The sequence below is a fragment of the Ovis aries genome, chromosome 3, assembly GCF_016772045.2.
Source record: "Ovis aries strain OAR_USU_Benz2616 breed Rambouillet chromosome 3, ARS-UI_Ramb_v3.0, whole genome shotgun sequence".
Classification (NCBI taxonomy): domain Eukaryota; kingdom Metazoa; phylum Chordata; class Mammalia; order Artiodactyla; family Bovidae; genus Ovis; species Ovis aries.
The window spans coordinates 5,498,279-5,620,174 of NC_056056.1; the positions used below are offsets into that span (position 1 = coordinate 5,498,279).

General features: G+C 46.4%; 2 protein-coding genes and 1 non-coding gene across 9 annotated transcripts; all 3 read right to left on the reverse strand.

Moving 5' to 3' along the window:
- Positions 1-4,487: 4,487 nt before the first annotated feature.
- NUP214 (nucleoporin 214) lies at positions 4,488-94,452 on the reverse strand. Of its 4 annotated transcripts, none has more exons than XM_012161064.4 (36): positions 94,294-94,452; positions 91,794-91,989; positions 91,007-91,158; positions 89,430-89,628; positions 88,462-88,532; positions 87,876-87,939; positions 87,150-87,253; positions 85,869-85,975; positions 85,184-85,250; positions 82,795-82,921; positions 80,848-81,009; positions 76,742-77,201; positions 75,199-75,374; positions 72,660-72,754; positions 68,361-68,447; positions 68,004-68,153; positions 66,174-66,332; positions 64,341-64,444; positions 62,187-62,369; positions 61,157-61,242; positions 60,974-61,057; positions 58,949-59,209; positions 58,039-58,200; positions 55,854-55,953; positions 46,298-46,373; positions 44,865-44,943; positions 41,828-41,915; positions 39,641-39,702; positions 35,056-36,882; positions 33,212-33,282; positions 17,471-17,624; positions 13,029-13,181; positions 8,979-9,150; positions 7,069-7,208; positions 6,182-6,206; positions 4,488-5,683 (listed from the first exon to the last, which is right to left on the reverse strand). In XM_012161064.4, the coding sequence occupies exons 1-36, from the start codon at positions 94,336-94,338 to the stop codon at positions 5,650-5,652; spliced, it is 6,282 nt and encodes a 2,093-aa protein (XP_012016454.3). In that variant the 5' UTR covers positions 94,339-94,452; the 3' UTR covers positions 4,488-5,649. The 4 variants fall into 4 exon arrangements, with proteins under 4 accessions (XP_012016454.3, XP_012016446.3, XP_042103984.1 ...); XM_012161056.4 differs by having other exon boundaries at positions 17,471-17,627; XM_042248050.2 differs by having other exon boundaries at positions 17,471-17,627; positions 93,949-94,452.
- LOC114114257 (small nucleolar RNA SNORA48) lies at positions 27,699-27,830 on the reverse strand. The gene has a single exon (XR_003589087.1). It is a non-coding gene; the product is annotated as a small nucleolar RNA SNORA48 (small nucleolar RNA).
- A 1,241-nt stretch (positions 94,453-95,693) lies between the features above and the next one.
- AIF1L (allograft inflammatory factor 1 like) lies at positions 95,694-121,546 on the reverse strand. Of its 4 annotated transcripts, none has more exons than XM_015094129.3 (6): positions 121,420-121,546; positions 121,130-121,191; positions 106,442-106,508; positions 103,995-104,036; positions 101,977-102,139; positions 95,694-98,468 (listed from the first exon to the last, which is right to left on the reverse strand). In XM_015094129.3, exons 1-6 carry the CDS (start codon positions 121,448-121,450, stop codon positions 98,381-98,383), a joined length of 453 nt encoding a protein of 150 aa, XP_014949615.2. In that variant the 5' UTR covers positions 121,451-121,546; the 3' UTR covers positions 95,694-98,380. The 4 variants fall into 4 exon arrangements, with proteins under 4 accessions (XP_014949615.2, XP_060267642.1, XP_042103988.1 ...); XM_060411659.1 differs by lacking the exon at positions 121,420-121,546 and adding an exon at positions 104,213-106,358 and having other exon boundaries at positions 121,130-121,148; XM_042248054.1 differs by lacking the exon at positions 121,130-121,191.
- Positions 121,547-121,896: the final 350 nt, after the last annotated feature.

Sequence of the window (121,896 nt, forward strand, 5' to 3'; positions counted from 1 at the left end):
CCCTGGAGAAGGAAATGGCATCCATTCCAGTATTGCCTAGGAAATTTCATCGACAGAGGAGCCTGGTGGGCTACAGTCCGAGAATTGGGAAGAGTTGGACACAGCTTGGTGACTAAACCACCACCACTAGGGTTCCTGCTATAGCTTCCTGCTTCAAGGGATGACTTGGGCAGGTGTTATTGTGGTCTATGGTAATGCTTTATTGACTATGCCAAAGCCTTTGACTGTGTGGATCACAATAAACTGTGGAAAATTCTGAAAGAGATGGGAGTACCAGACCACCTGACCTGCCTCTTCAGAAACCTATATGCAGGTCAGGAAGCAACAACAACAGGCTAGGTCCAAACAGGAAAAGGAGTACATCAAGCCGTATATTGTCACCCTGCTTATTTAACTTATATGCAGAGTTACATCATGAGAAACGCTGGGCTGGAAGAAACACAAGCTGGAATCAAGATTGCCAGGAGAAATATCAATAATCTCAGATATGCAGATGACACCACCCTTATGGCAGAGAGTGAAGAGGAACTAAAAAGCCTCTTGATGAAAGTGAAAGAAGAGAGTGAAAAAGTTGGCTTAAAGCTCAACATTCAGAAAATGAAGATCATGGCATCTGGTCCCATCAATTCACAGGAAATAGATGGGGAAACAGTGGAAACAGTGGAAACAGTGTCAGACTTTCTTTTTTTGGGCTCCAAAATCACTACAGATGGTGACTGCAGCCATGAAATTAAAAGACGCTTGCTCCTTGGAATGAAAGTTATGACCAACCTAGATAGTATATTGAAAAGCAGAGACATTACTTTGCCAACAAAGGTTCGTCTAGTCAAGGCTATGGTTTATCCAGTGGTCATGTATGGATGTGAGAGTTGGACTGTGAAGAAGGCTGAGTACTGAAGAATTGATGCTTTTGAACTGTGGTGTTGGAGAAGACTCTTGAGAGTCCCTTGGACTGCAAGGAGATCCAACCAGTCCATTCTAAAGGAGATCAGTCCTGGGTGTTCTTTGGAAGGAATGATGCTAAAGCTGAAACTTCAGTAGTTTGGCCACCTCATGTGAAGAGTTGACTCATTGGAAAAGACTCTGCTGCTGGGAGGGATTGGGGGCAGGAGGAGAAGGGGACGACAGAGGATGAGATGGCTGGATGACATCACCGACTCAATGGACGTGAGTATGAGTGAACGCCGGGAGTTGGTGATGGACAGGGAGGCCTGGCGTGCTGCGATTCATGGGGTCGCAAAGAGCTGGACACGGCTGAGCGACTGAACTGAACAGCATGTCAGTGGTGGTTCTCCCCGTGTCAGCAGGGTCACATGCCCGTACTTCTTTAGGCACTAAGCCTGGCAGTTTTCCTTGCTCTGCATCCCCTTTATCATGGGCTATAAACATTATATGAAGAGAGAAACCTGATTGATCTTTTACACCTCAAAACATTTCTCCCTTAGGAGTAAAAGAAATCTGGGCGCCATATATTTCTAATGAATCTCTACCTATCAGGTGACTAGGGGTACTTTCTACTGAGAAAAAGGAATGTTTTTGAAGTTCTGCTAAGTTAAACTCTAAAGGTAATGATTTAAAAGCCTTAATGGGTGCACTGGAAATCCCCACTATTCGCACTGAGGTACTCCTCTGGGGGAGGGAGCCTTTGATTTTGGTAGGGTTTAAAACTGAGAAGGTGGCTCCTGTATCTACTGGGGTTTTAATCGTTTCTCCTTGTATATTCATTTCTACTTCCCCAAGGGTGCTAGAAAGGAGGAGGGGGAAGACTATCCAGGTTTCCTCAGTGCAGTGCTAATTCCTTTTTTCCCCTAATTCTTGTTTAACTTGAAATTCTGGTCTGAAATCTAGTCTGTCCTCGATTTTTAAAAATTTTCTGCAGTCCCTTTTTTAGGTGACCAAGTTGATAACAGTAAAAGGAAACACTAGATTTCTGTATGAGTTACGGATTGGACCAAGAGTTGTTAACCACCGACAGACCTTGATTACTTAATTGGCACAAGTGAAGGTTCACAATTTTTATAGAAGTGTCCTTTTCTTTCTTTTTAATGGTTTTGAAAAGTTGGTCTGCCAGCATGACAAAGGCATCTGTGGCGGCTCAGAGGGTACGTAACACAGAGCACCCTAGACCATGTCCTTTAATCAGAGCAGCCAATTTCTCACCCAAACCTTCTAAAAACCTCTTGATATCAGCTTACATTAAGAAAGAGCCCATCGTGCCTTGCACTAGCCCTGATACACTCCCATTCTGCCAGTAAGAAAACCTAATGGCCAAGGTTGGAGATTTGCACCTGATTTGAGATCTGTCAACGCTATTGTTATTCCTCGTCATTCCGTGGTACTCGATTTCTCACCCTGGACTTGTGACAAAATAAACACGTCCATGAGAATGAGAGTCTCTTTTGAATGTTCCCTCGGGAGAAAGTATTTACTGTCTCTAAACGTGGAGCACGGACCATCTTCGTGGGAATCACCTGTGAAGCTTGTTGGAAACAGGTTCAAGGGACCAACTCAGCTCTGCTGGGCCAGCACCTCAGGCGGAAATGGCCCCACCTGTGTTGGAGCTTCGTTAAGCGGGGATGACCCCTCACCCAGAGTGGTCTCCTATCTGCTAAGCCTAGGGCTGGACAGCCAGGTGGAAGATGCCCCCCATCACAAACCAGATGAGGCTGACGTGGGGATCTATCTAAAATTGTTAACCTGGGACGTAGGGTGAGGTCTGTAGGCTGAAGAGCCACCATTTAATGAGAACCTACTTTGTGCTGGGTGCTCCAGGGGTGGACCCTCCTTTCATCCTCACAAGGGCCCCCAAGGTTGGGATTTCACTGCCAAGGGAGACTAAAAGGGAAAACTGGTCCCGGTCCCAGAGCCAGTGAGGGTGAGAGATCAGCCTGCAACATCCACACCCTCTCCACAGCGCCAGAGACCTGACTCAGAAACATCTCTGGGGGCTGCCAGAGACGGAAAGGAAAGCTGAAGACAGTACCAGGGTGCTTGTGGGGACAGGGCGGGGTGGGGGGGATCGGATGGAGGGGCCACCCGCTCAGGTACTGGGGGTGCTACGGCCACAGCTACACGCAAAGGGACTTGGTTCACGCGTCCAGTTTGTGAGCTGGGTTCATCTGGCCCCTGAGAAATTCAATTTCTGGCCTCAAATCACTGCAATGCCTTCTGAAGCACCAATTATGAATGAACGACATTTAGGTCTGGAAAAGTCTAGCAAAACACGACCTAGCTCATTAAACTGCCATCCTCCTCTTCCTTCCTGCCTTTCCTGAGTTACACAAGCAGAGATACAAAGCCAGCCTGCTGTGACTGCCCATCTCCTGCTGCCACTGGCCGCTCTGCGAGAGCTGGGGGCACCCCCGCCCTGGGCTTCTCCCTGGGGCACGACCCCCCTCCCTCCACCGGCTGCTCTCTGTCTGCCCCTACTTGGGAAAGGCGCAACCCCGCCACCTCCTCCCTGGGCAGGCTGCACTCCCCGCCTGATATCCTGGGAGCTTGGGTTTCAGAGGATGCATGTTGGCTGCGTGTTGAGATGACCCCTGCCACCTACCAGCGAAATCGACCCCAAAAAAGGAACTCGCAGGGGCTCTTACACCAGCCGCGCATTCCTCAGGGCTGCCGCCCTCCGGTGAGTGCAGGACCTTATCTGGCTGAGCACAGCTGATACAGCCTTCTGGAGAGATGTCACATGCCACCTCGATGGGGGATTAAGCAGAGAATTTGAGGTCAAGGGTTTAGGCCAAACCAGCTTCTATTTATAAAAAAGTGCCTCTGGGGGGAAACAGAAGGGCAGGAGATGGCTCTGTGTGGGTGCCGGTCAGCAGGGGGACATGCTGGGGCAGGTCAGCACCTGTCACTCAGTCACACTGCTCCGTGAAAGCCAGGCCTGCCACTGGCCCACCGCCGTGACAAAGGTCCTTTGTCTCAAGATGGCCCCGTTAGGAGCACATGCCCGGGAGGAAAGGACCCTGGGCCAGGCATGTGGACGTCTGGCAACCAGCTCTGTGGCTGAGGGGCCTCCCGCAAGAACAGGTGGAGACGAGCTTTTCAATTCCTCGAGGACCAAAAGGGTCCCCATGATAGGACTGAAGTCCAGGCTCTCTGAAGGAGGCAGACGCCCTGTATAGTACAATGGACGGATAGAGGCTCACTCTTCTTTCACAAACTGCACAGAAACCAGGGGAAGTCACCAGGGACCCAATCCTGCGCTGGGGCTCCTGAAACCCAGCGTGCTGCGCCGGCAGACTCCTCTTCTGATGAGCGGCAGAAACTGCTGACCTCAGCCCGAGGCGTCCAGGCCCCATCTCAGTCCGGCTGAACCAGAAGCTGCCGGCCTGGGGCCTGTGGGTCTGCGTCACCCAGAGCCCCTGGCAGAGTAGGGGCCGGCAGGGAAGGCTGTGGCCCCGGCTCCTCGCTGAGGTCTACCCTCCCCACAAGCCCACATTAGCAGCAAGGCCATGCTGGCTGCAATGTGACACACTAAATCGCATGGAAAACTTTTATTAGAATGTTTCAAAATAAAACTTTCCAGTATACGAAAATCTAAATAATTGTCCCTTTCCACCCCTCCCCTGCTAATGGCCAGGCTGTCCCACTCTGAGCCTGAAAGGTAACATACGCTTCTGCCTGCGCCTGGTGCAAGGCAGTGTCTGTCAGAAACCGCCTAGGGTGTCACAGGCCTAAGAACTAAATACGCCCAGATCTGAAGAACTCTGCCTCACAAGCACTTCAGCGAGACTGAACTCGACCTCCAGGCCACGCTAGCACACGCGTGTGGTGGCCAAGGGCAGCAGCGATGTCGTCTCAGCTCCTGGGCCTACCCAGGTCTGCAAGCACTGCAGTTCACAGACAGGAGCCAGGGGCGGTCAACCACATCACCAGCGCCTGCTGGAATGAAAGCGGTTTCTCAATTGACTGCCCACCTCCTTGCCAGAGCGTGAGAATCACTTGTGGGATGCTCAGCGCCCAGAGCCAAGTTGGGAAGAGGGGCTGAGGGCTTCCCAGGGCAGCGCCGCCATCGCAGGCCCTGCTGCTTCCATGCTCCTCACAGCTGCCCGCGCTCTGAGGGGCTTGTGCCGCTTCCAAGACTTGGCTAATGCCCGCGTCGGTGAGCTTCTTTCCCTCCAACTAGTCGCCATACTGGCATCTCGAGGGGCCTGATGCCAAGCAGCAGAAAGAAGTGAAGAAGAGACAGCAAGTCACGGCCTCAGAAAGGCGCTGGCAGGCACATGACCTCTTTCCTCTGGGGGACCGTCTGGGAGAAGCGCCAGCCTGGCCACAGCCCGCACCAGACCCTTCTGGAGGCCGCCTCTGCAGAGAGACACTGCTAGCTACCGGCAGGCGGTGCAGGCTCCTCAGAGCCCAGAAATGGGGGACCTTTCTCCCTGCCTGTGACCGGAGGAGGCCCATACACATTCCGTGTGGATACAGACCGAATAGTTTAATAGCAGGGGGGGACAACCAACACAAAACGCAATGCAGAACACGCAGTCAGGCATCTCTGGAGTTTGGTTTCTGCTGTTTCTTTGAGGGGGTGGTGTATTTCAATGAGAGCATCCAGTTCAGAGGACTGCTGCAGAGTTTCTCAGAGAAGGGGAGCTGAGAACGCACCGGGTCACAGGGATGGAAAGGAGTGCCAACACCCACTCAGCTTCTCCAGCCACCAAAGCCCTGGACAGACCTGCAAGGAAGCGCCGGGAGAGGCAGGTCAGCTACTGCTCTAGGAAGGGCTCCGGAGCTCATGCAACTGCCTGTGTTCAAAGAGCAGGACTTGGAATTTCCAGTGTCAGGCAGTTCTGCACAGACGCAGAAAGTGAGGACAGAAAAACAGGACTTGGGGATGGGCTTGGAGCCCAGGGCGCTTCTGAGAATGAACAGGGAAATAAGGAAAAGCATCTCTCGGGTTCTGCCTTCCAGGCTCTGCTCAGCAGAAGGCACCGTCCTCTCTCTTACACATGGCCCAGGAGAAGGCCAGGCCTGGAACCTCCGGCCACATGCCTACTGAGAGCAGCAAGTCCACACAGCCCAAAACCTGCTGCTGAAATGCCATTTCCAGAACAAGGTTTTAAACAGGAAAAATAGATACCAAACTGTACAGACAGACCAAAACTACTGCTTTCACATACCGCACAGGCTTCTACCCTTACTTAATGACTCAAAACTGAAGAGGGGTACTTACGAGTTAGAAGATCCAAAGGTGAATCCTAAAAGAGAGGAAAAGGGTGCAGTTAGAACACACAGACGCCTGAAAGGCAAAGGTGGTCTCTAGGGCGCCTTGGCCCCCTTCCTGTGTCTCCATAGGAAGCCCTCCTCCCACAAGACGCAGGCCGGGAGGGGGTGGGGGCAGGAAGGGGCGTGGTCTGCTGGCTGTTTCAGGGTCCGTCCCATCTCCACCGTGGCCAGCAGAGGGTCACGGCAGGCCTCTTCTCACTGTTGCTGATGCCACACAAACTCATTTCATCAAGAAAACGTGCTTTTTCTACTTTCCCCATCCACTTGCTCTCTCTTCTCCTTGAGGCCAGAGCAGCTAGACACTCGGTTTGAGGGCCAGCCCTGCTGCTCACTGTCTAGTCCTTTGAGCAAACTGGCCCCTTGCGGTTTCTGTGTCATTTGTAAAATAATAACAATACCTAACTTTTGCATCTCATAAGTGTGCTGCAAAGATATTCTACTATCTGAAGAAGTAGGGTGTCAAATGAAAGACATTTTGTAAAGTTTCTACCTCTTATTTTTACTTTCTTCTATATCTTTTGAGTCTTCTGGTTTAGACTTTTACATCAAGGTCTAGTTAGAATGGATATTTTTTGGGGTCCTCAAATCTTGAGAGAAAAGTCAAGTCAGCCATTTCTTTATTTGGTAAGAAACAGCACAGTGTTACAAGTCTAATTAAAACCTAAAAAGAACACTGTGTCTTTCCAGCACTTTCAGCTTTTCAAGTACCAGACTGAATGGCCAGGTAAAATCACTCATTCTTTTGGAGGGTCAGGGTAGGGGTGAGGGTTGTCAGACATTTACTGGGGGAACAAAAGGAGAGACCACAGTGTAGGGAGAGGTCAGGCTGCCCACCTCCTCCGCCTGATCCGAAGCCTGAGAATCCGCTGCTCTGGCTCCCAAACCCAGCAGACTGCTGGGACAGCGATCCGAAAGTTGGTGCGTTCTGGCTGGCGAGGGTGCCAAACGACGTGGTGTTGCTGCTGCTCCCGAACCTGCGTCCCGGTGAGAATGGAGACTGCGGTTAGCGTGGCCACACGGTCCCTCTGCTGCCCGACAGCCTCAGCCCCCCTCCCGAGTCTCAGGATGCACGACATACATGATTCGAAGTGATGAGCTTGGTTTAAACTGGCAGCCTCTCAGAAAAAGTAGGCTAGAGCCCAGAGCAAACCTTTGCCTCAGCTTCGTGAAGAAAAATAAAGGGCTGCAGTATGAAACCCCACTTGTCCAGTGTTTGGGTTTTCCTCTGCTGTCTGGAACTTCCACGTCACTGGTCCTGGGCTAATCTCACCCATGCCTCAGGCCTCTCCTACACGGCTGTGGGAAGCCCTCAGGTCTCAGCCAGGGTCAGAGACAGACTCACGACGGGGACCTGAAGAACGGTGATGGGCTCTTTGGGAGATGTCCCACCAAAACTGGTGCTTGATTCTGCTGGACAACTCGGAACTAACCAGCCAGTCAGGATTTATGTGGGCGAGCCCCTGGCCAGGGCAGAACCTGATCCTTTTTTTTGCTAGTGAAGAAAATAGCTGGTTTCAAATAAATAAATAAAAACCTCAAGATTCCCAGTCAACTACAAACCTTCCAGCAACTTTGTAATATCATGTGCTGGGCGGCCACTGCAGAAAACAGTATCTGTCAGAACCTGCCAGAAAACTGGTTTAAGTCGACCCCAACTCTCCTTTCAAAGCTTTCCTTAATTTCGGGTTTCCTGACTTCCTGGGAGCAGCTTAAGAGACCCATCAGTCTCTACATGAAATCCAAGAAGCAATGTATCAACTGGCTCACTTTCCTTGAAACTTGCCAGCATGTCTGCACCAGCCTCTTTCATGGAGAGGTGAGGAGGTAGTGAGCAAGGGCTCCATTTGAGTTTACTTTCGAGACAAAGATGCTCCCGCTTTGCCAGCACTCATCCCATGTGCCCTGACAGTGCTCCCAAACGGCTCTGGCCCCACCCGCCAGCTCTGTAGTGTTACGAGTCCCGAGCCAGGGTTGAGGGCTGTGAAAGGCCCAGCAGACAGTAACTTTAGATATCCATACTTCCTTCGAATGAGACACTTTGTAGTCATCACCACATATATTTCACTGGGATTTTGTGATGTGGTAAAGGCTATTTTCTCCTTGGGGTTTTGGTAACCAGACTGAATTTCTGGGGCCCTCTGGAGCAAATCTCTACTATGGCATTTTCAAGTGAGCATATACACCAAGCAGTAAGAGCAGCCTTGAAGGCAGAGCGGCCCTGGAGACTCTGCAACGTGTCCAGGGCCCAGACGGTGCCTGTGGAAGCTGGCCCGGGGACTGTGGGTGGGAGTCCCACGCTAGGGTCTGCAGTGCAGCAGGGGGCTTAAGGAGCTGTCTGCTCAGGGACAGCAATCGCAAGAGAAAAGAATTTGGTAAAAACTGTTCATTCGGAATTTCCTAACACAAGTCACCACACGAGGGGCAATCTTGCAGTAAGGGCAGACTGTTTTTCTTCCTTTAACCAATCCTTTAGCTCTGCTAGGAGAGCAGGGATCTGCCAGACACCTATCAGGGGACAGGAACGTGGCTCATGTCCAGCAAGAACTGGACAGAGTCTGGCCTTATCCCTGCAGAGAACAGGAATCCCGGAGTGACTGGTTTGCGGATTTTGAGGAAGGGAATTTCAGCTTAGTCAAGAAAAGGGGAAACAGAAGAATTTTCTTTTCAAAACAGGAGTACTGGGCCCCAGTGCTTCTGCTGACCTGAGCCTGGGGGCTTCCTCTGGCCTCTCCCGGGGGGCTTACCCGAATCCTCCCGCGCTGGCGGCAGCAGTGCCCTCTCCGAACACTTTGCCTCCCGTCGAGCCCAGAGGGCTTGTAAAGGCTGGGGCTGAACCGAATGCTGGCACCCCTCCAAACCCAGGGGATCCCCCAAAAGTAGGAGGGCTGCCAAACACTGGAGCAGCACCGAAGCCACCTGAGCAAAACAGAGGCAAACAAAGAGAAACAGGGAGAAATAAAGGAGGAGACAGGAAGAGAAGACAATGAGCAGTGAGAAACCAAATCAAAAGAGGAAGAAGGAGAAAGGGGAAAATACATTAGAACTTCAAATTCAAAAAATTATAGCAAAGGGCAACACCCCTTCTATCAGCAAAGTAATAAACCCAAACCCAACCAAACCGCCACCCCCTCCATTTCCAGCAGAAGGGTCTGCGGTCCACGTAGGAGCACATCTTGGAGTTCTAAGCACCCAGGAGACCTCATGTTTGTCTGTGAGCTCCCCGGGCCCTCCCAGAGGCAAGCTGGACTCCTCAGCGCCACGTTTTGTGAGATCCGACTGCCACGAAGCACCAGCTTGGCCACATCAGGCCCCCACCTGGCCCCCCTGCCATGTTTTGAGACTCTTCACTGAAAAGTCACATGCAAGAGATTCAATCCCTACCCAGCTGTCAAAATGGTCAGAGTTTATTACTTATCATCACATAGGCAAGGTCTCTAGCTTCACAGAAACACAAATTAGAGGCTCACGGTGCCCTCTCAGGGAGGACCTGCGAGCTGCGTTCCGAGGAGACGCAGCGCCACGGGGCGCTGGCGCTCGGCCAGGAGCTCGTTACTTATTTACAGCCTGATGCCTCTCCGTCTCTCTCAGGAGTCTCCCTCTCCCTGCACAGACGAATTAACAAAAAGCTCTCTCTCTGCAGTCAGGAACTACTCAATAAAAAAAGGCACACTGTGTTTCTTGTCTGGAGGACGGCTGCTGTATGAATGAGACAGAACCCTCCATCAGCGGGCAAGGCGAGCCCTGAGTCTACCAGCCCGTGGGCAGGCTCCCGGCACTGCTGCTCACGTGGACACAGGCCCACAGGGGCGGCGTCCACGCAGGTAGCCGCACATGAAGGGCCAGGCGCGCCTGGGGCCGCCTCCCCCGACTGGTAGATGCCTGCCAAGTGGCAAGACGGAAGGCCCTTGCCTGACTGTTCTTCCTGCCCCTGAGGAGGATTCCCAAACCCGAGACTCTGCTGACATCGTTCTAGGACACGAGCAGAGACACTCGCCGAGCGTCTGTTGAACAGAACACGGCAAAACGGTATAAGAGGTGTGCTCTGAAGGGAGGAATGGTGGCCCAGGCCAAGCCAGGAGGCGACTGGACCAGCGAGATGGGGCCCTCATTCTCGCCCAAGTGGAAAGTGAATCCAGGTGTTAGAGGGATCACCCAGGCCTTCTTATTATGAGTGTAATCACCCACAAGCTTCTGCTGCCTGCATCAGGCAAGAGCAAACGCTGGATGTGAAAGGCTGGCAGCTGACCGCCTTAGCTAGCTGCTGCTCTCTGGTTCGGTCATTTGCTCATTCACCAGGAACAGCAGGAGCACAACTGAGAAGGTGATTTCCGTGCGGGCTCACGTTTGGGTCTACAGTCTGTATTTTAAAACCTTGAGTGAAATTCCAAGCCATGATAATGGAGACTGCTGGGTTACGAATATAACAGACTGGAAAAAAAAAGTGCTAAAAAACCCTTGCAGTTGAATTATTTAAGACTGATCACGGATCTGGTTACACTTTCTTCCTGGACACACAGACCTTCACCTAGTACTTTGTACTCAATATTGTTCAGAGTTCCTGGTGGAAGGTAAGTGAAAAATGAGAAGTCACAATGATACAGAAAGTACACTGGGTGGAGAGAGGAGATTACACGGGTACACACAACACCCCAAAACAACGGATCCACCTCACAGCTAGACTAGAGAAGAGAATGAACGGTGATCCGGGCTTCACTGTTGGAGACAGACAGCTCACTCCTGATGCTGAGGGTTCCAATTTTACTAGATGCTTACATTTTCATGATTTTCTTCTCCAAAAGAGACAGGAGTTTAGTACTCAATAAGACATCCGATTTACTGAGGGCCCTCCACGTGCCAGGTACTGTTCACCAGTTTCAATCCTCCCTGTAAACCCGGGACCCTGACTTCACAGGGGAGGACACCGAGGCTCAGAGAGGATGCCCCATGTCTAGAATGAGCCACTGGTGAGCGGCCGAGCTTAGATGGGAATAAAGGCAGGGTGACCACACGACCACCCAGCACCTCACCACCATGCTGCCCCCTCCACTGCCACCAAAGCCAGTAACTCCGGCGGCAGAACATGGCATGACCCAGTGGACTGGGGCAGCAGGTCACTGTCAGTCTGTTCTACTTCCTGTCCTCTGTTCAAATCATCTCCAGTGGTGTTACTTTTTACTGCAACTGTACTCAAGGGAGGAGGGCTGCTTCTGGAATTTTTTAGAGACCCACCCAAACCCACAATCTGAAATTCCTGGAGTCCTCAATCGAGGTGGTTCCATGGGGCAAGTCATGAAATAGGAAAAACCAGTCTGAAAAGTGGGTGGATGCATTTTCTCTCAGACTGAGAAAACAAAAGGGTCAAGTTCTCAACTCAACTGGAACGTGACCCCAGGATAAGAACAACAGAGAGGACGCAAGAGTTGAAGAAAACATGATCAGGTTCCTCAAAAGATAAGTTAAAAGGTCTTGATGATTAATAAACTAAACTATCTTAAAAAAAAAAAACAACAAACTGTCTTAGTCAAGTGCTATTTGCCCTGTTAACTGGGACCACAAGATTTGCAGCCCTTTTGTTTTTAAATCACTCTCTGCAGGAAGTGTTCTTAAATCACTCAAAGCTGCAAAATGCAGCTGCGGTGCTCATTCCTATTCCAGTTCAGATTCTAGGAGAGAGCATCAAAAGCTAGCAAAGACATACCCACGCCAGGCACAGGTCTGAGTACAGGTGCCCAGTGTATTAGGAAACCGCAGTAACTTCAGTTCTGAAAGGTGGGATTCCAGGTACTAATTCGGGGCAGCCACGCTCCCCTGTCAGAGGCATCCAGGAGGCTGCTCCTTCGGGAGGGTCCTTCCTCTGCAATCCCCACACAGAGTCCCCAACACACACCCGGGGAAGCATCCTGCCTGCTCACCTGTGGGGCATTTGCTTAAACAAACTGCTTGCTCAGCAGGTTAAGGCTCCTTGCCCCCCAAAATCTTTTCACACAATTTTCCACAAGACAAGGGCAGGTATGCAGCCCCTCTGTAGAGCTCAGACACAGAAATAGGATAGATGGGGCAGCTGACAGAGATGAAGGATTTTTTTTTGCAGGTAAATATATACTGTTCTTTAAAATCTTTAATTGCAAGTATAATAATACACGATTATAAAAAAAAGCCACACAGTTTACAAATATACATTTTACAAGTGATGCTGGGATAAAAAGTAGTACTGCAATGTTCTTTATCCCTAGGTAGGTATATTCAGAAGTGAAAATTAATTGTGTTGTATCATTATGCTATGCAAACTGCATACATACAAGAGCATGTGATATAGTTATGTGATTATACTTGATAAAAAGTTTAAAAAAAACTGACTTGGGTAGGACAAAATGATATAGACATAAGAAATTACACAGACCATCTGTCTTACCCATCACAGGTAATGGGCACCCAAGCAAATATGACTCAGGATGCTTTCCTGTTTATGTTTCAAGTTACAGTCTTATAGGCTCCCTTCTTTGGTTGTTAAATGCAACTGTAAATATCCACAATGTTTTCTTCCCTATGAAGACACTACACTCTGTTCAGGGCTGCATGACATGCATTCTGTGCTTAGTACGTCTCCAGAGACAGAGAGCAGTGTCAGGAATGTAGTAGATGCTCAATGAAGAGAATGAATTTGGCGGAAGAGTATCTTCATCTGCATTTCAGTCACCTCCCTCGAGAACCAGCCTGGAGAGCTCTGCTTCCAAAAGTCTATGCATATTACATACACGTGTAACTATAAGCATAGCAAATAGGCAGAGCAGTACCTGTTTTATTCGGAGTGGAAAACCCAAAGCCTTGGGAGGCCACGCTTCCTCCACCAGAGCTGAAAGTGCCAGCAGGCTTCTGGTCTCCAAATGATGAGCTGGCAAATCCGCCAAATGTCTTGGCTCCACTGTTTCCGAACAGGTTAGATGTATCTGAAGAGATGAAGAACATGTGTGACGGAAGTCAGAGGAAGAAAGATGTCCTTACGTACTCCTCAAAACAGAGAAGGAAGAAATCTCACTAGGCATTTGGGGAGAAGGGCGTGACAAAGAAGTCAAGAACCCAAGGATGCTGGGTGGCAGTGAGACAGAAACCTCCTTTGATGTGTATGTATCTTCATGACAAGCTTGTAATCATTCCAGTGCCCAGGCTCAGGATTTCCTGATAAGATGTTACAGGCACAAAACAAAGGGAGGCAACAGGTTCCAAGGAAGGGCTCTTCTGCAGAAATGCACCTGTGAGCCCACAGGTAGCAGATGTGTCCAACGGGGGGCCCACCCCACGGCCACACGAGACTCGGCTTCTGAAGAATGGGGCTGGTGTTCATGGATCTCCTCACATGAAGACCAACTTCAAATTTTGTCAAAACTAGAGAAAACAAAGCTAGAGTGAATTCAAACTGAGCACACTGACTTCCAATCCTACTCTTACATGCCTGCCATTGCTGGCTCTGCACAGAGAATGCAGGCAGAATAGGAAAGATCCTGCTGCTCCTCCTTCTGGTTGGATGGAAGCTCGGGATGTTCTGAAGAACATAAGAGGCCAGCAGGACTTCCAGTCCCACTTCCTCTTTCTAAGAGGTTCAGAGTAAGCCCTTGACCTTTTAGATGCTTATATGGTGGGTTGCTCCCTCAGCTGAATTGGCTCCAAGAATTAAAGGAAAAAAGGAATTGAGCTCCTAAAAATCAAGATGGGGGTCAAGTTTTTTGTTACAGATACTGCAAATCTGACAGGCAACGTATAAACTGCCAAAGGTCAAAAACACGGACGCTCCTAGGGAGTACACACAGCATGCTATGTAACAGGAATTTTTCTTTAACCCTTTACTGGGAGGAGCGGGGAGGGGCGACTCACATTTCCCCACCCTGCTGTGATGGGTGTTTTATTACAATGAGCTTGCACCCACAGTAAGGCAGCAAACCGCTCTCTTTAAAGAGGATCACTGCTCAGACACAGGCAGGGACAGGAGGCTGCAATGACATGCTCTGGGTGTGTGTGGAGAGCTGACTGCACGGCACCAAGAGAGATGTACAGACACCTGCATGGGCCAGACAGGTGCTCACAGGGAGGGTGATGGATGGGAGAAGCGTGGAGGGTGACTCTCCAAGATTAGCTGTCTGAAGAGGGGGTCCACCACTAACCTGTCAAGGTCAGGGCCTCTCTTCTTGCTCTGCTGCCAATCCAACCCCAGTGTGAGATGCAACTCTGTTAACACTTCTGGTTTCAATGCTCTTGATCCAGAATCCAGCAAGTGCAGAGCCTCATCTCAGGGACCCAGCCATCTCTAATTTCCATGCGCCAGTAACACAGAGCCCCAGACCACGGCATGGTCACCTGTTCTGTAAAACTATTGCTGACAGTCTAAGAGCTTGGCTGTGAGCATGTCAGGCACTGACAGCATGCGTGGGTAGCAAATTTCTTTTCATCACCATCATATATGGTCCCAGGGGGCTACGTATCCCCTAGTGGAGCCTGCAAAATGCCCTCTTGAGCAGTCTGATCCTTTCCTGATCCAAGGTGACTGAGGATTACATTAGATCCCTTCAATGGCGGTGCGTCTGATATTGGAAACAAAAACCAGGCTTCCCAGCCATTCCTTTCATTTGGTATTTCAAGAAGAGAGGGCGATGATTTTCTGACTTTGTTAGTGCTAACAAGGCAAAAATTCCAAATAACAAACGAATTCAAGTGTAAGATTAGAGACTAGATCTCCTCTTGGAGAAACCAGAAATACAGAGGTGAAATGATTTTACTGGAACCGTGTTGGAAGACCTGAATTCCGGGGAGGTCAGAGAACATTTACAAGCTTTTGGGCTTCTTTATCCCTTTATCTCTTTAAGACTCCTTGGTCTTTAGGATGTTCAAAGACATTACAGGGGGATAAATGAGTGGTGCAGTCAGCCCTGGCTTAGAAAACGTAATAATCGACAGGAAAGGACTAAGCCTTCCTGAGTCAAGGTTTCCTCACACATAATTCACATGGCCCCAGGGGTTACCTGTGTCTTTGGTAGAGTCTCCCGGGAAGAAAGAGAGAAGAAACCTTTGCAGTGTGAACTTCAGGATACAGAACACTCCAGCACCAAGCACCAGTCATATCCCTAGCTTGTCTTCTGAGATCACTGCATAGTTAGTTCCAATTATTTTTCAGGGCTAAGGAGGGCAGCTCCAGGACTACGCGGCCCGGGGTCTAAATGTCAACAGGGGAGGGGCTGGCCTCCCAATCTGTGCTCTGATCTATCTGCAGGGGAGCGTGTTCAATGAATGCCATGCAAAGCAAGCATGAGGGCCGTCAGACAGGGTGCACAGGGAGGGGTTCCATTCCATGGCGGAGCTGGAAGATCTCAGGAGGCAACACGGTGGATCAGAGCTCTGAACACATGCTTGGATGAAACCCCTCTTACACTACTTAATGGCTGTTACCTCTGGAAGCCCACACCCTCTCTCTGAATCTATCTCTTTATTGATAAAATGGGGACGGTCACATCTGAAACTAATGACACCATCCTAATGGCAGAAAGCAAAGAAGAACTAAAGAGCCTGTTGATGAAGGTGAAAGAGGAGAGTGAAAAAGCTGGCTTAAAATTCAACATTCAAAAAACTAAGATCATGGCATCTGATTCCATCACTTCCTGACAAAGAGATGAGGAAAAAACGGAAACAGTAACAGACTTTATTTTCTTGGGCTCCAAAATCACTGTGAACAGTGACTGCAGCCATAAAATTAAATAAAAGATGCTTGCTCCTTGGAAGAAAAGCTATGACAAACCTAGACAGCATATTAAAAAGCAGAGTTTTCATTTCACTGACAAAGGTCCATAGAGTCAAAGCTATGCGTTTCTAGTAGGTCCTGTACAGATGTGAGAGTTGGACCATAAAGAAGGCTGAGTGCAGAAGAATTGATACTTTCGAACTGCGGCGCTGGAGAAGACTCTTGAGAGTTCCTTGGACAGCAAGGAGATCAAACCAGTCAATCCTAAAGGAAATCAACCCTACAGTTTTCAAAAACTGTTAATGTACTCGAGTTCTAAGATCTCTCTGTTTTAGGTTCTAAATTCCTACTAGCAGAACAAAAATTTCTGATTATATAATTTTGCAACTTTAAAGATGTGTGTGTATCTTCACTACAATCTTTCCTTACATATTACTAGATAAACAGTGACATCAAAATAACTGATCTGTCAATATGTGAGTCTCAGGAAAGAGAGTTTTGCTTGTAACTACATGAGCCTCATCATCAAGGAAACCTCTGTCCCATCTGGAGAACATTAGCGCCCGATGCCTTGTTGTTCAGCTGCTCAGGTGTGTCCAGCTCTTTGCCACCCCATGAACTGCAGCATGCCAGGCTCCTCTGTCCTTCACTATCTCCCTGAGTTTGTTCAAACTCATGTTCATTGAGTCAGTGATGCTACCTAACCATCTCATCCTCCGTCGTCCCCTTCTCCTCTTGCCCTCAATCTTTCCCAGCACTGGGGTCTTTCCCAATGAGCGATCATGTAATCATCACACAGATGAGAGAAGCTTCTGGTGGTGCATATTTAATGAGAGCAGCTAAGATGAAGATTGACAGGTGCCTGACTTCCCAACTCAGTCTTCATCGGCAACACAATATTGTTTTTTTAGAAGATTTAAACAAACAAATTTCTTTCAGTTCCAATCACGAATAGACAGATCAACAAGGAATTAGCTGAAGAAGAAAGTGCCAGCACAAAGATACAGCTTCGTTTGAAAATAAGACAAAAGTGTAAGAGCTGGGAAATAATGATGGCTTCAACTTTTGTGTGACATTTCTCTACAGTAGCTGTATTTTAAAGCAAATTCAAAGCAAGTCCAACACAAATGAAAATCCAGATGCTCCTCCGAGCACACCCAGCCTGTTCGGCTGCTCTCTTTTATGCTTGTCTGCTTGCATTCATTTCAAGTCATCTCAGTCCTAAGAAACAGAGCAATGTGGGCCTTGGGAGAGACGATGGGAGTAGCTCAGTGCATAGATCCTCTCTCCCTGCAGCTCTGATGTCTTTTCATGGTTATATAGGACATCTCATTAAAAACCCCAAAATGAAAAACAAAATCAAAACAGACCGCACTGCTCTGGGGGAGAGATTTTAAATGGGCCTTCCAGACCTTTCCTCCCTTGCTACCCTTGTCACTGAAGCTCTGATACTGCCAGGAGAATGACAATGACATCAGGGGACCCAGAGACCAGGAAAGTTTCTGAACTTACTTGGGGTAGCTGTGGACCCAAAGCCCCCGCTGGCCGAGCTGAATGGGTTTTTGTTGGCTGCATCCTGGCTGGGTTTTCCTCCGAGGCCGCTGAAGAAGCCTCCCCCTCTTCCAGCGTTTCCAGACCCAAACACACTGCCACTGGAAGAGGACGACTGCTAGGAGACAAAAGGGACAGGAAGCCAGGGAGGATGAGAGGTCACGGTAAACTGGCAGGCCCCGTCCACAGAGAGCAGCTCACAGCTGTGCAGACGGAACGAGCAAGGGAACGCTGATCAGTGCTGGTGCAGATGTTCTAACGACCAGAGAGGGAGCTGAACTCCGGATGGAATGATCCTACAACCACACGTTCTCAAGTTATTCTACGTTGCCAGTTCTCTGAAAACATCACTTGCGGTAGGTGGGAGCCCGAACAGTTCACCTGCCCTGATTCCTGGGGCAGGGAAACCCAAGCCTCGGGAGCTCCCCCAAATGTGAGGGTTACACACATTTCTAGGTTATGATGGGCGTCACTTATTTTCATTCATCCTGTGTTTGGCTGAACTCATCAGCAACCGACTATCAGTGATTTACACAGTCTTTTCTCCCAATTTGTGCACTTTTATTTCATAATGACTTTCCCAGTGCTGCAGAAATAAGCTTAAATTAGCTCCATTGTTGAAATGATGACCACAGCTGAATCCTGTCCAAATCTGCAAATCTCACACTCTGAAGGTGTTAAATGTAGGCGCATGCTGACACAGAGCTGGACCCAGCACCACACGTACTTCTGCTGAGGAACTAGCTCTTTAAGGAAGATGGGTGCCAGATTTGAGGGGCCATTAACACTAGTTAGATACGTTACTCGCTGGCTGGTAATGAACAATACAGCGGGCCAGTAGAGACGGGCCGCTGTGCGCAGGAACCTAACAGGAGCCCCCTTCCAGGGGGGGTGCATAGGTGGAGAGGTGCCGAAGTCCCTCTTCTGTAAGATGGGAAAATAAACTACTCACCTCCCAACACTGGGTGACATAAATCAGCTGGAAATGTAGTGCCCTTTAGAAAAGTGCCTCAAATGTAGCTGACATGCTCAGAAATGGTTGCTGGTATTTCAACAACCACCAGCCAGCGACTGAGCACTTGTTCTGTGCAGGCACTTTCCTAAGGTCTTTACACGCAATCATTTAATCCCCCAAAGAAGCCAGACCTCTAACGGGCGGTCCCTGAGACAGGCTCCCAGCAGGCCCCTGCTCTGGGGGGATGCAGTCGCCACCCGCAGTCTGAACTGCCCGATCAAGACTGGACCGCAGGAAGGGGCCACCGGCATGCTGCTCCCCTGTGACCCTGCTCACACAGCTGCTAGAAGAACACTTGAAGACAGCAGTCAAGTCGCTCCGCTCTTGCTTACAAACTCTGAAAAGAAACTACGTGCTTTGGCCCCGCCCATCTCTCAGCATCACCCTTTATCCCCCGCCTTCTTTTGTGCCTTGAACAGGACAGGCTCATTTTTATCTGAGGGCAACCTACTTAAGGTACTTGCTTGTCTCCCGCCCCCCCACCTCTGCCCCTTTAAACTTCTTTAAAAACAACCGAAACTGTTTACTATACCCATTTAACAATGACTGATTTTTAAAACTTGGAATGAAATCCAATCATAAGAGCACAGGCTTTGATAACTAGTGAAGTGACTTCCAAAGGGACGAAGACATGACAAATATGCATGTGTGTGGAAAACAGAAAATACCAGGTTTCTCAGCTGACTTCCATGGATCCAGCTGAAACAGGAAAATTGCCAATAGATAGACCGTTTTTTGTCCTATAGGAAAGGAAAAAAAAAAGCCACAACAAAAAGCCCCACAAACCCCAGCAACTTCAGATGGTTCACTCTATTTTAAAAAATATGATTTAAAAAATAATGGCTATCTGTAGAAATGAGTAGAAGTGGGTAACACTTCACTGAAGTGAATGTGAACTGACAGTTAAACTACATCCTCAGAAGTGGGTTAGAATAGCCCATTCATTTTAATTAGAGTAAATAATAATAGTTTTAAGAACTTTAAATTATGGCAGATCTTGAAAGTACCTATGGAGGGGCACAACGAACCCACGTACTCACCACCTAGCTTCACCCATGACTCACAGCCAGCTGAGCATCACCCATAGCCCCATGTTCTGCCCCTGATCCTTGATTAGTATGAAGCAGACATCTTATCATCCCATCCACTGTGTAAAGCTCCAAGACAGAAACCGTAAAAAACTTACCACAACCCAAAAACTAACAGTACATTTACACCATTAAAGAGGGAGTCAGTGTTCAAGATCCAGAATTTAAAAATTGCCAAAAACCCTGAGAATTTCATCCGGCCTCCAGACCCAAGCACCATTTCACAGGAAGGGACAGAGGAACAAGTTAATCAGAAGCTACACCACAGGGATGCAATCAGAACAGGAGTGCGGCGATCTTAACAGGACCAACAACCTGCTGTGTTCAACAGCTGTATTCTGAGGAAAAAGAAAAGGAGGACAGACATGGAAGGGCAATCAAAGACCCTGAAGAGACCTATCAATCAGTCTCAGTGAATGAACCTGCCTTGATCCTAAATCAAAGAAACAAATGTAAAAAGAGAGATTTATGAGACTTTCTCAGAAAGGCATTTCCGGACAATTAGACCCAAGTAAGCTTCCCTGAACACTACCACATCATCTTGTTCTCTTCACAGTACTCTTTTTGCTTTTTTTTTTGGCCATGCCACATGGCATGTGGGATCTTAGTTCCTCGACCAGGGACTGAACCTGCACCCTCCACATAGGAAGTGTGGAGTCTTAACCGCTAGACTACCGGAGAAGTTCCTCTCCTCGTAGTGCTTAAAATTATCTGAAATTAAACTCTCAAAGACTGATCCCCCCACGTCCCATCAAAGGTAAGCTCTATGGACACAGCCACTTTTGTCTTTCTTACTCATTACTGAATTCCTGCATGAATGTTAGTTTTCCCAGCCCTGGTTCTCTACTGCCATTTTAACAACACTAAATCTTTCAATCCATAAATATAAGATGTCCTTCCATTTATTTTGATCATTTTTTATTTCTTGAAATAGTGTTTTATCGTATTCAGAGTTTTGTGCTTCTGACTATTTCTGATATTTTACTCCTTTTTATGATACTGGAAATAGAATTGTTTTCTTAATTTCAACTTCATTTTTGGATGGTGTGTTGCAAATGTATATAAAGACAATTAAAATTTTATACGTTGACCTTGCATCCTACAAACCTGCTGGACTCATTTATTACTTCTAGTAGTCCTTTGGTGGATTCCTTTGGGATTTCTCTATATATGATATTATCTGAACATATATAGTTTTACTTCTTCCTTTCCACTCTGGATACCTTTCTTTCATTTTCTTGCCTAACTGACCTGGCTAGACCAACATATGCTCCTGAGGTCCATCCATGTGGCTGCAGGCCTTGTCCCTCCCTTTTTACTGTTGAGTAGTATTCCACTGCATGAGGATGACAGGGTCGACTATTCTCCTAATGATGAATATCTGGGCTATCCTAAAGCTGCTAGCAACATTCTGACACCAGTCTGCCTGTGAACAAATACTTTCATTTCCTTTGGGTAAACACCTAGAATTGCTAACCATAAAAAATAGTGTATATTTAACTTACTGAGAAATTGACAAATGGTTTCCCAAAGTGATCCCACCATTTTACATTCCCACCAGCAGTGCATTAAGAAATCAAGTTGTTCTACATATTGTCCACGTTTGGTCTGGCTGGTTCTTCAGTTCAGTTCAGTTGCTCAGTCGTGTCCCACTCTTTGCAACCCCATGAACCGCAGCACGCCAGGCCTCCCTGTCCATCACCAACTCCCAGAGTCCACCCAGACCCATATTCATTGAGTGGGTGATGCCATCCAACCAACTTATCCTCTGTTGTCCCTTTCTCCTCCTGCCCTCAATCTTTCCCAGCATCAGGATCTTTTCAAATGAGTCAGCTCTTCGCATGAGGTGGCCAAAGTATTGGAGTTTCAGCTTCAGCATCAGTCCTTCCAATGAACACCCAGGACTGATCTCCTGCCGGGAGCCACCACAGGAGATCCCACCCATGACAAGGTCATGCGGAAGAGATCTGATAAGCAAGGCTTCAGGACTCGATGGACCCCCAAAGAGCAGAGACATCACCTTGCTGACAAAGGTCCATATAGTCAAAGCTACGGTTTTTCCAGTAGTCATGTATGGATGTAGGAGTTGGACCATAAAGAAGGCTGAGCACCAAAAAATTGGTGCTTTCAAATTGTGGTGCTGGAGAAGACTCTTGAGAGTCCCTTGGACAACAAGGAGATCAAACCAGTCAATCCTAAAGGAATTCAACCCTGAATACTCACTGGAAGGACTGATGATAAAGCTGAAGCTTCAATACTTCGGCCACCTGATGCTAAGAGTCAATTCACTGGAAAAGACCCCAATACTGGGAAAGAGTAAGGGAAAAAGGAGAAGCGGTTGTAGAGATGAAGTGGCTGGATAGCATCACTAACTCAATGGACATGAGTTTGAGCAAATCAGAAGACGGTGAAAGATAGGGAAGCCTGCCGTGCTGCAGTCCAAGGGGTCGCAAAGAGTTGGACACACCTTAGTGACTAAACCTCAACAAACTTTTCAATTTCTTCTTTTATGGTTTGTGTTTTGTGTTCTAAAAAAATCTCTGTCTTCCTAATTGTTTCTTCACAGTGACATTATTCACATTTTTGGCCACATAATTCTTTGGAGGGCTACAGAATGTCCAGCAGCATCCCTGGCTAAATGACTACAGTAGTAGCCCCACTCATGAGGCTCAAACAAGTCTCCAGACACTGTGACTGTGAAATTCCTTTGGGGATGAAAATAGACACCAGTTGAGCAGCACTGATTTACTCCAAGGTAGCAAACTTTTTTTTGCTTTTTTGCTATGGTTGTCATATATTTAATACCTTGTTATTAACTGCACAATACATTATTTCTCTTTATGTCATCACTCTTTTTTTCTTTAGCTGCTTTAAAAGTTTTTTTTCTTTTTGTATTTGGTTTTCAGAAGTTTAACTAAATGTGTTCAAGGGTGGTTTTCTGATATTTACTCTGTTTCAGAGTCACAGAGTTTATTGCATTTGTGGGTTCCAGTTTTTCAACAAATTAAAAAAAGCTTGGCCATTGTCTCTTCAAAAAATTTTCTTCTCTCCCATTCTGTCTCCTCTCCTTCTAAGACTCTTAATGACACCTTGCTGAATTGCCTTACACTGTTGTACAGGTTACGAATGTTCTGTCCAGTCTTTTTTTCCATCTCCCTAAGTTTCACAACCAAGATATTCACGATGGTGTGATCACTCACCTAGAGCCAGACATCCTGGAATGTGAAGTCAAGTGGGCCTTAGAAAGCATCACTATGAACAAAGCTAGTGGAGGTGATGGAATTCCAGTGGAGCTATTTCAAATCCTGAAAGATGATGCTGTGAAAGTGCTGCACTCAATATGCCAGCACATTTGGAAAATTCAGCAGAGGCCACACGACTGGAAAAGGTCAGTTTCCATTCCAATCCCAAAGAAAGGCAATGTCAAAGAATGCTCAAGCTACCACACAATTGCACTCATCTCACACACTAGTAAAGTAATGCTCAAAATTCTCCAAGCCAGGCTTCAGCAATACGTGAACCATGAACTTCCAGATGTTCAAGCTGGTTTTAGAAAAGGCAGAGGAACCAGAGATCAAATCGCCAACATCCGCTGGATCATGGAAAAAGCAAGAGAGTTCCAGAAAAACATCTATTTTTGCTCTATTGACTATGCCAATGCCTTTGACTGTGTGGATCACAATAAACTGTGAAAAATTCTGAAAGAGATGGAAATACAGACCACCTGACCTGCCTCTTGAGAAACCTATATGCAGGTCAGGAGCCAACAGTTAGAACTGGACATGGAACAACAGACTGGATCCAAATAGGGAAAGGAGTACGTCAAGGCTGTATATTGTCACCCTGCTTATTTAACTTCTGTGCAGAGTACATCATGAGAAATGCTGGGCTGGAAGAAGCACAAGCTAGAATCAAGATTGTTGGGAGGAATATCAATAACCTCAGATATGCAGATGACACTACTCTTATGGCAGAAAGTGAAGAGGAACTAAAGAGCCTCTTGATGAAAGTGAAAGTGGAGAGTGAAAAAGCTGACTCAAAGCTCAACATTCAGAAAATGAAGATCATGGCATCTGGTCCCATCACTTCATGGGAAATAGATGGGGAAACAGTGGAAAGTGTCAGACTTTATTTTTGGGGGCTCCCAAATCACTGCAGATGGTGACTGCAGTCATGAAATTAAAAGATGCTTATTCCTTGGAAAGAAAGTTATGACCAACCTAGATAGCATATTCAAAAGCAGAGACATTACTTTGCCAACAAAGGTCTGTCTAGTCAAGGCTACGGTTTTACCAGTGATCATGTATGGATGTGAGAGTTGGACTGTGAAGAAAGCTGAGAGCCGAAGAATTGATGCTTTTGAACTGTGGTGTTGGAGAAGACTCTTGAGAGTCCCTTGGACTGCAAGGAGATCCAACCAGTTCATTCTGAAGGAGAACAGCCCTGGGATTTCTTTGGAAGGAATGATGTTAAAGCTGAAATTCCAGTACTTTGGCCACCTCATGTGAAGAGTTGACTCACTGGAAAAGACTGATGCTGGGAGGGAGTGGGGGCAGGAGGAGAAGGGGACGACAGAGGATGAGATGGCTGGATGGCATTACTGACTTGATGGACGTGAGTCTGAGTGAACTCCGGGAGATGGTGATGGACAGGGAGGCCTGGCATGCTGCGATTCATGGGGTCACAAAGAATCGGACCCGACTGAGCGACTGAACTGAACTGAAGCTTCGTTTCAGGTAATTTCTACTGACGTGTTTTCAAGTTCATTGTTCTCCTGTAGTATTTCCTCTGCTGTTAAATGAATCATATTGGATACTGTACTGAAACTTCCGATACGAATTGACCGTTTTCGTAATTTCCATTTCTCTGCTGAGATTCATTATTCAACCATTCTTTTATTTTCCTGTAAATACCTGAGCACAATAGTTATTATACCTGCTTGTTCCAATACGTGGATCATCTGTAGGTTATTATTTTATTATTATTATTTTTTTGCTGATTTCTAAAATACGACGGCAGGTCCCCGTTTTTGTTTTACCTCTTCATATGTTACCGAATTTGTTTGTTAGGTACAGTGGACTTAACATAGAAGAACAGTGTTGTGGTGACTGAAGACTGCTAATAATTTCCCCGGAGAGTGAGAGACCACTCTTTCATCTCTGTCCTAAAGTGAGGAGCTAATGGTTCACAGATTTAGAGTGAACTCTCCCCAGGTAAGCCCAGCACGGTCTTTGCTTGGGATCTGGGTTGTCTGTTGTGTGCGTGCTGGCGCCTGGAGCCAGGAGGCAGCTGAGTTGCAGTGTCACCCTTGGATTAAACAGCTCTAGGGAGCAGGAGGATGCAAGACTGCAAGTTCTTTTTGCTTCACTTCTTTACTCTTAGCAAAGGGTGGGAGGGGTGAATAGAGCAGTTTTATGTTGAACCTGCAAGTCTTTCCGACTCCAGTCTTTTTTAAAGAACTTTATTGGGATATAATGCACGTACTACACAACTCACTGATTTAAAGTATAAAATTCAATGGTTATGGTATATTACATCTAAGTTTTAAAAACTGTAGTAAAATATATATGACCTATTTTCTCATATACAGCTGAATGGCATTAATTATGTTCACAATGTTATGCAACAATTAATACTATTTCCAAAATTCTTTCATCACATAACCGAAATTCTATAACCACTAACTCACTCCCTGGTCCCTCCTTCCCCTAGCCCCTGGTATACCCTGATCTACTTTCCAGCTCTATGGATTTACCTATTCTAAATATTTTATATAAGTGGAACCATATAATATTTGTCCTTTTATCTACGGTTTATTTTACTTAACATAATGTATTCACAATTTATCTATCTGTGATGTGATGTGAAGAACAACTTCATTCATTTTGAAGACCGAATAATATTCCACTGTATGAGTATACCATATTTTGGTTATCCAATCACCTATCGATGAACACTGAGCTGTTTCCATCTTTTGGCCATTGTGAATAATGCTACAATGAGCATTGAGGAACAAGTGTCTGAGCACCATTTCTGGCTCATATGACAGAGTTGGACTATAGAGATCAGTCCTGAGTGTTCATTGGAAGGACTGATGTTGAAGCTGAAATTCCAATATTTCGGCCACTTGACGCGAACTGACTCGTCTGAAAAGACCCTGATGTTGGGAAAGATTGAGGGCAGGAGGAGAAGGGGACGACAGAGGATGAGATAGTTGGATGGCATCACCGACTCAACAGACATGAGTTTGAGCAAACTCTGGGAGTTGGTGATGGATGGGGAGGCCTGGCATGCTGCAGTCCATGGGGTTGCAAAGAGTCGGACACGACTGAGTGACTGAACTGAACTGATGACAGTTGTATGTTTAGCTTTTCAAGGAACCTGCTTTCCATAACCGCTGTACCATTTTCCGTTTCAACCAGAAATACATGAGGGTTCCAGTCTCTTCATATCTTTGTCAATGTATGTTATTCTTTGGTTTGCTTTTAAATTATAGCCTTCCTAGTGGATGTGGAGTGGTGCCTCATTGTGGTTTTGATTTTCATTTTCCTAATGCTTCTAATACTATTGATTACCTTTCGTGTGTTTATTGGTCTTTCGTTTGCCCTCATTGTTACCAAGATCTTCCTCTGGCTTCTTCTCCAGCCAGTATTCTTCCTTCAGCAAGGCCTGTCTTCCACTTTTCCAAACCCAGTCCTGACAGTTACTCCCAAAGGCTGCTGTACCATCAAGGTCACCTACAACTAACTCCCCTCTCTAGAAATCAAGTCAACAGGCTCTCTGCCATGCCTCGACAGGCCATGTGACAGAGTATATTTCCCAAAGATGGTCACAGTAATATTTCCAGACCTAAATGCTCTTCTAGAGCAAGAGGTGAAGTTTAGTCCCCTCCCCTTGAGCTTGGTGGGACTCTGTGACACAGCCTTGCATAAGAAGATGCAGTATAAATGATGCTTGCAACTTCTGAGGATAGCTTCTGTATGGCTCCCTTTTTCTTGGAATAGTCTTCCTTGGAATCCAGCCACCATGTTCTAAGGAAGCCCAGGCCACATAGAGAAGCCACATGAAGATGCTGTAGCCATGAGTTCCAGTTAAGGTGGGAAATAACCACCAAGCCAATCTCCAGAGAATGCTACTATATTTGGAGTTAATTGGTTAAACAGCACTAGATAATTGTAACATTCATAAAACCAGTGTGATAGTCATACTAACTGGATTTTTCTTGGACTTATGAAGAAAATGAAATTCTATATCCTGGCCAGAATCTACCCTGTATCCTTAAATTCTTCTGAGAATACCCCTATGACCTGAAAATTCATTCATTTTTATAACACTCGTCTTGTGCTACCCATAGTCTGAAGCACTGGGGATACAGTAATGACTATAACAGATAAGGCCCCTGCCATGATAGAAAACAAACAAACAAACAAAAAAACTGACTTGAATTTCCAGCCTTTCCAATGGCAACCCTAATTTCTGTGAAAGTGGGGTGGGGTGGGGGGAGTAAGCATTATGGAGTTTATCACAGTATGGGCTTTAAATCTCTTGGCTCAAACTGTGCCTGTGGGAGAGAGAAAAAACAGGCCTGTGAAAATCACCCATGCAGCTCTAATGTGTTCATTTTCGCAACCATATTTCACCATGTGGTAACATTCTATTACAGGATAATACGAGTTCATCTGCCCAATGGTATATCCATAACCATTTGAGTTGCTTCCAGGCTCTAGTTTTTATAACACTGTATCCCAGTGCACAGATGAGTTTCTCTACAGAACAAACTAGGAGTGGAACTGCAGGGCTTTACCCGATCATCCCAGACTATTTTCCCAGGCGATTGTGCCAACGTACACTGACTAAGAGCACATGTGAGTTCTGCTGCTTTGCATGCTCGCTGGCATTCAGTATTGCTGGGCTTTAAAATGTGTGCTGTCTTCCAGGAGGGTCTCTCTTTGAGGTTTTAGTTTGTGTTACTAATTCAGTTGAATATACTTATGGTCCTCTGGCTATCCTTTTTCAAAAACTATTTTTTCTTTTTCTATACTGTGGTAAAATGTACATAAAACTTATCATTTAAGCTTCCCCTCCCCTATCTGTTCAGGGCATGCAGCAGGCATGGGCACAAGCCAAAAGCCAAGCTCAGATAAACAGGAGTTGCTCTGTCCCTGGCTGGTATGAGACAGGCACCACCAATCAGGTAGAGTGTACCATTTTAAGCATAAAATGCTTTTCCAATGAGTCAGCTCTTTGCATGAGGTAGCCAAAGTATTGGAGTTTCAGCTTTAGCATCAGTCCTTCCAATGAACACCCAGGACTGATTTCCTTTAGAATGGACTGGTTGGATCTCCTTGCAGTCCAAGGGACTCTCAAGAGTCTTCTCCAACACCACAGTTCAAAAGCATCAATTCTTTGGCTCTCAGCTTTCTTCACAGTCCAACTCTCACATTCATACATGACCACTGGAAAAACCATACCCTTCACTAGACGGACTTTCGTTGGCAAAGTAATGTCTCTGCTTTTGAATATGCTATCTAGGTTGGTCATAACTTTTCTTCCAAGGAGTAAGTGTCTTTTAATTTCATGGCTGCAGTCACCATCTGTAGTGATTTCGGAGCCCCCCAAAATAAAGTCTGACACTGTTTCCACTGTTTCCTCATCTATTTCCCATGAAGTGATGGGACCAGATGCTATGATCTTCGTTTTCTGAATGTTGAGCTTTAAGCCAACTTTTTCACTCTCCTCTTTCACTTTCATCAAGAGGCTTTTTAGCTCCTCTTCACTTTCTGCCATAAGGGTGGTGTCATCTGCATATCTGAGGTTACTGATATTTCTCCTGGCAATCTTGATTCCAGCTTGTGTTTCTTCCAGCCCAGCATTTCTCATGATGTACTCTGCACAGAAGTTAAATAAGCAGGGTGACAATATACAGCCTTGACGTACTCCTTTCCCTATTTGGATCCAGTCTGTTGTTCCATGTCCAGTTCTAACTGTTGGCTCCTGACCTGCATATAGGTTTCTCAAGAGGCAGGTCAGGTGGTCTGATATTTCCATCTCTTTCAGAATTTTTCACAGTTTATTGTGATCCACACAGTCAAAGATGTTGGCATAGTCAATAAAGCAGAAATAGATGTTTTTCTGGAACTCTCTTGCTTTTTCCATGATCCAGCACATGTTGGCAATTTGATCTCTGGTTCCTCTGCCTTTTCTAAAACCAGCTTGAACATCTGGAAGTTCATGGTTCACGTATTGCTGAAGCCTGGCTTGGAGAATTTTGAGCATTACTTTACTAGTGTGTGAGATGAGTGCAATTGTGTGGTAGTTTGAGCATTCTTTGACATTGCCTTTCTTTGGGATTGGAATGGAAACTGACCTTTTCCAGTCGTGTGGCCTCTGCTGAATTTTCCAAATGTGCTGGCATATTGAGTGCAGCACTTTCACAGCATCATCTTTCAGGATTTGAAATAGCTCCACTGGAATTCCATCACCTCCACTAGCTTTGTTCATAGTGATGCTTTCTAAGGCCCGCTTGACTTCACATTCCAGGATGTCTGGCTCTAGGCAAGTGATCATACCATCATGATTATCTGGGTCATGAAGATCTTTTCTGTACAGTTCTTCTGTGTATTCTTGCCACCTCTTCTTAATATCTTCTGCTTCTGTCAGGTCCATACCATTTCTGTCCTTTATTGAGCCCATCTTTGCATGAAATGTTCTCTTGGAATCTCTAAGCTTCTTGAAGAGATCTCTAGTGCTTCCCATTCTGTTGTTTTCCTGTATTTCTTTGCATTGATCGCTGAGAAGGCTTTCTTATCTCTTCTTGCTATTCTTTGGAATTCTGCATTCAGATGGGTATATCTTTCCTTTTCTCCTTTGCTTTTCACTTCTCTTCTTTTCACAGCTATTTGTAAGACCTCCTCAGACAGCCATTTAGCTTTTTTGCATTTCTTTTCCATGGGGATGGTCTTGATCCCTGTCTCCTGTACAATGTCACGAATCTCCGTCCATAGTTCATCAGGCACTCTATCAGATCTAGCCCCTTAAATCTATTTCTCACTTCCACTGTATAATCTTAAGAGATTTGACTTAGGTCATACCTGAATGGTCTAGTGGTTTTCCCTAGAAACCACTGAGCCACATGATGATCTGAGCCACAGATCAGCTCATGATCTGAGCCACAGTCAGCTCCCAGTCTTGTTTTTGCTGCCTGTATAGAGCTTCTCCATCTTTGGCTGCAAAGAATATAATCAATCTGATTATATTCTTCCATCTGGTGATGTCCATGTGTAAACTCTTTCCACAGTCCGTCGCAGCCAGCGTGCTTCTGCACGATCTGTCACAGCCAGTGTGCTTCTGCACTGTCCCAATCTTATATGTAGCGAGCTCAATGAATTTTGGCATAGAAGTGTTTATGATGTTCAACATTTAAGACATCAACCACTGTTAGTACTTTGGGTGGCTCCCCCAGACCTCACTTTTTATGTCCTAAGACTAACCACCATTCTGATTTTGTGGGTTACTTATCTAGAGTAGATACAGTCTGCTTATCTGGAGTAGATACACAGGTGTTCCATGTATCTAGTTTTGACACCAAAGTGATTCTATGAACTTTCACTCCTGCTGTGTTTCTATTATAGCTGCTCTGCCTCCTCCCAGGTACTGGGGTACCACCAGCCCTTCAATTTTAGCCATTCTGGTGGGGGTGCAGTTGTCTTTTTTCCTTTTGACTTGTATTGTTTATATCTGAATATGATTACTCTGTTGGTTATACAGGCTACAATTTTCCTATTTCATGGCTTGTTTTACCCTAAAATTAAGAGAGCTGTAATTTTAGTGAGGTCACATTTTCCTTCTGCCTGAAGAATATCCTTTAGAATTTCCTTCAGGTCTGCTAGGCATATATCCTCTCAGGATCTGCCTGAAAAGTGTCTTGATTTCACCTCATTATGTACAGATGTTTTTTTGCTGGGTTCAAAAATTCTGGGTAGATGGGCTATGTCTGGCTTTCACTGCCACCATCGAGAACTCTGCTGTTAGTCCAACCATTGCTGCCTTGAAGGGAACCTGTCCTTTTTCTGAGTGCTTTTAATATTTTATATCGGTAGTTCCACAGTTTCACTATGGCAGGTCTTAGATTCAATTTCTTTTTATACATTCTGCTTGGTATATGTTGGACTTCAGAATCTGTGGGTTACTGTTTGCTGTTGGTTTTAGAAATCTTTTTCTCTTCTAATATCATACATTCTTTTTCTTCTCCTTCTGATTAAACGTACATTAGATTTCCTCTTTCAGCGTTTTTGCTTTCTCTTTTGTATTTTCCATCTTTTATGCTCTCCATGGTGAATTCCAGATAACTTAACCTGATCTTCTAGTTCAAGGGTCTGCAACCTCCAGCCCACGGGCCGAATCTAGCCTGCTGCCTGCTTTTATAAATGAGGCTTCATGGGAAAGTAACCGTGCTCAGTCTCTCCTGTGCAGCCTCTGGCTGCTTTTGTGCCACCGACAGCGGAGTTGAGTAGTTGTGACGGAAGCAGTAAGTAGCTCTCAAAGTCTAAAATGTTTATTATCTGGGCCTTCACAGAGAAAGTTCTCTGATCTGTGATCTAGTATATTACTATTCTCTTCAGCTGGGTCTGATCTGCTGAGTTAAAATTTTAATTGTAACAGTTTTCTCAAAGTTCTATTCGTTTCTTTTTCAAAGCTGCTATGACTCTTGTAATTTCTGATTCTTGATTGGTATTTTCAAGTCTGTCCTTTATTTCTTTGCAACATGTAAAACACAGCTGTTTTATATTCTAGGGAGTCTTTGCAAATGTGTGTCTCATGTTTGTTCTGGCTCTTGATCATAGCTCCTTATTTCCTGCTGTGACGAATTTACGTGTGGGAATCAATGTCCTTAAAAATTACCGGAGGCCTAGAGTTACTCTTCTTCAGTGTAGTCTGTGCTGTCCTGCCAGACGTCTTGGAGACACTGCCGTCCCTGGAGCAGGTCAGGCTGCATGTTTAGGACAAGACCGGAGAGGTGCAGTCACAGCGGACCATGGCGGGGGCTCTTTCAGCCTTCCCACTTTGCACATGCCTGTGTGAGTGAAGCCTGCCCCTCTGTCCTTTGGGATTGTTAACACAGGAAGTCCGAGTGCTCTCAGACTAGTAATGCTCTCAGGGCAGAACTGGCTTCTGTGCTCCAGTCACTTCTACAGGTTCCCATTTCGCCTCTAATAAGGTGTGGTAAAATACCTTGTTAGCTTATAAGTGCTTTCGAATCTATGGTTTATTTGGTTTATCTAGCTATTTTTAGCTGTTTTCCCCGGGGAACTTGAAAATCAGAAGTTCTATTTCTTTCTGTCAAGAATCACTGACTAGGGCAGAGCCCATCTTCTTAGGAGAAAGGTGAAAACGAAAATCTCCTACTGAAGACTTGGAAGAAGCATATGACACGGCCACCACTTTCTCCAGCTTCTGGACAAATGTCAATTCTACCCTTAGAAAGTCAGTCATTTCCAATATGTCAGAGCATCTTTCTTCAGAAGGACTCCTTGTGAAGGTACTATGATCTAAAAGCAGCATCTGCCTGCCAATGCAGGGGACACAGGTTCGATCCCTGGTCTGGGAAGATACCACATGCCAGGGGGGCAACTAAGCTCATGTGCTGCAACTACTGAGCCTGTGTATCTAGAACCTGTGCTCCGCAACAAGGGAAGCCACTGCAATGAGGAGCCTGCCTACTGCAACTACAGTAGCCCAAGAGCAGCAACAAAGACCCAGTGCAACCAAAGACAAAACAATTAATTACAAATAAATGAATAAAAGCAGTTGGACTGGGGACTTCCCTGGTGGTCCAGCAGCTAAGACTCTGCACTTCCAACACAGGGAGCCCAGGTTCGAGCCCTGGTCAGGGAACTAGGTCCCGCACGCTGCAACTAAAGATCCTGCATGCCACAACTAAGACCCAAAGCAACCAAACACATAAACACATATTTAAAACCAAACAAAAGTAAAAGCAGCTAGCTTTTATAACAGTAAATTTAATCCCTTTGGGTTCTCAGTGTTCTCATGTGACAAATGGGGATAATGACAGCACTTACCTTATTCAAGCACTAATGATTTTAAGTCTATGTGGGTACATCACTAAAAACCAGGCCCAGCACACAGATAACCACTAGCTAGACAAACGGAAACAGCTCAGGTCACCAAAAGGAGCTCCTGGACTACATGTTGCTTAGTACAGGGGCCATTTACAATTTCTGTTGCATATTCTTATTATTGTTTAAACAACCACTTAAAAAAAAAAAGGGCCAAGGAGCAGATTTCGCTTACGGGCCATAGATGCCAATCCCTGGCCTCACAATAGGCAGAAGACTGACAGAAACCAGGCAATGTGCTTTAAAGTGCTTTCCGAGAGGACTTTCAAACAAGGATCAACACTGGAGTGATTCTCTCAAATCAGAAGCAGAGACTTTTGTGACCCCAAGGAAGCTACGGAAGGCAGAGCTTGAAAACCTCAGTGTTGTTTGCTGGACACACAACACATTACACCCTCTATACAGGAGCAACGCAAATGGGACTGACCGTGTCGGCCCGAAGAGAGGCAGATACCCACATTACCTGGCCGAAGACTGCTCCACTGGTACTGGCTGCTTGACCAAACAAAGAGCCAGTGTTGCTAGACCCAAAACCTATAAAATAAAAGAAAACAGAAGTTTAATTTGAATGAAACTTCTATACATCAAAGTTTTGTTTTTCGGTTTTTAAATGCCATTCATGTATGTGAAAGTACCTCAGAATAAATCATCTCAAGAGTCAAATCTGTTTCCCTACCAAGGAAATGGAGAAAATTACGGGCAAATAGTTTTGAAACCTTTTTTTTCACTGCTAAAATTTTATAACAGTTAAAAAAAAGTCTCAAAGCCTCAGGGACTGAATCCTTGTCTCTACTAAACCCCAGGGGGTGGGGGTGAGGACTCTTAGTAGCTTTTCCTTAGACTCATAGCTGCTAAGAAGTGTTTCCAATGACTGACTTAATATCATGAGTATGACTACTCTCTGGTTTCCTCTAATCTCAGCGCCAGATTCTTGCAGAGCTGTTTATCTTCCTTCTAGGTGCTGGGTTGAACGGGGCCTGGGAAACCAGGCAGAACTATATATTGTAGCAGAAGAGCCCCAGACAAGGAGCTAGACAGCAAGAGTTCCATTCTCCATTCCTGCTACCGGCCTAGGTAGGGGAGCTCAGGCAGGCCTCAGTGCCTCCACCACAGCTGGAGGAGGCTGTGCAGGCATCTTCCCTCCTAGTTACCACAGGAAGGAAGAGTTTTTCACAGGGACTGAATACAAACTCGGTTGTATTGAAATAGTTTTGATTGTAGACAAGGATTCTCAAGTTTTAACTGCAGAACAAAAGATGCGCTAGAGATAGGGTTAAATATCCTATTCTCTTCTAAGACCCGCAAGACCTTCTCTCTGCCTGTGGTTTAGACCAACCTGTCACACTTCGCATCACTCAAACAGGCTGACCAGCCTCTGCACAAGGCATTAGGCGGATCTCAAAACTATCTCGCATCACTGTGTCTTGCATCCATTGCTGTAGTGGAACACACTGGGGGTTCAGCAAATAGTTACTGAAGACAGGAAGGAATACACTTCCTTTCTAATAAATTGTGAGCCAGCTTCAAGTATATTATCATCAAAGGAATGAACCAGCAGTTATCTGTATCCCTGCCCACCAAGAAATCAATGACCTTTGATTACCCCCTCACCCTCTGAGCCTGACTGCTAAAGAAATGCCTTTCATAAGATAACCATGGAGAAAGGAAGGTTAGAAAAGATTTTGGGAGTGTCCCATCTATTGGTTTTTGGAGCAAAAGCAGCTGCTAAGATGGGACATGCAGTAGTGAGGATTACATTTTACTTTCAAAAACTGTAAAACTTAAAAGATTTTTTAAAACTTATATTGAAAATAGAAAAAAAAAACCCCCAACTTTTCAAATGTCACTATCTGCTCTTCTAGGATGCAAGATGGTGTCAGAAGACAATGAAACAAAGGGCTAGGGTGAGGAGCTCTGGAGTCTAGGTCTGGTTCCATCACTGGCACCGAAAGACATTAGACCAGTCACCTCCAGGCTTGACAGTCTTGGACATTATGACCTCTAAAACACCTTCCAAATTTAACATTTCATACTCATGAGTCATTCATTACTTGCCATGTCTTTAAACTTGTTTTTCTCCCCCATGGAATTGGCACTCTGGTGGAGAACTTGCGGAGAAGCAAGACTGGAGCCAGTGATTAGACCAAAGAAACGCCCAAGGCCGCAAGTGTCCAAGCCCTCTTACAGACTTTCCAGAATCTCTTCTGTTTTCCCTCACTTCCTTTTCATTTCCAAAGCAATGCAAACTTGTTGCAAATGTTTCATATATGGAGGACAACCAAGGAAAAATCTCCCGTAAGTTCTTACCTGAAGCTTGACAGAAGCTAAAGCCAGAGGATGACGCTGTTGTGGTGGCGGCCGAGGTGCCACCAAACACAGAGCCTCCCTGACCAAAGCCAGGACTCTGACCAAAAGTAGGAGGGTTGTTCTGGCCAAACAGCCCACCTCCGTTGTTGGTAGACGACTGTCCAAATGAGAAGGAGCTGGAGCTACTGGTGCTCGAAGAGGCACCGAAGACATTCCCGCTGGTGGACGTAGGGGTGGAGGACACGGACTGACCAAAAGCAGGCACAGAGCTGAACCCAGGCTGACTGAAGGAAAAGCTGCTTGCGGGGCTGCTGGTCGACTGCCCGAAGGCCGGGGCCTGCCCAAAACCCGGCTGTCCGAAGACCCCTGGGGCGGAGGTGCCAAAGGCAGGACTGCCGAACCCCGAGCTGCTGACCTGTGGCGCGGCGGCCGCTGTGCTGGCCATGCTGCCCGTCTGCTGCCCAAACAGGCTGGGGGCGGTGCTGGCGGCCACCTGCCCAAACATGGGGGTCGCTGAGGGGGCGCTGGCTGTGTGGCTACTGAGCTGGCTGAAAGCTGAGCTGGAGCTGGCAGCGGGAGGCTGAGTGAAGACAGAGGAGTCAGAAGTGGCCATCCCAAACACTGGGGTCTCCGTGGCTGGGCCTGGAGCAGCGCTGCAAACACCACTGGAGGTGGTGGCAGGTCTGGATGTTTCTGGGGCCACAGGGATGGTGCTTGAGGCTCCAGGTGCCGAGATGGTGGCTGGCCCAGGCACAGAGACGGTGGGGCCTGGGGACAGTGCTTCCGTCTTGATGTCTGGGACCCCAGGGGCTGCTGGAGCAGCCTCAGCTGCAGGCACCAGGACACTGGTACTGGCCGCTTCAGTGCTAGGACTGCTGATGGCAGGCTGGGTGAGAGCAGGCTCTTTCTTCCCAGAGTCGGGAGTTTGAAGCGGAGCCTGGGGAAGCGGGGTTGGTGGCTGCTGCCCCAGGAGGGAGGCAGTTGATGTCGAGGCCTCATTACTGCCTGGCTTCTCGGGCAGAGCCGATGACGCAGCTGCTTCTGAGCTTTTACCAGAGCCCGTGGGCAGGGTGGGGGCAGACCCTGAGCTCAGGGGGCTGCCAAACGACAAGGTGGGGAGTGACGTGGGCAGGGGCGTGGCAGTGGACGCCGGGGAGGAGGAGGGTGCTGTGCTGCTTGTTGGTTGGCCTCCGAATGAAAAGCTGGTCTTGCTACCACTGAAAAACAGGCCCCCAAAACTGATAGCTCCAGAGGAGCCTGCACTGGTGAGTGGCAGGTTGCCAAAGACGCCCATTGAGGAGCTGCTGGGGCTGGGACTGGCTGCTGCTGTTGGTGCCGCTGCCGAGGTGGCTGCAGAGGTGGTCTCGGGGGGCTCTGCGGGCTTCCCCAGCACCGCAGGGCTGGGAGAACTGAATCCGGAGGGGGCGGTGGGGGTCTTGGTGGGCTGTGCACTGGCACTGGTCACGCCTGGGGATAGTGCCTTGCTGGCTGGCTTGGTGGGCTCGTCTGCTTGGCCGACCCGCAGTCCTGAGAAACTTCCCAGAGTCTCTCCCGCCAGGGAGCTTGGGAACAGCAGCTCGCCCAGCTTGGACGGTGGCGCCTCCAGCTTGCCAGTGGGAGTGGAGAGAGAGATTCCAGAAGGGGCTGCGGGTCTGCTGCTGTGTGGGGCGGACTCTCCTGGCGCGGCACCAGCTGCTCCTGTGCTAGCTGATGTTATCGTCCCTGAGGAAGGTAAGCTTTCAGGAACGGTCTCATAGAAAGGCTTGCCTCCCCCGCCAAAGGAGAATGCATCGAGCTGGCTTGGCTCTTTGGTGGGGGGTGCTGACCCTGGCAAGAAAAAGAAATTAAGAGATGGGTTGGGTGTCACAAAATATGACCGACCACAGCCTCACTGACTTCTCTAAGCCAGAGCCTCTCTCCTCCCTTGACCTCATCAGGACAGCCTGTTCTGACAGCACTGTCCTTGCGCGGGACAGAACGTGTGCTTCTCCGTGGGAACATGAGCACTGAGTCGTCTCACTGAGGTGAGAGGAACGCACGTTCTTCTCATCACCATTAAGTCACAACAAATACACTTGCATCTAGAGTACCTGAAGTTAACCTAGTTGTCCACAAGAGAAACAAAAGGGCCTCACGCACATTTCCTCCCATGTGTGTGTCTCAGGAGTAACATTCTCAGCACATGCTAGCCTATGGACCTCTTCTTGACAAGACAAGGAATTGATTCCGTACGGTAGGTTTTCTTTTGCTTCTATGAACAAAGTGTCAATCCGCAGGTCATCTTTCTTACCTACAATTCAGGGCTACTTCCTAGTGCTCTCCTCACGGAGTGCTCTCACAGTGGCAGCGTGGTCTGCTGGGCAAGGACATGAGGGGCTGAGGCTGAGGGCTCTGCCACTTGCTGGCTGTGCCACTCTGGAAAAGTTAACTGATTTCTCTGGGCTTCAGTGTCTCCATTTGGAAGACAGATAATAATAGCTATACCTCATAGAGTTGTTGCAAAGATGAAATAAAATGTAGGTAAAGTACTCACAAGGCCTGGTCAAAAAAGTGGTCAACAAAGAAAACTAAAATTTGATATTATAAATGGAAACTGGTCTGTTGCAAGGGCCTGTTGAGGTGTTTAGCTCCATGTGGTTTTAAGAAGTCTAGCTATCACAAACACCTGGGAACACTGCGAAGCCCCTGGTATCTGCAGATAACTTCCAGAAACCCCTCTTTGTATCACTGAAGTTGTACTGAGTTGCTTGTGATTCTGGATTGCTGTCTGTTCGAGTATTAATGAAAATGGTTATGGAATTTCTGTTGTGTTTTATTCCTAATGTATTTCATTTAGGATTTCTGACAATTATTTTGTTCTTGCCAATCTTTTTATACCATTGAGCTGTTTTTCTTTTAGAAAGTGAGACTCGGGAGAGGAGTGGGCCTCAAGTGGTCCACATCTAAGTGGACAGAACCGTTTAGGAATCACTGCTCCAGACAGAAAAGACAGAATGAAATCAACAACCTTTTAAGTGCCGCACACAGACTGGGTTTAAGATGCCTGGTATGCTTTCAGCTCCCGAATATCCCTCTAGCAGATTTTAAGAGATCCCTTTTTTACCAAAAAATGTTCATCACTTGGGCTGACACACAGAAAAGCACTCGTAAAAGTACATGCTGAAGGAAAAGTTGAAAGATGGTCATTGTCTTATTTATTATAGGAAAACCTGGAAAAAGCCTGAACCGTTCAAGAGGGGGATGGTTAAATAAATTAGGGCACATCTGCATGACAAATTATGTAGCCACTAAAAATGACATTTAAACAAGACTCTCACTAATACTGGAAAACTCACAAGGATTGTGTTAAATGAAAAGGTAGAAGCAAAAAATCCCAAAAGGAAATAGAACTGAATGGTTAAGGGTACAATGTGTAATTCTAGAACATATTACTTTAATAAAAAATATAAACACTTTTATAATAAAAGCTTTCTTTTTAAAACAGAAGTAAACTCAATTACTTTGAACTGAGAACTTGAAGGCACTTAAAAAATACATCTGGTTTCTGATAGGTCCTCAAAGTCTTTTAAACATTAAAAACATGCTGGTAGATGTTGGTCTGAGCGTCCCAGCTGGCTCAGTGATAAAGAATTTGCCTGCAATGCAAGAGACTCAGGTTCAATCCCTGGGTTGGGAAAATCCCCAAGAAAAGGAAATGGCAATCAACTCCCAGACAACCCCATGGACAGCAGGAGTCTGGCGGGCTACAGTCCATGGGGCTGCAAAAGAGCCAGGCCTGACTCAGTGACTAAACAACAACAGACGCTGGCAGATCTGCACCAGCGTGCGCGGGACAAGTGTGTCTCCCGATAGGTTATCAAGGAAAGAAACACGAGTTTAGTCTTTCCTTTCTACAGTACTGCGTGTGTGTTCAATCACTCAGGCCTGTCGGACTCCGTGGACTGCAGCCCACCAGGCTCTGTCAATGGAATTTCCCAGGCAAGAATACTGGAGTGGGTTGCCATTTCCTCCTCCAAGGGATCTTCCCAACCCAAGGATTGAACCAGCATCTCTTGCGTTTCCTGCCTTGGCAGGTGGATTCTTTACCATTGCCTATCTCAACCTACAAATTGATACAATTTTGACTTCATTTAAAAAATTTTTTTAAAACAAAACAAACAAAAAAAATTTTTTTAAATTATGAAAGTATGATAACACTCTACAGGAAACTGGGAAAATACAGAACAAAGTTACATATAGTTTCACTACATATTATGATTATTAAAAATTGATATAATTTTAAATACCATATGACAAAGATGGAGAAAGAAATTTTAATTTGCGTGTAAACATTCACATTTAAAGCACAGCCTTGCCTTTCTAAAAGCAAACCCTTTCTGAGTTTTTAACTATGAAGACAAAAGTCATTCCCCACAGTTTCTTAAATCCAGCCTATTTCTAATGCATAATATCAACACCAAGTTCACTGCAGATACTTTAAGCAAAATGCAGCAGCAAGTAAAATGTCAACCAACCTGCCTCCCTCAAACCTGCACTTGTTTAGAGGGAAACACGAAAGTGAGGCGACTCAATGCAGAGACTGTACCTTGTGTGGCAGTGAAGTTAGAAGACGGTGTTGGTGTGACTATCCCAAAATTAAAGCCAGTCCTAGGGGTGGAAGAAAAGAAGTTAAAAACGAACAGACTTAAGGCGCAACACTGCCCTTTAACAGTACATTTATAATCCATTCACATAATCTACTCTCAGGGACTTGCAATCTATCGATAAACATCAGCAAGCGCATTGCCTCTGAAGCAGCAGCGCAGAGCTCTCAGAGCGTGGGGGGGAGCGATGTGTGGGTGAGGTGAGAGGGAAGCAGCCAGTGAGGAGGCCTTGGAGGAACAGCCAGGCTTCCCATGGTAGAGGGGGTGGGGACCTATTTCAAGGAAAGTGAAGGAGCACTAGGACTGTGCCTTGGGATGGTGGCTGGAGCGGTTGGCTCGCCTAGTGAGGCGGACGGGATGGGCTAGGTGAGGAGGAGCCTATGACCCACCCAGGGAGCACGTCAGGACAGCGCATGCCACTGGGGGAGACAACAGACAGTATGAAATGGAAGCCACTGTCTTTGCTGTTCGGACAAAACGCTTAGTCCTCGGCTGGGAAATTTGGTTCAGAAACTTTAAAAAAAAAATTTTGGTTGCACCAAGTGGCTTGTGGGATCTCACTTCTCTGACCAGGCACTGCACACAGCCCACAGAAATGAAAGCGCTGTAGCTGTACCCTAACCACTAGGCCACCAGGAAAAGTCCCTCAAAAACCTATCTGATTCTTTTCATCCTCTCCTCTCTTTCTGTACATTTTCTTCACCCTGTGAGTGAAGACAATATAAGCAAAGAAGAAAACTCAGCACCAGCTGAGCCAGAATGGAGTACTCATTCTGAGAAAAGTTCAAATAGCAAATTAAAAACTGTTGGATTGGTCAAAAAGTTCATTTAGGCATTTCTGTAAGATGTTATGGAAAACCCCAAACGAACTTTTTGGGCAACCTGATAAAAAGCCGAGCATATCAAAAAGAGTAAGTAACAGTAAAGAGTAGAGTTGGGTTTTTTTTTAAACTCGTCACTGGCTTCATCAAATGGTCCAAGACCACCTAAGATGTGTTAAATATTTTATCATCTTAAAAAAAAGAAAACAAATCTCTTTCTTTGTCTCAACTCTGGTGAAGAAATTTGATGTAACAGAGGTAAGCAGCTGACCTATGACCCAAACCTCTGTAGGTTATTTTAAAGACGGGAAGAAGAGTATCAGGTTCACAGAAGTAAAGATTAATTAACAGATGCGGTAGCTCCTGGAACTGACCTACTCTCTAAAACTGTGCTCCAAACTACCTTTGGGGAGTAGAAAACTAATGATTTACAGGAAAATATATATGATTTCCCCCTTAAAATTCTATTCTAACACCCTCCTTTCTCGTAATGTGTTAGGCTGAAGGGTGTTCAAGAAACAAACTCACAGCAGGGAAAAGAGACTGTGGTCAGTGTGATTCCAGTTACAAAAGCATAAACTGGAAGAGCTTAAGAGACTTTTCTAGTGGAACTGAATGTGCAACCCTTCACAGTGAAAACAATCTTTGGATGAGTATTTATCTCAGCCACACAGAGACTAACTCCACCCCAAAGAAGAGAGATGCTCTGCCAACTCTCACAGGTTTCATGATGAGTGTTCGCAGGATAGTGAAAAGGTATGCCCCCTCCAACGTTAATAAGAACTTCCTTTGGACTGAGGGTTAGAAGACCCTTTTGTTTTTAAAAATAACTCAATTTGACAAGTACAGACATCATCACTTTAAAAAAAATGAAACAGAAATGGACTTCCCCACATCTATATAAAACCCCAATTCTTAAATGGCCACTGTCTTGATTGCTCAGCAGTCTAGTATAATGTGACCTCTCGGGGCAGCGAAGCCAATCCAAGGTCTCACCCAGCCGCCAGATGGTGTCAGAATGAAAAGATCTCGGTGTGATAAACTAGAGCAACCACAGACCCACTACCCAAACAAGGCTTATCCTAAACAACAAAACAAACAAGCCAGTAAGAACACACATATAAAACTGAATCGAAAAGGGCAAACAGATTTACATTAGGACACTAAGCTACTCCCACTATCATTAAATGTGTCACTGTGGAGATAAGAACTCTGGCTTCATATAAGTATACCCGCTGACTATAAGATTTGGAGAAGCAATCTATAAGGATTTTGTGATCTGCCACAAAACTTAAGTTTACAACTGACCCTGATGAAAATGAGAAAGGCTTGCTGAACTGCCCAACAGTAGACGGGGTAGAAGTCACAGCTGTTTCTATCTTGGTTGCCACTGGTCCTGGAATTATGGGAAAAAAAGAAGAGCATTACAAAAAAACCAACACCATTTTAGTTTAATTCTCTGTGGCACTGAATGCTTAGTGCCACGCAAAGCGCAGCCCCAGGTCACGTGCTTCCTGTAGGTCAGCAGTCAAGGGGAGAGTGAGGACTCGGTCGTGCTCAAGGTCTCTGAATGGGCTCTCTGGCCCTGTCAACTGTCAATTTCAAACCAAGGCATGCCACTTTACCCTTTCCAGGAAAGACATCAAAGTAACTGGAGTGCAGGTCAAATTTAAGGCTTTAAAAGTAGATTCTGCAATTAATGAAATGTGATACATGTCAAAGGAAAAGAAACTCCAAGGGGAAACAGGTCATGTGAAACATCTCTGAGTAGTGACTTCACGGCTGCTGGCTTTCTCGCCGCATCTGTTTTTCCAGAGACTTCTTGTATTACTATTAGTTAATAACAGGTCTGCTTCTTTATTTTTTATTACAGAGGTAACACGACTGCTGTCACACAGAGAAGAGTGGAGAGTTAAAGTGTAGCCCGTCGTCTCCCCACATGTGGTGTACTGTGGCTGCTCACTAACAGGCTGGGGCAGTACCCACACTCTCCCCCCCACCTCTCCCTCTCCTTCTAAAAGGAGAAGAGGGCTGGGGGAATTACACTCGAGAAGCCCAAATCAAACCAACCCAAACAATAAGAAAAAGCATCTTCTGTTTACATGAGTATGGAGTAAAGATTTGCAAAACTATCTAAAACACTACTATAATACAACGTGATGCGGACAAGGATGTCTAGTGCAGCCTTACTTATAATTCTGAAAAGTTAAGAACAATCTGAACTATCAGCAGAGTATTGGTAAAAACTGAACAGGGTACAACTGTACAGCGAAGGGATTAAAATGAGACAGGCAGACTTATACCAGACCTGAAAAGATGAACATGATATTTTCCTGGGGGAAGGGAGGAGAGGGGACAGATTACAGATCAGTATATACAGGATATGGCTATCTTTGTTTAAAGAAACCAACAGATATACATCAAACCCCAAGACACATCAATTCTTTGAGGGCTATTATCTCTGGAATAGGGAACTTACAAATTTTCTACATTATACAGTTCCACACGGTAGACTTTTTGTGGTCCTGTAAATGGCAACCCACTCCACTGTTCTTGCCTGCAGAATCCCAGGGACGGGGGAGCCTGGTGGGCTGCCGTCTATGGGGTCGCACAGAGTCGGACACGACTGAAGCGACTTAGCAGTAGCAGCAGCAACAGCTTTAAAATCAGGAAAACAATGAAGGTGTTTCCATTATTAATTAATAAGGGAATTATTCTATAGAGGTTTCAGAGATGACTTTTTGTTTTTGTTAGAAGTTTTTGCAAACTCTTAAATAGTGTTTTTCAGGGAAATTTTCCTGCTAAAAAAAGTCTGTTTCTGGCAAATAGAAACAGAAGGACATCTAGCAATGAGAGTGAATATTTCACAATCATCATTGAATGATGAATCTTAGAAATTTCTTTCCAAGTCATGCTAACTGCCCCTGAGATGTTCTTGACTCTTAATTTCAAGAGTGACAAAAAACTCTCCAATAAAATCCTTGAAAGAGGTTAGGATATATAATCTTTCAAACTTTCTTCTAAAATATTAGCCAGAAATGGAAACAAACTTCTTAATTTGAATCCTAAATGATTCAAAAGTCTTTGACAACTGCACTAAAATTTCCCTTCTGAGTTAAAGTTTTAGCTCCTAGTCGAGAAGCGCTACATACTGCCTTCTCATGGAAGGCTTATATGATAAAAACTGTGCATTAGTCTGAATTCTAGAATAGAGCATTGGCTACACAATGGTTTCCATCTGAGTGCAAGGAATATTTGCTGAGGATAAACCCAGTATCCAATGAGAAAGCTTCTGACCACAGAGGAAGGTGGGATGACAGCATGACTATGTAGAGATGACGGTAGGCAGGCTCCTCATGTGTGAAGTTCAGCGTCTCTGACAGAATTTATTAGCTTAAAGACCCACTTGAGAGCATGAATCAAAATAAAAGCTGGAGTTCAGAGCACAGGGAGAATGCTGGGCTGTGGGTGGCACAACAGCCCTGCAGCAAGAAGTGACGCATGCCGAGTGAAGTGGGCTCTGACAGGGAGCCAGCAGCAGAGGCCTGCATTCAGCTAGGCTGGATGCACAGGCACGCTTCTGCATCAGGTGGGCTCAGGCCAGCAACGATGCCTGGTCAGAGCACTTCATGGTGACTGTAAAAACTAATTTCAGTTAAGAGGCCTGAGTGTTGGAAGCATGTGAAGCTCAGTCTTTCAATACTGGATTACATCCACTTATCATGCACTATGCTTTGTTGCTCAGTCGTGTCTGACTTTGCAACACCATGGACTGTAGCCCACCAGGCTCCTCTGTCCATGGGATTCTCCGGGCAAGAGTACTGGAGTGGGTTGCCATGCCCTCCTTTAGGGGATATTCCCAACCCAGGGAACGAATCCAGGTCTCCGTATTGCAGGTGAATTCTTTACTATCTGAACCACCAGGGAGGCTCTCCATTTATCATATTATCGTATATTGTAATGGATCCATTTTACTTTCTATATTTTACTGGCTTTTGAATTATCCTTAAAAACCCAGAGAGTTTTTCTTTCCCTTTAGTAGAAGATATAAGAGTTCAATGTTTGGATCTACTTCTCTCAAAACTTCGATATCCAACAAGGCAGGTCCTCTTTTTAGGAAAAATGTTTAAAGGAAGGCTTTCTCCTACTGCTCTCCTATTTCAGAAGTCTACAGAGCTGCCAAAGGGCACACTGACTTCCTGGAGATTCTACATCCCCTGAGGCTTTTCAAATATGTCTTTACTTGATTTTACATTAACTGCCCTTGTGATCTAGAACAATTAAATTCCTCTGTGGAAAATATCTTTCACCTCTTATTTTCACTAAAACAAAAGTGCAAACTGACCTGAAGCTTTATCACCAGATGACAACGGACTGGGTGCTGGTGGGGGCCCAGATGGCTTTAAGGCATTTATCAGCGATCCCTGTAATAGGAGGAAAACAGTTACGTGACCCACAAAACAGTCTTTGGAATAAAGGAACACGTAAAATAATGACATAATTTAAAATAAGCAAGCACAAACACTTCTATTCAGTTAAATTTTGTTCTTCAGTTTCAATTTAGGTCAATATGTTTAAATGTGATATCGTCTCAGAGATGGGAATACTCCACAAGCACAAGAAAACAGGGTCCTGCTTGCCGAGCCCGCAGTTCCTCCCGCAGTGCCTAACGCGATGCTCAGCACATGAAAGGCATCAGGGTGTTTGAAACCCAAATGAAGGAAGAAGTAAATGAATGAAATACATCCTGGCTCTCAATTAAACTTATAGTAAGGGTAAGAAGCAAAACCGCCCAACTTAACCATCTCCAGTCAATGCTCTTTCTCTCTTGTTCGTTATGGTTTGTGCCTCACCACGTGTCCTCCAAGGTGAAGATGGAAAGCTCCAGAAGAAAGACCAAACGCTAACTGCTGAAGTGCCATGTTAAGTCAGGGCAAACTATGGAGGAGACAGCCATGTCTGAGAACTCACATTAAGCAAGTTCTGAGGGTCAATCTCAAACACAGTCTAAAATGACCTTCCTAGAGACAGAGTTGAGTAGCAGAGAAACCAGGTTTTCTTTGGGAAAGTTTCAGAGAGGGCTTGATCTGCCTTTCCACCATCTCCTATTATTTTCTTCTGGATTGTTTAGCTGTCTACAATATAACTTACTTTCGTAAGAGACCATGTTTATCAGGCAAGAGCCTGCAGGCAGACATAACAAACATCACTGAAGATTCACAGGCTGAGAAACCGGGATGACAGGAGAAAGCAGAAGACTCTACTCCCTGGAGGCTGATGCCCAAAGGTACAAGGAGCAAAGCAGTGGGCAGGGAGAAGCCGGAAGATGGGTTCCAGCCCTGGTTCCCCATCCACTACAGGTGGAAGCCTGTGTCAGCCACTTGAGCCCTGGTTTCTTCATTAGTGAAACGTAGCTGAACATCTGTCTTGTCTATATGGCTGTTGTATGGGTTAACTAAGACAAGATTAAATGAAAGTAAACTTCAACTCCATACAGATACCCTCCCTACAGAGAATTATGACCCAAGATTACCAGATGCAGAATGCCACATGGTCGACAAAGACATCATTGGGTCCTGACTGACCTACTAGGTCAAGACCATCATGAATTGTGGGGAAAGGATCACAGGTCTTTTTCAGAGTTCATTTAAAAGATGTGGGAAAAAAATTTTAAATAAAATAAAAAATAAACAGTGCGGGGACTTAGTACCAGATTGTCTTCAGTTACAAGGACAGTCACTGCATGTCACATTAGCAAAGCAAAAATCCACAATTTACCTGCTTCGCTTGGTTAACAGCCGCTGGGGTCAACACCGGATGAGGCGTTTTGGCTGCAGAGCACGGCACTGAAGAGCTGGAAACACAAAGCACACGCTCAAGAGGAAGACGAGACTGGGGGAGACTCACACTCAACCCTGAGCCGCCTTTTGTCAAGAAAGTAATACCAGTTCTGGGGTAGAACACAGATGTCTCAGACCCCAATCAAAATCATTTGACATGTTTCTGATTGAACAATCAATTCTTTACATGAAATTTGGGTCTTTAGCATAAAAGTCAAAGCAATGACCTTAAAATGTATCTTCTTCCTGAAATTTTAAGGAAAAAAAGTTACGGATATTCTGAAGTAGATCTATCTTTTTCTTATTTGAAGAGAAAGCTTTCTCCACCTCCTCCCCATCACCCACCACCATTCCAGACCAGTGGGAAATTCCTGATTCTCTTCTCCAAGTCTCAGAAAATGTTCATCAGGATCGATGGGGTGTATGTGATCTTCTCAAAGCAGAGCTCTCAGCTTCTCCTAGCAACCAGCCCCGAGAGCTCACCATATGAGCACACAGGAGAGTTAAAACATACCACAGCTCCGTGCCCAACCTGCACTTTTGTTGTAGTGTCAACGTGAAAAGTGCCTCCTGTCTATGTAGAAAGAGTCCTCGCCATCTTTTGTTATCCCTGAACACAGTGTGCATGGAACTGTTATTTTAATAACTACTTAGTGTTAATTTTGTTTTTGCTGTTGCTTAGTTGCTCAGTTATGTCTGACTCTTTGTGACCCCATGGACTGCCAGGCTCCTCTGTCCATGGGATCTCCCAGGCAAGAATACTGGAGTGGGTTGGCATTTCCTTCCCCAGTGGATCTTCCTGACCCAGGGATCGAACCTGCATCTCCTGCATCTGCAGGCAGATTCTTTACCACTGAACCATCAGGGAAGCCCACTTAGTGTAAATATGTGAGGGAAAAAAAAATCCCCGGTTCAACCCAAAGCTCTGTTCTTGGCTCCTGGGAGCAATTCTTTTCATCAATGTATCTGTCCTCCGTCCAGAGCTCCTCTGACTGGTGGGTATAGCAGTAACAACTGTAGCATCTGGTTTTATTTCTCAGAACTTCTGCTTAAGGAGGATTAACAATTTTCCATTAAAAAGTTAACTTGTGAGAGAAAAGACAAAAATAAACCCACGCCTTATGGGAAAAAATTATCAAACATCTTAATAATCTTACAGTTACCTCAGGATACTCTCTTGGAGTAACACGAGAACCTTCCCAAACTTTATTAGATTCAGAGAGAAGGAAAAAAAATGCAATTGTTTTCAATAAAACCCTCTTTATTTTCCTACTGAAGAGAGAAGCTACAAATGTGTGCCTCTCTGAAGAAATGCACACCGGTCCCCCAAGATACTTAACCAAGCAGGCACACAGGGACACTCCCCCATCGGCTTACACTCCAACAAGAAAAGGAATGTGTGCGTAAGAGGCTGGGACTGAGAAATCCCTGGGCAGACACAGCAGCGTTAGGTGGAAAATGACTGCAGCTCATGAGAGTCACAAGGGAAATGAAAATCTTTCATGCTTTCTCAAAGTTGAGCTAAAAAAAACTACGAATAAAAATAAAAGCAGCAATTCATCCAACTTTAGAACATTTATACCTCAAACTTAGTTATGATATGATGGTAAATTAAATCATGCATGAAGCAGACTAAGTGCAATTATTCTTCTGTTTATTTGTGAGAAAGCCATAAATCTCTTGGGTGTCCTAAATCCCCAAACATGCAAAATTAGGATTCACACTATTTACACACTGGGCTACATGATGACCCAGCAGAGAAATAAATGCTGTTCATGCACTCAGCTAGTAAATGAACTGATTAGATCAGACCCACCATGATCTAACAGAACAAGCAGAAAAGGACAGTATACGGCTAAATAAATGTGTTCAAAGACTTGTACATGATCATGAACCAAAACAATGGAAATCAACAGCTAGAAATGTTCAAAGGAGATGGAAATACCAAACTCGGAATTATCATATTCTGGATGACTGTATTCTACTAGCAGTATGCACCTGAGAAGAGATCATCAGAAATTCATCTGAAATGTTCTGTTCCACAACTGAAAACAGAAATCAAAGGACCACAGGCAGAAGATGGCACTGTAACACATATCTACCTCCATTTCATCAAAAGTACGTGACCATCCTAAATGTTTATGTAACTAACAACAGAACTACAAACGAGGCAGAAAAAAAAGCTAGAACTGAAAGAAAAATAAGCAAATCCGTAGCCACACTTGAATATGGCAATACTATTGTCAGTAACTGATGGAATAACCAGATAGAAAATTATCATCATCAACCACCTTAACCACTGCAGATGGTGACTGCAGCCATGAAATTAAAAGACACTTACCCCTTGGAAGGAAAGATATGACCAACCTAGACAGCATATTCAAAAGCAGAGACATTACTTTGCCAACAAAGGTCCGTCTAGTCAAGGCTATGGTTTTTCCAGTAGTCATGTATGGATGTGAGAGTTGGACTATAAAGAAAGCTGAGCACCGAAGAATGGATGCTTCTGAACTATGGTGTTGGAGAAGACTCTTGAGAGTCCCTTGAACTGCAAGGAGATCCAACCAGTCCATCCTAAAGGCTATCAGTCCTGAGTGTTCACTGGAAGGACTGATGTTGAAGCTGAAACTTCAATACTTTGGCCACCTGATTTGAAAAGCTGACTCATTTGAAAAGCCTCTGATGCTGGGAAAGATTTATGGCAGGAGGAGAAGGGGACAACAGAGGATGAGATGGTTGGATGGCATCACTGACTCAATGGATAAACTCCAGGCGTTGGTGATGAACAGGGAGGCCTGGCGTACTACGGTCCATGGGGTCGCAAAGAATCAGACAAGACTGAGAGACTGAACTGAACCGAACCACCTTAACTGACATTTATAGAACATGCCACCCAATAAGAGCAGTGGCACAGAACATTTACCAAGATGACTGACATTCTAGATCAAAGATTGGCAAACTAGAAACAAAAGACCAGCTGCCTGCTTTTGTAAATAAAGCTGAACTGTAACAAAGCCATGCCCATTCATTTACGTTTTGTTTATGGCTGCAATCAGGCTACAAGGGCAGAGTTGAGTAGTTGAAGCAGAGACTGTATCTCCCATAAGCTTAAATTATTTACTGTATGGCCCTTAAAAAAGAAAAACCTTGCTGATCCCACTTCTGGGTCACAGAAGTCTCCATAAAACCTAAAGAATTCAAGTCATACAAAACATGTCTAACCATGATGGAATTAAATTAAAAATCAGTAACAAAAAGATATCTAGAAAATGCCCAATTATTTAGAAACTAACACACTTTTAAATATCCCATATGTATACAAAGAACCCAAAATGTTTTGAACTAAATGAAAATGAAAAAAAAAAAACATTCAAAATCTGTGGGAGGTAGCCAAAGCAGTTCTTAGATGGAACTTTATAGCACCAAATGCCTGTGTTGGAAGAGAGCAGCATCAAATCAATGACCTTAGCTTTCACTTTAAGAAACTAGAAGAGTAAATAAAATCCAAAGTAAGCAGGAAAATGAAATAAAGATCAAGTAGGGGAAAAAAAAAATTCAATGAAGCCAAAAGCTGGCTTGTTTGAGATCAATAAAATTGATAAAACTCTAGTTAGACTGATGAGGTTAAAAAAAAGACCCAAATTACTATTAAGAGGAAAATAAAATCTATATACATTTAAAGCATGATAATCAGTGACTATTACTGAAAAACATGTCAATAAATTCAACAACTCAAGTGAAATGGATTTCTTGAAACATACAAACTACCAAAGAAGTAGATAAGCTGAACAGTCGTATATGTACTAAAGAAATTGAAACTTCCAAGCCAAAATAACTTCACTGGTGAATTCTACAAAAATTTAAGGATGAAATAGTAACCAATCTACAGAAACTCTTAGTGGAAATTGAAGAGGAAGGAACACTTTCTGACTTATTCTATAAGGCTAGTATTACTCTGAAGCTAAAATGGAAGAAAGACATTATAAGAAAAGACCATCTACAGACCAATATCCCTCATTAAGACAGATGCAAAACTATTAACAAAATTTTAGCAAATTGAGTCCAACCATATATGAAAAAGTTGAATACATTATTACTGACGATTGGTTTAACATTAGAAAACCAATCAGTGTGGCAAGGGTACCAAGACAATTCAAGGGGAAAAAAGGCTTTTTCCAAAAATGGTGCTGCGGCAACTGGGTGGGGGCTGCTGCTCAGTCACTAAGTCGTGCCTGACTCTTGCGCGACCCCATGGACTGTAGCTCCCCCAGCTCCTCTGTCCACGGGATTTCCCAGGCAAGAACGCTGGAGTGAGCTGCCATTTCCTTCTCCAGGGGATCTTCTCAACCCAGGGATGGTACCACGTCTCCTGCACTGGCAGGCGGATTCTTTACCACTGAGCCACCAGACAGTCCCTGGGACAACTGGGTATCCATATGCAAAAGAAAAATATTGGACCAGAAATCACAGTATTTACAAAAGTTAGCTCAAAACAGATCAAAGACCTAAATGTAAGGGTTCCAAATATAAAACTTGGAAGAAAACACAGGAGTAAATCTTTACGATCCTGCATGAAGCAATGGTTTCTTAAACATATATCAGACACCAACAGTGCAAGCAATAAAAGAAAAAATACATCGAATTTCATCAAAATTAAAAACTGCTGTTTCAAAGGACACCATTAAGAAAGTGAAAACCACACAAAGAATGGGAGAACATATTTGCAAATCATATATCTGATAAGAGACTTGAATCTAGATTACATAAATAATATGACACCTTGGGACTTCCCTATTGCTCCCAACTCAGGGGTCCCAGGTTCAATCCCTGGTCAGAGAACTAGATCCCGTATCCTGCAACTAAGAATTTGCATGCTGCAACTAAAAAGAAATCTTCCTCAATGAAGATCAAAAATCCTGTGTGCCTCAACTAAGACCTGGTGCAGCCAAATAAATAAATAAAAATAAATATTAAAAAAAAAAGAAAATGACACCTCAACAATTAAGATAAAGAACCCAATTTAAAAACAGGCAAAAGATTTAAAGAGATATTTCTCTAAAGAAGACACAAATGGCTAATATGCACACAAACAGACATCCAATATCATTAGTCACAGGGAAACACATATCAAAACCACAAGGAGATACCATGTCCATCCATTAGGATAGCTATAATCAAAAAGACGGACAGTAACACATATTAGTGAGGATGTGGGGAAACTGGAACCTCATATATTGCTATTGGGAATGCAAAATGGTACAGCTGCTTTGGAAAAGTTGGAACTACATTTAGCTCAGCAAGTAGACTGCCATATGCTCTAGCAATTCTACTCCTAAAACGTTACCCAGAGTAACTGAGAAGCAGGGACTCAAGGAGAGGGCTGCACAGCAGTGCTCAGTGCAGCACCATGCACAAGAGTCAAGACGGGGAAGCCCCCAACCCGAGTGTCTACTTATAGACGAACGGACGGGCGAAACAGGGCATATGCATACAGCGGAATGTTATTCAGTCATAAAGGGAATGAAACTCTGACATATGCTACGACATGGGCTTTCCTGGTGGTTTAGACAGTAAAGAATCTGCTTCCAGTGCCTGAGACCTGGGTTCGATCTCTGGGTTTGGAAGAACCTCTGGAGAAGGGAATGGCTACCCACTCCAGTATTCTTGCCTGAAGAATTCCATGGACAGAGAAGCCTGGTGGATAACAAACAGTCCATGGGGTCACAAAGAGTCAGACATGACTGAGCAACTAACACTTCACAACATGGATAAATCTTAAAAATTTGAGTGAAATAAGCCAGATATAAAAGGATAAATACTACATATAGAGCAAATTCTTAGCAACAGAAAGTGTATTAGAGGTTACCAGGGACTAGAAGTAAGGCAGAATAAGGGGTTACTATTTAATGGGTACAACCACTGTATGATAATGAAAAAGTTCTGCAACAGATGGGGTAACACTTATACACACTGTAAACATACTTAATGTCTCTGAATTGCACACTTAAAAATGGTTAAAATAATAAATTTTGTTATACATATATTTACCCACAATAAAAAAAGAAATAGCTTCTTAACTGTTCTCCCTTTTTTTATTCTTCACTCCAGCCCTTCTCATCTATTCTAAATATACGAACCAGAAACTTCTTGCTAAACTCACAGGTCAACAAAATGATCTGCATTTATCATAGCTCGTGGAATTTTAGACTACAAAAAGGTGAATTTTACTGTGTGTTAATCATGCCCCAGTACTTTTAAAAATTACTAAAACTGCTTTAAAAAAGCAAGTGTTAATTAGATCAGGTTACTCAGAATCGTGGTCAGCTAGGTCCTCAACCAGGCTTACCAGATGTTATTGGATTTGTACCCTGGCCCTATCCCACTCTCTTCTCTCCTTTCAGCCACCAGGGGCTGCCTGGCTTCATCCTGAACCTGCCAGACAAGATCTCACTACAGGCCTGGTGCTTGGGGCTTTCTTCCTTAGGATATTCATGAGTCTGCTCTCTGGTCTTTATTCAAATGTAAAATGTCAAAAGCCACTGCAAGGCAGAGTATTATCAACATACAAGACAGGAGAATCACCAGTTTTGTGGTGAAAAAAATATGGTCTGGTATTTCTGAGACATGGTAGTCATTAGTCATGTAGGAGAAGCACCTTCTTTGCCTCTATTTAAAACTGCAACCACGTCTGGACAAAAGTCCCTAAACCCCTTTTCTGCTTTAATTTTCTCTGTCATACCTATCCCCTCCTAAAACACTGTATTTAGACGAATCTTACTTGTCACCCGTCTCTCTGTGACTAGGGCAGGGTTTGGGGGTTGGGGGGCGGGGTCTGCTTTGTTAACTGTGTTACTCTCAGCACCTGGAACAGTGCGTGGCATAGACAAAATGCTGCTTCAGTGTCTGTAGAAAGAATGAAGAAGTGAACGCCAGAATTCCTGAAAGGAATGGCGATCTGGGTGTGTTTTGGAAAACAAACAACCAATAACAAATTCCACCATATTTCTCACCTCATTTGGCCCTATTTCCTTCACCCTCCATTTCCTGCCAGAACTCCAGACACAATGGCCTCTCACTTGCCCTCAGACCTGCGCTGCCCTTTCCCAGCTCTGGGCTCTCCCAGCTCCGGCAACCCGTTTACAAAACTCTTCTTCCACTCTGCCTGGCAACTTCTGGTCGTCTCTCAACTTCCAGCTGAAACATCTTTCCTTCCTAACCTCGACAGCCCCAGACTCGACCAGACTGCCTCACTGTGAGCATTCTTAGCACCCTGTACCTCTCCTTCATCAAACTCATTATACTACAGTTAAATAACTGATGTGAAATGGGTAGCTTAGTGGCTGTCTTCTTGCTAAAATCTAAGTGTCGTGAAAGTGGGGATTTGGTATATCTTACTGACTACTGGACCCCAAATATCCAGGGCGTTATCATGCTCATGGCAGACATCCCTTAGGAATCTGCTGAATCAAGTGCCTGGGCGCTGGTGAGGAGTCTAAATAGCATGAGTGCGCCCCAAATAAGCCCTCTTCTTGAAAACAGGATGACTGGTCAATATAAGGGGTGAGCGGGGTGAGGCCAGTGAACATAAGCTATACCAGTGGCAGAAACATAGAACCTCTTCTTATAATAAATCTCTTTAAGATGTTACTCAGGAGAAGTTAAATGCAAAATTAAATACTTAAAATACACTTAGGAGGGACCTCCCTGGCAGTCCAGGGGTTAAGACTCTCTATGTTTCCACTGCAGGAAGCATGGGTTCCACCCTGGTCAGGGAACTAAGATCCCATAAAGGCTCGAGGTACCACCAAAAACAAAAACAACACAAGCAAAAACAAAAAACACTCAGGAAACTACTGCTTAACAGAATCTGAAAGTAATTTTATAATGAGTATAATTCCCTCTCAAGCTTTCTTATTGGGGAAGGTGGTAAATACCAATTTCCACTTACCAACTGTGCTTAGATTCACCTATTATTCAACAAGGTATTAAAAAGAAACAACATTCCAGGTGCCATGCTGGGCATACAAGTTTAATAATAACCAGAGTCCAATTCTGTGGAGAAAAGAAGAGTTTCTTCAACTCTTTTTAAACTCCTATGTCTATTTTTCTTAAGTCAGAAAAAAGGGCAAACTCAGAATTGCTCCTTTAACAAAGCTCATATCAATGATTAGCTCAGATGAATCACTGGAGGAAAACACTGCCTGAGATAAGATAAAGGAGATCATCAAGAGGTGCTTCTCACATACTGTGAGAACAGCTAAAATATTCCAGACCATGTTTCTTTCACCATTAAGCTGGCTTTTCCTGTCTTATGTAAGATTCTGCCTTGCGGTGGCTTTTCCTTGCCTACCCTACACTAGGAATCTGGCTATAATTCCCAAACTTGAATGCATAGTTCTTTCTCTTGAGATGTTCACAACAACCACAAATGCCATCTTGGTCTAAACAGCATACCAAAGCTTCAAGGTCACTATAAGATAGGAAAGCTAGGCTTGTTTTTGGCTGTTAGTATGGCCCTGAGATAACTAAGAAATTCCTGGCAGTGTTGATAAATGGACCAATGTGGAAAAAAGAGAAGGCCAGTGGACTACTGAAGCAGGGCCACTTGATAAAGCCAAAACCGAACAGGGAGCAGACCTAGGGTGGGGGAGGAGAGGGCTAACGTGAACTGGAAAAAACACAGGGTTAGTGGCTGTTCTTCTTGCAGTTGGACTGGTCACAGGCACCAGACACTAACCCCCTGAATGACCCTGGTCCTCACGATCTCTACATTCAAACTGAGGACACAGCCCTCAACTCTTCCCCGAGCCACACTGCACAGCTCTTGGCTACAAAATACTTGGTAGCAACAGGACACCGGCATGTTCTATGAACCGTGCTGCCCACAACAGTGGGAGGGAGTCAATGCCTTGAATTCTAAACACAGATTCACACTTAAAAGTCAGTTCTGGCAGCAATGATCCAGCTCTTAGATGTGGCATGGGGAGAAACTGGAAGTCTCCAAACAGAGCTTCTGCCTTTTAAACCACTGCTTTTTCATACAAGCAATATGAGAAACTTGAACAAACAGGACTGCCTTGAGAGGGGAAGGAAGGGAGGAGAGACCATCATTGGGTTTTTAGAATCAACAGTCTGCGTTAGAGTTGAAGTGTCAACTCAGGAGCCCCCAAAATAAATCAAACCCTCCACCTTACCTGACTTAATAACTGTAACGTGTACCACATGCAGACTTACATACGGCAAACAGCACACTGAGTATGTAACACCAAGACTTTGGAAGTTTATGAGGCAACTGTTACTGCCAGTTGGAGAGGACAATTTCCTGAAAGCCCAACTGTGTGCCTGAGATTAGCTGTCCATTCCGCTCCTCTGATAACCTGAAGTTGTGCAGGAAAGTCACACTGGAACAATAGCACTGCTGCTCCCTGCAGGCAGTTCTACGCTACTGCAGAATAATTCGTTGGCTGAAACACACTACTGAAGCAGTAACGTACCCCATGGTTGCGGAGGGGGCTGTAGCATTATTCTTCAGTTCCTGCACATTTACCACTTGAGGGACATTCTTCAAAGTTGATTCAGTCAACGTACTGACGGCTATTTAAACAGAGAAGAGAAAGGCACGTCAATTGCAATACAAGATCAAAATTCTAGCCAGGTCTAATGAATAACTAGGACACAAGCAGAATGCAAACTTATTATATAAAGGAAACTTAGATGGTTCTGCAGCCCTGTGTTCAATGGAACACCTGGCCTACGCCCTTCATAAAGATTATCCAATGAAGCTTTGTGCAATTTAATCAAATGTACTAGTTCAGAAAAAAGGAATTCACCAGCCAGCTTTTATAGAGCAGAGCTGAGATACCTGCCATATTGGCTTGTCCTGTAAAAGGGCCGAAACAGCTAGAGGATTACCAGTGTTTCTGCCTCCACCATGCATTCACTCATTCAGCCACTCTTTCACATGAGCTTATTATTGTCAGACTCTGTTAGGTGCTCGGAATACAAAAAATGTCTAAAATATAGTGTCTTCTTTAAAGAAGTTCATGCTTTAGTGAGATAGACACAGTGAATAAAATATGAAAAATGGAGCTTGAACCAAAATGGAGGAGGTCAAGCAGGCCTGAATTAAGGAAAGGTACCAGGGACTGATGTGGCACTTACTCACCTGTCTTAGGCTTATCAGCTTTCATACCTTTTCTGTATGTGTCTTATAATTTATAAATAACTATTAAGGCCTAAGCAAAGCTCTTGGATCTTCTCCAACTATTTTGGGGCAGTTGGACTTGTAGCCCAGGTAGGATGGTGGCTCTATGGCAGCTCACTCCACCCCCTCCTTCAGGGAGTCCCCAGGGATGCCCTGCTTATGACTGCACGTAGTTCATCCTTGACACTCACAGGTGCCCACACCTTCGAAACCTGTTTTTGAATAATGTCTTCTGAAATGATCACACCACCTCCTGCTGAGAATGGACTAATCCTAAATCCTGGTAGACTTCAAGCTGATAAATAATCAATCAGCTTGATTTTGGATCTGTTCAGTACAATGCTAAGATTCTGCTTGGTCCGACTAATATTTAAAACATCAAGGAATTCTTATATTTTTCAGAATGCTCAAAAGTACCTTAAAAAGTTCTGTTGTTTTTTCTCTTTCATATCTATTTTAGGTCTCTTAGTAAGGGTTTTAATCTGAACTTTCCCTAGAGATCTATTATCATCTAATGGCAACTATTTTTGGCTAAATCAAACCACCATGTCTTTTCCATCTTTTACAATTTTAGTGTAAATTGGCATATGTTCTAAGCAGGTATAAAACTAAAATAATTCATTCAGCTAAAACAAAAATATGATTTATAGCCAAGTTTCTCACTCTTGGCACTACTGACATTTTGGGGATAGATAATCCTTTGTTGTAGGGTTCTCTTGTGCTTTTGGGAGTTTCTTTGCAGCATTACTGGCCTCTACCCACTACAGGCCAGCAACACTGCCAACTGTTGGAGGGGAAGCAGGCGGAGTAAAGAGCCTCTGGTTGAGAAGCACTGGCTTGTAAAAACTGATTAACTCAATTCCGAGGCAAATTACCTAGAAACCTTGATGTAGAAGATTATGGAGAGCCACAAACCACTGACAAAGTGCAGGAGCTGATTAGCTCCTTAGAGCTTCAGGTTTCCAGGTTAAAACTGCAATCTTAAGAAAAAACTGTACTTCAATACAAAGAACACAGGATTGGAGTCCGGGCTTTGTTGCATATTGGTTGGTGACCTTTGCCTCTCGAAACCGAGCATTACTCAAAAGCAAAACGGGCACATGTACACTCATTGCAAAGGGTGGCTCGGATCCTTAAAATACTACAGGACAACTCTAACATTATTAGGTGATCTAACAGCAAAGATTAATTCTGGGGCTTAAAGCAGACATAATTAAAAAATAGGGATGAATCCTTATTATGTTGAATCTAAAAAGAAATGATGCAAACGAACTTAACATGGTAGATCTTATACAGCCCTTTAAGGGCAAGTTTCCAACTGAGTCTGCCCTCTCAGAACTCTCCCCCAAAAGGCGCGAGCTGTCACATCAGTCCTCTTTCCTGAAAGGCAGTGAAGGGCCCGCTGTTTCTTGGCCGCTGTGTCCTGGCCTGTGGCTCAGAAAGCTCAGCATCAGCCCCTGTACCGGTGCTTTTACCTGGCGCCTGACTGGCCATCTGCCGTCTCAGTGCTGCTGCAGCGGCCGCCTGGGGGGCAGAGATGGGGTGGGAAGGGCCAGGTGCACCATGCTTCACGGTTTTTGTTGCGAGCATGGTGCTATCAGCTCCTTGGGGAATAATTTTGCTAGCAGGTGTAGACACTGAGGGAAAAAGTAAAGTTAAGTGAAACAGTGGGTCAGAACAGAAGCACACACAAAAATTAAAAGGGTAAATTCTCCATGTTAGGTTGCAGGGAAAATGCGAAGATTTAAAATCCTTAAGCATTAACAGAAAATACTGGCAAATTGACAGGTTGGCACTTTTATCTTTCAAAGATGCTGTATGCTATTTGTCTGCCCACTTCTACTGGTGAAAATATGTTACATGATCATTTCCTCTGACACTGAGTGAGATATAACTTCTATGCCCATACAAAGCAATGAATAGTTAGCTCTCCTCTCACAAATCTCTCCATTCTAGTACCTCATGCCTACGTTGGTCTACTTAGGAGTCACTTCAGTACAAAGTCCTGACCCTCTGAGCTGAAGATCTAACAGCCCAACATAGGTCCTGTCAGCAAGCCATCAGAGATAACAAGCACCATGGCTGGTGAGCCCTGAGACAGGAATGGCTTCAAGCTGAAATGAGCCGAGGTCAGAAGGGCACATGCTGTCCTCCACGTAACAGGCAACAGTGTGAGCCTTGCAGCGCCTCCTCTTCCTCACAGTGCCCTACCAACCACTTTCAAGGGGAAAATATCTCTTGACTCTGTAATTTCTAAAAGATTAGCAGAAATGGGCTAGAACCCACAACTTTTGCGTGTGCTAGTAATAAAACCCAGCCACAGTTCCTTCATGAATTAGGAACCTCTTAGGGAAAAGATTGTTTCTGGTCTCGCTGTTTACTTACTTGAAGTTCCCATCATACCCTGCGAACCATGAATCAGGTGAGATTTAGCAAAAGGAGTTGCCTGGGGTAAGAGACTGGGCTGGATGGAAGGTGTTCGAACCACAGGAGCGTGCCGGGGGACCTGGACCACTGCGTCGTCATCCTTACAGGATGTCCGTGTGTCTTCACTCTCCAGAGACTGGGAAATGGATGATGTTGAGCTGGCTTCATCCAAGTCTTCATAATACCTCTGAGACAGGAAGGCCGACCGAGACAGGCTGGCTACAGAGCCCAAAACAAAACACAACTGAGACAATTCGAGTCCAAAAAGCTATGTAATTTTCACTGTTGCTAGAGAACTATCCAATTTGTAAAGCGACTTAATTATTACTTATTTTAAGTGGAAGCAGCTGCGGCTGAACGTGAACAAAGATAGCCTTTGCTCAAATGGGTTTTGCAAAACTGAGCTGTATAGGACAAGAACATTTTGACTGTTAGGCAAAAAAATGTGAGGTGGGACACAGGATGCACACTGGTGTAAAAGCAGGACGTTCACGGGCAATAACGCCACCTCAGAAAAGCAACAAACTCCCACAGAGTGAACAAGCAGTCACATTGGTGTCCCTGCTTTCCAGCAACAAACTTCTAAGAACAGGCCTAATACAAACTGGAGAAGACATCACATCCTCAGTCCCGAGGATCTCAAACAATGCCAGGTAAATCCAATGCTTCTTTTGAATGAGACAATTAGTTTAAAAAAAAAAAAATCACTAAAATCGATTCTCACTTTCCCTGTTTTGCTCCTTCCATAAACTGTAAGGTAAGGCTTTATGCCATGTTACTTTCTACCATGAATTTCAGAAGTCATGTTACTGTCTGTGTATTGGAAACACCAAAACCAAGCAAAAAACAGCCCCCTCGCCTCCTCAAGTTATTTAAAAGTATTGCTAATACTTACTGACTTATGTGTCCTGTGGGCGCATCACTCTGCAAGATTTTATGTATCATAATGCGAGTGTAACATGGGCTTCCCTGGTGACTCACTCAGTAAGGAATCTGCCTGCAACGCAGGAGACCCAGGTTCGATCCCTGGGTCGGGAAGATCCCCTAGAGAAGGAAATGGCTACCCACTCCAGTACTCTTGCCTGGAGACTTCCATGATCAGAGGAACCTGGTCCGCTGTATGGTTCATGGGGGTGCAAAGAGTCAAACACAACTGAGCAACTAACGCTTTCACTTTTTTCAAACATAATATAAACAATTGCAAGTGAAAACCACGCATGGGGACTTCCCTGGCAGCCACAGCCAAAAGAATTTTTTAAATTAAAAAACGCTGTACTAGGGCTACTGCTAGGTGGCAATGTCAGTTTGGTAGCCACCAGCCATGTATGGTTATTCAGATGAAAAACAAATGAAAAATTTGACCTCTAAGTTGTACCATCCCCCTTAAAGCACCCAATGGCCACCAGTTAACTGCTGTATTGGACAGTACAGATCCAACACCACAACCACGGCAGGAAGTTCTACCGGGCAGCACTGTACCAAAGTGTTCCGAGGCAAGTCAGTGTGCAGCACAGTCCCTCAGAGTCCATTCATAACTACCTGCGCCTGCACGTTCTATGTCTGCATCTCTCATCAGAGTAGCCACTAGTCACGCGTGCCTGCTGAGCAGGTCTTTTTTCAAATGCAGCCTTACTCAAAATCCGACACAAATCAGAAAAGTAAAGCTTTCCCAGCTAAAGCGAAGGCTAGGACCCCTGGAACCAGTTCAGCGTCCCCCCAAATCCTTGGCAATCACTGCCATAGAACCTGAGGACTATGGAAAACACAGTGTGAAAGCCGAAACTACCACCTCGAGTTGACTATGCATAAGCTTCTTCTTAATCCCATATTCAGACGGATGACAGATTCTAGAGACACTTCCTCTATCTCCCATTAAGAACCAAAGGAAAACACACACAGACACACACACACACAAACCCCATCCTACTCCCACACAATGTACTATACAGTTTATCCTAAAAATTCAGGACCGGGTTCCTCTACCTGGAGCAGTGGATCTCACTGGGGGGGTCTTCCTTTTGGCCAAGAAATTTCTCAGTTGTGCCTGTTTCACGGGGGACAGTTTAGCTGCAAGAAATTCGTGAACCCATAAATGCTTAAAACTTGGTTTTTAAGGTCAATAGATGAAAGAGAACAGAGTTTAAAGACTGGGGAGAATGCATTTACCTGGTACTTTAGGCAACGGTTTGGGGTGAGACTCTAGAGTCGTTTTCAACAAAGCATTGCGCAGGCTTTCGAGGTCACTGTCAAAACTGAAAGAGGACAATGTTACGTATGAACCAACTATGACCTGAGAAATTGGGACTCATGGTAATGGTGATGGTACATTATCCTCCCAAATACAAAGGCAAGAGATAAGAGCATCCTGAAAAGGAAATGGAAAATCTGACCAAACAATGAATTAACCCCAAAGGAAAATGATCAGTCTCACTATCACATCCCACCCCAGAGCAAACACAACCCCAACAGGGCTCCAGAAGGAAGGGCAATTAAAATCTATACATTCAGGCTAAAGGCAGTTACCACTTTGGTAACTTTAGGGGTAAACTGTCTAAGGCAGGGTCTGAAATCTCCACACTTGCAAAATGACAACTCTGAGTTTCCAGACAAGTTGATCAACCTAATCCTGACAGCTAATTTTCAATTGAACAATAATGCTATGACTACAGTACCAGCTATTATCTATCGAGGGCCTGTTCCATCAGGCACACTGCTAGGTACTTTAAAGACTTAAACCCTCCAGTAACCCCATGAGGTGCACATTGTTAGTTCCCTGCGTGCACGCATGCTCAGTCATGCCCAGCTCTTTCGCAATCCCACAGACTGTAGTCTGGCAGGCTCCTCTGCCCATGGGATTGTCCAGGCAAGAATACTGGAGTCGGTTGCCATTTCCTTTTTCAGGGGCTCTTCTTGACTCAGGGATCAAACCTGCGTCTCCTGCATTGGCAGGGGGATTCTTTACCATTGAGCTACTTGAGAAGGCTATTGTTAGCCCCACTTTTTGGCAGAAGGAAAAAGGATCAGAGAGGGTGAGGAATCTGACCACGATCACAAAGATGAAAGAACAGCAGAGTCACTTTCAAACCCACATCTCAACTACTCTGTGACTAGTCCACTTTGCTCTGTGTATTTATTCGCTCATCCCGCCTCATTTACTAAGTGCACGTGGCATTAACAGACGTGTTCTCCTGCACACCTGTGTGTGGTGCTCTGGGAGGGAACATCCAAGGGAAGGCTCCAATGGGAGGTCTGGTTGTAAAGTCGGAGCTGCTGGAGACTATCCACCAGGTGATTCAGCCTCTTCCTCTGTTGGTTGATGATTTCCCGGTTGTTGGCAAGAGTATTAAATAGTGTCTCTCGTTCTGGCACAAGCAGGCGCCTGTTTAGACCAAGGAGGAAAGAACTGTATAAGAACGGTTCAAATAAAAGAAATTTCTACTGGAAAGAAAGAAAAAGGACTGTAACAGTGAAAATAATAAAATGAAGAACCACTAGTGGGAAAGAAACAGCAAGACGTTACTAAGAGGGACTTTTTTGGTGGTCCAGTCATTTAAAATCCACCAGCCAATGCAGGAGACAAGGGTTCGATTCCTGGTCCGAGAAGATTCCATGTGCCATGGAGCAACGAAACCTGTGCTCCGTAACAAGAGGAGCCACCTCAGTGAGAAGCCCGAGCACAACTAGAAAGTAGCTCCCACTGTCCACAACTAGAGACAGCCTGTGTGCAGCAATGAAGACCTAGCATAGCCAAAAAACAAACTAGTCAATTTAAAAAATAAGCATGTCTTCAGAGTGCCGTCAAGAAACAGAGGACAGCACATGACTTGGCAGCAGGGGGTCCCCTACCCAAAAGAATTAAAAGGAGAAAAGGACAATGGTCCCTTTCTTTCTGGTGACAAGGTCATTAGCTCAACATATATTTTTAAAAGGCATTTCAGTGGGGTTCCAGATAATATTTGGAGAAGGGTCTAAAAGAGAGACGTGCCAGCAAACCATATAGATTTAAGAATCAGAACTCCGAAGAAAGGAAACTTAAAAAAGGACATTAAGTATAAACAGAAAATCCATGGGGTTGTTTAAAGGAGAAGAAAGCCTGGCTTTTCTTGTTAGCCTCACGCACTTTTTAAAAAGTCAACGTATTAATTAGACAAGAGTATTCCAACTGTCAAGCCGAGCAGAACGTTCATGCTGTCAAGTCAAGCCATTCTCTCACTTGGGGAGGAACATGAATTTAGCAACAAGGGAGTGCACTCTGAAACCTCTTAGAAAGGGGCCAGGCTGCCCCAGGGACAAGGGCTCCAGGGCACAGAATCTGCCCCTGCCAGTGTTGGGAAGATCAATTTTCACCTCTGTCTTACCACATCTATGCTCTGAGGTTCCTCAGGTTAGGGACAAAGACTTTCTCCACGCTGTACAATATCATGTATTAAATTCTGTTTACTGAATTTTAAACACATTCTACCCCTGCCCCTGACACAACACTCAGGCTGCCCTACTTAAGTCTGTGACCTCACAGTTTTGTAAACAAATAAACAGATCATTTCCTGGTTTATTTCCTTACAAGGCTAATCACACTGATCAAGTGTAGGTGTTTCAGAAATCTAGCATTTGGAGGGCTGACCTATTTTTCACATCATCTTATTGCTTTCACAATGTACTGCATTCTATTCCTTCTGGAAAACACAAGGCATCAAACCAAACATCCATGGACAGAAGATCACAAGAGAAGGTTCTTCTCTATGTTATCATTCCTCTCATCCTTTTAGTTATCCAAACTAATTAGCAATGTTTCCTTCAAAAGAAAATCTGGAATATACAGGAAAGTGTAAAAGAAAAACCCCTCTGAATCCCATCTTACAGCTATAAGTGAGTATTCTGATAGATTTATTACCAGCCTTTTTTTTTACATTAGACTTCCACACTGAGGTCATCTAGTATGACTTCATGTCTTAACTTTTTCATTTCTTATATGCTGTACCTAATAATTACAGTTACACAATTATATATTTTGTATATTTCATGTAAAACAGAAAAGATATTTAACATGATTTTTTGAGAATATGAGATTCAACAGTTACCCAGTACTTTGTTTAAGAGAAAAATGTGGTCAGATTTAGCTACTCTTAACTTTTGCACAACTCGGCTGAATCCAATTTTTCACTCTCATAAACCGTGCTGTAAATTCTTTTATGTATTACTGTGAGCAATGTTATTATTCCATAGAATTTCTTGATGTATAATGACTGTGTCAAAGAGAAAGAACCTGTGTAGGGTTTTCGGAAACCTTCCTAGATGATCTTTTTAAAAGGCCACAGCACTATCAAGATGGTGGGTGAGAGATCTCGCTCACTTTTGTTTTTTCTTTTGTTCCAGATGCCGATCCCACTCCAAGTCTAGAACATCATTCACATCTTGGACAGCAAATTTCACATACTGATGAAGGCGCCGGATTTCCTACAAGAAAAAAATGAAATGGCAAAATGACTCGGTTTTCTAGTAGTTTGCAGGAATGTGTCTCAAAACAGTTAAAATGACTTTGAAGTCTTTTCAAACTGAGAACCACAAGGAATAAGGAAAACTTAACAGGTTTTAAATAATCGTTAGATGGAGAAGGAAATGGCAACCCACTCCATCATTCTTGCCTGGAAAATCCCATGGACAGAGGAGCCTGGTGGGCTACAGTCCATGGGGTCACAAAAGAGTCAGACACAACGTAGCGACTAAATAACAACAAATAATCATTAGAATGTTAGAGAGACCCAACCTTTAAAGCGTGTGAAAGAGAGACAGTGTTCAGAAAAGGGAAACAGAAAGGGTGTGTCAGCCCAGGGCCTCTAGGGAACTGATGTTCTGGCTTAGTTCTCATTTTTCAGCTCTTATAAAGTATCTCCACGTGGCCTAGGAATTTTCCACTGTACTCTGCTACTCCAACAGTACACCCATTTAGATTTTGCTCTCCCACCCATGAAATTAACTGTAATACAGACAAAATTATCCTACAAAACAGCACTGAAAATAATTCTGCACCTATCTATTCACAGAATAGAACACATAAGTCATCTCACCAGCGGGGGAAAAGTCATTTCTCAAAAACAAAGAATAGTATCAGTACTAGAAATGGAATTTTCCATTATTAAAAGTCTTACCTATTAATTCATTTTAGGCCTTCAATAATTTTCTTTAAATTCTGATCTAGCGTTAACCTTTATGGCGCCATAACTTAACTCTCAAAAATTAAAATAGAGCATTCTACTAATGAAAATGAAGCATTCCATTAAATGTGTATACAAATAAAGATGAAGTGCTATACACTGGGAAATACTTTTACATCTGTACCAAGATCTTATTGTGTTTAACTGTATTTTCAAAATTATTCTTGGACAAGGGTATGTGCCCTAACTGAAAATGACAATGTCACTTAAAAGAGAGTCAGGCTGATTCTAGGAAGCAGCAGTAACCTTAGCATCAAATACAAATTTCAACTCAGTACTCTGTGACTACAGGGAGGCCCTTTACTGCAGACACTTCAAAAGTGACCGTATCTCTGCATGAACTCATGCTGTTTCTTCCGAATGCCCTCCCAAACTTGTTTACCAGGAAAACAACTCCTTTTCTTTTAAGGCCAATAAATAGCTATTACATTAATAATTATTATTATTCCTGATTTGATTTCTAAATATATCTTTTCAACAGCTACTTTCTACCAAGCTTCAGTTCAGTTCAGTGTAGTCGCTCAGTCGTGTCTGACTCTTTGCGACCCCATGAATCGCAGCACGCCAGGCCTCCCTGTCCATCACCAACTCCCGGAGTTCACTCAGACTCACGTCCATCAAGTCAGTGATGCCATCCAGCCATCTCATCCTCTGTTGTCCCCTTCTCCTCCTGCCCCCAATCCCTCCCAGCATCAGAGTCTTTTCCAATGAGTCAACTCTTCGCATGAGGTGGCCAAAATACTGGAGTTTCAGCTTAAGATTTAATGAAAAATTATGTTTTTGTTGATCCAAAAAACCTCAAGGGGGAAAGTGCTGTCTTCTTTGTTGTAGTCAAGGGGGTATATATGAAGTGGGTTAGCACTCAGAGGAAATGAGCAACTTTGTCTGGGCAGTCCTGCAAACCCGGACCTTTTAGAGGAGTGTGCCCATCTAGGTATCTGTTTTCGGCAGCTCTGGTGAGGTTCTCCTACCTGGAGTTGAGCTTCACTCCTGGGGTCCAGCGGCCTCTTGTAGAGCAAGTGCAGATATGCGGAGTCACGGTTCCTCTCATTCTGTTCTCTGGCTTCTTCGACACCAGCAAAGCCCTCCAGTAAAGTTGTCTTCAGGGTACTTATATCTCCATGAAGAGACTAGAAAAGGTATAAGGATGGCCTGATACAAAAGTGGTATTTCTGAGAAATAAACCTTTCTTGCTAGATCAAGGTGGTGCTTCTCAAATATTTAACAAGATGAACATCTGAACAGAGCCAAAAGTGATTTCACTGCTTGGAAAGAAAGATACTAACATTAATTTTTTTGTTTTTCCCTTTTTCATTAAAAAAATACAACTTTGATGATCAGAAACTGAGGAAATAAAAATAAAAATACTGGTAATCCTTCCGTCTAAAGATGATCACTGGGATTTCTCTGGCAGTTCAGTGGTAAGGAAGGGCCTTGGTGTTTTCACTGTCAAGGGTGTGGGTTCAATCCCTGGTCAGGGAACTAAGATCCCGCATGTTGCAGGGTGTAGTCGAAAAATAAAGAATAAAGAAATGAATAAATAAAGATGATCACTGCTAAAACCTTGGAGAATTCTCCTCTTTTTTTTAACTTTTAAAATTTTTATTGAAGTATAGTTGATTTAAAATGTTTCAAATGTATAGCAAAGTGATTCAGTTTCACATATATATACACACACACATATACTTCTTTTTCCGATTCTTTTCCATCATGGGTTATTATTAATACAAGACATTGAATACAGGTCCCTGTGCTATATGGTGGGTCCTTGCGGTCTATCTATTTGATATACAGAGTGTGTATCTCTTAATCCCAAATTCCCAATTTATCCTTCCCCCACCCTTGAGAACTTTCCTGTTTCCAAGCATGATATTTAAGACAAGAACTCTGGAGTCAGGCAGTCTGAATTGGGATCCTGGCACTATCACTCAGTAACTGGGTGACTTTGGGAAAACACTTCATCTCTCTAAGCCTAGGTTTCCTGTTCTTGCAAAACAGAAAGAATAATAGTGCCTACCACACAGAAAAGCTGTGACGATTCATTGAGATAATATTGAGACACCTGGCACATAGTAAAGAGTAATAATAGAAACACAGGGGTCTCCCCTGGTGGTCTAGTGGCCAAGAGCTCTCAATGCTGGGGCCTGGGTTTGATCCCTGGTTGGGGAACTAGATCCCACATGCCACAACTAAGACCCTGTACAGCCAAAAAAAAAAGTAACACAGTAAATAATACAGTGAACAGCAAACATTTGTTATTTTTATATTGTGTATGCTCTTGAGTATCCTGCTTTTTTCTTAAACTTAACACTTTATAACCTAACAATTGACTATAAAAGACAGTAAGTTTTCTCCTGTAAATGACCCACAATATCTTCATTAAAGTTTGCTTTTATACCAAGAAAAAAAGCTAGTAAACTTTCAAATATACCTAAACTAAACTAACAACTAGAATAAACTTTAATGGAATACCTTGTGCCAATGGGATACAAAGTACTTATTGCATTTTCCACATGAAAAAACTAAAACACAGAGCTGCTAGAATAACTTGCACAATGTCACATAGTTCATTGTTCAGTATCCATGGGAAATCACATGGACCAAAGTCCATAGGGTCATAAAGAGTCAGACACGACTTAGTGACTAAAACAAAAGGTAGGGTTTGAAGTCAGGCATTCCTGGGTAAACCACTCATCCACATAAAAAACACTACCAGTGGTCCTTTAAGAGAGAAAATATATATGCCCATGGAGTATCAGGATGACAATGTCTAACTTACGAAGAGTATCAAAAACACAAACCTCTGTGGTCTCTTTAATCTCCAAGAGAAAGGTGTGTAGGTCATCTGATTCTGTTCGCAGCATCTTCATCTCCTCAGATGTGCCCACCTGGAAACAGGCTTTGGACGTTCGGGCTTTCAACTCTTCCAGCTCCTTCTGAAAGTGAGCGATCTGTCAAGGCCACAAATGAGGAGACAACTCAGTCTGAATGGTGTGGCAGGCCTGTCACGGCTTCTGGGCCCTCTAACAGCACAGATTCCCAGGACACGCCAAGGCTCAATGCCAGAATAAAATAGTCACATAGGAGTCAGCACCCAGAGCCATTCAAGTCTCGCCATCAGAGCTATTTCTGGGAAAAACCTGCAGGAACAGATTTACCTCCTCCCCAATTCCAGCCATCACAGGATCTGACTCTTTCCACTGGTGTCCCTGCTTTTCTGTAACAGGAGGCTGAAGTGATTTTGGCTGAAATGAAAGGGAAAGGTTTAAAAATGCATCCCATACCCCAAGCAAGATGTTACGAGCAATGGCTTCCTGGAGTAGGAGGCTCAGTGTCTGCTGCAGGCGTAGCACTCTCACAATACCGTGACCATTCCCCCATTTGGTCTTTTGAACCCATATTTGCTGGGCACCGTCTCGGTATAAGGCGTGTCCTAGTCAGTGGAGATGGAGGTAGACGAGGCAGATGAGGTCCCTATTCTCACGGAGCTCACCTTCCACTGGGACGAGACAGAATAAGAAGTAGACAAATCTTAAGTAATTGCAGCAAGTGATAAGTGATGTGAAAAAATGAACAGGAACATACAGAGAGAGAATAAAAATGAAAACACTGCTTCAGATGAGACGGCCCAAAAGCCTTCACTGAGCATTGTCTCTGCACTGAGATATGAAGTAAGGGAGAAAGCTATGGCAAGTTTAGGTAAGCACCTCCAGGCAGCAAGAAAAGCAAGTGCAGAAAAGACTTTGGCAAGTTCAGGGCAAAAGTGAATGTGGGCACATGAAGTCAGGCAGGGAGTCGGGGGCAGGCAGAGGGAGGTCATGTAAGACTATACCAAGGAGTCTGGATTTTATTCTGTGTTGGTAAACTACTAGTGGAGTTTTAGGAGAGTTGAAACTATTCTTTGGTTTATGATATTAGAAGAGTCCTCCTGCTATTCAACAGAGCAAGGATGACAGTGACAGGCAGGAGAAAAAACAGAGTGGTCAGGAGGCTACTGAGGGTAGAGAAGATAATGGCCTGAAATTCGGTATCAGCAGGGACAGAGATGTGGATTTATGACAAATAACACATCACAGAGCAAAGCTGGCAAGACCTCTGCTAGCATGGACCAGAGCAGGTGCTATTACAGAGAGGAATCCAGGGTGACTTCCGGATCAGGAGCTGGAGCAAACTGCCAGGTTAGTGCTTTTCAAGATGGGACTACCAGAACAGGACAGGTTCCCAGAAAATACAGATCAAGAATTCTGCTTTGGGACTTCCTTGGTGGTCCAGTGGTGAAGACTCTATGCTCCCAATGCAGGGGGCCTGGGTTTGATCCCTAGTCAGGGAGTTAGATCCCACAAGTCCCAACTTAGGAGTTCACATGCTGCAACTAAGACCCAGCACAACCAAATAAATAAATAATGGGAAAAAGAATTCTGCTTTAGAGATGTTATAACTTGAGAGGATGTTCAAGTGATTTGTTACCTACACCAATGAACATACAGAAGAGTTTTAGATTGCATAAGCATTCAGTAGAACAGCTTTATTTAATAAATGCCATGTGTCACGTGTTATGCCAAAAGCTACAGCTGAAAACTGGGCATTTACTGTGAAGCCTGTACAGGTATGTGCTGGGGTGGGGAAGGAAGCAGACTGGGAGAGAAACAGAAGGAAAAGACATGACTCCTGTTCTGAAGGCACTCAAATAATCAAGTGGGAAATGGACAGAAAATTCTCTTTAAACTATAAAAATAAACTGAGATGATAGACTGTAGATCTAATATGAAAAGTAAAATAATAAAACTTTTAGGAAAATATCTTTTTGACCTTCAAACAGGAAATTATTTTCAAAACAGAACACAGAAAGTACTCATCTTAAAAAAATAATTAAATTACATTAAAATTAAGCACATGGCATCAAAAGACACCTCAAGGGGAGGTAAAGGCAATTCAGAGCCTGAGAAAGTATCTGCATTATATATGTGTTTACACATGCATATGCATATCCAATAAGGAATGAACTCTGACAAGTCAATAAGAAAAAAACAACCCAATGGAAAAATAGGTAAAAGACTCGCACAGACACCACTGAAAAGACGATAGTCAGATGAAAAAAAGCTCAATTTTACTAGTCATCTGTGAAATATTAATTAAAACCACAAAATACAACGATAAAAATGTAAACTACAAGACTAGTGAGGACGTGCAGCTGAACTCAAATACGCCTGGTGGGAATGTACTAAAAAGGAATATATGCATATTCTATGACCTAACAATTCCACTCCTAGAAATGCATACACATATTCACCCAAAGACGTCAACTGGTGTGGTTATAACAACACGATTCACAATGACTTCAACCTGGAAACTACTCAAATGTCTGTCAAGGGTGGGATGAAACTTGTAGTAATAGTCGCCCAGTGAATTCCAGACAGCAACGATGACACGGAAAAACCTCACATACACAACACTGAGCCAAACAGCCAGATACAAGAATGTATACTGTATCATTCCATTTTACAGAAGATACTCACAGGCTAAACTAAGCTATGCTATTAGAAATCATGATAGTGAGACCCCTTTGGCAAGGGTAATGTCTAGAAGGGCTCACAGGAGGGGGGACTCAGGGACTCCAGTATGGTCTGTTTCTTGTTCTGGGTGCTGGTTACCAAGGTGTATGCCAGCAAATTCGGAAAACTCAGCAGTGGCCACAGGACTGGAAAAGGTCAGTGTTCATTCCAATTCCAAAGAAAGGAAATGCAAAAGAATGCTCAAACTACGGCACAGTTGCACTAATCTCACATGCTAGTAAAGTAATGCTCAAAATTCTTCAAGCCAGGCTTCAGCAATATGTGAACCGTGAACTCCCTGATCAAGCTGGTTTTAGAAAAGGCAGAGGAACCAGAGATCAAATTGCCAACATCCACTGGATCATGGAAAAAGCAAGAGAGTTCCAGAAAAACATCTACTTCTGCTTTCTTGACTATGCCGAAGCCTTTGACTGTATGGATCACAATAAACTGTGGAAAACTCTTCAAGAGATGGGAATACCGGACCACCTGACCTGTCTCTTGAGAAATCTGTATGCAGGTCAGGAAGCAACAGTTAGAACTGGACAAGGAACAACAGACTGGTTCCAAATAGGAAAAGAAGTATGTCAAGGCTGTATATTGTCACCCTGCTTATTTAATTTATATGCAGAGTACATCATGAGAAACGCTGGACTGGAAGAAACACAAGCTGGAATAAAGATTGCCGGGAGAAATATCAATAACCTCAGATATGCAGATGACACCACCCTTATGGCAGAAAGTGAAGAGGAACTAAAAAGCCTCTTGATGAAAGTGAAAGAGGAGAGTGAAAAAGTTGGCTTAAAGCTCAACATTCAGAAAACAAAGATCATGGCATCTGGTCCCATCACTTCATGGGAAATAGATGGGAAACAGTGGAAACAGTGTCAGACTTTATTTTTGGGGGCTCCCAAATCACTGCAGATGGTGACTGCAGCTATGAAATTAAAAGATGCTTACTCCTTGGAAGAAAAGTTATGACCAACCTAAATAGCATATTAAAAAGCAGAGACATTACTTTGCCGACTAAGGTCCGCCTAGTCAAGGATATGGTTTTTCCTGTGGTCATGTATGGATGTGAAAGTTGGACTGTGAAGAAGGCTGAGCGCCGAAGAATTGATGCTTTTAAACTGTGGTGTTGGAGAAGACTGGGATTTCTTTCAACCCTGGGATTTCTTTGGAAGGAATGATGCTAAAGCTGAAACTCCAGTACTTTGGCCACCTCATGCGAAGAGTTGACTCATTGGAAAAGACTTTGATGCTGGGAGGGATTGGGGGCAGGAGGAGAAGGGGACGACGGAGGATGAGATGGCTGGATGGCATCACGGACTCGATGGACGTGAGTCTGAGTGAACTCCGGGAGTTGGTGATGGACAGGGAGGCCTGGCGTGCTGCGATTCATGGGGTCGCAAAGAGTCGGACATGCCTGAGCGCCTGGACTGGACTCAGCTGGTGACAATTCACCCAGGTGGGTGTGTCACCTGTATCCTCCTTTCCACTATGTGTGCTCCATGTTAGCGAAAAATTAAATAAAATAACCCAAGTCGTAATGGAAAAAAAAAGAGGGCAGTGGGAGATTTCTTGATTACTTTGGGAATAACAGAAAAAGATCGGGTGGTATACTACAGTCTTCAGAAATGAATAAGATTCCACAAATGGAATATAGCATGGATAAGCTCAGGAATCAGCAGAGAAAACAACCCTAAGATTCTAGGGTTGCGTTAAATGGCTTTTATGAGCAGACATTACAAACATTCACAGCTCCCACTTTGGTACTTCCTATCACATAGTCCGAAATACTTTTGCTGTGAAATCTAAAACCAAAAAAAAAACTCACTTTATAAACATGTATGTCTGGGGCAGTAAATTAATAAACACAGTGTTGCAGGCTGAGTTTAAACATACCTGAGGAGAGCCTGACTTAGTCACTGGAGGGGTTATCCTAGGTGATTTCTGGACCATTGAGGGCACCGGACTTGCACTGCCCTGAGCAGCTCGCCCTGTAAGAACAAGAGGTCAGTCAAAACAAACAGTATTCATTCCCATTATTTCTTTCAGAATGAATATCCTTTCCTCAAATCTAATAAAATAAGTTTTTCACTGTGCCTGGCCTCCATTTATGATCTTGGTTACCAAAAGAGATATCCACGGTTTCCAAATACCTAAAAAACACATACAACATTTTAAAACAGGAAGCTCCCTTGTAAAGCAGGTAAACTGGAGTGTCTCTAATAACAGGTATGTGCACTGGTGTCCAGGCCCAGGAGGCAGAACACTCAGCCCATCCCTAATCCTCACAGAGGTGCCTGATGACCTCTGGGAACTGGGGACAAAGTTTAAAGACCATGAGAACAACAATTCTCATCACCTAGGAAGAACTCACAGGGCCTTCGGGACCCTCCTGGAATCCTCTAGGACAAGTCTGTTGCACATGAGAATCACCTAGGAGCTTTTAACAGAGAAGGCAATGGCACCCTACTCCAGTACTCTTGCCTGGAAAACCCCATGGACGGAGGAGCCTGGAAGGCTGCAGTCCATGGGGTCACTGAGGGTCAGACACAACTGAGTGACTTCACTTTCACTTTTTACTTTCATGCATTGGAGAAGGAAATGGCAACCCACTCCAGTGTTCTTGCCTGCAGAATCCCAGGGACGGGGGAGCCTGGTGGGCTGCCATCTATGGGGTCGCACAGAGTCGGACACGACTGAAGTGACTTAGCAGTAGGAGCGTTTTAAAAACAAATATACCAAAAACTTGTATCCAAGCCTCATCTCAAGAGAACCAGATTAAACAGTGAGAGAGGGGACTCCCCTAGTGGGTCTAGAGTACAATCCAATGATCCAGGAGCCACCAAACTGTTAAGAATTAAATAAGAGCAATGGCGGTAGGGAGATGTGGGTGGTGAGCAGCAGACAGGGAGAAAGTGTGTGTGGTATGGTACACTTTTTCTACCGTAAACTATAAAGAGATATGAAAAGACAAAAGGCTTGTTAACTCTTTAGGTCATAGACAGGTACTTTCCAGAATCTGGTGAAAAGTCCCAGAATGAGATAACTTTGACAAATGCTACAAGGCAGTCCTTGATCAGCAGCTAAGAGAGAAGATTTCAGGAATTTATACAGCTCAATGCTTGCTCAGGATCTACCAAGATAAAATTATTCCTGACACTCAAACACCAAATGGCTATGCAAGTACGTCTGGCTGGGTATTATCGCTGGCATGAGCAAACAACTAACTTAAAAACAGAGACATATCTGACAGACGCCACCACAACTGTGAGCAAGACGACGTCGCTTACGTCAGGACAAAAGGAAGTCACGGGATGTGGCACACACATCCACCACGTGGTATCACCGCTCAAAATGTGTCAGGTAAGTTTCACTGTGTGGAAACTCTCAAGTCCAAATTGGAGGACAGTCCACAAAACTACTGGCCTGATCTCACCAATGTTAATGCCGAGGAAGACAAAAACGGTAAAAGACTGCTTGAGACCAACGAGACAAAATCGGAACATAACGTGTAGTCCTTGAGTGGCTTCTAGAAAAACAAAGGGGGAAAACAAAGCTGTAGGAACATTACAGGAACAACACTGGAAATGGGAATCGGGTTATAGGCTGAATTGCTGTTAAATTTCTTTAGTGTGATAATGTATTGAGTGCCCTTGTTTTTAGGAGAGAGACACTGAAGTTCTTAGGGGTGAAGTGTTTCATATCTGTGATTAACTTTCAAATGTTTTAGAAAAAATTTACATTAAAAAAGAAAGACACAGGACTTCCCTGGTGGCGCAGTGGTTCAGAATCCGCCTGCCAATGCAGGGGACAAGAGTTCCATTTCTGGTCCGGGAAGATTCCAGATGCTGTGGAGCAACTAAATCCACAACTTCCAAGCCCCTGTGCCACAACTTCTGAGCCCATGTGCTGCAACTACTGGCGCTCGCGTGCCCTAGAGCCTGTGCTCTGCTGCAAGAGAGGCCTCAGCCTCCAAGGGCTGAAGGAAGAGAAAGACAGGCTAGATGCATTTGCTCATGGAGCTGTATAATGCACTTCAACCTGGAGAGAACCACTATCATGACGTTTATTTTAAAAATCTGCTTAAGGTAGGGCTGAGTGTGAAAATCCAGGGCAGTCACCAGAGGAAACTTGCAGAAAGCCTCCGCAGGTTCCTTATCGTCTATGTGTCTTCAAGACTTACTTGGTGACTGACCTGCATGGAGAGCAAGCTCTATGTGAAGATAAATGCCTCACAAGACAGAGACAAGCACTGAAGCCATTATGAATCTTTCCAAACTGGAGTACAAAAGCCACTGGACTTCAGTGTGAGTTACAGGAAGCAAGAAAAAGGAATCCAGTCCAGCTATGTTGGCTAGGATTTTTAAATAACTTGGAGAAATGCTAATCTGGGAATTCAGGACTGAGCTTTGAAGCTGTTTGCTTAAAATCATACCTGATGCCGATGGAGTGACTGAGGACTTGGATGGCAAGGAACTGGATGATGCCGAGAGGGGTGTGGGGTGGCTGAGAGGTCCAGAGGAAGCTGGCTTGGAGGCCGAGGAGAAGGGCAGCATCGAGGCTGTGCTCTGTGAGCTGTGAACAGGAGCCGAGGTGGCTGCAGCCGTGAACCTGAAAACGGCAGCCCAAGTGGGTCAGAACAGCCTACTGCTATGGGATTATTCGCAACAGTCATGAATGATCATCAAAAGGTAACTTCCTAGACTCTTCTGCCTTTAGGAAGTGCAAGGAAAGTGAAAGGAAAGTGAAGTTGCTCAGTCGTGTCCGACTCTTTGCGACCCCACGGACTGTAGCCTACCAGACTCCTCTGTCCATGGGATTTTCCAGGCAATAGTACTGGAGTGGATTGCCATTTCCTTCTCCAGGGGAGCTTCCCGACCCAGGGATCAAACCCAGGTCTCTCGCATTGTAGACAGATGCTTTACTGTCTGAGCCACCAGGAAAGTCCAAATGTGCAAATGTTTAGCTGTTTCCTGGGGCCTCCCCAGTGGCTCAGAGGTTAAAGCGTCTGCCTGGAATGCGGGAGACCTGGGTTCGATCCCTGGGTTGGGAAGATCCCCTGGAGAAGGAAATGGCAACCCACTCCAGTACTCTTGCCTGGAGAATCCCATGGAGGGAGGAGCCTGGTAGGCTACTAGTCTATGGGGTCGCAAAGAGTCAGACACGACTGGGTGACTTCACTTTCACTTTCACTTTCGCTATTTCTTACAAAAGGTGAAGGCTGCATGGAAACATTAATCATCTGCTTATTTGGAATGAAAATATCAAATACATACTTAACATGATGACAAAACTAAGTTTACCATGATATAAAACATTTACTGTCTAGCCTATCAGGCTGAGTGAAAAAAGAAGGTGGGACTCGATGGACTTCAGAGAGTTTAGTATCCTCCCTTTGTCATGGAAATTACTGAGGGATGATCATCTCTGGGGAAGGAGAATGGAAGATGAGAGCAGATTACTATCTCTGGGATGCTGACGGTCTACTAGGAAGGCGAAGTAAGTTTCACCTAAAAGAGTAAATGTCTGTAAACAATATAAGTGTACAGCATCAGATGACTAGTGAAACAAATCATGGTGTTACACAATGGAATACTAGGCAACCTTCAGAATGCAGTGGCTGCATGACAGTTTAGTATCGACAATGACATCGGCTGGCATCCCCTCCACAGTAACAGGGGAAGATACAGAAAAGTGGAGGGGGAAGCTGGTAGTATTTACACTCAATGGCAATTATGCGAAAGGGTACAGGTATAAGGGATACTTCTCTCAAAAGGCTTACATTCTGGTGGTGAGAACAAAACAAGCAGGTACAGAAGTGAAAAAATGAGATCACATAGGGCTTCCCTGGTGGTCCAGTGGTTAAGAATCTGCCTTCCAATGTGGGGAACTTAGATCTCTGGTCAGAGAACTAAGATCCCACATGTAAGTGAAAAACAAGTGATATGTCTACCTGTCAAACTTGAAGTATTACTTACTTTTCGCTAAGGTTGACCTTGACTGCAGGAGCTGACGGTGGGAAGGTGGGCTTCATTCCCATATTTGGAGCTGACACACTTGGCATTGGCGTGCTTTCCAGGGCAGGCTTAAAACCCGATGATCCAAAGGAGAATGAAGCAGCTGAGGGGGTCATGGGAGGGGCCACAGGCGTGGGCGCGAGGGAGGCTTGAGAAGGAGGAGCAAAAGAGAAGGGCGATGCGCCAGAGGCCAGGGCTGCTTTGGCAGCGTCAGAGCCACTGGAACTCGGAGGAGCCTCCCCAGGGACAGAACCAGAGGACTTCAAAGATGAAGAACCAAAGGAGAACACAGCAGAAGGCAGAGAGAAGGTGGAGGTGGGGGCAGCCTGTGATGAAGGCAGAACAGAGGCAGGCGCCGCGGCAGCTGGCACATCAGGCTTCTGCGGGGCCTGCGGGGAGGTGGGGGTAGTAGGAATACTTCCTGCAGTGAAACACAGGGAGGAAAAAGGAAGAGACAAGTTAATGCCGTGACAGTGGAGGTCCACATCACAGGAAGCAAGTGGAAAAGGGCTGGTGGAAGAATGAGGCCAGAAATAATTGGTCCTCATTCCAAAAGTTGTGGGGAGAAGAAATGAGAGCTGATGTTGAACTTTCCAGAGCAAACATTCCATATGGCAAGATATCTAAAACTTTGAAAGAAAAAGAAAATGCAGAAAGACATCAGACTAACGGGACTTCATAAACACCAACTTGAGTAATACAGAAAAAACACACTTCTTGATGTCACAGTGAAAAGTCATTCTGCAATATTTTATTATCAGGAAAAAACTTTAACTCAGACCTATGCCTCTTAATAGTCACTAAAACAATTCCAGTTTAATCAAAGATATATCTCCTTTGTTTTGAGATATACAAAAGGATATATGTAACTGTATCTCAAAACAAAGGTGGCAAAAAGTGAATTAAGTCCAAGTGTCTAACAACCTGATAAACCTAAAAGTGACCCCCAAAATCACAAAAGATAAAGATTTGACTAAGTACAAAAACTGGCATACAACCAAAAGGTATACTAGAAAAAAATCTGCAGCAAATGACAAGTAATATGTTTTATTTTTTAAATAAAAATTGAGATTTAAAAACCTTTTGAGGAGTTCTCTGGTGGTCCAGTGGTTGAGTCTGCCTGCCGGTGCAGGGCAAATGGGTTCGATCCCTAGTCGGGGAAGATTTGACATGCCTTGGGGCAACTAACCCCATGCGTCACAACAACTGAAACCCTGGTGCCCTACAGGCTGGGCTCCACAACAAAAGAAGTCACCACAATGAGAAGCCCGTGCACCGTAACAAAGAGCAGCACCCGCTCACCACAACTGGAGAAAACCCCACGCAGCAGTGAAGACCTGGTGCAGTCAAAAATTAACCAATTAAAAAAAAACAAAAATATAAAAGCAACAACAAAAATGTGGGGGACTTTAAATTTTTCATTTATTTATTTCTTAAATTTTTTGGCCATGCCTTGAAGCATGTAAGATCTTAGTTCCCTCACCAGGGATCGAACCCACACCTCCAGTATTGGAAGCAGAGTCCCAGCCATTGGAACACCAGGGAAGTCCTGAGACTTTAACAGATAAACGCTGGGAATCTAATTCACAGGAAGAAAATACATACATTCCCTCTAGTCAGAGAAACACAAATTAAATGAGGCATACTTTGGTTCTCTAAATTATCAAAATATAGTTACATATAATACCCTAGGTGTGAAAGGGTAAAATAAACCTAAAACTTTTTGTTACCAGGTACCTAATTTAGCAATCTTCGAGAAAACATTAAGTCTCAAAAAAATCATAAAAAATGGACCTTGTAATCCCAATTCTAAGAATAATGCCTATGAAATAACTTAAAAAGTAAAAAAGATATTTAATACAACCCAATGATAAAATATATTCAACAGAATATTAAACATTCTTAAATAAATCATAAGAATTGCATAAGAACCTGGAAAACACTTAAAATTTAAATAAATGAACTGCATATCAATTATGTATATAATATGATCACAGCTATGAAGATGTTTATGAAAAAACACTGGAAGAGAATACCATAAAAGGCAAGTTTAAATTTTTTTCTATTTTCCAAACTTTCTATAAACAAGCTAGTTCTCTAAATTCCCCAAAATTATTCTCCAAATAACTAAGAAAGCAATATTTTTCAATCAAAATATTTATAGGTCTTGGTTCTTTCAAACTGTCAGAGATGACAGTTTATGGTATCTAAAAGAATGAAATACTTAGGATACAACCATGAAAATGCCGGGCTTCCCAGGTGGCACTAGTGGTAAAAGATCTGCTGACAATCAGGAGGCACACGAGGTGCAGGTTCGATTTATGGGTCGGGAAAGACCCCCTGCAGGAGGGCAGAGCAACCCACTCCAGTGTTCTTGCCTGGAGACTCTCCAAGGACAGAGAAGCCTGGTGGGCTACAGTCCACAGGGTCTCAAAGAGTCAGATATGACTGAAGTGATTTAGCACATAAAAATGCCACTTTCTGAAAATAGAGAACCCCAAGTAAATGTTCACTTCTTTGAAAGTATAAATACAAGTAAATCTATTAATACTTCCTGGGGCTTCCCTGGTGGTTCAGTGGTAAAAAATCCACCTTGCAATGCAGCGGGTGCAGGTCCAATCCTTGACTGGGGAACTAAGATCTCACATACTACAGAGTAACTAAGCCCATGTGCCTCAACTAGAGAGACTGTGGGCTGCAACAGAAGCTTTCACAGGCCACAGTAAAGAGCGGAAGCAGTCAAACAAGTATTTAAAAAGAAAGAAAGAAAGAAAAAGAAACAAACATCATTCCCCAGGCTCCTGACTTCACAGGGCACACTGCTTATTATATATGGACCCAGAAACTGAGTGTAGGGAGTTCATGGGACGCAGAACCACTTAAAGGGAAGAAAACAACTCAAGAGTACACACTGTGTTGAGGAGATTTTCCAACATAACAGCACGAATACAGTCTATGCAAGGCACCTAGTATATTACTTAAGGTCACACTGACAGTTGATAGGAGCCCAAGTATCCAAGTGGCTCTATTTATGATGTATAATTCACTCTGCACTGGGAAGCAGTGCGATAAGACACTCTTAAGTGTTCTCAACCATACCCAAACCCACTGGTCCAAGTATTTTTTACAAGATATAGAATTGGTTACACTATGAGCTTTAAAAACTATATTAGAAGAGAAAAAGCTTACTAGTTATATATTCACAGAATTCAAAAAGAGAAATACTAGTGAAATTCTAAAATATGAAACAATGCCCTTCTAAAAAGTTTATTTTGTTCTCACAGGTGACTGTCATTGAGAAAATGCTGAAAATGCAGACTGGCATTTATATGCATGCATTTATGGACATAAAGAATATGTACCAAAATGTTGACTGGCTATTGCTTGATGACTAATGGGCTCTAAAGTGTTTTTATATTTTTCATTCAATTTTCCTCCAATAAGCATGTATTACTTAAGCAATACCTTCGGGGGTAGGGGGGGGTGGGTGCGGGGGGAGGAACTAAAGAAAATTAAATACAAAGAGAAAAGAAAATTTCCACGTTCTCACCATGCAGCAGTAGCCACTATCTACATTTTAGTATCTCACAAGTAGTTTTTTAATGTATATATTTTTCTCATAAAAAAAGAAACCATAGTGCTCTTTCATGCCATGTTCTGCCCTTTCTCTGTTAATAAATATAACATTTTTAACTGTTACATGACATTTCACTGTTTAGACGTACAATCACTTAACCAATTTCTCACATTAAACATGTTGGGTTTCAGATCATATAATATGGGGTCTCACAACAGGGTACTGTCAGTAAATTACCTAATGGGATCCATCGGGTTGAGCTTCCTTTTTCTCTAAAGTAAAGGCTGGTGAATAAAGCTTGAGGGTGAGAGATAGCAAGTGTGTGCATGTGTTCAAGGGGAAGACTGGTCCTCCCTTGAAGAGACAGACTGGCTGACAGTGATAACACTTTGCGACCTCACAGCGCTCATCCCAGCAGACACTCCTGTTCGAGCCTGCAGGACCCCCTGTCAGCCACAGCTGGGGTTGGGGGGGCAGTGGAGGTACACACCTGATGACTTGGGTTGCCGCTCTCCTTCCAACGAGAGCCGCTCTGGTGTCCTGAGGAGGGACCTTACGCCAGGATTTTGATTGATCATGTAAAAAGGACAAAGCACACCATCTGTTGAAAGTAACATAAGCACTGGAGCAGGTGGAAGAGTCTTCTCCTCATCTGTTAAAAAAGAAAACCAAGGTAGTAGAAGGGCCAAGTCAATGGAAGGGCCCCTGCGTGGGAGGTAAAGACAGCCTGACGTGCAAGGGGTTTCACTGGACTCTTCCGCATACAAGCTGCAGTTGGTTCGCTCTGACTTGGAGCTGAACAGCCCTTATGAATCGGCCCTTTAAAGCAGAGCTGTGATCAGACAGCCGGTGCAAACACCAGCAACTGTGCAGTGGCTCTGACTCTCCCAAAGCTCTGATTTTTATGTGTGTCCCGGTGTCAGGGAGACAGGTTCAGCATCCCCCCGACCAACACAGGAGTCTCTAGGAAAAATGACAGAGGAGACTCTTGGGGAAAACACACAGAAGGATGCAGAAAAGTGAGTCCAATTACTTTACAGTTGAATGATAAGCATGTATTTTGTCAATTAAGTCTTCGTGAGAATCAAAAGTAAAGTGAACCAGACCAAACAGTCTGGTCAGAGAAAGGAAAGGAACTCAGTGGTGCCTGACACAGACACCTCTCTAAAATAACGCACATAGTATATGCCTTTTTAAAAATATATACATACATTCCCAGTTTTATTCACATAAAACTGACAAATAAAAATTGCTATGTACTTAAGGTGTATAACATGACTTGAAGGACACACACACTGTGAAATGACTACCACAGTCAAGCTAATAAACACATCGATGGTGTGTGTAGTAAAAACCTGTTAAAAAGTTTTCATTGGCACAGAGCTGACTGACAACGTTGCATTAGTTTCTGCTGTATGGCAAAGTGAGTCAGTCATATACACTGTACACACACATCCACTTTTTGAGACTGTTTTCCCATCTGGTCACTATAGAGTATTGAGCAGAGCTCCCTGTGCTGGTAATTAGTAATGTCGAGCACCTTTTCATATACGTTGGCCATCTGTATGCTTTCTTTAGAAAAATGTCTATACAGGTCCTCTGCCCGTTTCCTAATCAGGTTATTTATTTCGCTTTGCTATTGAGTTGCATGGGTTCCTTATATATTTTGGGTATTACCCCTTATCAGATATACTTTGTAGATTTTTTTTCCACTCCATTCTTCTGCCTTTTCATTATACTGTCTCCTTGGCTCTTTTTAAAATTCTTTACACAAGTGTTACAGGTTGCACCCCACTTACAGTTACTGCCAGACACTGGCCGCGTGCACCGCCTCCCTGCAGCCTGTCTCGCACCCAGCGGTCTGTGCCTCCTGCTCCCCCTCTCCTATGATGCCCCTCCCCGCTTCCCTCTCCCTACTTGCAGCCAGTAGCTTGCTCTCTGGATCCCTGAGAAAAAATATGTCATTTCTCATGTTCACATTTCACGGGACTGCAGCCCTGCCAAGACTCAGCAGGGGAGAAGACAGACTCAGAGCACATGCTCGGGCCCCGTTTGGAAGTCTGTACTTGAGGCCTCCAATTTCTTATCCAAGCCATGGAACGGAGTATTGGGATACACCACCTGCCTGGGAGGCCCTGGGAAACCGGGAGGGGCAAAGAAACAAGGCTACGAAGTTGGTGTTGTGTATTCCAGCCATATTCTTACACACACAGAGACACACAGAGTGTGTGGCCTTGGTCAGTGAATATCCACTCAAATCAGACGGGTGTGGTATAGTGCACTCTGTCTAACTCTTTACACAGACACGCTACCACAAGCTGAAAGTGCACGGCAGAGAAAGTTCCATCAGGAAAATGTAGAGCTGGATTTGAATATTAACCATGATGGGAAGAAGACTATTCCTGCACGTAGCTTAGCTATGACAGACTATACTTACTGATGGTAATTTCCACTTGGTTAGTGTAATCTATGGCGACTCCCATGGGCAAGGAATCATCACTCTTGTCTGTCACAGGCAGTTCAGCTCGACTAGAATCCTCCAGCAGCCAAGATTCCCAGCTATTCTGGAAAAAAGAACAAGTAGAAGAAGATACAGCGTTGCTTAGAGCTTTTTCCAGCACTGTTCAAATAGGAGAGGAGAAAAAGGGAACTCACTTGGTTTAGTATTGCATTCCCTGGGACTCTAAAATCTGGAAACATAGTCTAAAAGCTACGAACTCCGCAGGAAGCAAGGGGTTCCTTTTCCAAGTCTTTCTATCTTTTCCTGGTGTACAAAGCTCCTGTCTGGTGAATAAATATCACTATCACGAACATCCTCTGACATGTCCTCCACCACATCTGAGTGGACTCCTGACACAGTGGGACCATCTGACAGCTGCATGGAGCCAGCCAGCAGCTGCTCTGAGGGATCTGCATGGGGACCAGGAGCGCCAGGTGACAACGGCTGCGGCCGTGAGCACACAGCCTAGAAAGCTGCCGGACGCCCCATGCTCACTCGACCACAGAGGCAGAGCTCTTGTCTTCCTAGTTCTCAGTGTATTTCCTCCAACGGTCAATCTTCCTGCCACCGGATTCCCTGAGAAGCCACATCTTTCCAATAAACTCCCCTTTGGCTCATGTTTGCTTGAGTGGGATCTGTTCCCTGCAACAAATGACTCCTGGTTTTTAAAAATCACAGCCATTTCGTCCAACTTTCAATGCTGACCAAAACTGGGCAGCATGAATTAAAGGAGGAATAATGCTCAACGAGAGACAGAAAAACAAAAAAACTGTTGAGGAAAGAAAACAATTGTGATCCAAGCCTTAGGCATGAAGTGAACAGTCACATTCACAATAACGTTAGTAAATGAAACAGGTTCCAACTTTGAAAAACAATCGGCAATACAACAATACACAAAACAAAGAAGGCTTGCTAATCACACAGGGCAAAATACAACCAACGTCAGCTTTGATTTTGTGGAGTATGAGATGCAGGTGACAACAGCTTACAGGTGGGCATGGAGGAGCTGTGCTACAGGCAAGGGTGGGTACTGAGATGGTCCTCTCACAGCCCGGAAGATCATGAGAGATGCTACATGGTAGAACTGTAAGAATCGAAAGTAAAAATGACTTACAGTTCAAAGGTAACAAGTAGAAGAGACTGAAACAGTGCTCTAATCCTATTGAAAGGAAGGACAGGAGTATAAAGGCCACACGTGAGCTAAACCCTCATTTGCATCATGGCCAATAATTTAAAGTTAACAATTGATAACCAGTGATGCAATAAATTATTATTTCGGGATAAGGAGATAACCATTAAGAGAGAGAGACCACAAGTTAAAAATGGTCTCTTTCAGAGAACAGGACAGACCAGGACAGGATGGGAAGGGCTGCTATTTCACGTATAAGCCCTTTTCCACTACTTGACTTTTCAACCATGAACATAAATTACTTTGATAAAAAGCAAAAATCAGAATGTTTCTTAATGTGTGAATACATAAAATACTTGTGTTATCAGGAGATTGTTACTGAAGTTAATCCAATTGGAGATTGTTACTGAAGTTAATCCAAGAGCAGCAAATCAAGAGTGCTGGACTCTGAGAGCTAAGCACTTATGGTGGGCCACCGTGCCACTCAAGAGAAGGGTGGATAAATGCTGAATGACTGAAGAGGCACAGGATGCACAGAACATTTTCAAACTCCAGGTAGACTTTTCAAAAGGGAAAGTTTTCGGCTGAGGAACTGTGTCTTCCGTGTAGTCTCTCTGCATAAGGGGAGTGTACCATGACAACCTCAGCCCACTCTGGCCTGCAAGGAGCACAAAGCAAGAGAAGGAAGATGGGGGCTTGTCTACACAGATGCTTTTAGCTTTCTGGTGGTTTTCCAAACAGAAAGTATTTCTCAAGAGTCACAGTTTGGTTTGACTTGCATGTCTCTCTTCCATAATCAAGGATGGGTTATAGTTAACTGAATAGAAGAGGCAGATTCAAGTAATAAGGAGAAAATAAAGACAGTTAAACAGAATAAAGCAGAAAAAGGCTCCTACACACCCAGGTACACTCGTATTGGAATACATTCAATTACGACTATGGGTATGAGGTATTCATGGAGGGTGGAAACAAACAGAGGGCTTTGGCTAACACTGAAGGAACTGCTGAATCCAGCACCCAAGTTTGTCCAACACAACACCCAAGCCATTTGGTCCACAGCTTTTTTAAGCTGTGCTCTCATCCAGAAACTCAATAAAAGGAGTGTGACTTCAGCTAAATCTTAACCTCACAGTTAAACCCCTCCAAAATCTCTCTCAGAACAACATCACATAAAAGTGACAAAAGAGAAACATTTACCTGGCTGCTTTGTCGCGCGAGGATGCTGACTTCTGTGGAAGCTGCGGATGCTGCCAGCACTAAATCCCTTCAAGGAATAAAACCGGAAGACCATTAAATTCAAACGGCAACAGCTGTACCTTGACTTGAGTCAGTGGTGACACCTACAAAGCTTCCCTAGATGTCAAGGAGAAAGGCGAGCTTTCTACCTCGTTGAAGGTAAGAAGATTTTGGACGTAAAGCGTACTTTTTAGTCCACAGGGCAGAGCCCTGGAGACTCAGCCAACTGTCTCCTTACTTAAGACAAAGGGGAGGCACTACAGAATCAGTTCAGATCCCAATAAATATACCACTCTGAACAGAGAATAACCTAACTGAAGCAAGAGAAACTTTGTTTCAAGAAATCCATCTTTCAAAGGGACACTTCAGCTCAGAGGGAAACTTTTAATATGTTCCTTAAATATCTGTATTTTCTTAAGTCATCAGTGGACTTATTGAGAAAATGGGATTTTTAAGTTTAGTGTGTATTCGAGGTATATAATTCAAGACTGGGGAAACAGATGTAGTAGTCAGGCATTATCCAACATGAGCTGAATATATGGTTAGGGCATCTCCAACCTCTATTCTCCTCTCTTACAGAGAGGAAACAAAACAGAACAAGCAGGACAAAATGACCCAGGTGTGCCCTCCCTCGTCCACAGCTCACCACTCTTCAACGAAGCTGAGGTAGTAATGATGCTGCCTCTCGGTACAGCTGCCATAGCAGGGCTCCATGAAGTTCATAAACACCTCAGGGTGCTTTTCCTCTTTTTTCTACATTGAACAGAATGAGAAAAAAAAAAATCTCATGGGTGATTTTTCTTTAATCCTACAAAGTTAAGAATCTCAAAAGATAAAATCCTTTAAGTTTTATGAAAAAAATTTACTGAGAAAATAAAAAAAGAAAATACATAGACACACTATAAAGACAACATTGAGCAATACAAAGAACAGAAACGTTGGCCATGGAGATTACTCAACTTCTCTGACAATGTTTTTCCCTATGTATGATGGACCTACACCTAAAGGAAATCATTCCTGAATATTCACTGGAGGGACTGATTGTGAAGTTGAAGCACCAATACTCTGGTCCCCTATGCAAAGAGCCAACTCACTAGAAAAGACCCTCATGCTGGGAAAGATCGAAGGCAGGAAGAGAAGGGGACAACAGAGGGTTAGATGGTTGGATGGCATCACCAACTCAACGGACATGAGTTTGAGCAAGCTTCAGGAGATGGTGAAGGACAGGGAAGCCTGGCATGCTGCAGTCCAAGCAGTCGCAGAGAGTCGGACACGACTCAGCAACTGAACAGCAACAACAAATGATGGACCTAAAAAAATCTACATCAAAGGCTGTTTTAACTGAGATATGAAAGGATATGTAGAAAGTTTCTAATCCAGGACACGGAACATAAACGGTACTCAGCAAATGCTAGTGTTAACATTATCCCTGGGAATAGAAAATCTTAATCTTGAAATAAGGCACCTTAACAAACTTATTTTTAAAATTTGACATTGTCAGGAACCCAAAAAGTTAATAAAAAGGAGGCACTTTTTTCTCATATCAGATTGGCAAAGATTAAAAATGGTACCACTGCATATTGACATACTTTGTTGTTCAGTCGTTGAATAAGTGAATGAATTTTGAAAATCAACATATTTTCTTGCTTTTCTAAAATGATTTCATCAGATTAACACCTATCATAACTCACAGTTTACAACTTAAAATTTTAGGATTTTTTTTCACCATATGGCTCAACAATAGAACGTGCTCTAAGAGGACACCACCATTTTGGTCCTCAGGCCCCTAGTGCAGCATTAAAAAAATCTCACACCTCAAGTGGTACCACTGCCAGTAAGGAAAGGAGAGAGACGCCTAAAGCCTCTAACTTTATTAGAAGACTTATATAATTCTCAAATAATCAAGACACCGCTTTCACACACATACCGGGAGCAGAGCCATCACCACATCTGGAGCCGTTTCCAAGGTCCCATCCGCCGCGGCATACACTATGGTGAATTCATAGGTGCCAATCCACAGAACGTCCAGAACTGAAAGACACACATCCTAATAAACCATCTCTGTGCTTGGAATAACCCCTGTACATTATAAAATTATCAGCTCATAGATAAACAAGTATCCAACTACTATAGCTTTTAAAAAGGTCTAGACTTCACTAAACGTAATTCACAAAGATTCAAAAAGCTCAAATTCATTCCAGAGTGGTATTTCACCCCCAGCAGATGATAATCAAAGCAAATAATGAAGAATTCTAATTAAAAAAAAAAAGTCAGGATCCATTTAACATCATTTACCAAGTGACACAGGTATCTACTAGAGAATTACTGTTACGGTGACTTAATTGTGTATGTATGCTGTGCTCAGTTATGTAGCTGTGTTCAACTCCTTGCCGCCCATGGACTGTAGACCACCAGACTTCTCTGTCCGTGGGATTTCTAGGCAAGAAGACTGGAGTGGGTTGCCATTTCCTTCTCCAGGGGATCGTCCTGTCCCAGGGATCGAGACCTAATTAGCTAGCTGAAACAGTGTTTTCACACAAGAGGCACCAGCACTTTCCTGAGCCGGTATGCAGGCCCCACATGGTCTAACATTTCTGCACCACAGACAGTGCCTCATTAGACGTTAGCCCAGTGAGAAAAGCAGATGCATTACCTCTGACGGGATGGTCTGCCTCATAAAATGGAGGACAAGGAATGACTTTCTTTTCCTGCAAAGTCTGAAAGAGATTTGAAAAAACCAGTGTCAAACAAAACAATCCCCAGACCGCAAATCCAACAACTGTATTGTCGTTTTACAGGCCAATGCCCTAAAAGAACATGGACCAAATTTCATGTAACGACTTTCTGTGCTGATAAAGAAGAAACTGAACCTGAACTTGAAGCCTGTCCCACCACATTCACCCTCTGTACCCTGCAGAGAACAGGAGGGATACACAGCAGCACAGGCCTCTGCACTGCCCGCGAGCCTCTCCTTCTCAACCGGGTGTGATCGGACATACACAGATTCTCTGCCGATTTATACTGAAGAGTACTCAGGAATATTATCTCTGGAAGACCACAGGAAAAGGATGACAGAGTGGGCACGCGACAGCTCTTTCCTGCATTCTCTTGGGTGCAGACAGATTTGTTGCAAGGAACATAAACTATATTTCAATAGGAAAAAACAGCAAAGATACTACCAAACCAACCCCAAAACAGTTACTTGATAAAAATGCTCTGAAGCCCAAGGCAAGACTTACAGGAAGATACTGGACCACAGTTCCATTCTGTTTCCCCACAGCCAGCTGCTTTCCTTTGGGGCTCCAGCACACTGGGTAAAGAAGAAAATACTACCAATTAAAAACTGAAGAAAATGGAGCAAACCGTGAGATATGTACCAAAACAGCCATGTAATCACCACTTCAGGCTTCCCTGGTGGTTTAGCGGTAAAAGATCCACCTGCCAATGCAGGAGGTGCAGGCTTGATCCCTGGGTCAAGAAGATCTCTTGGAGAAGGAAATGGCCACCTACTCCAATATTCTTGCCTGGGAAATCCCATGGACACAGGAGCCTGGCGCGCTGCAGTCCATGGGGTCGCAAAAGAGTCCGACGTGACTTAGCGACTAAATGGCAACAATTACCACTTTGTGTTCCTCTTTCTGTCAGTCCATGGAAGACTGTGGGATCATCCTTACTTGGCAAAGTAAAAAAAGAAACATCATGTCGATGACACAATCGAATTGTGATTTGTTACTGGGCCATTGAACCAGTTGCTAGAAAGGCTTTTTCAATGGAGTATTGCCCAGAAAGCTGTGAAGTGCAGAAAACTCCAGTTTTTAGATAAATCGAGGAGGATAGAAAAGGTTTTCAAATATCAAGAAATCTTTCTCTTGCTTCTATTGGATATTTTCTAATGTTTTCCCCCTAAGGTACAAATGACTGTTTCAGAGTCTGATCTTTCAGGTCAAAATAATTATTTCAACAACACAGTTCTAAACCAAACATTTCTATACCCAAACATTTCACCAGAAAACCCAAGCACACTGAAGGTAAATCATGTGTGCTGTGTGGCTTCAGGGACAGTAACTACACAAATAAAATACACTCTCTCCACTTCTACCAAAAAACAAGTATGACAAAGAGCCCTATTTGCTTTTTTCCTCAGAGATTAATTTTTAAATAGATGACCATTACCGTATGTTAAAGAGTAAAAGATGTTATTACTCACCAGACGTTACTCCTACTGTGGAAGGAAGGGTCGCACACACTTTCACTGTTTCTGTGACTTGTAGGACTGCAATGCTGCCGTCAGCCAGACAAACTGCCACCATGGAGGAGACTGTAGGGTTCCACTTCATGTCAATCACCAAGCCTCCTGCATCTTTTAAGAGCTTATGATATGCAAACGGACGCTTCTGCTGTTTAGCCTTTTAAAACAAATGCCCAGAGGCAAAAATAAACAGATAAATACAGAGACATTCAATGGTCCAAGAAAATTATTGAATATGCAAGTTTTCTCAAATTACAGTTCACTTTTCCCCATGACCATGAAAAAAAACTGTAGCCCTATACAACAGTCTATTTGTTACAGAAAATTTTAACATAATTTTGAAAATGGCCATCGATTATTGTAGCATACTCAGAGGGACTCTCAACAGGGAATACACAAATGCAAAATAATGGATAAAGAGCATATACTAAATAAAAACTGAGACTCTGCTTCTTAATAGTGTTGGGTCCTTGAATTTTAGAGAGTGCTCATCTTAAAATACTGCGCTTATTTTAATTGGTACGCAGAAGCCCCAGCAGGCTTCAAAATTCCAAAATTGCCTCAGTGAAAGATTTGTTGTAGAAGGCTAATGAAAGATTAATGATATAAAAGGTGCTTCAATATGTATGATTGAGCCCCTTCACCATTCACCTGAAACTATCACAACATTGCTAATCAGCTATACCCCAAAACAAAATTAAATGTTTAGTTTAAAAATTAAGAAAAAAAAGAGAGACCACCTGAGACCAGATTAAAGGCCTGCAGGCCCTGCACACAGGCTAATCTTCCATCAGCAACCCCGCCGTTGAGCCATTGCTGCGAAACTCCTTGCCAAAGCCTCTGGGCTTGAGGCGCAATTTCGGGGCACGAGCCTGCTGCATCCCCCTTTCCCCAGGAAAGGAATAAAGAAATTCCTTTCTACTGAAAAAAAAAAAAGTGCCTCAAACAAACCCCACCCCCCACCCCGCCCCCCGCCCAAGTACTGCTGGACTCTTGGTTACTTAAACTCTTTAGGCCTGTTTCTCTATCTCTGAGATGAAGACCATGATACCGAGTGTATGAGGCTAGTATAAAGCCAAGAGGGGTGGGCATGGATAAAAACAAGGCATGCAAAGCGCCAGCACAGGGCCTGGCACGCAGTCAATCTCAACACTCAATCTCACTGACGATTACCATTACTACACAGCCTGGAAAGGAAGAGCACTGCGGTGGGAGGCCAGACACCCAGGATGCAGGAACTTCTGACACTGTCTACTAACTCTGCGGCCTCAGGCAAGTCACTTAGGGTCCCTGGGCTCTGGCTGTCTCAAGTGTAAATGAGAAATGACAGCACCCTGGGGCAGGTGGTATTACAAAATAATTTCTTGAAGTCCCTATTATCGCAAAGATCTTGATTTATGATTCCGTAACTAAGGACCTCTTAAAAACCCGAATTCAACTCTAGAAAAAGAATTCAAAGGTCAACCAGGAACTTCTAGGTTATGATTCAACACCAGGCACTCTCCTTAGGTCCCTAGAGTTTGCCGGCAGCTTACCTCATTTGAGAATGTGCGAACATCAAAAAAAGCAATAATGGAACCATATTCACTGGACATCATGCACACGGACAGTGTGAGGTTATCGCAGCTCAAGGCCAGGTGATGTATTGGGAATTTCATAGGAACCAGCAAGCTTTGAACTTTATCAACTGAAAACCAAAAAACACAGAGCAGAAAATGGAATGTTTGAAGCATAAGCCACAAACTCTCTCTACTCAGGTCTATGTGACATCATTCTTGCATCTACATAAACGTACGCACACACACCCGGATACCAAGTTGTGCAGAACTGCAGCTTTCTTATAGATGGCTAATGCTGCAGTGAGTGCTGTCGGGGCTCTCCCTCATACGGCCTGGGGAAACCAACTGTGGCCAGAGCCCTGGCTGAATATAGTCCTGTACCATATTTCTGCAACAATGCTCCAAACAGTACACATTCCCCTGTGTTTGGATGATGCTATTGTGACAACTAAAAGGCCATGCAGCAAAGTTCTTCTCCTACAGAGCCAGAACCCAAGTTGAACTGAACAACAAAAAAAACGTGTGGCACCATGGTAAGCCGTTCTTCCCTCTGAGTTCAGAGGAACAAGTCACCGGAAGAGAAATACAAAGGAGCAGAGAGAACACCCAGGAAGGCGTCCAGCAGCCCATCTAGCACTCCCTCTTCTTGGGGGTCAACCTCAGGACTAACAGTAGTTTTGCTATGTAAAACTTGGGAAGCAGATGACGTTAGCACTTCTCTACGCTCCTCTCTCTATCATGCAACAGAAACCAAGGAACTTACCTATTTTATTAGGATCATCTCCAGGTTTATTCTGAATAAGAAGATTTTTAGTAGAAAAAACGTGCAATCCACTGGCTCCACCAGCAAAGACCAGGCCGTATTTGTTGGACACAGAAAGCAGACTCGAGCGTTCCTTGGGCAACTCCTCAGGAGAATCAAAGATTCTCACTTTCTTCAGTGCTCTAAACTGAAAATCCTATGGTGCAGGGTCAAAACAAGATCAATTCAGGACAAACAGGACGTTAGATTACCTGTCATATTCTGGTACAGCAAAATATATATTACCCTAAGAGTAAAGACTGTGTGGCTGGTTTGACCCCTGGGTGGGGCAGATCGCCTGGAGGAGGCAATGCCAACTCACTCCAATATCCTTGCCTGGAAGATTCTATGGAAAGAGGAGCCTGGTGGGCTACAGTCCATGGACTTGCAAAAGTTGGATGCAACTGAGCATGCACACGTTAAGTTGTACTATACATATTTTTTTCCCTTCAATTCTAAATCTATCTTTAAATCAAGGTTTTAGTGAAAAGAATGTAAATTTCCTTTTGCTTACACTCTAAGACATAAAAACCAAAGACAGCCTTTCTCAGCCTCCATTTGTGTACCTTTATGGTGTTTCCTATGGCTTCCCTTGTGGCTCAGGTGGTAAAGAATCTCCCTGCAATGCGGGAGACCTGGGTTTGATCCCTGGGTTGGGAAGATCCCCTGGAGAAGGGACAGGCTACCCACTCCAGTATTCTGGCCTGGAGAATTCCATGGACTATATATAGTCCACAGGGTCGCAAAGAGTTGGACACGACTGAGTGACTTTCACTACACTACGCTACATGGTGTTTTCTACAGGATCCCCACATACTAATTCCCTTGGATGTGATATTTAAACATATTTGGTAAAAGAGTAACTGAAATAATCTTCGTAATTGCAACTGTGTATGGTGATCAGAAATCCACACAGATTTCCAGATGAGACCATAGTTCAGTTCAGTCTCTCGGCGACCCCATGGACTGCAGCATGCCAGGCTTCCCTGTCCGTCACCAACTCCCAGAGCTTACTCAAACTCACGTCCATTGAGTCAGTGATGCCACCCAACCATCGCATCCTCTGTCGCCCCCTTTTCCTCCTGCCCCCAGTCTTTTCCTGCATCAGGGTTTTTTCCAAAGAGTCAGTCGCATCAGGTGGCCAAAGAATTGGAGCCTCAGCTTCAGCATCAGTTCTTCCAATAAATGTTCAGGACTGATTTCCTTTAGGATGCACTGGTTTTATCTCCTTGCTGTCCAAGGGACTCTCAAGAGTCTTCTCCAGCACCATAAAGTTTTCAGTTTTTTGTTAATTCTCATCCTGATAACCTCTGGGTCTTGGTAATCAGAAACTCAATGGGAGACCACCATTTTCTGAGTCTGTGGTTCTAAAACCTTTTTATCCTTCTGCCCCAACCTACATGAGGGACAGGGCACACTCTCATTGGGTTGGTCACCCTTGGCAGAGATTCTTAAGAAGAGACTTCTACTCTTAACATGGTATGGATTACTACTTCCTACTGCATTTCAGTGAGTTGTTGTCTAAATGCCTAAAATCTTCCTATGACTTATTAATATTTCCTTTCTATGGACATGAGTGTGAGCAGTCCATGGTGTCGAAGAGTTGGACATGCTGGAGCGACTGAACTAAGCTGAGATTTGGATCATCTGGTCCTCTCAAGTTTCCTGACTTCAGAAGGATTTCCAGTGCCAAAAACGGACCTCCAAATCTAGTTAATTAAAGGATTTGTGGGCTTCCGTGGTGGCTCAGATGGTAAAGAATCTGCCTGCAAAGCGGCAGACATGGGTTTAATTCCTGAGTCAGGAAGATCCCCTGGAGGAGGGCTTGGCAACCCACTCCAGTATTCTTGCCTGAGAATCCCATGGACAGAGGAATCCGGGGGGGCTACAGTCCATGGGGTCCCAAGGAGTCGGAAACGACTAAACACAACAAAAGCTCCTGTAGGATAAGGGATGATCCCTGCTCTGCGTTAAGCAAGCCTGGGTTACAGGCTTGAAATTCAGCGACAGAGAGAGAATCTCTCCTCTGCTCACAACAACCTAGATTTCACTCCGCCTGTCAAGGGCGGCTTTGGGTAAGTTAACTTTCCGAGCCTCTATTTGCTCCTCTACTTACCAAGTACTTCCTAGGGTCGCTGTGATAGTTACCAACGCCTGGCATGCAAGTAAACGCTCAATAAACAACAGTTATTCCCATACTCCGACGACCACATTAAAGTAACCACGATAACTCAGGAGGCTCGCACAAGACCAGCAGGGGACGCGGAAAGTACATTCCGTGGGGCTTTCACGCCGGCTGCACGGCAGAGCGCTCCAGGACGCTCTGGAGACAAGAACTTGCATCGCCTCACACCGTTCAGTCAGGAGGCGGGGCAGCGGACACCCGCGCTTCCCGGGTCAGGGAGGCGCCAAGGCAATACCAGGATTAAGGAAGGGTGGGAGGCCCTGGCCAACACCTGACCTTCATCTCCCGCTCAGGGATCACGGCATCCATTTCGTCTCCCATCGCGCGGCCTCAGTTGGTGAAAGGAGCCCCCACCGCCGCCGTCCGCGGCCTGGCCCACACAGCCCAGGTCTTTCCGAGGCCAACTTCCTCCCCTCAGAGCTTGCGACGAGATGCATAACTCGCACTTCCGGCGCGCTTTTGGTGACGGCACGCATTTCGGCCCGCGGCGTGGCTGAGGAAGGCTGAGGGGACCTTCTGAAGTCGCGCGGCCGCCTCCTGGCCACCGCCTCCCATTGGCCGGCTCGGAAGAGGAGGAGGCGTGGCCTGGCAGTCACTGCGCCTGCGCCCGGCTGCTCCCAGGCCGCCGCTGTCGTCTGCAGGTGGCGTGGGCTCGCCTCGTGTGGGTTTCCTTTAGTCGGTAGTGCAAGCGCGAGATATCCACGCTCGTTTCGTTGAGGCTTCACAGTAATCTTTGGATGTAGGTGGTTATTAATACTTTCGATTTCAAAGATGTTAGGAACTTGAGAAATATTTCCAAGGAGCAGCTCCTGAGAAAGGCTTTGGACGGGGTGTGGAAGGAAAAGGTGTTCAGAAAATTGATGGGACGGGGCCTCTCCCCTGGTGTTTCTGAAGGCTGAAAGGGGAGATTAAAGGGCCCCAGCGATCAGCTTTGTTTACTCCTTTTAAGGTAGTCATTTCTGGAGCAAGAGCCAGTGAAAGTGAAAGTCTCTCAGTCGTGTCCGACTCTTTGCGACCCCATGGACTATACAGTCCATGGAATTCTCCAGGCCAGAATACTGCACTGGGTAGCCTTTCTCTTCTCCAGGGGATCTTCCCAACCCAAGGATTGAACCCAGGTCTTCTGCATTGCAAGCGGTCTCTTTACCAGCTGAGCCATGTGTAATTGAATATTCAAGACGTCCTAGTCACCTAGGGATTATCATTGCCATTTAATTGATGAGGCAACTGGAAGCACAGGGAAGTCAAGAAGATTCCCAAGTTCCCCTCAGTCAAAAAGTGGTGAAGGCCTGATTAGAATTCAGCATGTCTGGATATGCTGATTGCCAACTGTTACACAGTCCAAAGGAGAGATTTTTGTAGTGGAATATTATAGACACTCTAGGACACAGATTCTTAATTTGGATCACATGGGTCAGCTCCAGGGGGTGTATTGTGCTGCTTACTATTTGGTTTTCAGCAAACTGCTTATCTCCTCCAAGCCTGCTTCTCATTTTTCAAGCAAGGCTGATACACTAGAACCTTACTCATGGGGTTGCTGTATGCAGTAAAGGAAGGTCAATGTCTAACAGCCTGGTACACAGATACAGTCATTCACTTTGTCACTATGTGAGCTAGCTCTTCTGAATTTCCTGAGTGTCAGAGCCATCCCCAGGATACACCAGTCAAGACATGGATAAGTTTGTATGTTTTATTTCCAGTCTGTAGAGATGATATCCAGTATCACACACACTCACACGCACACACACACACACATACTGCATCCACCTTAACTTGCCCGACACACTCCTTCCTTTTGAATGGCAGGGACAAAGCCATACTTGGCAGTCCCCAAGTTGCTGGTTACATTAGTTAGATTTGGTCTTTCAGAAAGAAGGCAGCTGACATCTAAGAAGCTGAGCCCTTAGCCAAAGAAGTAAGAGTCCTATAGCTAATAACCACAGTCTGAAATACATGCAGACCTCCCTTTCCAGGAACCACTCTTGAGACTCTCTCCCTTCAGGAGCTGCATTCCAAGAAATGATGAAGGAACTGGTGGGGTTTCCCGGGACACTCCCCATCCAATGAGAGAACCCTTTCCTGCTCTTTCGAAAAGCTGAAAACACACCCACTTGCTCTCCTCCCTTAAAGAGGCTTCCTGCAATCTTGTAAAGTGTGTAACCACTGCACTAAGCCTAGATGGGTCTGCCCTCTTGTCTGAGTAAGGTACAGATACACTATGATGAAAGGTCAAGGAAGGCATTTCCTTGCTCAAACGTCTCAGCCTGTCCCAGAAAGGAGAGGCAGTGGGAAGGGGAGGAGATAGACACTTGCTCAGCTAAGGATCTCGGGGGTGGGAGCAGGGGAGGAGATGTGGGGGTGAGATTTTACATTTACAGGGAGGAATGTTTTGCTGGGGTTTAAACTTCAACTAGGCTCATGCATTTGAAGTACCTCCTTAGACTGAAGATCAGCCAGTCATGGCCGAATAATCTTGTTCCTGAACTGGTCAAGACCAGTGGATTAATCCAACCTGGCCATATCCCCACCCCCTACCTGCTCCACTTCCTCAAAAACTGTCGTCAAGTCAGCTCCTTGGGTCCTTGATTATGGGTCAAAGGAGCCACGGGGAGCTCACACTGGCTCCAGCCTCCAACAGCCCCCAGACCTTCCCACTTGAAGTTTTTCAAAGTCTTGTGCAGGACTCTTGCCCAGTCTTGGGCCCAGTTAGGCCCCTAGGATTGCAATGCAGTCACCTCATAGCTTCCTCTTTCCCAACATTCATCACCAGGGTCTGAATTCCCCACTAGACTCTAAGTCTGTCCTTTTCAGTACTGGCCGGTAACAGGTGCTTATAAACATGTGCAATGGATGAGTGCATCTAAGTCCTGAGTGGGCAGGGGAAGGGACTATAGAATACAGGTGGGATCAAGGCTGACGGCCCTGCTGATCCTGCCTCAGAGGCACTAGGAAGGGTGAATCCTGGCCCAGGGCCCTCCCCGAGGGTTGACCTAGGAGACTGCCCCTCCCTGTCCCTTCCCTTGTTTTCATCACTGACTGAGGCCAGCCCAGAGCAGAGACGAGGCAAGGGCAGAGGGTATCTGAACACCCAGGCCCCAGTCCAGATCCCCCATCTCCAGATAAACCCCTGACCTTGGACAAGGCACTTAATCCCTGTGGGTCACCACAGTTTTGTCACCTGTGAACTGAGAGGCCTGCCCCAGCTAACCCACAGGGTGGCTCAGGGCTCTAAAACTCTAGTCCATAATAAAAAACACAGGTGACCCTGATCCAATTCCCAGGCTCAAGGTTTTGAGTGATTTGGAAACAGAGAGATGAATCAGAGAGACAGTGGGCACAGCACATGTCAGGACAAAGTGGGGTGGGGGTGGGGGCTTAAAGCTTGTAATAGGTTGTCAATAAATATCTGCTGAGTGGCTGAGTGAATGAATGAGAACGAATGAATGAGTGGTGTACGGAAGGTGTGGAGGCAAATGAGGAAGCAGAGTCAGGTTTCAAGCAGATCAGGCAACCTATTTCTCAGCTCCTGGCTTAACAGTGGTGTGCTGCCTCTCTGCCATGAGCACTGAAGTCCTCGCCCGCCTACCCCATCGCCCTCAACATCCTCCCTGAAAGGTGAGACTAGACTGAGCTGAACCCCTCCCCAAGGCCCCAGGATCCCCTCCACCTCTGAAGCCCCAGCAAGGGTCAGGGGGTACTGCAGCCTCCTTCTGAGCTGCCTGTAAAGGTGTGGCCGGGGGCAAGATTAGAGGATTCCTCTGGAAACTTCTGGAAGGGCTCACATTGCCAAGCCCCTCTCCTCGTCTCCTTCTGTCACCTCACTGAGAATAAGACAAGGCGTGGACCGGGGGAGACCAGCCGGGGAGGTGGGACCCTGCGTGGCCACATCCTAGCACACCCAAGATCCCTGTCTGAGGAAACCCTAACGAGACCTTACAGCCTTATCCCAACTCCAGGGTCTTCTAAAAGTGGGCTGAGGTCTTCACCAGGGCCAGGCCAGGATGCCAGGACTCAGCTCAGAGACCTGGAAGGACAAAGAGTGCCAGCTGCACGTGCGGGAATCACAGGCTCTGGTCTCCCTGTCCTGGCCCTGTTCCGTCTGGTTTTTGGTTTAATGTCAGCCCTTCTGCACAGGGAGGGGAGACGCAAGGAAAAAGAGAGGGAGGCGATCTGGACTCCCCAACCCAGGGCCCCTTTAAGGCAGATCATTTGTGCTATACAAAGAGATCACTGATTCTGCTGAAGAAAAAACAAACACACGACGACCAAACAAAACGAATAAGAGGTCACAGTGAGTCACGAAGGGTGAGGTCAGGAGGGAGGAAGAGAGTGGGGAGGGCGAGGCAGGTCCAGGCAGGGGTCCTCAGGGCAGGCTGGCGATGTCTCTCTCTGGAGGGGGCCCGACTGGCTTGGGGCTGCCCTCATTGGCTTTTCCTTCGAACATCATGACTCTGGTTTGGAAGTGGTGAGGAAAAAAAAAAAGAAAACAACACAAAACAGGATTAGAACTCTTTTCCTCATCCAGGGAAAGATCATCCCGGCCCTCACATCTGCAGGGACCACCACAGAATGCCTTTGCATCCTCTCTCCAGAGGGATTTCCCCAGAAGCCTCTGCAGGCAGATGGTCCCATTTTACAGAGGAGAACACTGAGGTGCCAAGGGGCAATGTGACTCAGAGCCACACAGGCAGAATGAGATTCCAGACTTCAGACTTCTGGGTCATGTGCCTCCCCCGACCATGCTGCCTGGAGGAGGCAGGGCTAGTCTGCGCTGTGGGTCTGCTCAAAACCCAGATCTTCAAAAATCTCCCACTGCTCTGACAGTAAAGTCTGGGGAGCAGAGGGTGGGGGTTCAAGGTATAGCCTCAGGAAGGAATCCCAGCCCTACTCCTTCCCAGCTGGTGCCACAAGCAAGATACTCAACACATGCTCAGTGTTTCCAACTAAATGTGATGATGCCCAAAGCGCTCACATCCTGGAGCTTTTCCAAGCGACAGTGTTCTCCTCCCTCTGGTCTCCCTCCCTGGGTAGGCTCCTTCAGGCCCCTGGCTCTGAATCCCATCCAAGGTTCGATCGTCCACAAAGGGCCTCTGAGCACCAGACCTGCACAGCCAGCTCCCTCCTCAACCTCTCCCCTTGTGTGTCTAGGGGCACTTCCAAGTCAATACATCAAAACTGAGCTCAAGTCCCACCTGCCCGCTGCTCTTCTCTCAAAGCAAACTGCACCATCACTCAGTCAGCTCAGAACCTAGACCTTACAACCATCAGACTCCTTGTTTTCCTTTAAACCTGGAAGCAACCCTGCCAGCTCTAACTCCAAGATCACCCCCGACTCCAACAGCCCCTGCCCACCTGCACTTCAGCCCCTCCAGGCTGAGCACCTCATTTCTTACTTGCACAAGCGTGTGAGTCTCCTAACAACCTGCCTGCAGCCACTCTTCCTCCAGTGCAGTCAGGGAGACCTTTTAAAAGTCAGCTCCGTGGGACTTCCCTAGTGGTGCAGTGGATGAGAATCCGCCTGCCAATGCGGGGGAAGGCGAGTTCATTCCCTGATCTGGGAAGATTCCACAGGCCGCAGGGCTACTATGCCTGGGCTCCACAACTACTGAGCCTGTGCTCTGGAGCCCATGAGCTGCAACTCCTGAGCCTGCGTGGTGCAACTGCTGAAGCCTGTGTGCTCTAGGGCCCAAGAGCTGCAACTGCTGAAGTCCGCGTGCCTCAAGCCTGTGCTCTGCAACAAAAGAAGCCACTGCAATGAGAAGCCCGCACACTGCAACGAAGAGTAGCCCCCGCTCACTGCAGCTGGAGAAAGCCTGCATGCAGCAACGAAGACCCAGCATAGCCAAAAATAAATAAGCAAATAATGCTAAATCAACCATGGACGACAAGGCCCCGCATCGTCTGGCCCCTGCCCATCTCTGCAGACTCACCCTTCACTCAGTGTCCTCCAGGCACACAGGCCTTGTTAGGCTTTATGCTATTCCTTGAGCATCAAAGCACGGCTGTGCCACAGGGCCTTTGCACGTGCAGCTTCCCCCACCTCATCTCTTCACATCCCCCTCACGCAGGGCCCTGGTCAAACGTCACCTCACTGAGATCCTCCCTCTCCACTACCCCGCCTCTTTCTAGTCCTCTTGCCCACTTTATTTTTCTGTGTGCTGCCCTATTGCAACCTGGTGTTTGGGGTTTTTGCCTTGTTTTTGTCTGTCTCCTGTCATTAGAATGTAAGTAATTCATGGGTCCCCAGCACCAAGCATAATTCCTGGCACAGAGGTGGTGCTCAATAAATATTTACTGAATTCATAAATGACAAATCTAAGGAGTCAACGTGCAGACTGGGGCCCAATACAGAGTAAATATCCACTGAATCTTAGGTGTATTTTATCATCACTCCTGTTGCTACCACCTAGCCATTCAGGTGCGGTGTGATCTCACCTGTATGGTCTTCCTATCACACCTCCTGATCATCCCGCCCCACACTAAACGCTCTGACCAGCCTGAAACCCATGGGCTCATGAGCAGGTCACTCAGCTTTACTCTTTGTAAAGTGAGACAGGTATATTTTACATTAGTACATTTGGTTAACCTTACACAAACACACCACTGTACATAAAACAGATAAACAACAAGGATTTACTGTATAGCAAAGAGAACTATATTCAACATTTCATAATAACCCCTAATGGAAAAGAATCTGAAAAAATATATATACATACTGGGCTTCCAAGATGGCACCAGTGGTAAAGAAACCGCCTGCCAATGCAGGAGACCCAAGAGATGTGGGCTCAATCCTTGGGCTGGGAAGATTCCCTGAAGGAGGGCACAGCAACCCACTCCAGTGTTCTTGCCTGGAGAATCCCATGGTCAGAGGAGCCTGGTCGGCTACAGTCCACAGGGTTCCACAGCGACACGACTGAAGTGACTCAACATGCATGCAGGCACGCACGCACGTGTATAACTGAATCACTTTGCTATAGACCTGAAACTTACTCAATATCATAAATCAACTGTTTCAATTTTTTTAAATTAATCTTACAAAATCCAAGCAAGGGTCCTTTACAGTCTGAACAAATACTGTGGGACTCTCCAAGGAATTTCTCCGCTGCTCTCCAGTGGGGAAGTACATGCAAACTGGGATTTTGGTTACCACACACTAGGCGCTTGCCATCAGCCAGGTGCTGGACTCCTCATATGTATTAGCTCATTAACCCTCAGGACAACACTTCATGCAAGATACATAAGATCATCTCTATCTTACAGGTGAAGGAACTGAGGCTCAGGGGCCGAAAATAATATTCCCAAAGTCATTTCAGTAGCAAGAAGTAGCGTTAAGAGGAACTTCCCTGGTGGTCCAATGGTTAAGAATCTATCTTCCAGGATAGGGGATATAGGTTCAATCCCTGGTCGGGGAACTAAGAGCCACATGCCGTGGTGTGATGAAGCCTGCATGCCACAACTAGAGAAGCAACAAAGGACTCTTGTGCCGCAACAAAGACCCACTGTAGCCAAAAAAAATTTTTTTAAAGAAGCAGAATTGGGAAAAAAAAAAAAGAAACAGCATCAAGATTGAACACTACCTACCTTTTGAGCTGGTTTTTGCTCTAGATTATGCTCACAACAATCTGTGGGGTAGCAGAGTCATTTTACAAAGGAGGAAGCTGAGGGTCAGAAGGTCTCAGCTGTGCAGTTATCATCATCGTCATCACCATCACCGTTGCCACTTACCGAGCACTGATTTCGCTAGGTTCTGCTATGGGCTCATTTTGCGGGCAAGGTACTTATTAACGGGACCATTTGATAGATGAGACATCAGGTTCAGCGAAGTTAAGAACCTTGCCCAGTGAGTCAGAGAAATAAATTACCTCCTGGCCGGGGACTGGCTCAGGTGCCGAGCCAGGAACCTCTCCACACACAGTAACTCTGCCTCCAGAGACCCCAGGAGAGGCAGGAGGTACTCACAGCTTAAGGACCGCCGAGCGTTTCCCCAGCATCATGTTCACAAAGTCTCGGTAGGAGATGGTGTCGCTGACCCCACCTGTCACCTCCGAGATCATCTTCTTCATCTCCAAGTGGGTCTTGGGGACCCCAAGCTTCTCCATCATCCTTTTCAAAGACATTAGATCTGCCAGAAGAGAAGCAGATCTGTTAAGTGGGGACAGGCTGCCGGGCCAAGTTGGGAAGCTCCCAGGTGGCACCCCATGCCCACAAGAAACCCAGCAGGATGGCCCCTCCCTGGAGACTGCAGGCAATGACTTTTCTCTTCTTGGGAGAATAAGCCCATCACACCCTCCCTGCCCTCTTCAGAGGCAGTATGGACTAGGGGTTAGGGACATGGTCTTCTAAAGTCAGGCAGATTTGGTTTGGAATCCAGCTCTGCTATTCTTGGCTGTGGGATGTGGGGCAAACTCCTTAACCTCTCTGAACCTTCAGCCATCAGTGATCAAATAGTCAATGGGATCGTGTGGAGTGAGGATGCACAGGATGCCCCTGACACACAGCTCCTCTTCATTCTATTTTTTCCCTGCGGCTGCCTGAGGTTCGGGTGACCATGAGTCCACTGCTCCAGCCACCCGGGAAATCGAGTCCAGCAAAGTGGGATCAGAGAGTCGGCCTGACCCATGCATCAGAAATCGCTTTCCCGGGTGCTGGCTGCCAGCTCCTCCCGACCTGCCTCTCCCACCCCACAGTCCCAGGCTCCACCTTGCTGGAAGGGAGAGGGGGCCCAGAACAGCCTACAGAGCAAGAAAGCCAACAAATGAACCAAATTCAAGAAAAACAAGGGAGGCACCCCGAGGAGCTGCTGCCTCTGACCTCCTGGCTCCCAAGATCTGAGGCAATTTCCTTCTGATTGTTCCATGAACAATGGGTCAGCAAACAGCGGAGTGGGGGTAGGGTGGGGGCCAATTTTAGGGCCGGGGGAGGGGTGGACCAGCTCCCCGGAGAGGCAGGGTGGGCCGCACTGATGTCAAACCGAGGTGCCAGTATGTCCAGGACATTTCAATGAAAGCTGGACAACGCTCTACAGAAAGGAGTGAACCGTTCCCCGCACGCTGTGGGCCAAACTAAATTGGCAAGACCTTTCCGGATGGCAACTTGGCAAGATGCTTCAAAAGGCTTTAACCCAGAATGCCTAATTCCTGAGATTTACTCTAAAGAAATAATCATCAGTGTGGACAGGGATTGACATACAAAGACGTCCTTCGTGGGAGTACCAGTAAGACTTAAAACCAGACATCATCTGAAAGGGCGATGCTAAGGTGTCGGGTGAATAAATCATAGTCCATCCCCACAATGGAATATTATGCAGCCATTAATTATAGTTCAAAAAAATGAATCATATGTCAAAATACAAACAAGATATTATTTTTTAAAAAAGGCTCTAAAGTGGTATAAAACTGCTTGTGATTAGCACAAAGAATGGAAGGAAGCTATTGGGGTTGGGGTTGTGGTGATGTATTTTGGGAGGTGGGGTTGTGGTGACATATTTTGTCCCTGTGCTTTGCGGTGATTTCCAAACCATTTTATAGTGATGATGTATTAATTTAATAACCCCCTATTTTTAAAGAGGTTTCCCTGGCGGTTCAGATGGTAAAGAATCTGCCTGCAATGCAGGAGACCCGGCTTCAATCCCTGGGTGGGGAAGATCCCCTGGAGAAGGGAATGACAACCCACTCCAGTATTCTTGTCTGGAGAATCCCATGGACAAAGGAGCCTGGCAGGCTACAGTCCATGGGGTCGCAAAGAGTCAGACATGACTGAATGACGAACACTTTCACATTTCATTTTTAAAGAAAACAGGATAAAAATATTCAAAAAGGAGAAAAACGAGAGAAGATAGAGGAGGAGGAGAAATGCTGGAAGGAGGGTTCACTGGGAAACCACAGGCTGGTGAGGCAGGAGGACTCTCTGACCTGCCACCCCCGACCCATCAAACTGCCTCCCCTCCCCCGGCCCCGCACCCCTGGGGTCTCACTTACCAATCTCGCCCTCATTGTTCAGGTCAAACTCCATGTACTTCTCTGGAAATCACAGAGCAAAAACTGGCATTAGCAGGGCCCCAGTGACTCCCCTGGGGGGTAACTGGCTGGGTCTTCAGGGAGCCCACACCAGCCTCCTCACCCCACTTGGGGGGCTCGATGCCAAGTCCTGCCATTTCAGCTGTTGTCTCTGGAGAAAGGGCTCACCCCCACTGCACCTTTTGACAGCAGACGAGGTGGAGAAAGATGCCCAGGGTCCACTCTGACCCTCTGCCAAGATGGGCAGCTGCTTTCCCCTAGACCCCCAGCAGTGCAGGCTGGCCGCATCCCAACCATCTGTGAAGAGACTGAAATAAATACCTGGCCCTGGGGAGGCGGATCTGCAGGATTTGGGAAGCAGATCTTGGGGGCAGGAATTGGTGGGTTCAGAGCATCTCAGGTGATTCAGATGGGCAGCTGGGTGAGAGAACCTCCAAGCTAAGAAGTCCCCACAGTTCTGATCTTTTGTAGGCGGCTCATGGGTTTCACTGAGAACCTGATGCTCTCTTAGGACAAATGCTCGTGCAGCTGCCCTTGACTGCAACGTGCCATGTACAGTGCCCCGGGGTCCCCGGACACTCCCTGCAAACCTGGCTACAGACTTGGAGTTCGACCTCCTGGATCAAGGGGTCGGAAGAATGAGCCTGGTATCTCCTGAGAAGGCAGTGTGTGCAGGGAAGTCCTGAGGCCTTGGGCAGGTCGCCCCTGCCACAGGAGGGCAGAACATTCGGGGTCTCTTCTGCACTGAGCAGCCAGCATGAGACACCCAAGATCCTCCCAGTGATCTGCAAGGCCCCGTGACCTTCACAAGCGTCTGCCCTCCAGACTCCAGGCCTGCCTCTCCCCTTCAATGTCCCCCATCCCACCCTGCTCCCCGCAGCAGCATGTTACGGCTCCTGGCCCATCTCCCACATGCTCCTGCTTTAGCCTTGCCACCCCTCTGCCTGAAATGTCCCTCCAGGAATTCTCAGGGCCTTTCCTCTTGCTCTCAGGGGCCTCCAGCCTTTCTAACTGGGCCCCGTCACCCCCACAAAGCACCTACTATCATCTGACACACTTTCCACTCCCTTGCTCTCTCTTCACCACCCTTCCCCCACGAGGACACGGGCTCCTTTGGCCAGGGGGCTGCCCTGTGTGTGTGTTCCTTGTGGCCCCCAGGTCCCAAATGGCCTGGTGCCTAGTAGGACTCATTTGGAGATAAAATGAGTGAGTGATTTAAAACTTCCACATTCCCTTCACTTCCGAGGTATCTTCCTATGGTCCCAGGATGGACCCCATCCTACATCCCAATGAGGACCAGGAGCGTGGAGGGACCTCTATCCCTCCTCTCAGAGCCACCTCTGAAGAGTGACCCTGTTAGAGACCGGCCGCTCTGCATTGGCACAGGGAAGGGGGGGCAGAAGGACCCGCCAGGGCGGGAGTGTCTGTCTTCTACTTCTTTGCCTTCTTTCTTCCTTTCTTCTTTCTTTATGATGTAAAAAGCACCAATTGTGTAATGGTTAAGAACAGAGGCTTTGGAGTAAGACCAATACGGGTTCAAGCCCCAGCTCTGCCAGTAGTGAGCTGTGTGACCCCAGGCAAATGTCACCACCTCTCTGAGCCTGAGTTTCTTCATCTGCACCATCTCCTCGCGGCTTGGATTGGGCTGAGGCGGGGAGATCTGCAACCCTGAGCACAAGGTCAGCGCTCAGCACACGCTCAGCCGTTGGTGTCCTGCCTCAAGGACGGCTGAGCTGTAAGCGGTCCGAGGAGCACTGGCCAGCTCTCTGCCCTGGAGCAGTGAGGATGCCCACAATGCCAAGTTCGAGTGGTCCCCTAGCGCGCCCAGGGCTCCCACACCCAGAGTGCATCTCCTGGGCACCAAAGGTGGGTCTGTCCGGCTCCTTCTGTGCACAGCTCCTCTCCTTTCAAGCCGCTGGCTGGGAACCAAGCACCAGGGCCCAGAACAGAGGGACCTTTCTGCCGCCCCCGCCCCGCGCGGGCTCCTGGGCCCTGTTTTCTTTTCATCCTGTGCTGCTGGGGATTCAATGGGCAGAAACTCTGCCCCCTGCCCCACTGTGGCGACACAAACGTCCATTCTCCGCAGGGGCTCCCGAGACGCTCCACCGCGGAGGAGGGGAGGCAAGCGCGGCGACAAAGAGCTGATTGTGTCCTGGGGCCCCGGGAGCGAGCAGGGCGGGCCTGGGCAGCAGCGGGCAGGAGCCAACCTGAGCCATGCTGGGCAGCGGAGGGGAGAGAGGGCCAGGGCGGGCGGGTCTGGACACCCTGTCTCATAGTCCGCCCGGAAGTGGGGTGTTTTGGATGAAACCGGGGTGCAGCCTGGCCCTGTGGGTGAGGAACGCTATGTGTGAGGGCAAGGGGAGCCACCCAGCTCTCCTGGGGATGGGGGGCAGCCAGCCCCAGCTCACCTTTAAAGGCTGCAAGCTTTTCCGGCAGGTTCTCTTCATCACTGAACTTTTGGTCGCAGAGGAACTCCTATGGAGGAAGAGGACAGCGGGGAGCAGGCGGTCAGCAGGCAAAGCTCACCAACACACAGGCCCCCTGCCCGGTGCTGCCCTTCCCGCCAGGTGGCTGGGCTTGGCCGGACTGGGAGGGAGGCTTCGGGGTTTATCTTGGCCTCCTGTCAACCCTCAGGGGCAGACCTGCACAGTCCAGCCCGTGGGTAGGAAGTTTGTTTAGCAGCTGGCGGTGAGGCCCAGTGGTTCTGCTCTGGAAGACAAAGCACCTTCAGTCAGCCTCTGAAGTAGGGGCACAGGGACCTGGACTTCCCCTCTGGGCACCCAGGAAGCTTCAAGTTCCACAAAGCCATGAGCTGCAAAGGCAAATCACGTGGTTCCAGCATGAACTCCTTAAGTAGGCGATCCTGAGCCAATTGACCCCTCTTTGAATCTCTCTCGCTTTATCTGCCAAATGGGTATAACTATCGGAGATCCAACCAATCCATTCTGAAGGAGATCAGCCCTGGGATTTCTTTGGAAGGAATGATGCTAAAGCTGAAACTCCAGTACTTTGGCCACCTCATGCGAAGAGTTGACTCATTGGAAAAGACTCTGATGCTGGGAGGGATTGGGGGCAGGAGGAGAAGGGGACGACAGAGGATGAGATGGCTGGATGGCATCACTGACTCGATGGACGTAAGTCTGAGTGAACTCCTGGAGTTGGTGATGGGCAGGGAGGCCTGGCGTGCTGCGATTCATGGGGTCGCAAAGAGGTGGACACGACTGAGTGACTGAACTGAACTGAACTGATCGTCAACTTCTTGTCTGCGAATCCAAGGAGAGTATATATATGAATCTTGGCAGCTCAATAAACAATAGCTGTTATGTTGTTATTATTACTCTCTCTCCAGAAGTCATTTACCCTCCCACCTGTGTCCTCATCTGTAAAACAGGGTCTGCCTTCCCCTCAGATGCTTCAAGAAACTCAACTGAGCCCTTTCAGAACCAGATGGGGTTGAAGGGAGATGGAGTAGGATTAAATAACAGTCCCAGAATGAAGCACCTGCCCACACATTCACTCTGGATCTCCTAGTGAGCCCAGAAGGTAGCTATAATTACTATTCTCATTTTACAGATGTGGAAACTGAGGCTCACAGAGCCAGAGCTTCAGCTCAGTTCTGTCTGACTTAGAGCATGCACCTTTAATCCCAACACTTAAAAATGGGCAGTGAGCAGGTATTCATCTGACTTTAAAACAAAAACTAACAGTTAGCACCTGCTAGGCTGGGCACAGTGGCAGGTGTCTTACTTGAAACTGAAAGTGTTAGTTGTCCAGTCATGTCCAACTCCTTGTGACCCCATGGACTGTAACCCGCCAGACTCCTCTGTCCATGAGATTCTCCAGACAAGAATACTGGAGTGGGTTGCCGTTGCCTTCTCCAGGGGATCTTCCTAACCCGGGGATCGAACTCGGGTCTCCTGTGTCTTACCTCCCTTGTTGCTCATCTTCAAGTGGCCTGGAACCTGCATTCAGAGGAGGAAGCAGAGGGTGCGCTAGCATCATGGCCCCAGCGTTTGCAGAATTTCCCCTCTACTTCCCTGGACCTTGCTTTTCTCACTGAGCCGCATGGACATGCCTGTGACTCCACCCTTTCATTATTTCAACAGTTTTTGGGGGACCACAGGGTACACTGCTCTGTTCTAGGTATCCTGGGAGCAGGTGAGACCAAGGAGGGTAAGACAAGGTCCTTATCGTAAAATTACAGGAAGTCCCTGTTTAACATGATGTTAGAGGACCTCCCTGGCAGTCCAGTGGTTAAGACTCCACGCGTCCATGCAGAGGGCTCGGGTTCCATCCCTGTTCGAACACATGCCATGCAGTGTGGCCAAAAACATTAAAATAAAGTAAAATGTTAAATATTATCTAGGCCTAACTAATACACAGTTTGAAGCTCCCCTCTGCTCTTCCCTAATCCAATTTCTCTCCCTTCCCAGAGGTAATCACGATACTGAACTTGGGTTTCTACCATTCTCTTGAATGTTTTTCCTGTTATGACTAGGCCAACTACTATTGAAAAATACATCTTACAAATTAATTTGGAGGAGTTTACAAAATTCTAATTTAAAATTTTGGAACGTCCCATATAAATATATACTTGTAGTTCAATAAATGATCTTTAAGTGAAAAAAAAAATTATCTGGGCCAATCATGCAACCTGTTTCTGATAATTCCTGCCATCATTTCCTGCTAAATGATGAACAAGTCTATACTTACACATCTCCTAGGACAGGGAACTCACTACCTCTCCAGCCAGTCTTTGTAAATGCAATGTAGAATGGGAGAATGACAAGCACCTTAGTTAGGATAAAGCTCTCTGGGTTTGGATCTCAGCCTCCTCCTTACTAGCTGCAAAATGGGCACACAGGTACCCACCTCCTCAGGCACCTACCCCTCAGTGGAGACAACCCTCTGTGGGTAGTTAGCACCAGGCTCAAACGTCCCTGCTCAGTAAACAAGAGGTACAACTCTGTGTGGGGCAGCATCTGATCCCTTCGAGGGTTCGAGTTCCTCCCTACTAACTCAGAACCCTTTGACAGAGTAGGAGGCACCCCCCTCCACCGCCCTGCCAATGTGGCTTCTCTCACTGGGTCAGGGGGCCTCTGATTGCTCCTTTGCTTTCAGCAGACACTATGTGATCCCACTCAGTTCTCACAGCCACCATTACTTGAGTTTGCAGGTCAGAATAGGACCAAGGTGGTCAATATATTACACGTCCAAGGTACCCAGGCAAGGTGAAAGCTCAAGGTTGGTTTGGAACCCACATCTATCGGACCCCAGGGCCCATGGCTCCAGCAGCTGAGTAGGTGGGGGGCAGCCCCGGGGCCCATGGGGTCCAGCTGGCTCAGCCGCAGCCTCACTCGGAGCCTCATTACCACGCACCATGCACAGCCTTGCTTGCACTTGGCTCCGCTGAGCTGGAACCTTCCCCTGAAGCCTGGGAGACTGCCCTCCTGTTGGCTGGCTCTGTCTGTCCATCCCTTCCTCTTGGCTTCTTCTCGTAGCTCTAGCTCTTCTCCTCTGCACCCCCCCCCCCCCACCCCCGCCGCCCCGCCAACCGAAAGCAGGACAATTAAGTCTTGTCTGTGACCCTGTGCCAACCAGGCACCTCCTGGGGTCACAGATGCCACATCTGTCTGGCGGAGGTACAAACCAGCCAGGGCTTCCCAGCCTTTGGGGTAAAGCAGAAACATTAAAAAAAAATAGGGGGAAATGCGAATATAGGGCGTCCAAGATTTTATTTTGCCAAGTCGAGTCTTTAAACAATGACCATTGACGGTTGCCATGAGTTCAGAAAAGGATATTTCATAAAAGAAGGAAGTTCACAATCTCTGAATTTTTAAGTGGAATCCATTTAGGCTACTCACCACACTGTGCCTGTGACCCCTTCACTTGATCATGTTAGGAAGCACAAGAGCACAGGCAAAGCCCAACATCTGAGATCCTCTGGGGAGAGACCTGGGGGCCCTCCGAACTCCCCTGTTCTTTCTGGTTGACCAGAAATCCTGCACCATCCTGGAGCCTGTCTGTAATGTATGTTGACCACCTCTGAAACAGGAGGGAAGGGGGCAGGGGATGACTTTAAAAGAATGATACAGCCTGAGTATGCAACACAGACTGATTAGAACCAAACAGGTCCCAGACGGTGGCCGAGGGGACCTCCACTAGACCGGGAGCCTCAGCTTTAAAGGGCAAAAAGTGGGCGGTGGCCCAGTTCCTGGAAATCCCCACCCCTTCCCCCAAATAGCTGAAATATTCCTCCCACTTATTAGCCTACGAAATTACCCAGCTCTATAAAAACTGACAACCCCGTACCGTGCCGAAGCTCTCGCTCTCTGAGATGGCCCACACTCTCTGTGGAGTGTGTTTCTCTCTAAGTAAATCCACTTCTTACCTATCACTTCGTCTCTCATTGAATTCTTTCTGTGATGAGACATGGAGAACCTGAGCTTCATTAAGTCCTGAGACCAAGTGTGTGATCTTAGTTAAAAGACTGTGGGTTCAAGACCCAGTCTGAGTTTCAAGGTTTCACCTCTACGGATTCCAGACAGATGGGGGTCAAGGGGTAGGACTTCATCCCGGGGCTTGGAGACAAATCAGACCTGAAGGCAAGAGCTCAGCCTGAACTGCGGGGTGCTTAATAGCCACACCCCTCTCTGGACCTGACCCTGGGCCTGGCTCTCAGCAGGCAGCCCTAGGTGTCCAAGACTACTGTCTGCTCACTGATAAAGCCAATTTCCTCCTTAGCACTGATCACCATCTAACATGCTATTTCACTTCTGCCCTCTACATCCCAGCTCTCACCCCCAGAGTGGGTGCCTCAGCAATCCTGCCTCCTTTCTCTGCTTCCCCCATGCCAGGTGCGCTCCCACCACGGGATGGCAGCTGTGTCCCCTGCCTGGAGCGCACATAGCTGCATGTCACCTCCTTCTGGTCTTTTACTCAACTGTCACCCTCTCAATGCCACACAGCCTCCTGGAGACCCCACCCCACTTCCGATCCACCTTAAGAAAACACTTTGCATTCCACGGTGAGTTATCTCTTAACACGACTTACAGTGTAATTGCTTATTGAGGGTGTTTCCATTAGCTGTCTGCCCCTGCTGGGTTCTACTCTGTAGGTGCTCAGTCAATACTGGGTTGGCCAAAAGTGGTTTTCCTATAATAAAACCTAAATGAACTTTTTGGCCAATATTTGCAGGAAGGGTTAATGAACTGAGACTCAGGGAGGATAAACAACTTGCTCATCAAGGTAATCTTTTCATACTGTTCATGAGGTTCTCAAGGCAAGAATGCTGCAGTGGTTTGCCATTCCCTTCTCCAGCTATGAGAAACCTAGACAGCGTATTAAAAAGCAGAGCCATCACTTTCCCAACAAAGGTCTGTCTAGTCAAAGCTATGGTTTTTCAAGTAGTCATGTATGGATGTGAGAGTTGGACCATAAAGAAGGCTGAGCACCAAAGAACTGATGCTTTTGAACTATGGTGCTGGACCCTTGACAGTCCCTTGGACTGCAAGGAGATCCAACCAATCCATCCTAAGGGAGATCAGTCTTGGGTGTTCACTGGAAGTACTGATGCTGAAGCTGAACTCCAATACTGTGGCCACTTGATGCGAAAAGCCGACTCATTGGAAAAGACCCTGATGCTGGGAAAGATTGAGGGCAGGAGGAGAAAGGCGACAGAGGATGAGATGGGTGTATGGCATCGACTCAATGGACATGAGTTTGAGCAAACCCTGGGAGATGGTGGAGGACAGGGAAGCCTCGAGTGCTGCAGTCTGTGGGCTCGCAGTCGGACACGACTGAACGTCAAGGCAGCACAGCCGGCAAGTGGCTGAGCTGGGATGAAACTCCACAGCAGAGGCTCGGGTTCCCTCCCTGAGCAGAGGTGAGGAGCAGCAGGAAGGAAGTGGCAGTGGGTGCTGGAAGAATGCTATGAGAAGGCAGGTTCTTGGTAACAGGTTCTAGGAGGATGTGTTTACTGTCTCTGCCCCACGGATGCCTAGCACCTGGCAATTCCCAACATACAGTAGGTGCTCAATAAATGTGAGCACTGAGTGAACAGGGAGGACTGCATTCAGCCCAGGAAGACTTTCTCCACCCTCCCTCCTGAAATGGAAAGGGCAGCTTTGCAAAAGCATGTTTATGCACATGACAGAGGCTGGAGAGGACTGAGATTGGAATGACATTTTCCCTCAGTGATAAATGCTTGAGCCATTGGGCAACTATGGGCGGGAGAAGCAGCTGACCTGTTTATGGGCGGGTGGGCAGCCCATGCTGACCTCGGGCTTGGGGCAGCTGTGTGGACCATGCTTTTGGCAGGGGCGTGGGGAGGCGGAAAGGCGGGAGGTAGGAACAGGAGCTCTATTGGCTGGGCTGCCAGCTCCCACCCCACCTCGGAGCTTTGGATTCCTGGTCCCTGCTCATGCTCAGCCCACAGCTTCCTCCCTCCAGACTCCTCCCCCTACATCCTTGCCCAGCCTCAGGGCACAGCCATGCCCACTGGGCGGGTGCCTTCTCCAGACCCCAGCAGCCCCTGCCCTAGCTCTGGGCCTAGCTCTGGGCCCCCAGGTGGAGGAGATGAAACTAGAAGGTCACCTTAGATGTTAGAAAAAGAAAGAAACTGGAGGAGGAAATGGCAGCCCACTCCAGTATTCTTGCCTGGAGAATTTCCATGGACAGAGGAGCCTGGAGGGCTGTAGTCCATGGGGTCGCAAGAGTCAGACACAATTGAGCGACTAAACCACCACCACCAAAAACAGAAACAAGAGGGCGAGCTGGAGTCAGAATGCCTAGGTTTGAACGCAACTGAGTGCCGCGGGGAAATGACTTCATTTGTCTGGGCCTCAGTTTCCTCATCTCTGCATGCTCCATCACTCAGTCGTGTCCAACTCTTTGCGACCCCAAGGACTGAAGCCCACCAGGCTCCTCTGTCCACCCCATACAAGAATACTGGGGTAGGGTACCATTCTCTTCTCTGGGGGATCCTACCGACCCAGGGGTCAAACCCAAGTCTGCTTGGCAGGCGAATTCTTTATCACTGTGCCACCTGGGAAGGAGAAAAATAGTTACCTCATAGGCTTGTCCTGAGTATTACAGTAGGTAGGTAAATATACCTAAAGTGCTTAACTCAGCGCCTGGCACTTGGTAAACATTAAATTAATGTTAGCAATTTATTATTATCCTGGCATGCTGCAGTTCATGGGGTTGCACGATTTAGTTACTGAACAACAATTTATTATTATCATTTAACGTTTCTATACATTCAATCCACTTATAACCCCCAGCTCATCATCCAGACCATCATCAACTATTAAACAGATTAGGAAGGAAACCCCCTCCCCCAATTCAGGCCGGTTCAAGTTGCCCTTTCCCTTCTCCGGGTGTCCTCATCTCCCAGATAAGACAACGGAAGTCCAGAGAGATTGCTCAGCTTACTCAAGATCACAGTGTTTTCACAATTCAAGGTCTATCTGCCTTCACCATCCCAGCTCCCTCCCTGCCCCTTACAAGGCCTGGCCACGGTTTCCGGGCAAAGAAGGTCAATACTGGGATTTGGGCAGTATTTCTTCCTGGGCAGCTACAGAAAGAGGTTACTCCAGAGGCCAGGGAACCACTCTATAGCCCTCTAGGGGGTTGAGAAGGGGTGTGTGTGCAGACGTTTCATTCTAGTCCCATCCCCCACTCCCACTCCAACCCACTGTCCCCACAGACCAGTTTTTCAGGCTGCAGAAACTGCTGTCAGAGCATCCAGGTATGAGGGGTTCAGGGGCCCGCTGGGCTCTGAGAGTAGACAGTCTAGAGCCCTTGGGGGCTTGGTCAGTTCCTAACAAAGGACCAGGAAATGCAAGCTGGAAAGAGCCTGGGGTTGAAAACAAGAAGCCATGAGCCAGGAGGTCACTGCCCATGGCCTGGACTCCCAGAGGTGGCAGAGCTGCTCTGACATCCACCCAGTCACAGAATCCAGAAGGGACTCCTCAGAGACCCAGCTGGTCCTCTTTGTCAACACCTGGGGAAACTGAGGCCTCAGAGGGCAAGGTCTTGACCAAACCATCTTTCCTCCAGCAAGTGCAGGGTGTGCTCGGCAGAGGGATGGGGAAGGGAGCTTGACTTGGATTGCTTGGGCTCAAATCCCAGTTCCAGCACTTACTAGCTCTGTGGCCCAGGGCAACTTGCTTTACAACTCTGGGCCTCAGTTTTCTCATCTGTGAAATGGAACCATAATAACAGAACCTCCTCACCGGGTTGGTATAAAGATTAAATGAGTGAACAGTATAGAAAAATCCTCACTTCTAGTATACTTACTGTGTATATGCTTAGTCACTCAGTCATGTCTGATTCTTTGTGAACATCATGGACTGTGGCCCCCCCAGGCTCCTCCGTCCATGGGATTCTCCAGGTAAGAATACTGGAGTGGGTTGCCATTCCCTTCTCCAGGAGTTCTTTCTGACCCAGGGATTGAACCTGGGTCTCCTGCATTGCAGGCAGATTCTTTACTGTCTGAGCCACCAGGGAAGCCCAGTATATTTACTAAAGGTTAGCAGTTATCACTGTGTGTTTGGATCACCCAAACTCAAGCCACACCAAGAGAGTGCATAGCAGAAGGGCAGAGAAGAGGCCCACCCACGACTCTGTCTCACATTGTGCCATCATGTCCTCCTGGTGAGCCTTTACCCCGGTCACTCCTCCTCCTCCAGGGCAAACTTGGCTTTGTCCTTGGATACCAGGCTGAGCTGGTAGTAATGGGCCATCCACAGAGGACAGAGTGCGCCCATCTCAGACCCCAGGGATGGTGCCCGCAGCTGCTGCCTCTCTTGGTCATCTATACTCTCTGACGCACACCAGTCTCCCCCTGAGAGCTCATGCCCAGAAGGGGCTGTTTCCTGAACCAGCAGGGGTTGGCAGCCCCAGGATGCTGTGTCCTGGCCTCCTGATCCTCGCCATCTGCCTGTCCCACCCCCAGACCCCACGTAACTCCCTTTCTGGGCTGGTACCTCTAGCACTTGCTCCCGGCCCTCCAGGCATGTCTTTATGTATTAGCTGCAGCAGAATTTTAGGGTAGGCAGATATCACCATCTTGGAGGCCATCCAAGGGGCTGGTGGCCGCAGGCCTGGGAGAAAACCCCAAGGACAGGTGGCACCATGCCTGGCCCTGTGGCCTCTGACGCAGCCCACAGGCTCTTAAAGGGCCAGAGCCAGGTCACGGATGCCCGGCCTGGGGCCTGGCGTGTAGCAGGTGCCTGTAATGTGCACCCGCGAGGACAACAGGCTCACATTCCCCACGGCAGCTCTGAGGCCTCATCCGGACACAGTGTGCTCGCCAATAGATGGGGCAGCTGGAGAAAAACACCCCACCACCTGCCCGAATGAAGCAGACCCTGCAGAAATTCCATCTCCAGCTTCCTGTGACGTGGCCAAACTAAGGTCGAGAGGAGCAGGACCTGCAGGGACACTGAATCCTCAGAGGTTCACGTGGTTGCTTATCACCATCTCCCTTATAATATATTAAGGAAGAGCAAGAGATACGGGTGCCCGGCGATGCCAGCTGGGCATTCACCTGGGCAGGGGACAGGGTAGCACTGCCAGTCCACAGGACAAGAGACACACCTGTGCAGTGCCAGACCAGGGCTCAGAGGCCTCCCGCAGCTGGGGGAGGGGCCAGGGAGAAGCAACCCCTGGGCAGAGCTACCTGGCCTGCTGTGCCCAGTTCCTGGCGCAGGTGGCACGTGGGCTCTGACTAACCATCAGGCACCAAAATGCTACAAGGAATGCCGAGTGCCCTTCATTCGACCCTGGAGGGCTGAGAGGGCGGGATGGTAGCCAGAGATCCTTATCCACGTAAGCAAGAGAGGCCTGTGTCATAGTGAGGCCACAGCCACCTGGTGGACAGGGGCTAGGCCGAGCCATGGGCAGCATTGGGAGACAGAATCCCGACTCTGTCACTTCCTGGCTGGGTGGCTTTGGGCAGGTGACTTCACCTGGCTGAGCCTCTGTTTCCTCATCTCTAAACTGGGTGGCCAAGTAATCCTTGTCTCACGAGGATGTTTACAGACTCTTGCTGGGCATCCACCTCATCCGGCGTTCCACTGAGAGGAGTCAGTGAGATGAGGCGCGCTAAGCACCAGGCCTGGAGCGAAAGCACAATGCAAGCTATTTTGTAAATGAGCCTCTGGCCACCAGCCGCAGCTCTCACCACCCTCCAGGCTCCTCCTGCTCCATCCCATGGCTGAGGACACTCTGAGGGGCACCCGCCCAGTCCTGTAGCTTCCCTTGGTTCCTGCAAGAAGCCGGAGAGAATCTGTCCTGTTGCCATATAAGGCCGGGTCTGGCTGACCCGGGGTCACCTGTCATGCCATCAGGGTGCGGGGAATGTCAGCTATGTAGGGGGGTAGGAGGTCCTGCTGGCTCCAGTGATGCAGAGAATGCGCACGCGCAAGCACACACATACAGATACACACACAGACATACACACACAGACACACACAGAGACACACACACACAGACACACACATAGGCACACACACATACACAGACAGACACACACAGACACACACATAGACATACACAGGCACAGACACATACACACAGAGACACACACACAGACACACACAGACACACACACTGACATACACACAGACACAGACAGACACACACACAGACACACACATAGGCACACACACATACACAGACAGACACACATACACAGACACACACATAGACATACACACAGAGATATACACAGGCACAGACACATACACACAGAGACACACACACACATACACACACAGACACACACAGGCACACACAGAGACATACACACACACAGACACACACAGACACACAGATATATACACACACATGCACATAGACACACAGAGAGATGTACACACACACAGACACACACAGAGACATACACACACAGACACACACAGAGACACAGACACACACAGACACACACAGACACATACACACAGAGACACACACATAGGCACACACACATACACAGACACACACATAGACATACACACAGAGGTATACACAGACACAGACACACACACAGAGAGACATACACACAGACACACAGAGACACACAGAGACATACACACACACACAGACACACACACACAGACACACAGACATACACACACACAGACACACAGACATACACACACAGACACACACACATATACACACAGGTACAGACACACAGATATACACAGACACACACACAGACACACAGAGACGTACAGACACACACACAGACACACACATAGGCACACACACATACACAGACAGACACACATACACAGACACATACATAGACATACACACAAAGACATACACAGACACACACAGACATAGACACACAGATATACACACACACAGAGACGTACACACACAGACACACACATACACACAGATATACACAGACACACACACAGACACACACAGAAATACAGATATACACAGACACACACACACACACACACACACACACACAGATATACACAGACACAGAGTGGGGATGCCCACAAGGGAGCCCCAGCCAAGCTCAGAGATGGAGAGGAAAGGCTGGGGTCAAGTATGGCCACTTGTCTGTGTGTCATGCTCAGTTGCTTCGGCTGTGTGCAGACTGTCGCCCGCCAGGCTCCTCTGTCCATGGGATTGTCCAGGCAAGAATATTGGAGTGGATTGCCATTCCCTCCTCCAGGGGATCTTCCCAATCCAGGGAATGAACCCGAGTCTCCTGCATTCCAGGCAGATTCTTTACCCTCTGAGCCACCTGGGGAGCCTCATGTGGCTGTTTAAACCCAGGTAGTATATTCAGCCCCTCTGAATCTCGCCTCATGCAATATGGGAACAGACACTCACAGGGTTGGAGTGAGGATCCAATAAGATAATGTCCCAAGCATGCCTGGCATACTGCCCAGCACATGCCAAGTGCGCAGAAAATGACAGCAAAAACTAGAGTGAAACCCCCAAAAGTGCATTTTCATACAGCTCTACAGGGACCTCTGGGTCCTCCCAAATCTCCTTCTCTTTTGACTCCTGAATCCCTTATCATAACAATAGCCAAGACTGAGCTACCCTGCTGCCCTCTGGAAACTGGCCCATCCCAGGGAGGAGAAAGGCCGCAGGGAAACTGTTGGCCCAGAGAAGCCCCCAGAGCGCGTCGCCAGGCCAGGCTCTGCCCCAGGCAGCAGGCACAGCAATGCCCAAACACATACAGTGAGTCATGAAGCTCTGACCTTCATGCCTTCCAGCTTCCAAAGGGCCACTGGGCAGCTGCTCAGCCCAGCACCCCAAAAACCCCACTTCAGTGGAGCAATGAAGCTACACCCCAAAAGCAGGCAATCTGGGCTGCCAATACGGGTCGCTGACTCATTGGAAAAGACCCTGATTGGGGGATAGACTGAGGGCAGGAGGTGAAGAGGGTGACAGAGGATGAGACTGCTGGATAGCATTATAGACTCAAGGGACATGAATTTGAGCAAAACTCTGGGAGACAGTGAAGGAGAGGGAAGCTTGGCGTGCTGCCATCCATGGGGTCATAAAGAGTGAGACACAACTGAGCGACTGAACAACAAGAATCCATCCACCCTAGGGAACCTCCACTGCGGCCATGGCCATGTGCGAAATGGATGCAGACCTTCAGACGCAGTGACTCCCCTAGAGTCTGCAAGGAGCTTCAGTCTGATCATCTCTAGTGACAATCGTTGTAGGGACCTGGAACAGAGCAGGCATCTCTGCTCCCAGTTCAGGAAGGGGAAGACAAGATTCTGCCAGACAAAGGGGTCTGGTTCAGGATGAACAGCCAGCCTATCTCAGACCTTGCCCCTGGCTTCCACTCCTGCACCTTGTAGTCCCAAACAAACCAATGATAACAATCAAGACAGCAGGCAGCTCTCCTGTGTACTCTACATAGATTATCTCAGCTGAAAAATCACAACAAACATATTACCATTGTCTCAAGAGGCTTGCCCAAGGTCACAGAGCCAGTGAACACCCCCCTCCACCCATGACTCTCAACTATGGTGGGACAAACTTGCTGCTGTGGTAGGGAACAGCTCAAGCTTCTAGTTTCATCCTGGTGCCTCCTTCCTTGGGAGCCCAGAGCCTAGATCCCAGCAGCCCAGCCTGGGCTCCCACAGTGGATCTCAGAATAGCATCCAGGCAGGGAAAGGACACTAGATCAGAAGTTCTGCCACTGGCCTCTGTGAAGCCTTGGCCAGTGGCTTGCCCTCTCTGGGCGTAGGGGTCCCAAGGTGGTTAGACATAGCCCTCTCTCGTTCACCATCTCCAATCTCAGTGCTGTCCAGACTGGCCCCTGAGAGCCACAGTCCCTCCCTTTTCTGAGCCAAGTCAGCACACCTCCCAGAACAGCCCTGTAGCCTCACCCCCACCCCATGTAGTCGCCCCATCCCCCACGGGCAGGGTTGGCATGGAAAGTCCCACACACTCTCCGCTCCGCTGGTCTGTCCAACTATAGTCACCTCTCTCCCATCTCCAGCTGTCTCTGGCTCGGGGTCCTCCGGCTGTGGGTGGATTCAACTGGCTTGGAACCCGGCCGGCTGAGTGGCCCAGGGGGCTGTATGAGGTCAGGGTTCCAGGCTCCTGTCCAGAGGGCAAAAGCAGCCAACACCAAGGCTGGGCCAGCTGCGACGGGACCTGGGAGGGAGCCCAGCAGCCTGGACCCCTGAGAGTCCCAGCCAGACGTCCAGGTCCGGACATCCAGCTTTGCTCAAGAAGGCACCAAGAGGCCAGGCGTAGGATGATGACAAGGGGGCCAGAGTTTAACCTGGTGGGACTCTGGGGTCTCCAGAGCCCTCCAAGGGTTTCCTACTGGTGGAGTGAAACCAGGTAGGCTGCCTAGTTCTAGACAGTCCATGGAAGTCAGACTGCAAGCCCTGGGTGAGAGTTAATACTACATTTGTGCCACAGCCCTCGGACCCGCCTCCACACGGCCTCCCCCCAGGACCCCGCGGACCCTCACCACTGTCCACTTGGGACTCTGAGCCGCACTTGGATCTTGGATGCCCAGCAGCCCAAGGGAACCAGCAGGGGAAATGTCCAGCCTTGTTTCAGTGGGCATGACTCTGCCACCAGTTAGAAACCTGGGACATCCTCCTCAAGAAGTCATCCGAATATCACCCATGGAGGTCTTCTCTCCTGCTGGGCCAGGTGCTGGACCAATCACAAGACGTTCCTTCCCTTACAGAGCCTTCGGGGGACCCAGGCTCTGCGAGGAGAGGTCCTTGCTACGGACCGCAGAACTGGTACATGGTGGAGACCAGATCTGAGCCCAGGGCTTGTGGTGCTGCCTTCGAGTTCTGACCAATCCGAGCAGGCCCGACAGTTTTCCCTTTCTTCCAGAGTTTAAATGTAGTCTTTAAGCAAAGGTCTAAAACGTCCCATTGTGTGTCTGGCAAGAGCCGGAAGGATTTCTTTATAGAAATCCACCAGGACCAGGATGAAAAGCATCAAGTATCTAAGGCAACCTTTCCTAAAAGCGCTGGAGCGAGAAGGAGTTGTGGGAGTGGGGGAGCCAGCCAGGAGGCCAACATTTTCTGGGGGGCGAGATCACTGGCCTGTGAGTCTGGAGCCCGGGGGTCCTAACAGCAGCCTGATCCAGACTTGCTGTGCCACCTTGGGCCGCTACCTCACCTCTCTGAGCCTCTCTTCCCTCCCCCGCTGTAAAACAGGGGACAACTCAGACATCGGGGGCCCTTCCAGTGCCAAGTCCCTGCGCCAGATCCCAGGCCAGCTCCGGGGGTGGCCAGGGCGGGTGAACTGGGCTGGCATCAGAGCTCCAGAGAGGGCCCCACCTCCCTAGTCTGAGAGGGACAACTTGCAACCCGAGACCAGAGGGAGGTGGAGGGGCTGGAGGGGGACCTACCTGGAGGCGCCGAGACAGGGCTGGAGGGAGGAAATTGGGGAAAGCCGGGGAGAAGGAGGGGGGTTGATTTTGCAGCCAGCACAGCCTCGCAGACGGAGGTGGGACCCACCCCACGGGGCGCTCGGAGATTTGGGGGCGACTGGCACGCTGCCCTGGGGGGCAGCGTGGAGCTGGAAAAGCGAAGGCAGCGGCGCGCGCTTACCCGGTTGATCTCGGCCAGCCTCCTCTCCTGCCGGGCTTTGAGCAAACCGAAGGCTTTCCCTCCTGGAGGAGACAAAGAGGCGGCCGGGGAAGCCGGGGGGTCTCTCTCCGGGCCGCGCGCCCTCGGCCCGCGCCCACTCCCCGCGCGCCGCAGACCCCACCGAGCGCCCCGCGCGCACAGGTGGCGGGCGGGGGCCACCGGGCGCGGGCCGGGGGGGTGGCGGAGGCGCGGGCCGGCGGGCAGGGGGCGCGGCGGGGGCGCGGGCCGGCGGGGGGGACCGCGATGCCTACCTTGGAACCTGTTGCTGAGCGCGACCGACATGGTGAGCACACGGCTCCCGCCGGCCCGGGGCTTCGCGGCCGCCAGCGAGGGACGAGGAGGAGGGGCGGGCGCCTGGTCCGAGCTCGCGCGGCGTGTGGCGGCGGGACCGAGGGGCGGAGGGATGGCGCGGGCGGCGGGACACTCCCCTCCCCCCTCCCTCGCCGCCCGGCCCGCCCCGCTTCCCCTCCCCTCTGCTCCCCGCCGCCGGCATCAAAGCGGCTATTATGCGGGACGCCGAGCCCGCCGGCCGGCCCCTCTGCTGCAGGACGCGGAAAATGCTCCGCGCTGGGGCCTCCCGGGAGCGCCTCCCTCTCGCTTCGTCCCCGGGACCTCTTCCAGTCCGTTCCCGTTCAGGCCGCGGTTTACCGTTGAACGGACGGGGACGACCTTAGTACTCACTTCGTGGAATGACTCTGAGGATCCATCCAATGCAGGTCCCAGTTGCC

Coding starts and splice junctions, on each gene's coding strand:
- NUP214 (XM_012161056.4), bottom strand. CDS start 94,338: ATGGGAGACGAAATGGATGCCGTGATCCCTGAGCGGGAGATGAAG. Junction 89,629..91,006: donor TTCGCACATTCTCAAATGAG/GTAAGCTGCCGG, acceptor TTGTTTTAAAAG/GCTAAACAGCAGAAGCGTCC. Junction 81,010..82,794: donor CCAAGTGGAAATTACCATCA/GTAAGTATAGTC, acceptor CTTTTTTAACAG/ATGAGGAGAAGACTCTTCCA.
- AIF1L (XM_042248052.2), bottom strand. CDS start 121,450: ATGTCGGTCGCGCTCAGCAACAGGTTCCAAG. Junction 106,509..121,129: donor GGCTGGCCGAGATCAACCGG/GTAAGCGCGCGC, acceptor CTTCCTCCATAG/GAGTTCCTCTGCGACCAAAA. Junction 106,359..106,441: donor AAAGCTTGCAGCCTTTAAAG/GTGAGCTGGGGC, acceptor CCTCACCCACAG/GGCCAGGCTGCACCCCGGTT.